This window comes from Megalops cyprinoides, chromosome 25 (genome assembly GCF_013368585.1).
Source record: "Megalops cyprinoides isolate fMegCyp1 chromosome 25, fMegCyp1.pri, whole genome shotgun sequence".
NCBI lineage: Eukaryota > Metazoa > Chordata > Actinopteri > Elopiformes > Megalopidae > Megalops > Megalops cyprinoides.
The window spans coordinates 9,729,741-9,873,919 of record NC_050607.1 but is presented as its reverse complement, the minus strand read 5'-3'; the positions used below and the strand labels follow the sequence as shown (position 1 = coordinate 9,873,919).

The 144,179-nt window shown below is 40.7% G+C and overlaps 6 protein-coding genes across 13 annotated transcripts in view; 4 read left to right on the top strand and 2 right to left on the bottom strand.

The window, feature by feature from the left end:
* The window catches only part of zgc:165507 (uncharacterized protein LOC561188 homolog), a 44,098-nt gene extending 16,259 nt beyond the window's left edge, over window positions 1–27,839 (bottom strand). Inside the window, exon 1 of one of the 2 annotated variants that reach the window (XM_036519866.1) lies at window positions 27,742–27,839. The gene's annotated coding sequence lies outside the window, so the exon portion shown is untranslated. Of the gene's footprint in view, window positions 1–2,504; window positions 2,791–27,741 lie in introns of those variants that run through there. The other variant, XM_036519865.1, reaches the window with a different exon arrangement.
* lrig3 (leucine-rich repeats and immunoglobulin-like domains 3) lies at window positions 23,045–44,628 on the top strand. Its single transcript, XM_036519864.1, has 19 exons — window positions 23,045–23,476; window positions 27,397–27,468; window positions 27,569–27,643; window positions 35,032–35,166; window positions 35,329–35,472; window positions 35,944–36,087; window positions 36,486–36,629; window positions 37,194–37,337; window positions 38,271–38,351; window positions 38,579–38,650; window positions 38,984–39,055; window positions 39,699–39,862; window positions 40,191–40,511; window positions 40,957–41,238; window positions 41,506–41,979; window positions 42,531–42,689; window positions 43,206–43,346; window positions 43,687–43,926; window positions 44,204–44,628. The coding sequence occupies exons 1-19, from the start codon at window positions 23,280–23,282 to the stop codon at window positions 44,446–44,448; spliced, it is 3,306 nt and encodes a 1,101-aa protein (XP_036375757.1). The 5' UTR covers window positions 23,045–23,279; the 3' UTR covers window positions 44,449–44,628.
* A 25,949-nt stretch (window positions 44,629–70,577) lies between these two features.
* On the bottom strand, window positions 70,578–74,091 carry atp23 (ATP23 metallopeptidase and ATP synthase assembly factor homolog). The gene is made up of 6 exons (XM_036520369.1): window positions 73,726–74,091; window positions 73,323–73,368; window positions 73,052–73,133; window positions 72,605–72,742; window positions 72,394–72,477; window positions 70,578–71,294 (listed from the first exon to the last, which is right to left on the bottom strand). Exons 1-6 carry the CDS (start codon window positions 73,874–73,876, stop codon window positions 71,091–71,093), a joined length of 705 nt encoding a protein of 234 aa, XP_036376262.1. The 5' UTR covers window positions 73,877–74,091; the 3' UTR covers window positions 70,578–71,090.
* Window positions 74,092–74,635: 544 nt separating this feature from the next.
* rpap3 (RNA polymerase II associated protein 3) lies at window positions 74,636–83,835 on the top strand. Of its 7 annotated transcripts, none has more exons than XM_036520243.1 (17): window positions 74,636–74,682; window positions 75,209–75,374; window positions 75,800–75,943; window positions 76,493–76,600; window positions 77,006–77,133; window positions 77,733–77,854; window positions 78,182–78,252; window positions 78,594–78,728; window positions 79,430–79,557; window positions 79,811–79,932; window positions 80,579–80,649; window positions 80,745–80,849; window positions 81,192–81,406; window positions 81,836–82,025; window positions 82,189–82,286; window positions 82,473–82,573; window positions 83,205–83,835. In XM_036520243.1, the coding sequence occupies exons 2-17, from the start codon at window positions 75,219–75,221 to the stop codon at window positions 83,288–83,290; spliced, it is 1,980 nt and encodes a 659-aa protein (XP_036376136.1). In that variant the 5' UTR covers window positions 74,636–74,682; window positions 75,209–75,218; the 3' UTR covers window positions 83,291–83,835. The 7 variants fall into 7 exon arrangements, with proteins under 7 accessions (XP_036376136.1, XP_036376133.1, XP_036376138.1 ...); XM_036520240.1 differs by having other exon boundaries at window positions 74,642–74,693; XM_036520245.1 differs by having other exon boundaries at window positions 74,644–74,682; window positions 75,213–75,374.
* Window positions 83,836–87,870: 4,035 nt separating this feature from the next.
* On the top strand, window positions 87,871–102,251 carry LOC118771694 (scavenger receptor cysteine-rich type 1 protein M130-like). The gene is made up of 15 exons (XM_036519702.1): window positions 87,871–87,925; window positions 92,870–93,203; window positions 94,281–94,567; window positions 94,818–95,132; window positions 95,447–95,779; window positions 96,679–96,990; window positions 97,280–97,600; window positions 98,082–98,153; window positions 98,232–98,534; window positions 99,517–99,660; window positions 99,929–100,027; window positions 100,815–100,886; window positions 101,288–101,365; window positions 101,572–101,649; window positions 102,154–102,251. The coding sequence occupies exons 1-15, from the start codon at window positions 87,871–87,873 to the stop codon at window positions 102,249–102,251; spliced, it is 2,901 nt and encodes a 966-aa protein (XP_036375595.1).
* Window positions 102,252–103,885: 1,634 nt separating this feature from the next.
* LOC118771693 (antigen WC1.1-like) lies at window positions 103,886–136,820 on the top strand. The gene is given in 40 exon segments (XM_036519701.1): window positions 103,886–103,940; window positions 107,968–108,301; window positions 108,607–108,896; window positions 109,115–109,429; window positions 110,016–110,137; window positions 110,315–110,336; window positions 110,670–110,966; window positions 111,213–111,527; window positions 111,780–112,103; window positions 112,894–113,208; window positions 113,498–113,655; window positions 113,752–113,818; window positions 114,300–114,371; window positions 114,450–114,752; window positions 115,735–115,878; window positions 116,147–116,245; window positions 117,009–117,080; window positions 117,482–117,559; window positions 117,766–117,843; window positions 118,348–118,418; window positions 120,080–120,134; window positions 124,160–124,324; window positions 124,792–125,088; window positions 125,307–125,621; window positions 126,208–126,541; window positions 126,869–127,158; window positions 127,405–127,719; window positions 127,972–128,308; window positions 129,525–129,832; window positions 130,122–130,442; window positions 130,942–131,013; window positions 131,771–131,914; window positions 132,169–132,279; window positions 133,031–133,102; window positions 133,358–133,423; window positions 133,586–133,663; window positions 133,838–133,915; window positions 134,307–134,396; window positions 136,179–136,256; window positions 136,711–136,820. Coding segments are annotated over 40 exon segments (7,167 nt in total).
* Window positions 136,821–144,179: the final 7,359 nt, after the last annotated feature.

Genomic DNA, 144,179 nt, shown 5'->3' with positions numbered 1-144,179 from the left:
CGTCTTTTCTGTACACTTCATAAAATGGCCAATCGTCAGTTTAAAGGGTGCCATGCTTTGCAAAGCCACTCTACGACACAAGGGTAGCTAACTCTTTCATATATAATGAAATTTTGAAGGGGACTGATGGACGTTGACTAAAATTGGCAAGCTTGTAGAGGAGAAACTATCAAACACATATTCAAGGCAATAAATGTTTCATGGCCTCACTGACTGTTTATGACATAACAGGAAATAAGGCTTTTCTGAGGTGTTGCTACAAGTCAATGACTTAAACTTGTATAACCTTTTAAGCCTATAACTGGATTCAAATACCTATATGCCTTATGCCTGGTCAGGTTAAAGGCTGACTCTAGACCAGCTGACAAATTATTATTTCCATTGTCACTAAACCTGTCCAAACCTGTCTGCAATGTCACTGCATGGTACAGCTTTAGTTCCTCAAACAAACCTGTCTGGGAGGTGTGTCTGTGACGACATAATAAAAATTCACTGAATGTCATGCAAGTGTAATTTGACACGTCTGTAACAGTAGGGGAAAAATTATATGCTGTACATAAACTAAGACACAATAGGCCTAAAATAACTTCTTAATCAGATAATGACAGTGAAAATGCTAAAAGGGAACACGGCAAACGTGCTACTTATATTACAGCAGACAGCATTTAACATTTATATTTAACATCACGTTACCACTGAAAATTAAGGCAATCATCTGCTGTCAACATCTTCAGAGCAAATTGCTGTGGTCAGTGACTGCATGTTTTTCCACTGCAGTCATCAACTACATACATAATAACATTGCATGATTTCCATGGTAGGAGGGACAAATTTCAAGTGAAGAACCACTCCCTTGGTGGTGCATAATGAAAACCTTGCCTATTTCTGGTGAAATTCATTTTATAATGGAGATGTTATCGAACCTTTCTAACTGGTTAAGATGGGCCACGGACAGCCCCATGGACACTGGAAATATATAATATATATAATACTAAATACAATAAACTATGTACGTATATATATATATATATATATATATATATATATATATATTATATATATTCACATTTACATGTTCATATTATATATATTCACAATTATATTCACAAAGTCTATATTTCACAGAGTAAGTGGTAAGCGGTAAGTGGTCTTACATAAATAACACACTGATAAATTACATGTCTATCAACTGGAAACTTTTGTGGAAAGAAAGAGCTAACACTTTGCTCTAAACCAAAAACATGTTTCTACTGCACATGAAAATTTCAAAGAAATACAACTGACGCTAAACACACTTTACCAATGACATTTCTACCATTATGTGACAATAATGGCCACAACATCTAGCATTTGGAAACTTCACTGCCTACTGCAGTATTGGAAAGATGCTTTTCTGTGGTGTTTGCCTGTCCGTTTAACTGGGAAACACATTACTATTCCAAAACTTGCCAATATAAGGAGGACGCTGGGTCTTTGAAAACACCTAAATAATGTGTCTCGGTCTAGCATGATTTAACTATAGGTTGTCTATTCACGATCAAATGCGAGCAATGGCCTGACTTGCAGGAGAAGACGATACTTTGAAACCTCATACCGCACTAAAATAGAATTGAATTGTTTGTACATCCTGTAAGTCATACCTCGGGGGGGGGGGGGGGGGGGGGGCAGAAGTAAATGGGTATAATCCTGCAACATTACTTCCATTCCTTCAGTAATAATGATAATAATAATAAGAAGAAGAATGAATACATAAATAAATAAAAAAAATAATTTACGCAGCCATTGTTAAGTCGTTGATTGACACACAACGACCAATAGTAAGAATCAACGTGTCCAAATATACTGGTTGTGAGCGTTTTTGCACCATGTGACGTAATGACTGGATATTTTAAACCACGGGTGACCCGAAATAGAATATTCTGTTTTTGCCAAACCTGCTTACGGAAATCCGTTGACAATCACGGAATTCAGAGAGGAACAGTAACCGGGTTTGTGTTCATCTCTTGCCATCGAAGCTGCGGCTTCCCACGCTTCATTCACCCACTCTCATTTTTCGGGGTGACATGGCTTAGAGGGAGCCAATGAGAAAGGGCACAAGCAGAAATGGACACAAAACAACCGGTGACTTAAACGTGTGACTGTGCTGATGCCCATCAGCGCTCAAACCGGGATCTAACATGGACAAAGACGCCGGTTAGCCCATACATACCAGCTACAACCAGTCGACACACATTTGAATTTCAATAAATTCATTGAACGATGCCCAGCTTAAGTGCATGGATTGCTTATTCAGAAGGAGCACAAAATATTAACATGATTGATCAGAAGGCCGTCGATTTAAAAAAAAAACCTACGTAGCCCACGACAGAGCATTGCTTTGACACAGCAACGCATAGCCCATCATTCGAATGGCAAGAATTGGACGGTCGTTGCGTAAAAGTAGGCTACTTAATTCTTGAGCATCGTCAACATCTCGCATACGCTTGCAATAAATCCCACGTTACCTTGCGGAATGTAAGAACTGCGTCCCTTATTGTGGTCCTTGGCCGCTGACCTTGCCTGTGTTGGGGGGAAGACAGCCTGTATTCTATTTGAATTCGAAGCTTACTAGGAAGCACTGACGCAATCGTCCGAGGGCGGTCTGAAAACCTGCTGATACTGTGGCTGGCTGGACCATAAATAGAGGAGACAAAGGACGGGCGGCAAGTGACTGAGACTGCCGGCATGCACTTCAATTACCGATGGGTGGGGAGAAGGCGTATCCTGAATACTGAGGTCGTGCGCCCATTCGCATACGTAAGACACGACTAATGTTTTACGCAGCGAAATATGCACTGAAATATAAAAAATGAAGTAACATCCGCCGCTTTGAAAACAAAAACGAACTGGAAGTAGGTCAGCTGTGTTTGTAATCGGGGATTAATTTAAACAGTCTCGTAAAGCTGCGTAATCAGCGCTGGCCATGCGCTTAAAGGACGCATCCACTGCAGGAGGAGGTCGCAGCATTGGGTTTGGTATTTGATTAGCTATACGTCGTTTACGTTGGTTTCACGCAAACCTGCACTATGTATTCCATTCCATTCCATTCCTTGATTATGTTTTATATATTTGATCTGATTATTGCTTGTGAGCGCCCACAAAATAGACATTCAGTACCCGTTCTAATGATAACCACATACGCAATAGAAGGCAAGCTCCACACCCAACCACCCAGGCCCAAAAAAGATAGACTACACAACAATACAAATAAATTGTCTCGGGCCCCAGTCATCAGGTCTGTAGAAGTTACTTTTGTAACTGAGGTCCAGATCATTTGGTCTGTGAGACCATGTTAAGCCCTTATCATTCACAGAGTGTATCAAAATGTACCACAAACAAAAAGTTATAAAGAGGGTGATTTTTGCAATACCAGCAAAAGTGCATACCATCAAAAGCATCAACTCTCTAAGAATGAAATTACACTGCCTCCTGAACAACACTACACATAGCAGACTCACACTACTCTTAGAGCAGCCTTAGATGTAGTGGTCTCACACTACCATCAGAGTAGCACCGCATATAATGATCCAAGCAAAATGTTTCACCCTTGCACTACTGTTTGCATGCTGCAGCTATAGTGGACTCACACTACCCACAGAGCATCACTAGATATAATGGATTTACACTGCTAAGACATGTTTCAGCCACGCATTGCTTTGTTTGCACAAATTTCTGTTGTAAATGCATTTATTCACATCATCAGTCTGCTCTCAATTTTAGGATCACGGGGATCAGATCAATTCACTTACATGTGGATTTGTGAGTTATACAACAGGCATATCTTTTTGGAATAAGAGTAATAATAGTACTCCTTGTGTTTATTCCCACCACCTATTAAATGCAACTGTGGAATCAAGGAAAAGCCAGCAATTTCAGACAAAAAAGCTAAATTGCTTTGTTATTTACTGACCTTATTGCAAAATGGAATATATATTAAATCTACTTTTCCCATCATATTCTCACAAATACATTGTGCATTGGGTGGGATAACCATAAATTATTCCACTAAATGGACTGGTTTCCTATCCACGCACCTCAAAAAGAAAGAGACTCTGGGGAGAGAGTTGACTGGGCTGGGGTGTCCTTCTCCACCCAGTCACAAAGATAACCTGCATCTGTTTGAAGGTTTGTATGCTTTTACACCTGCCATTTTTTCTTTCCATTCACCCCTTTGGCATCCCTGCTCAGCTGGGTGTGTTGTTCTGCTGTGGAAAATATTCTCATTATTATAGAACCAAAATTTCAAATTAAACATTAAACATTCATTTCTGATGTGTTTTTAATCTCAGATATTACAGTAGTTCTGATGGGGTCTGATACCTGTTTGGGTGTATGAGAACTGTAGAACAGAAACTGAGTTATGCAGTGTGTGTGACAGGACTTTTACATGCTTAAGAATGACGTGTTAACATTTTTTGTGCATGTTTCCCTACAAAAGAGGATGACAACCTAACCAACGACTTAGGGAGGCTGTCCAGCCACCACACTGACTGTAAGTCAGCATCTGCCTTCCACAAATCAACAAGTGACCTTCTGACAGAAGTCTTGAAATTGAAGTCCTTCCAGTCAGTACACAAGCTATGTATTTTCAAAGAACAATATATCTGAGTCTCTAATTAGAGTCACTGCGGCTGGATGAAGAAGATAAATCACACACTGAAAGACACAATCAGCAATGTTACTTTGATTATTTTATATACAAATTGATAATTATTTTATTATCAAACTGTGTGCAACAGGGTGCAATAAGTACTGAATTGTTGCAAAATACTGAACATTCATTCCCAAGTGATGAAAAAGTGTTTTCAATGATGTGCCCATCAGGTATCCTTATCCACTTTCATGGAGTTTTTTTCAGTGTTTCCTCAAAAGTGGCTCAAAAGGAAACTTTAAACCTGAAAGTGAAACATGCACACACAGGAATGCATGACATGTGCACTGTCAGGTAGAAATGAATCCATTACAGCCACTACACATGCACTCATACATCGTTTAGGTTTTATTTTATCCTACAGTTCATGTTACAGCCTCATTAGTAATGGACTAATTCCACAGCTGTTGTAGTTAGCATTGCATTGTCCTTTGAGCTATTTTGATTGCTATTCTGGGCGTTCTTTGAAAGTAATTATTTTTCTTTGAAAACTGTTAGCTACCAGTGTTCTGTTTTTTCTTTCTTTTTTTTTTTTTTGAACTCAGTCTCCCGCCTGAGAAATTCGACAGCCATCCATGTTGTCAAAAAAAATTAGCTGCAAGAGCAGGTTCTTCTTTGTGGATGAATGAAGAGTTAGCATGCCACACCGGTGGGTGGGTTTACACCTCTACCCTCAGGGCAGGTCTGCCTTTGGGATGGCGTTCAGGGAAAAAACTATACTGTCTATGTGTTAACTGTCTATCATTTTGAATTTCTTTCCAAGGCTGGATCCCTTGCATTTTTTGAGGGATTTCTTCAAATACATTTGTATACTTGCTATAATTACTACATTTCTATTAAAACATAGGGAAGCATCTGTGTTATTCTTAGGATTTAGCTCCAGCACATTAATCTTGCCACTTAGCACTTTAAATCTCCTGAATAAATGTCGGCTTCCAAGGCACAAATCAAACAACTGGCACCAAGCAGACCAGACTCAATTTGTGTGAAATTAATCATAAACTGCTGAAGGAAAAAGTGCATCTCTGATCACAAGGGTAACAATTACAGCAAAAAGGCTGTGGAAAGGTAATATTCCATTTTCACCTCTAAAACCATGCTCTAAATTAACACTAATGACCGGTATTGCCCAGTTAATGCTTTAAATACATGTTTTTATGGGTGGATATTTGTAAAGTATGCACTGAATTAGATGCAACAGACAGGAATTTACTGCAATAGCTTCTAAATACAAAGGGGAAATGGTACATATGCAACTTGTTCAGAATTGTATTACAGATATTTTAAGATGACTAAAGCAGAATAAAAAGATATACTTTGTACTGTAGTGTGACTGCATGAAAACTACATTAAAAAGCAACAATGCTGTTTAAACTCAAACAATTCTGTATTGTCAGAGAGAGCTTGTAACCACAAGGTTTAAGGTTCAATTCCCAATGGGAAACCTGTCAGTACTCCTACTTAATACACATCACCACTGAGCACATCAGTAGACTGAAGTGTCCAATTAGTCCAGTATCTGGGCAATCAGCCAACATTTTAAGGTGTTTAATAAAGAATTGATTTAGTTGTTTCTGCCACTGCTCTACTCTAAGTGAGTTTCGGTGTGTATTCACATTGTCCACTTCATACAAATGTTCCAAGTTGTAAGTTTTTTCCTGCTTAACAAAAAACAACAAAAACCATATTATTGGTAGGGTTGTGACAGTGCTGTGCTACCCACAGGAATAAAAAACCTCCATGATTCATGTAGTTCCACTGGATGCGGCAGAGATAGTGTTAGCATTGGGTGGCTGGCCTTTTCACCCTGGTTGTAGTGTTTGCACATTTTCTCCAGAAGTGTGGCAGCCATGTGTGTTTCACTCAGAGGTGTATTCTTAGTTTGTGATTTTTGCCATTCATACTTTTCAGGTCATTTTGTTTACCACTTCTCTTTCCTATGGGTATGGGGTGTTTGGTGCATGTGGCCCCCTGTCTGCTCGCAATGGTGTGTCTGGTCGCAGTGGACATGCTGACCTCTGAATTGTACATTGATAGGACCTATTTTATACTTCAAAGTGACAACCTTACTTGGTTTTGGCCACATAAGATAGTTTGTGTTTTTCCTGTGTACATCTGTATCCCCCATTCTCTTACTGTATTTTGTGGAGACTGTCCCGCCATCACAGATGTCGCACTGACGTCATTGTTTTGTTAACTCTAAACAATGTATGAGAATGTCAGACATGAGTGTCCACCCTCAAACCCCACTATGGCATGACAATGAAATTAATTTTTTAAGTTTTAAAAAGGACAAAAGTCCACCATCAGTTTTTATTGCTTGGGCTTGCACCTCAGATATTCATCTGCAGTAAGATGGTATCCAGGTCTGACAAACTTAATGTTAAGTTTATAATAACTTAATTGTTATTATTATATTAACTTATTATTATTACCTTCTTTGGGAGAGATGGGGTTAAGGTGGGTCACTCCAGGTACTGTTGGCTCCCTAATCCTCAATGTGGCCAGGGCATGGTTTGGCAAAAGAAGGTGTGTTTATGGAACTGAAAAAAGAGGAAATAGCCTGGCACAATGGCAAGTAAATTGGGTGGTCTCCTGCAAATAGAACTGATTTTTATTGTAAACACTCAATGTGTCCAGCCAGGCGCACACTGCATGGAGGATGGTGGGAGAATTTCTGTTTTCTGCATTTTATTCACTATTTTGACAAGGAAATGAAAATGGCAAAGCATGGGAAAAGTGAAGGTCCGAGATTCAGTATGATATTCAAATCTGTCAAAATGGACCATTTTTGGGTAGTAGCTAACAATTGACCATGTGCTAGTTTTTTAGACAGCTCACTCTCAGTCGTACCCTGAGAGAATCAAAGTGAAAAAGAGTTAGACATCTGATGTTGTTCCAGCATCAGATGTCTACTGCACCTCCGGACAGTGTAAGGAAACAGGCAGGCCAGTGTCTGCTGGCAGTTGACCTACAGGTCAACAACGCTAGAGAAAACAGCCTAAACAACATGTCCATCTTGGCAGCTTTCTGAAAGCCAGTCCCATCCTTCTGCTGTTCCAGAGGCAAAGAAAGCAGCCATTGCTCGTGCATCAGTAACAGAACACCCTGCCTGCTGTTGGCAAGTTTAAGCAGTGGGGAATATCATCAAAGAAAACAGGAGAGAGGCAGCTGGAGGCTTCATGGGAAACCACCAACATTCCCCCACTCACCTATCAGGTGAATGCATCATTTCTTTTCAACAATTCCTGCTTCTGGAAAGAATTTATTCATATGTGTGCTGAATTATATATAATATTGCCACTATTCTCTCCTTTGGTCTGCTGTATATTTTCCAACAAAACTGTATCAAAAATTAAAAGTTTCTCAAAGACAATTTTTGGTGGATTCTTGGAAACCACTGGCTACTAATCAAGAGGGAATAGTTACAGTCAAGTGTATCTTCCAATAATTAATTGGAATGTAAATTTGTTTTAATTTTGGCCACTATGTAATGCTTATTTTCAGTTTTTCTTCTGATTCACATGCACTATTTTTTGGAGATATTTAACTGAGTTTGACCAAAGGTTTGTATAAATAAGTTAATCATCATGTCAGTGAATCTTTTTCATATTGTGTTTTTATTCTTTTCACTTTATTAGTATTTTCAAGATGTTTCCTCTTATGATTATTATTCTTTACTTTTAATAATCTGTTATCTAAATGTGGTATGATTACATGGTGTATTTATGAAGGCACTGAATAGCTGATACCACCACAGGAGATAAACAACAGCATACCTGTCTGGACTTGTAAAACAGAAAAAATATATTTACAATACCTATACATTTACATTTATTTCAGTCTTGCATTACATGTATTTTCATTCTGCCTCCTATGTATTAAAAATTTTCAATGCATTATTACACAATCACACCATTCTTCATTTACTAGTTTTTAACTTGGAATTAAAACAGGTATGAGTGGAGCAGTTTGAAGTGCTTCTTTACTGACCTCTCCTGTCTGTAAGTGAAAACTAAACACTTCCACATCCACGTCCTCAAGAGCTCTTATCTGCTGCCAGATTGTCCTCTTGCAGTCGTGTTTGCACAAAATGCAAATGAAAAAGCCATGTTGTGATGTGTGTCAGAGCCATCATCAATCATTTAGATGGCTTCAAAGCCAAGCATATTTCACAGAGTGTCAACAGACATGCACAGAGGCACCTTACTTAACACAAAGAGGTTTCATTTCTATATGGCAGATCACAAGCAGAATCAGTACGCATTAATGTTTACACTGGTACATTATATAAATAATACATGTCATCATGAATCATTTAGATGGTTTCAAAGTTAAAAGTAATTCATAAACAGGCCACATGCAGAGACAAACACAAATTTGAAGTTTAATTTCTGTATGGTAGATTATAAGTCCTATGATTAATGTTCTACGTTAGTAGTTTTAATAACACACAAAGTGTCCCCTAAGGCAATTATTAGGATGCCATCGTGAAGCTGTCATGTGTGTTTTATGAAATACATTGTGTGAGTTGATGGAACGAAAGCTCTTCTGTGGCTTTAAGTGCTCAGTGACTTCTCTATATCAAGACAGTTGACTTCACTGCTACAATAGATACAACTTAATCACAGCCTTTTTGGAACTGTTGCTGTTGTTTCTCACACACCAACAGTAATTACCAAGTGACACAATCACAGACGTAATTTCTGGAACCCAGTTGTTAACTGTGGTCACCATTTTCTTACTTGGCACAGAAACTTAAACTATTAAATTTGCTTCCCAAACAGGTTGAGGTAATTAAAATGCTGTGGAACATTGAGTTTACTCATTGTCATAGTAAAATAAGAACTCATGCAGCTGTTGTTAATACATCTGCCGAGTTATTTCTCTCCTCATTTGTTACAGTGACAAATAATCTTGGATGAACCAGCAAAATGCAATAATTTCTTCAATTCTGTATGAATTTATGCTGACTCATTATGACTTTCAGCACCAGTTTGACTGCAAAGGTCAACCTTTTGTATGACACAGATAGCGCACACATACACACAGCACACATACTGACACATGCACTACTAAAGCACTGGCACATGCAGGTACTTTTCATCCGTGCACATATAGGATGAAACTGTCACAAACATACAAGCACCCGCACACATAAAGAGCTCCAAACCCTAACATACTTATGTATCACACTTTTTATCCCCCCTTTTACCACCCCCCACCCCACCCCCCCACGGGGGTATTCTTTGTCTCCTTGAGGGTCTCTTCTTCTACCCCTAGATGTCACTATTGGGCCTGTTAAAGTCAAGTTTCAATGATTCAACTTGCATGGGTCAGGGATATTTCCAAGGGGCACTGCAAATGTTGCCGAGTTATATATCAATGCAGAAATGCTTGAAATGAAGTACTGATGCTAACAACACAATATCCCAGGTTTTAATGAGGACATCTAAATTTCTACGTCTGCAGCGAAAATCAGTTCCTGATTTCAACTGGAGGGCTTTTTTTTTTGTTTTAAGGACTTGCATCTGACCTAACATCCCCCAGTAGACCACAGAGTCAGTTCTGTGGTATGTGGATTAGAACATATGAACCTTTCCTTGAAGGCACACCACACCAACATAACGCTTTAACAAGATCAAGAGAAAACCAGCACTCCAGTACAGCAGGGGGCAGCGAAACCATTCTTCATGTGTTTGGAAAAACAGCACAGAAGGCCCAATTAGGCACTGCAGATTTATAAACAACTTAGTTACTCGGACACAGTAAAGCTGGAATGACGAGAAAATGAGAACATTTACACGCTGTTATGTGTGTTTCTGCTGTGAGTATGGAAATACTGTCATCCAAAAGCTTGGAATGCTTCTGTCATAAATCCACCTCAAAATGTCTTTATAATAAAAATCGAAAAAAAAAAAATTTTTAAAGGCAGGAGTTTCATAAAGAAAATAATAAAAGGATAAAACTTCAAAAAGTCCCATCTTTGTTTGGTTATGTGACGTAGCACAGCTATTGAGGAAGTGACATCACACTCTCCAAAAGTTTGCTTGACAAAAACCATATTACAAATATAGTGGGCACCTCTAATTTTAAAAATGAAACACAACCAAATATTTGACAACTAGGGGCATATTCACGTGTCAGTTGCATTTGATGTTGCCTTCAAACGAATTTGTGTTTAGGTAAAATGTTACAATGTATTCCCAAGATGAAGAGGGTTAATGGGCAAAGCATTCAGACGGGGGGGGGGGGGGGTCAGTTTGAATTGTAAACCACCTTTTCATTGAACCAATTTTTTCCGCTTCCTCTTCAAAGCGAACATTGGTTGTTGTTAACATATGCCACTGAGTTTGAAGACAACAGACTATTCAAGTTTCCTTTGAACAGGACCTAAATCAGGACTGAGGTGCAGTTTGTACCTGTCTTAAACACACACACACACACGCATAAACACACACTTCCTTTTCCACCTTTCCTAGTTCCTAATGTCTCACCACATTTGGTTCTTGGCACCCCACACAAATGGCAACATAAGAGCCTCATTTGAGATGGCTCATGTGTTAGAATAAAAGCCCCACCATCCCCCCTCAGAGCTAACCAGCTGATCAACAGCCTGGCTGGGGGAGTCCTGCTAATCCCTCCCCCATGCACACAGGTGCTGATTGTGAAACACTCTCTCTCTACCTCAGGTGGTAAGTCCCTCAATCACGAAAGGAGGTGGGGAGTCCTTTTGTCTTTTGCATCCCCCCTCCATTCTTATGCTGTCTCATTCTCCTCTCTCAGGGGTAGGGCACCATAGGGAGTCCCACCATGTTGCTCTGTATGTATTCATCTGACCATGTTGCAAAGGTGAGTTTGTAACAGTGACACACAATCAAACTTTCCCCACAGCACTGTGCTCCTAATTTCTTAAAACATATTTCCCCACTACTGCTGTAAGTCAATGGTTTATTTTATTAATTTGTCTCAAAACATTTCTGTTGGACAAATTTCATCCATTATCTCCCTGTTATCTGCTATCTGCAATTCTTATCTGCTGGACTGGTTTTGTGATTGTTTGTATTTCAGTTTAAATATCACTGTGTTAGAGACAGCTATTAAGACTGTTTTAATACTATTTTTCTGTTGTTCACAACATTGGGGAGTATTTACTTGGAGAAAATACTGGCATTCCACTTTGACTGAGCGATAGAAAAAAAAATGAGAGAAAAATGTTTTCTTTTAAAATTCCCCCAGGGTGACCACAGGGGGTGCAAGATGTCAGTGCTTGAGCAAACAAAGTTTAATGTCAAAAACAAATGGCTGCAATGATGAGAATTCATACTGCAGGAGCACAGCCCACCGATCCGATTCATTGCAAAGGATGCTGGGTAGCTGCAGCAGAGACCAGCTAAAGGGTGCCTGTGATTACTTATTCTTATCCTGATTTAGAAAAAGTAGTTGTATTTGGGAAAATATGTCTTTTAATGAGGTGTTTTTCCATGGAAGTCTTTTTGCTTCAGTAAGGCTAGAGTGTATGCAAGTTTCTGCTGATGGAAATGTTAGCCAAACACAGACTTTGGCCCAGAATTTTCTCCAAACACATTTCTTCAGTGGAGAGCCCAATATGGAAAATGGGCACATTATCAATTGGAGCGCAATTGTAAACTCTTGTAAACTGTGACTTTCTATGTTAGTGTTTTTACTTTTTTCAGTTCTATACTACTCAGTTTGAGAAACAACACTTACAAAACGGTGTAATGTATTTTGCTCTGACTGAGCCTCAGCAATCATTTGAATTTCATTAAATGGACAGGGCATATGAGATCATTTGAATTAAATGTTATATTTAAGATTTCATGACAATTGTGTTTTCATATTTAAATATCATATGAAACAATTTTGATCAGTAATTTGACACTTTCGCACTTTCAGCATTCTGCCTTGGCATGGAGGATTAGTCTGTTTCATTCCTTTGGTGCATTGGGAAAAAAGGCTGTCACCACTTGTGGAAATGTATGTCTGCTGATCTCAGCAAACATGAATAATAGTTATTTTAACTGAAATTGGCAATTAGTTGCAAGCTCATTTGAGGAACAGTAGGTGCTGGGCTCTTGATTTAAACTGAAGAACATGAGTGTTCATAAACATATGAATACTAGACCATGAAGAAGTCTGTTCTGTCTTTATCTATCAAATCCAGAGTTTTCAAGGTAGTGTTTTAAAGTTTCTGTATATGTTTACTGTCATCTGTATTTATATCTGTTTTCAAGCCTTCGTGTTTTGCCATACATGCTTTAAAGGCAGGTCTATCCTGCATCAACATTGGTGCACTTTTGACAAATCTACGCTAGGAAAGGCAGAAGTAGAAGTCTCCTCTGCCACGCTGAGCAACGTGGGGTTGGGTGCACAGATGCAGAGGAGATTCTTGGACTGAGCTCTGACGTGATGGAATGCTCTCCCTCCTAGCAACGACGTCCAGCTGGAGATGTAGTTGATCCATCATTAGCTGTCAGGTTCCCCAAGGTATTTCACATTAAACGTGTTTGGAGGCCCTACCGGCTGCATGAGGATTCTTGGCCAGTTAAAGAAATCTCTGGAGGGAAGAATTTCCTGTTTTCAGCATATGGGTCTGGCGTAGCAGCTGCAGTTCTACGCTTGGACGCGGAAAGTAAGGCAGGTTTGAAGTAAAAGATGAGAGATTTTCTTTTAAAATTCATAAACCTGTGAAACCGTTTAACCACCAAAAGGTCTGTAAATTAGGCAGGTGGAGCATAAAAACAAAGACAGAAAGGTAAGATGGTGAAGCTTCATAAACAAATATCCTGTTTCAGCATGGAGAAGAGCTCAGACAAGGCTCTGTGAATGTAGTTTACATTAATGCTGAGACAAAACACCTTTGCCATATCAGTTTTACTTTACTTTTCATTTCAGAAACACTCCACTATGCTATGCTATGCTGGTGTATATTTACAACTGAAATTGTTCTGCCCTCCTATGGCCTGTCCCTGATATCAGGAGTGAGGGCTAAGCAGTGCAAACTGTTTTAACAGCTGTTGTTTCTTCACCGTTGAGTTTTAGTCCATATCTGATTTGTCTCAGTAGGGGTGGGTTCTCCACGTGGCCGAGCCACAGCTGGGGGGAAGGACTGACCGTGGGGGGCTATCCTCTCCCACTGGTGCCTGTTCTCCGCCTCCTCATCTGAGGAGCAGACTGATCACTTAATGTCTGCCAAATTGACTTTAGTGCCCAGCCCCCCTCCCGCTTCAAACATTTTACCGGATAGGACCTCTCAGGGTTGCCTCGTTGCGCCATACCCTGCAATTTCATGAGAGCACAATTGCATTCATGTGGGATGGGTATCAGCGCAGAGGGAGGGGGTCAAAATGACTGCATCACTGGACACTTCTGCACCAGCCGGCATGCAGTATGACTGTGTGCACGTTTGAAGTGGAAACATGGATATCTAGCATTGAGAAGGCTGATGTGCAGTGGATCATCTACTGACTGTCTCTTTAAGGGGTCTCATGCAGACACCCCTGTGGTCAGTGAAGGATCTGATCTATTTGTGATTTCTTCAGCATGAATGGCAAACCTGAAATCTTCATTCTGGAACACACTCACCACATTACAGATGCTTCAGAAATGCTCTTATCCAGAACCACATACATAGCTTAAATATTCATGTTACCATTTATACTTATGAATTATTACCAAGGATATTTGGGATAAGTACCTTACCCAAGCATACGATGACAGTTCCCTACCCAGAAATCAAACTGGAAGCCTTTGGGTTATGACCCCTGCTCCTTACCCCTATGCTATATTGCTGCTGACTCCTAACCTCTCAGGCCATGCTTCCTGTCTTTGTGAACAGACTAACTGGCTGACCCTAATTTATTTAATATCTTTCCCTTCATCATCTCTGCATTGTTTCCACCATCACTACAGACTGAGATTGTTTTACATGCTTTCCGCACCAAGCAGTGATATTCATCACTGGAATAAATGAATAAGGCTGCATTCCATTACAGTTATATGTATACGGTGTCTCACGTACCAACCCACTTTTTCAGTTTGACATTTTTACTGTCACGCAGTCAGCCTATTTGATTTCTCTCACACTGCAAAGAATCCAATCAGTAGACTCCGGGTCCATCCAATGAACACGCCCCAAAATTTCTACAATGGGCACACAATGCAGACCATCATGGCTATCACAAATTAGGTGGTGCGAGGAAACTTCCGTTGGTCCCTGGCCAGCAATGCATATTAAAGTCAGCCTGCTCCAAATAAAGCCTGCCCCAAAAATTGAAACTGGGTCACCCGAAAGAGGAGGTGTCTGGAGGCCAGCAGGAGTGGCCAAGTCCCTGGCAACCTTTCACAAGTGATCTTAAAAGGAAAGCGATGCCTTGGCCATAAGGCCGGCATCCATGGCAGAGCTGATCCTGCTGGTGAATATGTCATCACCACATGCATTCAAAAATGTCTCAGTCAACGTGTCACTTCATCCTTTGTATAATCCTGTTTTTCACCCTGTTGAGGTCTGAATGACTACTTCACACATTACTCAGAATGACATCCTATGACATCCTAAAAGTCACATAATGTCCCAGCTGACTGACCGTTTACCTCTGTAGTGTCATACTGCATACTGAAGGGCATTTTATGTTTTGAAAATGAAATGCTAAGCATAATTTTAGGAGAGAAATTCTAGAGGGTTTTTTTTTACAACCTGGAATGTTGTAGTCTCTGTCCAATTATGAAACCTATTTCAATGTACAGGGAAATAAATCTTGCAATATTGGAATAAATCTTTGGGTTTGAATATTTCTTAAATGTGGTAAAGTTGAAGCACATCTCTTCCCTCTTTCTTCTACATGCAGTTCCCAGGAGTAACATATCCTTTTGGCTGTTTCAGAGTCAGCTTACCCCAAACTCATCACTTTCTATCACATCTGAGCAAACTCCAGCAGAGATGTTAAAGAAATAGCATGCACTATTATGTAAAGAGGGGAAAAAGTTCTCACCTTAACTGAACTGAATTACACTGTAGAACCCCCACTTACTAGGCCGGTGAGATTGCACCACAGACATAGAGCGATTAGGAGGGCAAACTCACAACGTTGAAAACATTGATACAAGCTGGAATTGAGTAACATGAATGTGGTCAAAATATACATAACTAGAAGATACAATGACATCTACGTTACATTATTATCATTTAGCAGATGCTCTTATCCAGAGCGACTTACATTCAGTATGTTACAATTTTATCCATTTATACAGATGAATATTTACTGAGACAATTATGGGTTGAGGACCTTGCCCAAGGGTACAACAGCAGCACCCTAATGGGGAATCGAACCAGCAACCTTTTTGAGTCATGCTCCTCACCATGACACCACACTGCTGTCCACTACGAACACCTAAGAATAAGAGAAAATTACCAAACACACTGAACCAATAAGATGAAAAGTACATCTCTGTTGGTCAGTGACAGATGATTTTGTGACGTGCTTTTTGTCTGCAAATCCTCTGCTAAACTCATTCAGTGTTTTATGTGTCCGAGCGGAAAGGACGGCTCATCATTTTCCACTTCAGCGACGTCACAAGTTGTATTTTAATAATGCTAAATCATTTCATATGGTTGATGTTATATTTTTGGCATATGTTATGTGGTCTTTTTTCTCTGCAGTTTCGTGTGAGGAATAAGCTAATCCTCTGGTGGACTTGGGCTTTTCTCTTTTTGAATAGGAGGGGAAAGCTTGATGTTTGAGCCTGCTGTAGTACAAGAGTTCTTTTCCCACAAGCCCATGCAATTCTTCTCATTTCCATTCACTGAATGTTGTGAAAACAGAGGCGCTGGTTAATGCCTATACAATTAACATGACAAAAGGGATGTTCCCTCAGAAATCTCATACAGTCCTGGCTCAGAAAGGCAGCTGTTCAGCAGGTTAACTGATAATTGCCTAACACAGTCAAATCACACTTAAATCAATTATCACTGCAATAAAATACTTTAATAGTATGGAAAGTCACAAACATTTCATTAATTAACAACAAAACAATAGAAGACTAATTATCCTCAATATGTGTGTTGACTAAAATAATGTATATATTAATCTTAATTTTTTTGGCCGCAAATCAATTTGCCAATACGGAAAAATGTAGGGCAACATAGTACTTTGTTCAATGAACTACAAAATTAAAATGAGGATAGTGATGAAGTGAAGGCTACGCTTCAGGCTGCTGAGTGTAATTAAGTCTAGTATGGATAATCATTGGCACTTCATTGGCAACAGTCATTTATTTTAAGCTACAGACAGAAAGTATGAGAAAGTTTTTGGCTGTGGTGGTACTTTATGGAAGGCACAGGCAAGTGCAATGGCAATATTGGCAAAATTTGGCAAAACTTGGCAAAATTTGATGTTGATGTTTTGGTGTTTAGTTTTAAGTGTTTTAAGTGAAAAAACAACTTTTAGGAATTTCAAAATGAACAATGGCTGTTGGTGGGATTTCAAAATACTCAGTCACATTAATTAAACAGAATCAACTAAAAGTATTAACCGGTTGGTTTACAGTTATAGTGGTACATAATAGTATTTTACGAACAACAGGTAAGACTAATAACCCTATAAATCAACAATCATCAGAACATTCTTATAATATTTATTTTCCTGTTATTTGATGTTTAAACATCTCACCAAAATATTTTTTTCTATTGTACTTTAGGTCAATTACTGCTTCTAGAAACAAAGTAATTAATTATCCTCAGATTCAATATTACCCATTAGCTATATACTGAATGGCCCTCACATTGTTCAAATGCCAGACATATACTTCATTCTTTTAATCCGTGTCATATTAGAAGAATAGATTTTCATGACTTGTCCTACTTGCTGTCAAACCTTGTGACTACCAGCCACTCTGCTGAACAATTTCCATACCAAGATGTTAAATCATCTTTACTTTTTCTAAGCACAAAAGCCATTAAACTATGTTACACCCAGACTCCATAAGTCACTTATTTGTCACAATGCCTTATAAGTTGTGTGCAAAATGTCAAAAAAGACCTCCAAAACAATCCAGCATAACCTACTGCTTTAAAAGGAGATTCTACTCCATATTCCACTTAACAAATCTTTCTTTTAGCACCTTTAATTGAAGTCAGTAGCTCTGGATAATTATTTTTGTGGCTCGTTCACTGCTCTGAAAACGCAAAGATTAAACACTGTTCTGCCTGTTACAATACTCTTATCTGTAAGAACCAAAACATTACATAATCTTATGTTAAAATTTTCAATTGTGACCATAGTCTAAAAAACCCTCTGTGGCATATTCTTTGGCTTTTTAATACAACAAGTGATCACAAAGTGAGATAGACATGGGATGAGATGGGACAGTGGTAGAAATGGGATTTTGAGAGTCTAGAGTTTGCTCGATAGCCATTGAGCAATTTATTGAAGACCACAGTCAATGCTTGTATGTGTTGTCTCATTAATTATAAGAGGCACGTACCATAACCGAGAAAAATTTGACAGAACACTAACCCTCTTTATGAAATGTTCCAGCAAGCACACAGTTTGTTTGTTTGAGGTTATGGGACTGTATTTCGAACGTGGACCTCGTTTGCACCCACTCATCAACCACCACCACCACACACATGCACAGGAGCTCATATGTTACCTTGACAACAGGTCTCTGTTCACAGATGTGTTGTGTTTGTGCCAGAGCCCAGAGGGAGTGGCCTCATTTAAATATGCAGAGTCATTTTACCGAGAGACCATCATGTTGGTGTCTTCTTTGCAAACTGTAGACAGTTAAACCATATAAGTAATTACTTAGTAGCCCTTGACGCTCACTGCAATTAGTCTGTTATGTATTGAGGGATCTCTACTCTACAATTTCATAAGATTATTATTGTCCTTTATTATTGGTGTAATTCTAAATTATGTCATCAGAATATGTCAAGAGTGTACAATGTCATTGGACCTGAAGCTGAAACTTGCAGTCATGGGAGATGAAGCTCTAATGCATTATGCTGAGTCTGAAACTTGCATTAATTTTAAGTTAAATTATCATCAGTTTAGTTAAATTAAACATCAACAGCAAGGCCGACAGTATTTGACACAGCTGCAGAATAAAAAGGTCATCGAAATATCATGTTCTCAAGTTTCATTTTGGGCTATATCTTTGCAAAACCTCTGGTGATTCAGTTATTTATGGACTTTCTGGTTCTCAATCTAAAGTAGCCACTCTCAGTCAAGGAAAGTCTTATTTTGAACTTTTAACCAAATCAAACTGATGTAACACACAGCAAAACATCCACAGGTAGCACTGTGATGAAAGGTGCTGTAGATGTGTGCATGTGTGTATGAATGTGTTTACTCTAATTCAGAGCTGTGAGGGCTGCAACTGGCTCACACTTCGGTAGAATATTTCATGTAAACAGTCTCTGCCTGCCGAAACCCTCTCCCCCCCTACCCCATGTTTTTACTGGCTGAATAATACCTGGAGCAAAGCATGCTGGGAGGGCACTTATATTGCTGTTACTATTCTGAGTATAATGACTGGCACTAGGCCATGCTCAGCATTAGCAGAGGAAAGTGGAGTCAGCAAATAATCTCGATCCGTGCTAGATAGGACCTCCCTGGTTTTGGGCGATATATCCAAGTTCTGTGAGTCTGTTTCATGGCGTTGTGTGCTGAGTACCAGGGTTTGAGGTCTTCAAGCTGCCTGCAGCACAGAGCATGGGTCTTGTGGCTGGCAAATATTCCATCATTAGGGCCTGTCAAAGCCAAGCGCTCAGCAGTTGCAGAATATGATTTCACTTGCTGCGGAATGCAAGCCTAAAGTAAAGGCAGCAGCTGAAAGGGCCATTTCAAGCATGAGAAACTGAATTGTGCTCTCCACCTCCTGAGGTATTAATGGACTCCAGGTGCTTTCTGCCCCCCAACAGCCAATCCTGCACAACCCTGCTCACCCCTAACCCAAAACCAAAATCATTCTGTGCAAAAGCTTGATACTGATTCACAATCACTACTTGGGACCAAAATCTGCTTACCGCTAAAAACGGCCTCGTTGCGGAAAGTTCACATTCAACAGTTTGAAGTTGCATTCAGTGCTTCCTTGGAACTCAAAGGTAACATCTAGGTGTGTTTTTTACCTTTGGATCAATCTTGTGCACAAAATTAGATCACATCCAGTGTCTACAACATATCCTCCCTACATAATTTAGTGGGTATATAGCACAAAACACTGTGCGAACTGATTATCGCAAGGTAAACATTAAGAAAGTGGCTCTGGAGGTAGCCAGACTGAACAATGCCTGACCATCTATTTATAATTCATTTAGTGTTTGAGATAATGTGTCATGCAGCCAAATACAGTTCACAACAGGCAGCTGACTGTTTAATTATTTCACTTCTCTTGGTAGTGGAAAAAAATGGAAAATGGAGATGGCATTATTCTCTCTATGCTGTACAACTTTAAAAAACGTAGAGCTCATATTCTGCCCATGGTCCGTCAATCCTTTGTGCAGACAAAAAGTTATTTCACTTATAACGAAAATGTAAACCACCCACTGCATTAATTCAGAGCTTTGAACTCACCATGTGGTATACACAGCATGCAAACAACACTGGCTGTTTTAAGCCATTTGTAAAAAAAAACCAACCAAGCAACTAACCAACAAACAAACAAAATCAGGGCATATATTATTACCGTATCTGCATGTTCAGCAGTCCAAAAATCAGATCTGTTATTGCAATTCCTTAACCTACTTCCATTTCCATAAAACAGAGGAATGGCTGTCTCTATTGATGTTTCAGACCAGGCCAGCAATAACCCTAAAAGGCAAAAGCTGGCAGCATGAATGTCACAGAATGAATGCAGAGGATAGTTCAATATGTCTTGCGGCTCAATCTATTTCAATTTACAGCTACCAGCACCTTTGGGCAATCATTACCATTGATAATGGAATATTACTATATTGTAGTTTGCAGAAATTGATTTATTTATGTAGGATGTTTCTCTGCTTTTTGCTTTCTTTCTTTCCACATTTTCCAAACATACACTTACATTTGGTTTAAAGGTTTAGCTTAGGCTAGAAAGGCTATTATCTGAATAATACGGGGTTATGTTCCATTATTTAATGCACCAATTTAACTGGAACTTCAAATGAATTTCAAGTTTTCCACTATACATGTACAATATACCAATATACCTTTCAAAGACAGCAAACGAAGACCAACGGCCACATTTTTGTTTACAGGACAAACATCACTTTACAATGCCAGCCAGGTGAAACTCAAGTAATTCTGTTTTTTGTGACATCAAAGCTTTGTGTTTGATTCACATTCTTAAAGAGAAGTTTCTGCCTCTCATATGCTGCCCCATGTGCAAAGTCACTAATGTATGCACAGCATCACACAGTTCAAATCAAAATGAATTAACGATGCTGCTTTGCATTGTCAAGCCAGCAGCAGGTCCTATTGATTTCTCTTATGCTCCTATTGGCTTTTTTCCTAATCCTTCAGGCAACCTCTCTCATTTGACCAAATGCCCCATTTTGTATGTGTATAAGTAGGTTAACGGTGGCAAACGGTCAAAGGCTTGCTCCTCCAATAACCAGCACCAATCAAATGGCAAAGGCTGAATCTAGAAAAGACAAGTTAATAATAAGTTAGCACAACAAATATGTAGAACATAGTAATCATTATCTTAATCTGATGTGCAGTTGTCTCATTTATGTATACACATGAATTTGGAAGGTGAGTACAACATTGTGTTCGTCACTTGTCCTTACATCACAGCTGTTTTCATTTCACACGTCTTCTCCGAAAGGTTCTTGCTGTAAGCAAGAACTTCCATGTTTTTTACCCAGCTTGCTAGAAGGAAGGGGGTGACAGAGGAAATTAACCCTCTGTAGCATTTGAAAGGATAAGAAGTGAAGATAAGATCGAGACCATGCAAGAGGAATCTGGTCTGTGAAACTCTGTTCTTGTCTACACATAGGATTAAGGCAAAATATAAACTGCATTTGTTAACGAGTTGTACAGTGTAGAGGGAAGAGCACCAGTTTTAATTTGTTCAATTTTGTTCTACTGTGAAGATAAGTAAAATAATTATGCAGAAAGAGAACCATCTCTAGCAGTTGGGGCTTTGCACTCTCATAATATTGCAGATGAGGTGAAAGCCATAGGAGTATAATTCAGAATATGTATGTTATTACAATTTTAGTTGTAATTACATAGATATATACAGTTAACCCCAGCATGCTAATAAGCTTAATTGATCACATAATGATCCTGAGATGTTCATCATATCCTATTGACCACATACTTCTTGTAATTTCCTAAACTGTTAAAACAGTTTGCTGGAGAGCAGCATCTTGTAACTACAGCATGCCTCGAGGTGTAAAATCTTTGGGAGTTAGGATGTGAAAATAATGAGCTATGCCACAGGGCTGAAGCCCCTGTGCTCCCCGTGTCAAAATGCATAGCATTAACACATAGAGGGGGCACTCGGGGAGCACAAATATGTGACCCAAGTGAGCTCATTCACTCAGCACAATTAACGCAGTGCACCGGCATTATGCATTTCTTATCTTTGCAGGGTGATGTGATTCTTGCAGCAGTGTATTCCCATCACATAAGTATTTAATAAAGCTTTATATTTATTTCAAGCAATAACAATGCATTTCCCAATATGTGCTAACAGAATTCTGCAGGTAGTTAAAATATATTTACATTCATTCATTTGGCAGACACTTTTATCTAAAACGACTTACAAGTGAGGTAGAGTACATCATTTAATTGTCAACAAAATATACATTTTAATTGTTGATTCGAGTTTGCACTTTTTGTTAACCACATTTTTCAGTTCATTTCATTTAATATTTAGGGCCAAGTCATTTCAAAGCTTAGTCCCCGCATACTTAAACACAAACCACCAAAACATTTTGGTCTTGGCATAAAACAGGTTTACATCTAACTTGTTGTTTAATGCTTGCCTTGCTTATTCAGTCAAACAAGCAGCTCTTGTCTTGCAACAAGTAACCTATAAGTAAACATGGCATCCTCGAATTGCAGTTTAAATGAACATGGGTGTTACAATTTGGAGAATGACACCAACGCATTAAAGAATTCACTTAAAGACCGTTCACTTGGGATAGTACTGGAGTAATGTCCTCCTCCTTTCTGTCGGCTTATGTTTCAGGCTGTATCTGAAACCAATTGGACTACGATTCCCAAATCCCATTCCCTGGCCCCCCTCAACTATTGTTTTTGAGTCATGTGCCTCAGTTGCAAAATCCAATGGGGGAGCTCGCTGTGGGGAGTCTGGCATGTACTTCGCTGCTACAGCAACGAAGTGAAGTACAAGCTGCAAAACTTCTCTGAAGGTATGGGAGTGTTTGGTTTTGCGCTTTTACGGTTTTACCATTTCAACGACTAAAAAGAAGTAGAATGCTTCCCTGGGAGTAAGAACATCAACCTAAACCAAATGTGCACTTTTTCTACTTGGAATTTCAATTCTCTTGGATATCTCGCGATTAGAAAAAGTTTTTAGTGTTTAAGCGCAGACTGTTCAGCGAGTGTCAAAAATGTCCGCTGCGGAGCAGCTACTCAGCGCTGCGAAGTTCCCCATCATTTTTCTGCTATTTTCGGGACTGGAATTTACTCTTGGATTGGATCAGAAGGCCTGTCCGGCCCCGTGCACATGTGTTGGAGACCTAGTGGACTGCAGTCGATTGAAGTTGGTACAAATCCCGGAAAATCTCCCTCCATGGGTCGTTCAATTGTAAGTGTATTTAACGAGCTTTTGTTTGCCGTTCACTTCCAATGAAGCCTGAAGTATGGCTTTTTTATGAGAGCCGATTCAGTTTGTTCGATCCTTTGACTAAAGTAATATTGATACTAGCCTAACCAACAACGAACAAAGCAGCAGCACTGTACTGGGTAATGTTGTATGTATTACAAATAAGTATCCCATGCATACAACTTGGTAAACTTTGCTGTTGTTTTTCCCTATCTTAAAGATATGCAGTCCTGCTAAGGAATCTAGTTCGGGTATATTGAAGAAGAGGCATAGTTGAATTTAAGTCTACTTAATGTTTTAAATTCACCCCAAAGGGAGGGGGAGAGAGAAAGGAAAAAAAGAGAAAAAAATTCACTGCCTTGCACAACGCCTAGGCCTTGTGATGGTATTCTCGATGAGGTCTATCAAGTGGCGACCGTGCGATGGGTACATAATAGGTACATAATATTAAATAGGCGGCATCTGCCGTGGTCGTTGTTTAATTTATGTTAATGTGTTGTTACATTATTGCCATTGCTTTGATAAACTGTGAATAGTTTATGTGGAAGTTTTTTTTTTGCGTAAGAAACAACGTGTAAGTTTGAAAGTCAGTTTTCTTTTATAAAATTTAAAATCTAATTGTTTTAAAAACCAGGCATTGAACAGTTCGTTTTATATCCCTTATACGAAAAGCTTCAACCTACATTGATTGTAAGTGATCTATAACGTTACACCACTTGGAGTTTGAAAGGCAATTGTAATTTAGTTGAAATAACGTTTAATTTATATTGTGAGTTTCAGGAAGCTGTGTCAACTATGAAAAACCCAGGAAGGCTTTCAATTAGTTGTGGCTAATTCTACTCAAATTATTCTCAGGGTCACGCCGCTGTATTCATGAGATGTGAATGCCTGTACTGACAACATATGGCGTAAAGTTTTCAGTAACCGTAGGGTGCCTCTGTTGTGTGAAAGCTGTTTAAGAATGGTGATTGCCAGAGATAAGAATCTTAGTCCTTAAGCTTTTACTCATCAGTCAATTGGTTTGCAACTAGAATAAGACATTAAGAGTTTAACTACAAATAATCATTTATTTGGATTGAAGAATACATTGTATTCACAGACAAAAAACAGCATTTGCAGTATGGGTCTAGTTTTCTTCGTTTTGCCATAGGTTATTTACTGAATATATTAGTTTATAAAGGAGCAAAAATGACAGTACTTTGATATTTTTTCCTTGTATGTAGTATCAAATGATTTTTGGAAATGTGAATGAGTATTTAAACCTTGTGACTAAATGCACTATTTCTTAGTTTTTTTGGAGGCTTATATTTAATAGAAGGGGGCTCAGTCACTTGGGTAATTACTGCTGATAATGTACTTTCATCAGTGGCAATTCTAACAATGCTGGGAGGTGACCTGAATGTAAATAGCCTCATTCAAAGCCAAATCCTGGGTCAGCTGCAATTGTGTGATTTCTAATTGACATAATTCATACATCACAGTCTGATTCCACCTGGGTCACACTGAACAAATAGAAGAGCTGGCCTGTTTGACCCACTTTACCATAACCTGTGAGAATGCCAAAAGTCTGCAAATTGTTTTGGTGTACTTATGTATTTAATACAAACGTGAAATTGATTGTAAACATATTCAGGATTTTATACATTATTTAGCAGTTGTCAGTCTCCTGGTTTAAGCAAATTTTAAAGAAAATGTAAAATGCTCATTTTCCAATTAAATCATTACTTAAATCTTAAAGAATGTGGCAGGGGCTTAGTTCCCCTTTAGGCATTTTCTTCTTTGTTTTAATACAGTAATTCCTACATGCTCTGGTGCCTTTCAATTGATAAAATGTGTCAATGTAAGCAAAACAGAAAAATGTCATGTGTTGACATAACAATCTTACTGCCAGTAACAATCATTATTGTCATCTTCATTTTGCTTTGAAAAAAAAAGCAAAGCAGTGGGTTCATGATGTCACATTGTAAATTAAGCAGTCCTATTCCTCCTTTTGACTCACTAAAATATGTAGGCTAACGCTGGAAACTTGATTTTGCCAGGAATGAAACACACGGTCCCTTGACCACAGCAACCCCTGAAAAAATTTCCACACTAAAAATCTTGTGCTCAGGCCTTGGTGATTTATGAGCTGCTCTCCAGCAAGCCCTAAAACCCTCAACCACTCTGGCTTTTGTTCTCCCGTCCCCCTTCTTCTGCTGAATTAGCAGCTGCGCAGCTCCTGATGGAACCGATTAGGGAGCTGTCGCTGCATTCGCATCTCAGACGTGCAGGGATGGTTCTGTTCGAGCCTTCCCCTTTCCCCCTGCCAGGAAAAATAGATCTGATGATTTGCCCAAATCTGGAAAGAAATGCCTTTTCACGCCTCATAGAAAGAGATGAAGACCCGAGTGTGTGTGCTGGCTTTGACTTTTCCTTTTGGAAGTTTGGAAAGGGATGTTTGTGTGTCTGCTGTGAGTTTGAACACTCGTGCTTCGTCCGTCCCGTAAACCTGGCCATTTCCACCTTCCCCTTTTTTCACACCTCTCTGAAAGCAGACGCTGTTGACGCTGAAGGGTGTTAAAGTTTTGCTCCCACACATCTTGCTTGGTTACAATGAACACAGTACAGGAATAAGCCTTAGGGTGACTCTTTGCAAATGTAAAACCCAAAGAAAGTGGTTTGTTTGTACATACCAAGGGCCATTTACTTGCTTTGTGCCTCCCCTTTCAGTGTTTCTGAAACTAAAAACTGTTTTCAGGCTTGTTACATAAAGGCAGACTGGTTTAATGAGAGTTGTATTATTTTTTTTCTTCAGAGAATAGTATTAAGTGGGCTGTAAGTGTTTGAATACAAGCTCTTACATAACGGCACTGAAGAAGTAAAGCGTCAAAGCAAAGTCCATGAATACTGTCTGAGGATGAGATGTGTTTTATTAATGCCTACCCATGTCATGAGGGCATGTGCCAGTATGTGGTAACAGGTCATGTTGACACAGGTCAAAGTCTATTTGAGCCACACGTTTTATCTGATCTGCGTACAGATCGAGATTTCTGGCAGATGCTAAGGTGCCAGAAACACTTGAGTTTATCTTACCATTTTGATAAACTCTGCAACTTTTCGTGAGTCTGCATGCTTTTAGAAACACGTGTTGGTCAGTGCGTAGAATGCAGGGCAAAAAGAAGCAAGAAAACACACCCTAAGTCATTAAAAACAACTCGGAACAAATGGACGCAACAGGAGTGATTCTGCTGGAAATCAAAGGCGTCTCTCTCTCCCCCCTCTCTCTCTCTCTCTTCTCCCCTCCCTCCCTTTCCCTCTCTCTCCCCTCCCTCCCTCCCTCTCTCTCTTTCTCTCTCTCTCTCTCTGGCACTGTGAATAGATGGCCTGTTGTTTTTCTCAGTTTCCCTTGATGGATTCCAGATGGAGGCAAACAGAGCTGTAGAGGCAGAGTCTCTCTGGCCCCACATTGTTGATGGCGCACGGCAGCGTCAATAACCCCACGCCTTCGTAGTCGACGGCCATAGCCAGGTCCTGGGCCTGTTTTCAACTCCCATCATAACAGAGCTCGCCTGTTACTCGTCTGGGGGCTTGTTTGGCCCATTTCAAAAGACAACGGCGTTGTGCGCTTTTTGATGTGGAGATACTGAGTTCTCTCGAAAATGGAGAATGTATTTTTTAATAAAGGATATTATTACTATGACTGCTCTTACTCTTCTGGCTATTCTGTGCGTTTCAAAGCTGTTGTACTTGTTTTGGAGCTGTTCCAGCTGTCACCCAACATTACTCAGTCCCACTTAAAGTTAACACTCCAGCTTCTCCTAATGTTCTCATAAGAACATAAACAAAATGGCCTGTATAATTTGGGATGAAATGCTTGAGGTGTAATCTATTTTTTTTTTGCAAATGTTTCTGTTTCTTTACAGGGATTTGAGCCATAACAAATTGCAGTCACTCGATGGGGCTTTGTTTACAGAACTGCGCCACCTCAGTGAGATGTAAGTATGCCCTGAACTCTGTACTTTTACAATAAACAAACATTCAAACTCACCCTGCTATGGGCTAAATGTGACAAAACCCCTGTTGTGTCTGTTACAGAAAGTTAACCAACAATGATTTGGACTCAATCCCCGATTTGGGACCCTGCGCCGCAAACATCACCGTTCTTAGCTTGTGAGTATGACGTTTTTTTTTTCTCAGGCTGTTTCACTCCCAAGTATTGCGTTGTTGGGATTCAGAAAGTGATGATCGATTGCTGGTGTTGTACTCACGTTTAGTAACTCCCTCAGGCTCGATGAAGTAGAGCTGAATAGTCTGGGACTGGCTTTGGGGAGAAGGAGTGGGCTGGTGCAGGGCCTCCCCAGCTCGCTTGCAGGCAGTCTCCCTGTGACTAGTTTTTGATTTGGCCAGCACTGACGCGTACAAAGTGACGTGTCGCAATGATCATATTGCTGCGCAAGGTTAAGATCTTTTAAAGCCCTTTTCGAATCCTTGTGGAATCTGCTGTGTCAACGGAAAATGTCATAAACTGTGCTGTCTGTATTGGACCAGTGCATGTTCTGGGTAGCTGTATTAAAATGTGCAGTTTGACACAGGTTTTCTGTGTCAAAAGCGTGTTTATAGTAAGGAAAGACTGTTACAACTGTGCATTTGAGAATTTGTAGCTGACATACAGACAAGCACAAGGACAACAGTTATTGGTCTAGGTGCTAAGAAATCCGTAATATACCATTGTGCAGGTACTATTCTTTCTATCCCATTTGTAGCTATAGTAGATCTGACTGATGAACACTTTCAAAACAAATAAATTACTATTTTGCAGTTTATTTTCATTCGAGTACTAGTTTACATGGAAAAATATTTTTCTTTCACTATTCTAGAACTTGCATACATGGCATGTCCACAATGAAGAATAGTTGCTATTCTCCTCCTTATTATCTTCCTTACAATAGTGTCTTTATTAAATAGAACAGGCTATTTTTTTCAGGAAAAAACATGAGTGCAAAAATGAAGAAACACATCCTCAATTTATTTATGCTTGTTTGTATATTTATCTCAAATGTGTTGTCTTCTAAACAAGGAATACTTTGGCATATGCAAGGGTGTATGAATATATAACAAACACTTGCTTTTCATGAGGTTAAAAAGACATAACTGACAACATCAGATCTGTTAGTTATAGGCTTAATGTGGCAACAATATTTTAACCTTTTTATCTCCAGAATCAAATACAAAACTGCCTCATTATGCTCAATATGCAAAGTCTCTGATTCTACTGTAGAACACGTGGAAGTTTGTTTTCTCTCTAAATGGCCCTCTGTGAGCTTTGAGTCCTTACTATGTTGAATAGAACTACAGCAACTGCATTCAACTTCCCAAGTAGGAATGGCCATAATTCTATTGTAGACCAAAGGTTAATTATAAGTCACATTGTAACACATATTCTTATCAGTAAGACAGCAACTATAATTATATGTACCTATTTTACAGCCTTTTTCCCCCATAGAAATTCAGTCAATTGTGACAGCACTTCATTAATGTAAAGAACCTCACAGGAGGTGGGTCATAGTGGAGCTGATCCACTGAATGAGCCTCTTGATGAGTCTGTAAGCAGATCACAATGGAATACTTTTTTTTTTGGTGTGAACAAGTCCAAGTCCTCATCACATCTTCAGCTTTTGAAGACCAAGAGCAGACCCATGTGTGAAATATCGCCAGTCCTTTCTCTTATCATCAGAATGACGGGAAAATCGCTGGCGTCTCATTCTTACCCTTTTTTTGCTCGCAGTGCGTTCATGTAAAATGCGTGTGTGTGGTATTTCCTATTGGACGAAGAACAGAGTTTAGGAAAGCCAGCATATGACTCCCGTTTCTGCTGTGGCGCCTGTAATGAAAACCAGGGCTCGCTTTGCTTTGGAGACTGCACAATCCAGTACATAAAAGAGCATGCATATTTCACATGTACGTTATTGGACTGAGCCTTATTTATTCCTACAATTAATAACACACACATACATATATAAAAGCTATATAGATCTAGCAAAGGAAGAAAGATTGATTGCTTGTTCAGCGCTTGCCTTGAAATGATCAGTCACTGAAAGGAATGTTCTTTGGCTTTGTGGATGGGAATGGGAATGCAGAGTGGCCTTACTTTGTAGACTGCATGTTGTGGGAGGTACTGTAAAGTTTGAGAAACAAACATTGGTTGAAATGGGGTTTCTGGAAGAAAAAGAGCACCATTGTTTAACTTCTTAGTTTGGACCAAAAAAAGGCAAATCAAATTTGTCATCAAACAGCTATCCAATTTTGCCATTAACATTGGGTACATGGCCAGAGAGTGAGTAAAGGTAATGCGATCAATATAAGGATAAGGAGGGATAAAATGCAGGAGAAAACCTTGCTAAGCCCAGACTCTATGTTTCAAAAGTCTTCTATAAACAAGGAAACCTACAGCCGCTTCAGATTTTTTTATTAGCCCTTGGAATCACTGCGGAATTGGAAAGACCACCAAAGGCAGCAAGATGAATTTCTTTGCAAGTATTGAAAACCCTGAATAGTTAAACCCCATAAATTCCTGGGAAATTGTTCAATTAATTAAGATGATCACGACTCAATTGCTACCAGCTGGTGAGTTATTGCCGTTTGTTTTTACTTCAGGGCCGGGTCAGGGGAGTCAGAGAGAGCTGCCGCGATGTCTGCCTGGCTGTTTAAATAAGAACTAAGTGGCATTCGATACCCCAGCACTTTTTTTTCCTGGGCCAAAAAAGGGGGGAAAAAACTGGAGTGCACCAAAAGGGAAAATTTTCAGACAGTGCGAAATATAGTACGGCTTCTGGATAGCTCCGTTGTTGCTGCCATCTTATTAATTATTTACAGAGGGGAGTCTTACGGCATTGGGAAAGTATGTTGAAATTAAAATTGATTCTGAGAAGTGAATAGTTTTTGTTGCTTCATTCGTTTCTTTGTTGTGTGGAATCTTTAGCTGCTCTTGCTTTGGTCTTCCTGGCCGTTTTAGCAACTCCTTTTTCAGAACTGGATCCTGTTGTTCAGAAGTAGCTCATGTTCTGACTATACTTACTTTGGACTTTTCCTGAATATGAATTACCTCCAAATGCTTGTTTCATTTTGCATCTTACATGCCAAGACATTTAGCGATTCTGCTACAAAGCTCAAATAGCCATTTTGATACAGGGAGACTCACAGTACACTTGAAATGACCTATAATGTTTTTACTGCAGTAGACTTGTTTCTAATTTGAAAGAAATGTTTTGGTGTGGATGTTTCGGTATATAAAACCAGCATTTTGTTTGCTTCTATTAAAAAGTGCCAGTGGTTTTCACTCGTGTGAATGTTAAATAACATAGACATGCAAAGAGCATTTTGAAATTGATCCCGAAGGAATGAGTATTTTATTGATTGTGGGAATATGTCTCTTGGAATGAATTTTTCTGTGTTGCCTTAAATCCCTGTTAGGCCCAGAACTGACAAGCAGGCCTTAAACTATTAAGTAATGGTGCATAATAAGCTTATTTGGGAGAAAATTGGTTGAACAAATTTAAAGTCTGCGTAGTCAAAAGTACAATGCTGTACTTGTTTGCCCGCTCTTGGCCCCAAGAAGTAAAGATAAAGAGATAAGCACTTGGAGCACTTTAGTACACAGAGATGTTTTCTTTTCAAAGGCACTCATCACATCTTTCAGCATTTGAAGGAAAACAAACTTCCATTTGAATGTGCCATATTCACGTAGTCTTTGAAAACTACTGGATTGACTGGACTTCTTTGATATCATGTGGAACAAGTAATGACAAATATCTAAAAGTAAGTGGCCAGGCAGATCAGCTTCTATTAGGGGTAAAACAACTCAAGCATAATCTTCCCAGTTCCTGTCAATCAGCAATGTTATTTGTTAATCACAGTTTCTTATGCATTAAAGTAACCATTCTGTAGGCTCACATCCTTTGCCTTGTAGGTTAGATTTGGTGTAAATGTCACAGATTCTCTCTGGATATTAAAATATAGTGTACTTCCTGATTGGGCCTAACTAACATTATCTAACTAGCCTCCCTAGAGACATATCGACTGTGCTCTTAACTGTCCTAATAACTGCATGAGATGGTTACAATGGCACAATACTGCAAATGTATTTGAGCTGAACTGGCAAAATGGTCTGCCATTTTACTATCAAACCACCCCATGTACAGCATACCTTTCCATTACTAGCAGGCACAAAACAGCTCAGCATGTAATTATGCTATCCCATCCATCATAGCCCTTTCCTGATTGCCCATCTTGAGCCATGCGTCTTAAAATGTACTTCAACCAAAGGATTTGCCTATTTCAGTTATCATTTGAGAAAACAGATGATTTATTGTCTGCCATTCTGAACCAAACACTTTGTATCACTATTATTGTGATCTTCGTACCTTTTATTTGATATTCTACTTTCCATGGTCCCTTTTATATGTCCAAATAATGAGGACCAGAAAAATAATCTCTCTAATTTGCTTCCAGCAAATTTAAATTTTTTGGAGCAATGCACACGTTTTCCACGGTCCGTTCAAACTAGCAACAAGTTGGCACAGGAACCGGCAGATCTGCACCATTAAACTGTGGCATACGCACAAGGAAGGAATGTCTGACATACAAAAAGCCAAACTAAGTTCCTAAACTTTGGTGTGATTTTTTTTAGACAAGAAATGATTAAGAATCCAGTTGGATTGGATGGGTCTCCTTTACCAGTAATTGTAACAGAGAGGTTGAATATGCATTGTGTCGGTGCAAAGCGGTCGCCTCAGTTCTGGCCAGGTGTGTTTGTAGCAGGAAGCCAGCAGGCGTGCAGGTACAGAGACGAGCCTCATCACCTGCCTCCCTCCCACATCACAGCTGAAAGGCCTGAGGCCCGCTTTTTTGTTCGGGAGACATGAGGCGGCGCGGGGTGTTGACAGCTGCTTTGTGCCTCCAAGCTACCCCGAGCCATGGGGGCTTTATTCCATGCAAAGAACTGGAAATTCTGGTTTCCCTCTCCCCCTCGACCCATGGAGAGAGCGTGAAAACCGATGCCCCAATGCTGTGTGCCGTCAGCATGGCCGCGGCGTGCATGAAGTCTTCTGCAAATCTGCACACAAAAGGCCAACTTGTACCTTTTCATGGGTGGCTTACAGCGCTGGGTTTGGCTGACGGCCGCTGCGTTACAGTACTGAGTACAGAGTTTGCTTCTCTGCTGAGCCCCACTTCAGCTGAGTGACAATTTTTCCAAGCCTGTGAGCTCAAAATTGTTTTTAGGAGGCCGTGTTTTTCTGTCCCCCTCTCTGCCTCATTTGTGTGGGGGCAGACCGTCACGCTTGGCCTCACCCACAGCCTCCCCACAGTATTATGACATGTTCTGGCAGCCAGTGTCCCTTGTTACCGTTTTATGCCTGGTTCGTGGGCACTCCAGAATCGCTTGCCCTACATGTGTTCGACTGTGTGTGTTCATGGTTTGAACATTATACTTATCAGCTGTACAAGCTGCTGGCTGAAGCAAACAGGCATGAGCTTGAACCCCTTACTTGAATGTTCAAAATGTTCATGCATACCAAAGGCACTGTGTCTCTAGGTTCATGACGTAAGCACCAGAATGTTTAACCACTACCTGCCTTAAGCCGAGCTATACAGCCCGCACCAGTTACTGGGCAGATGGCCGAGAAATGCTGAATCATGGGCTGTCTGATTCTCAGTCCAACCATAAACATTCAGGATAGGTCCAAGTAGGAATCACCCAAATACAGTTTGAAGATGAGTTTTCAGATATGATAGGCTTCAGGTACGATAGGTTAAGCCACAGGAGACCCAGGATTCAACCAGATTGGGAGAGGTTGAGGGTGCTTTTGCGTTAATGCTCTCTCCTCCTCCCCCTGACCCTACATACCAGCTCTTAATAAAGCGTGACAGAACAGTGCTGTAAACATTATGACTGAGTGACATGAAAGCATTGTGTCACTGCTCATAGACATTTTGTGTTAGCATTTTGTCTAAATTGATTACTGCCAGTAGTTAGTATTGATAGTTAGTCGTACTTTAATTTTAGTCAGTTCTAGTTTAGTTGGGAACAACTACATTTAAAGTATTTGAGTGGCCAGTATAGTTTAAGATCTGCCCACTTGATGAGGTGGAGTGTTTAAAGGTAAGATAATGAGCTACATCACCTGAGATTTTCTATATTTCCCCCCCTCTTTTTGGAATGTTTCTTTTAGTAATGCAATAAAACAAAAAATCAAAGACCTTTCCTTACTGCACTAATTATTTATGGGAAACTTGAGAATGAAAACACCCTGACTGGTCATTCCATCAAACACACACCTACTTCCACTTCGCCCTGATAGGCCAAATTCAGTATCCTCATGGAAAGTGAGTTCTGGTCTGGACTTGCACTGAGGTGCACCCAGAGTGTATGTAGCGCACCACAAAAATCCCAGCTATGTTATAGAATAGGTGGATCACTTTATTAGCCACCCGGGGGAATGGATCAAATTCTTGTATACTTTATAGCCTCCCCATTTTTGGGGAATGGTCATTATGCTCCCAAGAGAAATCATGTCATATCTTCATAGCTGAATTACTCTAAATGTAAATTAACTCCCCAATTCTACAATCATTGCACAAGAAAATTCCTACCCCTGCCAAGTAGTACAGATCTGTGCTGTGTACAGATCTATGGAGAGTAGATCTATTCAGCTGTTGTAGACATGACTCCAACTGGTACTATACAATTTATGCCTCCAAATCCTAACGGTAAACCCAAGTACGTACAAGTTTGTTTAAATGTGATCTTTCACCCTTGTGAGTACTACTCACAAGAATAAGTCTCCATAGAATACCGTCAACAGAGTTTCTCAAACACAAGTTGTGCAGGTATTTGCTACTCTCTGTATTTTGAACTCCTCACATTACCTCGGAGGCAAACCCAAACCTGACGTTGACTCAGAGCTTAATTTCAGCAGGCCAAATTAAAGAGGCATTGATTTGATTTTTTTGAGGTGATGAGGGCTCTGCGAATGTGGCAGTGACCGGCGTGAGCTCCGCCGCCCGGCGCACTGTGAGGAATTTCTGTTTTACCCAGCGGGGCCCGCACAAAGGCAGCACTGTGCACACCGTGTTTATAAGCGAGCAGGCCCGCACTGCAATTTAGGAGGCGTGCAGCTCAGGAAATTGCTGGCCTCTGCCATGGCATGCTTTCACTAAGGGCACAGCATTCATCAGCCGAGTAATTGCCAGTTTTTAATGCCTTGTTAGTAATTACCTTATAGACAAAATCACACAGTGTAAAACCAGTATGTGTGAACTGTGCATATTGCGGTGGCTTCAAGTAGCTAAGCCATCCTTGCACTGACACCTGACTACACAGTTTCCTTACCTCAGGGTATGTGTTTGTGACAGGATATTACATTATGACAGTGGTCAAGCCAAAACAGAGGCTTTTATGTTTAACTGCTGTGATTGTCACTTGCAATAGTAAAACACCTGATCAGCTTCATTAATGCACATGCATTTGCATTTGTTCATATGGTTGTGTTTAATTTCAGAGCAAACAACAGAATTGCAAAGATTCCACTCGAGCGGCTGCAAGCTTTCCAATCTCTGGAGACGTTGGACCTCAGCAACAACATCATCAGTGAGCTAAAGGCCACATCATTCCCTGTGCTCCCCTTAAAAAACCTGTGAGTTTTCATCTTCTCTTCCACCATTGTTGCATCTTATGTTGAGAAGGTTCCTTGCAATCAGTTTACTAGCCTTCTCCCCCGACAATATATTGGTGAGTTGTCACTCAGAAAAGTAATTAAAGGGTCTAAATGTGCATTTTCCACTGCCTTTCCTTCAAGCTTCATGAACAACAACCGCATCTCGTCCCTGGAGTCCGGCTGCTTTGACAGCCTGTCCAACACCCTTCAGGTTCTGAAGATGAACAGGAACCGACTCACTTCTGTGCCAGCCAAAATCTTCCAGCTGCCCAACCTTCAGCACCTGTGAGTCACCACGGCCCATACCTCGGCCTAAGCGTTTCAGTTTTGTGTTTCACGGCGTAATTGCATTTTCTGATGAAAAGGTTTAGTTATTCATTAGTTATTTAGTTGCCATAGTTAGTCAGAAACTGAATAACTATGGTAACCGCATAAAGTCTGGTTATGCATAAGCCCTGGTGGAAATAAAATGAATATTTCAAGATGATTTTTTATGTTGTAGGTTGTAATTTGCAGCAGTAGACACAGCTGAGCAGCGCTGTAAGGCTCTAGGTTGCTGGAGCTGTATTTTGGCCATTGGACCTCTAGGTAGCTAGCAGGAATGAGGTTGGACCATAGGTTGTAGGAGAAACAGGAACAGGGTTGAACTGTGGGTTGTGGTAGTGAGAAGGACCAGCGTTTGAATGTGGGTGCTGGGATTGAAGGGGAGCCTCACTGGACTGCAGATTGTGATCCACAATGTGATGGGGTATGCAGGGAGCTGAACAGGAACCGAGTGAAGCGCGTGGATGGCTTGACATTTCATGGGCTGCACTCCCTCAAGTCGCTGAAGATGCAGAGGAACGGACTGAGCCGGCTAATGGACGGGGCATTCTGGGGCCTCAGCAACATGGAGGTTCTGTAAGTTTCCACTAGCGCTACACCTACAGACAGGGCGCCCGCACACTGGGGATGGGACAGGGGCCTTTGATCTTCATGTATTACAGCTTGGCTAGAATGGAATACCTGCTGCATTCAGCAGGGTACAGTACCGCAATGCCTCAGTACAAAGCTTATTGAATTGAAGAAAAGAGATGGTGAATTAACTGTAAAAATTTGCAGCTGTGCAATTTACTGGGTTCTGCACTGCTTGAAATATACTATGAACTGTTCATTAAGTACATAGTATTGTACCTGTATTCATAAGATACGTGTTAACATTTGCATATTAACATTTGCATGCTGTTCATTGTGTATACAATCTTTGACTTTCAGGTTGGGGTTACGTTATAACGGTTGTGGGTGTCTCTCATTTGCAGGCAGTTAGACTACAACAACCTGACAGAGGTGAACAAAGGCTGGCTGTATGGGCTGCTGTCGTTACAGCGGCTCCACCTGGCCCACAATGCCGTCAGCCGCATCCGACCAGACGCCTGGGAGTTCTGCCAGAAACTCAGGGAGCTGTGAGTGTCCCTCCGCACCTCACCCCTGCCAAAACTCTGGCCTCCTCACCGCCTGGGCCACCGCCTACTCATAACACGGTCTCCAAGGCAACACCCAGGGGTGGAAACGTTCAGGGTGGCAACAACGGCTTTCTGTTGTTGATAGCTCAAGCCAGTAGGGCTCCATGATGATACTTGACCATCCGCAGATCCTGAAAGGCATTCTTCCTCTCCCACTGAACAGAATGAATTGGCAGCGAGTGATGTTTTTGTCTGGGTGCGTTCAGACAACTCTGTCCAATTTCTTTTGAATGTGAAAAAGTAAACATTGGTTGCGCAACTCACCAGCGTTAGTGGTTGAACTATGTCAGTGGAACGCTGTAGGAGAAGGAAAACGGAAACTGTTGACGCGACTGAATGTCAAAACGAGAAGGTATTTGTTACACATAGAAAAATTCTGTGATAAAGACTTTCTGTTCCCATACCTGAAATGTTCATTGGATAAGGTTTTGAGGGCTGACTGGATCAAATTGGACTGCTTTTGCCTCTGTTCTGCTGATAACTGCTCTATTGGTCCATCCGCAGGGATCTCACTTCAAACCAGCTGACGCGGCTGGAGGAATCCAGTTTTGTGGGTCTCAGCGTGCTTGACGAACTTCATATCGGCAACAACCGCGTCAGCTTCATCGCTGATGGTGCTTTCCGGGGGCTCTCTAACCTGCATACCCTGTAAGTCTCCCCAACTATACATAACTGCACTTTGAAGACATGATCCACAGCAAATTCCCTCAATTTTAGCTTTGTGGTAGTGCTTCCAAAGGGGGAAAAAAACTTTGGAAATGTCTTAATTAATTTCAGCTGCTGTTGTGTACCAACCAAAGGATTGCGTAATAACTCAGTTTTTCATTATTTTGTTTGTGGAAATACTCTTGCGTGTTTAATATGTGAAAGAATCAATGTTTGGGTGTTTTATTTTGCATATGTGAAGTCCTAATGATGTCGGTTTGACCTTGGTGAGCTGGCAGAGTATAAACCCTGTGCTCCTCCAAGACTTAAAAACATTTCTCCACAGTTTAAATGGAACCAAATGTGAACTGTGCACAGAGGTCAGTGGAGGGCAGGCGTGTAGGTAGAGGATGGGGGTGGGGTTTACGCTGCCTCAGGTCAGTCATTTGTAGCCAGGCATGCTGAAGAGGAAGCTGGCTGTTTAGAGGGGTTGGAAATGGGAGTGGGGGTGGGGAACAGTCTAGCAGGCCAGACAACGGTCCATTTCCACTTAAGGATCTGTACATTTTCTGTATTTTCTTTAAACAGTTTATCCGAACACAGTTGAAATAAGGGTCACTTTCAACTTAAGCATTTTAGGGGGTGCTTGTACAGTGGTTTCCATGTTTTATTATTTACTCTTTTGTGTCCTCTTGTGTCTGTGTGAAAATATAAGCCATGTATGTGACCCAAAAAAAGCAACTCAATTTTAACATCCGCAAAGACAGTGAGAGACTTCTCTGAGTGATGTTGCTGAGGCCCATGTAAACCAGAAAGAGTTTACATTTTTACTGTCTTCATTTACATTTGCACAAAGCCAAAGGCTTATGAAGAGTAGATAATTTTCTCTATCTGGATCTAGATTTTGACTTGACCTTTTTTTTTTCCTTTTCTTAGGGATTTGAAAAACAATGAGATCTCCTGGACCATTGAGGATATGAATGGGCCATTTTCTGCCCTTGACAAACTGAGAAAACTGTGAGTTTGGGTGTTTGTCACTGAACCTGAAAATGATGTTCAGACCAGGGTAGTGCATAGTAAATGTTGTATTGACTTAAAACATGCAATCCTAAGTGTGTTTCTTACTTTTCTGAAACATGATTATGTAGATGATCCTTAAGGTTATGATTAAGGTTACTATAATAAGATAAGGTAGGAGAAGTGATAATGTAACTGTAGTTTTAAACATGGATTTCACATTTTAGGTTCCTTCAGGGGAATCGGATCCGTTCTGTCACCAAGAAGTCTTTTTCTGGCCTGGACACGCTCGAACACCTGTAAGCATCTATTCCAAAATCACAGACAACGAGGGCATTTTGGAACATTAAGTTGTCTTTGAATTCTGTTAAAAATAAATTAGGAACAGCTGTCTTGTTCCTGAGCTGAGTTTAGGCTTAGTTGTGCTTGATTACGCACCCTACACTGTAATTACTATTAAGCCCAGACTGCTTCTCTTATTTGATCACTGAAGTGTTTGCAGGCCTTCAGCTTTCCAGATTTGTGTTATTTACATTTTTCTTAGATTTAAGGAATTTAAACTTTTTGGTCATTTTACAAGGCAATCCTTTAAAGCAGTACTAAAAAACTGACTGAAACTCTCCTTTCTACAGAGACCTGAGCAACAATGCAATCATGTCAATTCAAGCTAATGCCTTCTCTCAAATTAAACAACTTCAGGAACTGTAAGTATATGCTTTAGTTAGTAGCTCATTTGCCTTGTACATATGGACCCAGAGCTATTTTTCAAGTATACACTACCTATAAATACAGTTTTTTGAAAGGAAAATCCTTGATCAATGGTGTAATTTCAGCAGCCCATCTAGGATTAAAACCAAGCCTCCAATTTCTTAAACTAGTACATCAGACTTTCCTGTACATGACACCAGATTTAACAGCCAACACTCTAGATCAGTGTTTCTCAACCCTCTCCTGGGTCAATCAACTCGCTATGAACTCCTGAAGCTGATAAATAACAAACTGATCATTTGAATCAGCTGTGTTGGAGCAGGGAGAGATCTAAAACATGCAGGGCAGGGGGTCCTCCAGGAGAGGGTTGAGAAACACTGCTCTAGATGAATACGAAAAAATCACAGTCACTACGCATGCCCCCTCCACACATAGGTACTGTAATTGTTTGTATGAAATAAAGCTGAGAAGGTGAGATCCAGAGCTTAGAGATGCCAGTTGACTGCTGCTTCCACAAACTTGGATGGCTATGGTTTTGGGAGGGAGGTCACTGCAGAATTCCTCTTCACCTGTGTCTGTGTGTGGTATACTGGCCCCCATGGACTACCTGCCTAATGTGGCCCACATATCCTCCCACAGGCACCTGAATACCTCCAGCCTACTGTGTGATTGCCAGCTAAAATGGCTGCCGCAGTGGGTGGCGGAGCACGGCTTCGTGCCCTTCATTAATGCCAGCTGTGCCCATCCCCTCATGCTGAAGGGGAGCAGTGTGTTCAGAGTCAGCCAGGAGGACTTTGTGTGTGGTGAGTCCTGCTGAAACCTGATATGATTAAGGCTAGGTTTTCCACATATTAAAATTCAGCTGTTTACCCCTTATTCCAGCAGTAATGCTACCAATTTCTTAATCATTATGGAAAATTTATAATGGAATAAAATGGAAAATTTCAAAGTTTGAACCATATGATGTCAGCCAGAAAACGTTTAAAGCTTACTTTGTGAGGGGAAAAAATCATTAGGATATATTTCAGCCATCGTACCCAGAACTCTGAGCAGTCATGAAGAAATATGATTGATAAAATAATGGAATTAAATAAATGGAACTGAATCTTCCATTTTTTTCGTCATGAACAGATGACTTCCCAAAGCCCCAGATCACAGTGCAGCCCGAGACGCAGTCGGCACTCAAGGGCTCCAATGTGACCTTCGTGTGTTCAGCGGCCAGCTCTAGCGACTCCCCGATGACCTTCGCTTGGAAGAAGGACAACGAGGCCCTGAACGACGCCGAGATCCACAACCAGGCGCACCTCCGCGCTCAGGGGGGCGATGTGACCGAGTACACCACCACTCTGCGGCTGCGGCATGTGGACTTCAGCAGCGAGGGCCGGTACCAGTGCGTCATCTCCAACCACTTCGGCTCCTCGTACTCCACCAAAGCAAAGCTCACCGTCAACAGTAAGGGCCTATTGCAGATCGTCTGTGAATGTATGACGATTCACAGTTGGGTTTCACTTCAGCTGCGGTTTCACAGATCATCATGGCGGCCTTTGCCAGACAGGACCACAAGGCTCATCCGAGTGGTCTGAGGAAAAGGGTGCATAATCACAAAACCATTTCATAAAAATGAGACCTTGACCGTTGATGAACATAACAGAAATCCATATAAATGACTGTGGATGGGATGTCTGTCTTGATTGAGGAAGTGTAAAACTCCATCTCACAAAACTTGAGTTTAATGGAATTATCCTATGAATGTGGTCCATCAGGCTTTGCAGTGATTCCCCAGCATTTCTAGGACAGTTGATCCAGCCCATTGCAGTGTATTCTTGCCTTTTCATATGGAGTGTGAGAGAGAAAAAGAGATGCGGGTTTTCTGACGCAATCCTATCCATTTCCCCAGTGCTCCCATCCTTCACCAAGATGCCCATGGATCTGACGATCCGTGCGGGGGCCACTGCCCGCTTGGAGTGTGCTGCCGGTGGGCACCCCGCCCCACAGATTGCCTGGCAGAAAGACGGCGGCACTGACTTCCCTGCCGCTCGGGAGAGACGCATGCATGTGATGCCCGAGGATGACGTCTTCTTCATCGTGGATGTGAAAACGGAGGACATCGGCGTGTACAGCTGCACTGCTCAGAACACAGCCGGAGCCATATCTGCTAATGCCACACTCACCGTTCTGGGTGAGAGAGCAATCGCGCATTTTAGCTTTAGCATTCCTATTAGCTATACTTGGATACAGTACCAGTTTGGACATACCTACTCAGAGTAAAAATAAAGAAAATCCCTTCTATTTCCTATGAATAGGTGTGTCCAAACTTTTGCTTGGTATTGTACATTTTCATATACTGAAACAGGCAAAAACTTCTGTAAATGTTTTTAGAGCGATATGATAAATGTGCGTATCTCCATCATTTTGGTATTAATAATCTGGCTTGTCTGTTTCCCAGAAACGCCCTCTTTCCTGCGGCCACTGATGGACAGGACTGTTGCCAAGGGGGAGACGGCCGTCCTGCAGTGCATAGCAGGCGGAAGCCCGGCGCCAAAGTTGAACTGGACCAAGGACGACAGCCCACTGGCGGCCACGGAGCGCCACTTCTTTGCTGCCGGCAACCAGCTCCTCATCATTGTGGATGCGGCTGAGGGGGACGCTGGGAAATACACCTGCGAGATGTCCAACCCCCTGGGCACGGCACGGGGGGACGTGAGCCTGGTGGTCCTGGCTGGCCCCAACTGTGACCCGGCCCAGGGTGGGGCCGTGGGGGCGGGGCCGGGGAGCGTAGTGGCAGAAGGGGACGGCTGGACAACCGTGGGCATTGTGGTTATTGCCGTGGTGTGCTGTGTGGTGGGCACCTCCCTGGTGTGGGTGGTCATCATATACCACACCCGCCGCCGGAACGAGGACTGCAGCGTCACCAACACAGGTGAGGCCTTCAGCTGGTACACCAGTCGCCACTCCACTATCACACGGGTGCAGTACATGGCATTCCATACATATTATTTACATGTACTTAATCCACATGGATGCGTGGATTAAGTACATCTAAAGAGTATGTGCATACAAATGTACAGTAACCTAATATAGTACAACCAATAACGCATACCCATTTAACCCAGTACAGAGCTGTGCGTACCATTTTGAATACTCCTAAGAGAACATCAGTAGAAATGATGGTTACTAGCTTCCTGACTTGTAAAAGTTACTCAAAGCGGTAGAAATTTGTTTTGTAGCAATAGAGTAATGACAAAACCAACCAAGGGACACAAATGTATACAAGATATGTGTATGCAATGATGTAATTCAGCAATGTTAAAGATACTGTTTTATGTTGCACTCTTCCTTTTGTTTCAGAAGCTAATGATTAATTTCACTGGGTTTAAGTGTGACTTGGGGGATGTGATTCTTATTTAAATAGGGTAGATGATATTTTAAATCACAGTTGGTTATTTTACCCCTTTGCTGGGCTTCTCTCAGACGAGACCAACCTGCCTGCGGACATCCCCAGTTACCTGTCATCACAGGGAACGCTGGCCGACAGACAGGACACATACGTCCCCTCAGAAAATGGCAGCAGCCACCAGTTCATGGCATCCTCCATTGGTGGCTTCTACCTGCAACAGAAGGACCTTGCTGGTAAGACCCGATGCTCCAGCTTATGGAAACTTATTGACAAGGCTCATGGGAGTATTTTCCTAATATCAAACACTACTTCAGATCAGTGTGCTCCCTTTGTGTCATGAAAGTTGGTATTTTTGCTTTTCAGTGCCAGAGTTCTTCAGGGACACGTTTTGTCATTCTCTGCTAGTGGTTATTAATGCTTACATAACAACATTCATTCAACAGGAATAGACTAACTCAAGCATGAAATTAATTTTAAGTTTTGCAGAAAAGGTTAATTATTGAAAAAGATTTGGAGGTAGGGTTTTGAGTAGTACATTAAGCCCACATAAGGCCAGCGCCTCTGAGAAGGCACACTAATAAATGTCTTTATTCCAAACAAACATTTTCAAGGTTATAAGGTATTAAGATATCAAATAGTCAAGAATCAATTTCTTTAACCACTGTAATATAAATGAATAATGGTTAAGTCACGTTTGGTATGACTGTGTACAAAAATACAGTCAGTTGAATGGCATATGTAACCCACAGGCCTGTGTCAGCTGGATACTGGGAGTGAGGCAGACATGGAGGCTGCCATTGACCCGCTCCTGTGCCATTACCAAGGACCAATCAGCTCTCTGCTCCGGAGAGGAAACCTCTATGGCCCAGAATCCACTGAGGCTTTTACAAGTAAGTGCCCTCCAAGGACCACTATTTTTATTTTGTGAAAGTCCAACAGATTCAATCTTTCAAAAGCCAGAAATGTCAACCAAAATGATTTTGGGGACATGTGCCAAAAGGAGGAGGGGGGGCACAACATTTCTCCCAGAGCGAAAGCTTTTCTCTCCGCCCTGCCTCCTCACCACTTGCCAAGTGGAGCGGGGAGTGCATGATGTCACCAAAACACCATGGAAAATTTATTGTGGGGGGCAGGAGGGAGTGTTTGCAGGGCTGCCTTGGTGTTGTACGGTAGGCAGACGAGTGCATAGAGGCTGTGTCATTTTGCCCTTGCCATTGGCATTCTCCCCAGGCTGTGCGGCGGAGCAGAGACCCACATTCGACTCTTACAGCGGAAGCCTGACCGGCTCGAAGAGAAGGGAGCATTATGGTATGCCCCTGCAAGACCCCTTCGACCCACTGGCTGCAGGGCTCCGGATGCCACTGCCCAGCTCCAGCCTCCACGGCTCTCTCCACTTGCAGAACCAAGGCTCGTCTACAGACAGGGACCAGGCAGAGCTCCGAGACCGACTGCATTCAAGCTCGTTCATGGGTAAGTCCAAACGTAAATGCATGCAGTCATAATTGACAGGTATCAGACTGCAAAACCTGCATGACTGAGTCAGCTCCTAGCATGATGTCATGAGCTTAAGGCTGTTTTTGAAGGGGGAGCGTGGGGTCAAAATGAGCATAGGCATGCAGTTTTACATGGTTTGTTGTTTCTGATCTCATGGTCCCATTGACCTTGGGGTGCAGTTACAATAGCACAGCCTTGGCTTGATTGCTCTTGGGAAGGTTAGGAGCTCTAACAGTTCTATTGGTGCTTTCAGGTACGTTTGGGAAAGCGCCCTGGAGGCCCCAGCCAGAGCTGTGCCCAGGGTTCGGTCCGGTCACCCCACGTGACCCTATGTTGTTGCACGAGAACCCTTACGCAGCGGTGGACATGGACTTGGACCACGATGAGGAGGCGGTCACCAGGCAAGACTCGACATCAGAGCAGAGCGCTGACATCTATGAGCTCCCCTATGACAGCAACAGAACGGGCCACTTCCCGCCAGGCCAAACAAGCACATAGCGGGATCTGTGCGCGGCGGTCAAACTGTATGTCCTTTTGGTCTTAATTAAGGAGACGACCAAAAAAAGCTACCTCACTGACGGATGCATTGCTCTGTGCGACACTTGAATGTATTTGAAATACATCATTTGGTGGAAATGCAGAAAAATGGACAAGCGAGGGAAAAGTCCGCTTTTTCACACAGCAATAGAGTGGGAAGTAACTTAAGTGCAGAAGTTAATGAACATGTATACGTTTTTTATACAAAGTATATTATATTTTGTAAATTAAGTGTAAATAGAATCCATTATTTTTGCTTACTGTTTCCTTAAAGTAGATTGTCAAATGAAAATGCCATGTTTATTACATTCTTCAAGCATAAGCTTTTGGTACAAGTTAAGCACCCTTTGCACATACATATATACAATAAAATGCCTTTCCATGTGCTGCTATATACATTGAAAATGCTGTGACTGTTTTCCGTTATTCCCTATACCTGTATGCACACAAGGACAAGGTAGCTTTATTCTGTAAAAAGACCCATTGTGGACTTTTAGACTTGACCATCCACATGTGAGGTACTGCTCTCTTTCCAAAAGTGGCCCAAGAGGGGAAGTGTTTCCAAGATGCACCACAGACTGCCAAGGACAAGCTGTGCTGGCCACAGACCCCCCACACCGCTGTGAGCGGCCCAGCCTGTGGACGGGGCGATGGTTTAAACAGCAGCTCCTTCTGATACCAAGAGGATTTCCCACCAATCAGTCCTGTCCACGTGGGGCTCGATTACCAGAGAAACTCTCATGAGCGTTTGGCCGAAGGGCGACTCCGTCTGGAAACCAAGTTGCCATCTCCAGGCTCAGGGGGCCCAGGCTGCCTTCTGGAGGGTGTTACAGGATGAGTCATACCCCAGTTCTGTGGCTTTGGCCTCCATTTATTTACTTAGGCCCGTCCGCCTTCTGCTGAGGGAAGCTGTAGTGTGTACTCCTAGCAGAGCTGCTCTGGAAAAGGGGCCGTTCGGTTCTCCTAGACCAGAGGCGTTTGTCAGACCCCAAATTCATTTACAGGGAAACTTGAGCTTCCTGGAAGAAGTGGCACTCTGTTGCAGCTCTGTGTAAACGACTTCAAATGCTTTCCCATTTTTGCAGTTTAAACACATTTTTAAAAGGAGAAATGTGTTTTTCAATGTATCACTTATGTTACCATTACTACAAAGTTATGAGCTTGCATGTAGATGTACGTGTGTGATGCATACCGTATATGGTATATCACACTGTTCATTTACAGTGCAGTGATGACTGTCCAAAGCTATCCCACATCCTTTTACTGTCCATTGCAGCATGCAGCTGAAAGTTAATTTATCTTACCATACAGAAATAAATCTACTTCTTGTGACTTTCACCAGTGGGGCATGTGCGATTAACATAGAATGGTGCTGTAACACCCTTTGAAGGCAGCTGATGAGGGGAAATCTATAAGATGACTGGATGGCTTGCAGGTACCTCAGTACTTCACCATGCCAATCTGTTGGTTATAGAGGGTCAAGGCTCGTCCATAAGCTTGCCTACTATAGAAGTCTTCAGGTACTCACTGCCTCCAAACACCAACTGAGGATCAGCTTAAAAACTGCTAATTGTACCCCAGCTCTCTTGATTATGGTCAATACTGAACATGAATCACTACTACAGGGCAAAATCTGTGTACATGTGATATGATGAAGGACGATGCATTGAGATGAATAGTCTTAACAGGGAACGAGCTGGAACATTTCCACATTTTTCATCTGGTGTACACATTTTCCTTTTTTTTTTTTGCTTTACGAATAAACCTCCCTTATTTTTGCAAATGCTGCAGAATGTACTGTTCCAGAATAAAGCGCTGTTTCCTCACTGCTCGCTTCACTGTGTCTATGCCTATGTCAATTATTGATTTGCAGATTTTTGTGCCGTGACTTTTACTGCAGAATAGCTTCTGGTATTGCATTATGGAGCATGTGAAGATGTTTCCCTTACACCGTTCATGCCATAGTTCAGTCCAGTAAGCAATGTTTTACACTTATAAACTAAGCCTGTAGTAATTACGTACGTGGACGTAATTTAGTTTTAAACATTCGTCGAAGCTGAAACAGTTTATTTATTCCTCTGGGCACATTTGTCAAACAGTCACAATCCTGAAACAATTTGTAGGAAAATGAGAGACGGATGGGAATGGGTTTGCTTCAAAGATCGGGATCCAGGGGTCTCCGGGAATAGCAGTCAGCGAGGAGCCTTCAGCCTCCCGTCAGAAAGGCTCTGCCCAGACTGCAGGATAATTTCCCCTCTTTGACTCAGGCACCAGAGAGCGAGACAGGAAGTGGATCATTCTTCAGACCACCAGTGACTAAGCGCAGAAAATGAATTTAGCATGCTAAGCCTTATCTCATTGCCAGATACACAGAATTTTGTAGCTAATTTGCCCTCATTGTTGCCAGATGTGGCCATGCAAGGACAGATGTTTATAATATAAGATGGCTGCAAACTGCTGGGTGGAATTGGATTTCTTTTGTTGTGAGGCGCAGAAAGTCCTCCGGGAAAGGGAGTCGAGCCTGATTGCCTCCTCAAACCCAGTTTTGTTTTGACTCCACAGTCAAGAAATTTTTTGGAGTGAATTTTGAGAAAGGATTTTAAAGTGCACCGGCATGTGCATATGTGCAGCTTTTTGTGTAACTTTAAGGCTTCTCTAACTTTGAGTCTAAATCATTTTGGATTCATATTTTCCTTCTATTTTACATGTCATTTAATGACATTTGATTACATACCACTTCCCTCCATTGTAATTGTGTTCTTCAGGGCACAGCTTGTTTTATCTAGTTTTATTTGGAATGTTGAATATTCATTTCCCAGTTGAATAAAAAGGAGGGAGTCTGTTTTTACACCTGCATTTGCAGCATGATCTGATACTTTGAATTATACAGACAAAATGGATTCTCTCAGTATTTGATCCTATCTTTTTTTCTTCTTCTTCTTGGCCTTATGGTAAGGTGAGCATATGCTTCTTCAGTCTACTGTGTTGTTTAAAAATGAGTCTACTTATCAAGACTGCACTCCTGATCATACTGTAGTCGCTCTGATGGGAGTTTGTCTGCAAGTTAATTCATGCAATCAGGTTTTCCTTTTGAAGCAACCCACCCACGCTTAGATATGCCAGCGGGACATGATCTGACTGATCGTCATTAACCACACAATGAGATGTTTAGATCATCAGTACAGGGAGATATTTACTGTCTTCAGACTCTTGGCCTCTTTTACCAGAATTGAAGCCAGCGTCTGCTTCATACCAACTGAATCATTTTCAACAATAGCTTTTGAAGGGCCTCTAAATCTCTCCATCAACACACTGGCTGCTCTGTTCCATGCTTGTCCAAACAGTCGGCTGTGTTTTCACTCCTCCCATGTGTTTTGCCTGTTAGAGCTGTGATGGGGGCGAAACGGTTAAAAGCAGAGACAGGCACTTTTCGACTTGCAGATGTTGCAATAAATCACTGGCTGGCCCGCCATGGCAACTGTCTGTTTTACAAATGTTCCGCAATAACTCGGGGCCCATAAAGGCGAGGCGTTTCGGAGGCGCTTGCCTGTAACTCTTTCAGGACAATTGTAAACTCCTGGCTGTGTCAGCACAGGTGGAAAGCGAGGGCTGTAAAAGACGCGTATTCCCGCCTCGCTCCATCTTTCTCCCAGCTCCACACCCTCCGACGAGACTAATCCTACAGGAGACGATTACTCCAGCAGCTCCAGTGACTAAGCCCCTAGGATTGGACTGGCTGAGATGCCACTCCTACGAAGCTGAGGAGGCCAAAACGCCAGAGCAGACGAATGGATTTGGACTCATTCAACACGCTGCCTCATGAAACCTCAAGCCAATGCGCACACTCCTGTTTCATAAAGCCAGTTGGCTATACTGTATCTAAAAGCTTTGAAACCAGTTTGTTGTTTTACTTTTTCTGCTCTGGACCCAGTCAAAATATACTCTTGCATGAAAATCAGTTCTGTGGGACATCCAATCATCCAGGAATGGATGTTCCACAGGAAGGCAATGGAACTGAGTTCAGATCTCTTAGTGGTTCATGGTTGTTGGCCAGGTCCTAAGCTCAGCATTTTATCTGTCCATAGGGACATTTGGCAACAGTTTCCAGAAACAAAAATTGTCAAGCTTCATTCAGATATATATGTTACATAATGAACATTAAATTTAGCCCTAACTGATTTTTTTAGACATTGACAAGGTGCCCTTATTTGCTTTTCAAGATTCTATAAGAATCAGATTGGCTCATACTATTTTCTGGAACATGGTCATTATGTGGTGCTGAAATGAGGCATTTTTCAGTAGAATAACTATAAGCATCTCATTGTGACAGGGATTCTACTTCCCGCATGGTATATGCAGTTCATGGGGGCAATAGGGGGTGGACTTCTTTTACTGCCTATTTGATCAAGTCAGGGCAAATCATGTTCAAATATGTATGACCCATACTGGGTGAGTCCCCCCTTCCGGTCTCTCTGAAAGGCTTTGTCATTTTTGATGAATGTTGGAAGAGAAGGGTGAGAGGTTAACGGGTGAAATAAAGGCACTTGTGAAATGTGTGACTTGGGGAAAACACAGGTGACTCTGTGTGCGTGTGTGTGTGTGTGTGTGTGTGTGTGTGTGGGGGGGGGGGGGGGGGGGGGGCTGGTGCTGAGCTGCACCTGGGCTGTTACAGACTTTATTCGTTAGATTTTTTAAAAAACTGAATTGGATACTTATCCTAACTCAGTTTTTTTTCATTATCATTATTAGAAAAGTGTTACAGATGGTGAGTATCACAAAGGCGTTACACAGACCAATGTTTCTGTTGTTGGGCAAATCTAACTTTGATTTGAACATTACTTGAGCTCTGGATTTGTTTTACTTCAGAAAAATACACCGAAAAATTGTAAACATGTATCTGTAAAGGGCTATGATTCCATCCAAAGATCCACTCAAATGTTAACTGTGTGATCCTTGGCTGAACAAACTACTGCATTCTACTATTGGCATTGTACCTGTTAAATAAAGTGGGTTTATAAATTCAGTTTTATGAAGTACCTTATTCTCTGCAAAACCTACTTTTCTTATCCATTACTATGATAGATGTAAACCTGGAACTTAAAATTAAAGTTCAGTGTTAAAAAACAATTAAGTACTTTAAAAAATAAACCCTTGGAAAGTCTGATTGGATACACTGAGCATGTATAGCTCTTATAAAGACCTTTAAAACTACTATGCATTCATGAATTGATATCTGGTGAATAAGTAACCTTTCACTGTATGTGTACATGAATATAACCTAGCAGCAGTCTTCAGTAAGAAAAGAAAAACATTAGTGCTCATGAAACACTCTAAGAAATAAGCCCCAAACAAATTGACAACACAGCAGTAAAATATGTCTGTGTCTGAAATTATAGTCCTGAACACATTCAGACTGGTGAAGTCTGTAGCCTCTGGGTATTCTTCTGTGAGCAGGAAAGGAAGGTGACCTTGCATGTTTAGTTTAACCCCAGGGGGGTTTTCTGCACTCTCTGTCACTACAATTGACTTTTCAGCTTTGCATTCTTTTACTATATGCAAAAATCTGCCCAGAGCAAAGAATGACCTCCCTTTGACAACTCTGCCACGAGCCACAATTATGTGTGATCATTAACATATTCATGTGTTTGTCCCAGTACAACATTGCCATCAAAGTGCCATCATGTGACTTCTGTATAGTATTGGAGTGTGCTCTGCAACATTATATAGCAGTCTTGATTTTTTTTACTGCTGCATATTCCAAAATAAGAGCTTACTGCTTTGTTAATGCCCTATCAAGATTGTTCAAGAGTTTCCATAGTCAAAATTTGTTATGGAGCCATACTGGTGCCTACTTAGTCTTCTTTATAAGCAACACTCAAAACCAATGCACAGATGTGCCTGCTTGGAACCTCTTAACACCCACACCTGATAGAGAGATTCGGGAAACTGACTTTCCCCAATTGCCTGCCCCTTGGCGATGCATGTCTGTGCATGGTAAAAGCGAAGGTGGAGTAAGCGGCTTGATCTCTCAGGCGTCTGCTCCACACAGCAGCCCTGTGTAGAAGTGAGATGCAGTGGCCCAAGGTGACTGTGAGGTGTGACCCTTGGAGCACAGACACTTTATGCTGCCAAAGTGGGCTTGACCTGGATTGGCAGGTGGGAGAACTTTGTCAACAGTTACAACGCCCAGTGAGACGGTTCAAGGAGCGCTCGTTGACGAGTGGACTCTGCTTCTATTAGTCAGAGCAGGGCATTTCAAGACAATGGAGCTTGGAATCCTGCAGAGCTGTCTGTTGCCAGCAAATCAGCAAATGAATAAGATGTTTTCTGGGTATTATTTTTCATGCATTTACACCAACCATCTGGTGTACTCCATGAGAAGTCTGCTCCTCATTTTTGCAGTTTTGACCTCTTTATCAGTCTTATAGCTGCATATGAGCTGAAAAAAATGTGCAAATATTTTCACAGGACATTTTGTGATGAAGCTGTGGGTTTCACGCAGTGTCAGGGAGTAGGCCCATTTTCCACAGCAATACTTTTCCAGCCCGAGAGCGCTCCGGCAAAAGCCATGTCGTCCGGGCAGGTGGGGTGTACACGGTACTTTTAAAAAGGTGTGAGCGGCATGCTGAAAAGAACAAGTGGCAGCTATTTGCAGCAGCCTGTCTGGCCTTTGTTGGCCTAAGAAAGGGGCTGTAACCTGAAACCCAGCGAACACAACAGCTCAAACAACATGACCTGAATGTGAAGGGGCAGGGCACACAGCGGGGGCGGGATTCCCAGGCCCTCTGTGCCGAGTGCTCTTTGTCAGGCCAATCTGGAAACAGAATCACTGAGAGGGAGAAGCTGTTTTACCACGTGTGGGGAGCTGATCCTCTGTTTGCACAGCACACACTGAGGAGGACTGGGGCAGAGCAGGAGAGGAGTGTCAGAGGGGGGTCTTTCAAGGGGCCCAGGCAAGGAGAATTCATGGAGAAACTGAAGGAAATGCAGGCACCTTTCTACTGGTGACTTTATTTTTGGAGCAACAGCAGAGCGATTTCACACATCCCTCTGACTTCTCTCATCAAATGCTTTCACAAAACTCAATGCTAAGTGAATCCATTAGATTGATTCATTGACTCAACCCTTACCCCACCCCCAGGCTTTACTGACGCTCTCACAATTTCTCCCTCTTCCATGCTGATATCAGGTGATTCCCTGGCAAGGAGCCAATAAGATTTCAGTATCATGATCAGTTCTCCTCAAGCCAGGAGTGTGCTGTATGTAGTTTTAGGTCTTGAACTCCACAGAAAAGTGCATGGTGTGATTGTCCAGGATCACACCACTTTTAACCATATTAATACCATACCCAAATATTCTGTTACAATTTTACATTTAAAATCCATTCCTCAGCTCCACTCTCATTACAAATGGAGTGCTGCTCTTAAGTTGCTTTGTTTAACTGTTGGTTTCTCTCTGAAATGTGATCTTATCAAACAGACAAATTCAAAATGGGGGAAGATGAAGTACCCCGGTCGGGGGTTCATGATGACCTGGGACGGACCTGCACACGGAGAAGGCCGTGTACTGAAAAATGGGAAAGTGTAACGTGATTGTCCCTAGCTTTTTTCTGTTTTAATCAACGTTGTTCTCTTAATTCACTGTGAAATGGCCTTAACCAAGTCCTTAAAACATGGAACGAAACGTTTTTGAAATGTTCAGTGTTTATACAACCCTGTGTTAACGTTAAATAAAATCTAAAATATCATGACTCGCGTAAATTACGTCGCACAAATTACTAATATTATTCCAGCTATAATGCAGTAGTGCAGACAATAATATCTCGAACTCAATAAAGACATTTAATAACTTGACTCACGTTATTTTTAAAACTCCATGACAGATGACGCTGTGGTGCCTTGCCTGTTCCCCTTCGTTTTCATGTGATGCCGCCTCGGTTCTTAACAGAAACGTAGACTGCTTTGAAATGTCCATTCTATCAGTTGAATTTCTGGTTTTAACACCTTTTTAACACTAAAAATCAGTGTTTTGGCTGGAGGAAGCGTATTTCTTATTACTGGTCCCCAAACACTTAACTGAACTTTTCTTTCGAACTATTTTACGTGTGAGGCGTTTTGGTCATTAGCGCGAGATACACAATGTATTCAAATTCAAACGGCTTTTTCATTAATTAGGCGCGTGCACCTTTCCGCTCTATTAAGTACCGTATTACGTGTTGTAAGTGAACCGAATTTGATTCTTACAAGCGTAACATCTGATTTTTGCAAATAGTTTTTAAACAGCGTTAATGTAAGAATGATACATAGGCTTTGGGGGATGCTGTATGTTAACAAATAGTGATATAGTGATACAATTCACTTCAATTGCATTGCAGATCACTTCCAAGCCAGTCGTTCACTGTGCAAAGAGACTATTTCTGGCCCCAACATGTACTTATTCACATGTTGGATGCTGCTCGACTTCAAAGAAACATGTTATCAAGGCCATGTGTTTCTCGCTGCCTCCATATGTGCTCACGCAGGCGTGCAGCGTGAATCCATCCATCAAATCTTGAATTAGACTACACACATTAAATACCAGGCCTAAAAAACCTGGACACATTTCAATGGCTGACGAAAATCAAAAGAGACTACTCGGCTAAAGGAAACTGGCTCGATGCGGCATTTCATTGCCCCTAAGACCCCAACAGTAGGGCTTTCAAAATGGACAAATTGAGTGAGCGGTGGATGTTTCAACGTCTGAGTCACGGGAACCTACTTGCAGGCAATGTATATGTGAAACATGGATTTTTCTCTGTGAAAGAGGCTGGCGGCTGCTTGAACAAATGTACTCTGTGCGCACAAAATATTCATGCCCCAGCACGCAGTCTTGTGGAAAAACCCTTGCAGTTTTACCACATTCTAATATCTATTGTTTTGCTTGGGATAAAGTAAATGCATTTAAGTTTAGTACACACAGTGTTTTTTTTTTTTTTCAAATTTTTTTGAAAACTGCCAGCAAACTTAATTATACAGTGAGTAGCTACCTGACACACCATACAAGATGACTGAATCATGAAGTTTTAGTCTTAAGTACCACATGTGTTTGGAACTCATGCAATTGCGTCACCATCTCAGGGTGTGGCTGCGGGTATTAGTCTGCTGCTGTTGGTCCAGTCTGGATTCTGGCTGGATCAAATAAACATATTCACTCTTACCAGAGGTCATTTAGATCATCTTCTGCTTCAGTTGAATGTTTCCACTTACTTTGGTAAATCCTGCTGGCCTTGTCTGTTTGTTCTTCCATTGCTTATTATGAGAAATATCTGCTGGAACATTTAGTGTATTTTCAGTGCTACACAGTTGCTGCTTGGATCAGCTGGTCATTGAATCATCTGGATAGTTCATTCCAATCATTATGCTCACTATGATAGCCCGTCCATATACCATAAGATTCAGTGAATATGTAGTACATTGGTTTTGAGAAAAAAGTGTGTCCTGTCGAATGGTATTTTTTCACTTGTCTTCAACAATCCTTCTCATGAGATGGACAATAAAGGTGATTCAAAAAAAGTTTACATCATTCTAGACTTGCTGCTCATAGGTACTAGACCAGCTATCATTGCTCACACACATCTGACACACTGTGCGAACACTATCTATAGGATATCAGGATTTTCTTGTGCAAATGGTTAGTAATATAGTAAAATTAAGGTGACATTGAAGTAAACTGCAATTATCTGAACTTCTCTTTCTGTGTTGCTGTTTACACAGAAACAACAAATAACAATTAAACCCAAATTAAATGCCATCAGAGTTGTAAAGTGTCATTTTAATGCAGATATCAATTCATAATAAGTGTTACTTACTTTAAGAGCTATTAGTAATGTAATATATTAAATTGTTATTGAACGACAAATAATTCAAAGCCAATTTGGGCCCCGTGTGGCTTTAGAAAGTGTAGCTGGTTTTACATAACCCTCTAAATGGTGTTTGAAATCCATTAAATTGGGGCTTGGTCAACTGCCATAAGTTCAGGAATTTCCAAATATTGTCTTTTAAAAGAACAGTTCATCTGTATAAAATCAGCAGCCTCGATGCAGACTGGTTGTTGTGGTGGGCATGTATCTATATAACATGGAACGCAGTTGAAACCACTTGTTGGAAATCCATTCATAATACTTCATAATACATTGAACCTGGACCTTGGTTCTGGAAATTATTCCACATGATAAATGACTGTGTTGACTGAAAGAAGGGATTTCCTCGTGTTCCAGGTCTGTAAATCCTATTTAAATTTGACCAAACTGAAAGTTAACGGATTAAAGAGATTTGAGATTAGCAGGGTTTATTCCCCAGACCCTTTGTTGTGGAAATGACAGGAGAACCTACACAAGTAAGTCATTGGCACTGAAATGTAGGATTTTTAAAAGGTACAGTCTAGCGCTGTGACACTTCACCTGTAATACTTATTGTAGTCCACCCCTTTAAAAAAACATACATTTTTCTTTACTGTAAAGGTACTAGTTAAGTCAGCAAATCCTTTGTATTTAGCCACTAACCACTTTGTCTTAAACCTGCCAACAGAATGATAATCACAGTCATGCTTTTTAGAGACATCCACGAAGAGTTAAAACAGAGCTGCTAACATATGCAGCTAATTTATGTTGGCATGACACTTTTTTTCATAAAGCAGACTGCTGCCGGTTTCCAGACTGGGTGAAAAACTGTGGTGTCTCCATAAGCATCTTAGATAATGTCTTGGCACTGTCTGGTGGATTTCTGAAACATAAATAAGATTATTAAAAAAATGGTGATGTTTGTGCGTGTTGAGCCATGTCCTTTTTTGGTGAATACTCCCCCTTGTGGCAGGAGATGTGTATCTCAGGCCAATGATGGAAAGAAGGCCCTCGAGACGACGTCAATCCTGTCTTGAATTACTGTCATTACTGTAATGGCTTTGTAATGTTTTTCTTCCAGGCCTGTAATAAATGGTCTCCAACCTGTGTTCAGAGTAAGTGGACAAATCACTACATGAAACACCGTTTCTCATGGCGGAGGGGACTTTTTGTTTGCTGCAGTCTTTAGTGCCTGTAATCCAAGTAATTTGATTGCCATCTTTACATCCTAAAATGTTGAAGATCTATATGATTAACTCACTCGGGAAAGCCAGAGTGCAGGCTGAATGGAAGACAACAACCTGAACACTTTCCCAGTCTCAAGGCAGAGCTGGTCCGTGCATGCTGGTGTGGACATTGATGTCATTAAAAAATCAACTTTTATTTGTTATCGTGTCCTTTATGATGAGATTTGTCACAGAGTGATTTAGAGGACATTATCAAGATGGAATATAAATTTTTAAAAAAAGTAGAACTGAATGGGGTAAAATTATTTGGACTCTTGCAAAAGTAATTGAGATAAACTCCTAAAAATATCTAAGAGTAGACATATTATGCTTGCTTAGCCATTTTTCAACATGGATCATTGTCTTTTAGAAAATAAACAGAGATTCCTCTGCCTTAAAAAATAGCTTGCTAATGATTGCACTACATGTTGGAACAGTTTGATAAAATGCCATGATGATATGATAGAGCATGGGTCCAAGGAACAGAGGGTTCCACCAGATGACACCCTGGGAGAAACACATTTTGAAATGGTTGCTAATGAATAGTCAGTTGATAGGTTTATTCCTTTTAAAGTTTTCACTTCTGACTGATGGATATCCAACCACTTTTGTAGTGTTACCTTTACCTGTCATATTACCTTTAGATAAACAAGCAGCTTCCAGCAGAAGCTCTGGCTTTACAAGAGGTGAAACTCCAGTGTTGGAGTTTCTGAAGATGGTTCTTAATTAAAATTTCAGTGAAAACTATAAGTGTACTTTTTTTTGGACAGTGTTAGACATTTCCCTTGGACACTCCCCTTGTTCAGCATGTTGTGTTATGTCAACATAGATAGCTATTATACGGTATTAAGTATCTACTTGCTAGCCATCACAATTAATTTGAATCAGCTGACTGCATGTACTGTGATTGTTGCTATTATTTCCAGCCAAAGGGAGTGTGTGGTCTCTGTTGAAGACTGAAGCCCTCTTGTGGACACGATGACTAGCAGTTCCCATTGGAAAAACGTGATTATGTTTCCAGATTGAGGTCTGTATGCGGCTAGAATCAGCCACATTTGGAGAAACTAAGTTGATTAACATTATTCACTGAATAATTGAATTATGTCTGCCATGATTATTGATAGAAGATTTTTGTGGTTGATGTGAGAGCCCTAGACTATGAAACAATGTACAAAGTATCCAATGACCCCCTTCGATAATCAGACTGCCATAATTCAGAAAACCCTAACACTACAAAGACCTCAGACTCTTTAGTCTTGAAGCATGTGGCGTGTTCAGCTGTGTCAGAGAGGCACAGAAAGCACAACACTTAACATGCAGATGTCATTATTTATTTCAAAGCAACTTTGAAAAGCATTTTGAATGACATCTTGTTCCAAGATCTAAAACGTCGACCCGTTGTGCGGGGTTTGACGAACATCTTTTAATCCCAGATGGCTTTGGGAGTTTTATTCCTCTAAATCAGCGCCAGCGCACATCAAAAGCAGATTCCACGGCTTTCAAAGTGTTGTAATTACCGAGAACACATGTGCGAACCATATTGCATCAATCAAAATGGAATGCATGTTTTAATCACATCAGCACGGTTACAATGATCGTTTTGACACCCACAAAGTGGTTCAAACATATAAAAAATAGAAAAAAGAGAACAAAGAAATCTCATTTTGTGTAAAACCTCTAATATTAAGTACCTAATGCTTGAATGAGACCGGGTGAAAAATGCTTCAGCAAAATCAAGTGCTTGCTCTGCAGTGTTTTTTTTTTTTTTTGTCTTGCATCCTGTTGATTGGCTGCATGTCTTGGCAAAGAATGAAAACAAAACACTTTCTGGCAGACAAAAACAAAAAAAGAAATTTGAGAATTTGATGCTCCCAGACGTTATTGGCCACCGTTTCCTGGTCCAACACTAAGAAGAACCAAGATATAGTGCCCTCATTACATCAGGGCACTGAGTGCAAAGCTGTCTGTGACAGATTGATCAGCCAGGGATTGTCAGTCCTTGTGTTCAGATCCCTTGAAAAATCTGGATCTTTACCCCCACTGTCAAATCTTGACATTTATTGAGTTTAAAAAAATGGCCACAGATAACACCCCTGTTCAGGCGCTTATGGTCTGGCTTGGTGCTTGAGTTTGCTTTTCCTCCATTTTTTTTCCCCCATTTGCCTTTACATTACGCTGATCATACGGACCGTGCCACAGAAATTATTTCCATGTATGTTTAGAACAATCTTGCAAGCAGCTGCATTTTCCATCAGAAGTGGTTTTGAATGTTGGGGAGGGGAATCAAAGCTTGAAAAGGGAGGGCTTAAGCGAGAAAACATGTGGAGAGCTCTCAGCTGTGTAGACCGTGCCTTTCTTTTTTCCAGAGGAGAATAAGACCTTAAAAAACACTTATGAACTGTGGGAACGTTTGGTCCAATCACAAAAAAGTCAAGCAGGCATATAAAAGCCCTGGACTTGTTTCTGAGGCATCAGAACTTCAAAGTGCGGAACACATGTTGGGCATTACGTTCCGACAAGCGCGTGATATCGCTTGGCAGGCGAGCAGGAGGGTGTGGGACATACTGATCACCCTTGAATTCCAGCATCCATTATCTCTGAGGAGCGCCGGTCTATGCCAATCTGCAGAGACAGTTTGTATGCCAAGGTTTGAGATTCTGGAAGTACTTGAACAAGCATTTTCATTTATTATACGCACACTTCCTGCATTGTGTACTGTCATGGAGAACAAATGAAAATCACGCCAAGTCATGCATTTTTGCCATGGATTGAAAAAGGCACAGGTCTGAGGATGAGGTGTGGGCCAGAGCCTTTCCTGAAAACAATTAAAAAAATGACTGGAGTGAGAGGACGCTTTTAGTGTGTTGTGAGCGCTGCTTTGGGGACCTGCATTAATATGGGACTTGTTTTAATGAATGGCAGAATTTGAATACGGTTGGAGACAGGGGGTCATTTACTGGAAAACAATAAAAAGGAACCAAAAGTTCCTGGTGGTCCATTGGCACAGTACCATGCGTTTCTGGTGCAAAACCTCATAAAAATGTTACCCAAGTGACTCAAAGTGACTCAAATCACAATGTCTCCCTGTTATATCTCCCAAGAAACTCGTCCAGATGCAGTGGTCATGAATCCAGTAACTGCTCTGTTTTTGCCTTATTCACCTTTTTGATATCCGTTGGATGCTTTCAGGAATATGGCACAGTGACAAAGCTGGAATGATAAAGTCCAGGGCGTTCAGACACCCCTGCTATGACTACTATAATGATGGGTGCATGATCTGGAAACTATTCTTTGATTGGCACAAATGAAATCCCGCCCCTATTTTGGATTGGTTGGAACATGTTTTCAGTGGTCTAGCACATTGAAAATAGAACCAAGGGTCAATTTTGTCACAGTGAAAGGTCTCTTTTAAGTTGGCAATCACTTTGTGTCAGGTTGAAGGACTCTCATTTAAAACTTCTAAAACTTCTCATTTAAAATGACTTCTGGCATGAGAGCAAAGCAACAACTTTTGCAGTGTGAATACAGCTTCAGGTTTTAAGAGCATCTGGGTTTGATAGAGGGCACATAACAGAGTACTCTCTACTGTCAGCAAATCTGATCTCAGATCAGTGCTTATAAGTGAGCAGAAGATGACAAAGCACTACCCTAGGATTGATATATAGGCAAGGCGTCTGTCAGTTCTGCAGTCTGCAGCCCACCATGAAGATCAGGGTAGGTTTCAATCAGTCAGATTTAATTTCATAGGGTGCATCTTCTAGAGGAATATTGACACTATGAGGTCATTTTTCACTCAGATAGTTATAAATGCATGTAATAGCTTACCAGGATGTGAAGCAGTAAGCAGGGACTTGGATTGCCACAGTGCTACACACACTTCATTGTATAGGTAAAATGATAAGCCTAGCTGACCTGAATAGCTTATTCTCCTCCCTGAGCTTCTTATATTCTTATGTAAAACTGGATCTGCTTTGTCAGACCTTCCTGATTCACAGTTGTTTTCGAAAACTGATCTAACCACTGCTACAGAGATGGTCATCAAGCCAAGTGTGTAATTGTATTCCTTTCTTTTCTATGCATCCTTTGTGCTGCCATCAGAAGAGCACATGTTAAAATATCATAAATACAATACAACCATTATTAACTTTTTTTCTTTTAACTGCAAGGTGGTGGTGGGGGGTGTTTACATTAACTTTGTATTATAATGATAATGTTTTGAGTACTGCTCTTTCTTTCATTAAGGCATCAGCATTTTCCAAAGTAATCACATCAGCCGTAATTACACGATGTCCGCGGCCAAAAAAACACTTGATGCAGGGCTTGGTAAACAGCAGTGACTCTGTCTTGCCATCAGGCTTTCACTGATCTTGCTTTCGCTCACTTAACGAGTCTGTAACGCGGCGGCAGCACAGACGGGGTCAGAGTCTTCTCTTCCAGCAGGGAAAACAGGGACATCATCCACTGCGCCTCCTGGATAATGAACCTCCTGTGGATCTGAGGCCAACGGGTTAATGAACATAAAAATTGCAATTAGAAAGCCTTACGCAAATGGATGCCTTGCAAAAAAAGTGCGCTCAGAAGCTCAGAGCAAGTCCAATGGAGTTTTTGTTCGTCAAGTGACTGCAAAACTTTCTGAATAGGGAACAAAGCCTCTTTCTGAAAATATTACTGTCAGTCTTCTAATATGAATATAATGCTTATTATTTTTTGTCAGAGTTTGTTGGTATGTCATAAAATGTAAACTGGCATGTTGTCAGAAGACATTACGCTATGGGCTGAAAATGCATACTTAGCCCTATTCTCATAGGACTAAAGTGCTCATGATCCATAGTTTTGTTAGAAGCAACTAAACTGACAACTTGGGCAGAGATGGTATGAATGTAGCTGACCAGTGGTATTGCATATACTTCTGGATAACGCTGTGCACCCTAAGATCAACTTATTTATGGGCGGTTTGCAGGTTTCCCAACCACCTGAGAGTTTAGCAGTCAGTTCCACTGCATTTCAGTCAATGTGTGTTGGAAGAGAAAATGGTCAGGTAGCATTGATACGCTTGCAGACCACCCCTACTCAAGATTCCTGCTGACCAAGTTAACACCATCCAATAGGTTAACCAGAAGGAACATCAATATCCTCTTGCACAAGGTATGCCTGAGGGAAGCCAAGCTGTAGTGACACAGAGATTCCTCCCTGCCACTACAAAATCAGAGGGGGAGGATTTGACTGGTCAACAGGAAATGACAACAGGAGCCATGGTTCCACTGTGGTCAGTCTTCGGTCTTAGTCTGGCCTACCTCTGTCACACTAGAACAAATGCTGGCCAGCATTCTAACCTTGATCATCTGTCTTAAGCTTTGAGCAGACTACATCATGCACAAATGGGACAGAGGTACGTGGCTGTGATGAAATACTACATGTGAGACTGCTCCGGTATAAAGAAATTATCAAATACAAGGAAGCAGTTAACAGGAATTGCTGGGGGCTGCTTTCTGGGTTCTGACACAGCTATTGGTCCTCTTGGATTCACCTGTTGCTTCACTCTGCTATCCTGTTTCTTTGCCCTAATTTACCCTAACAGCAGGCTGACTGCTCCATTTTAAGGAATAACTGTGTTAGAATGATAGCTAAATTTCCTGCTTTCTTGACCAGATGATGTACATACTACGCATAGTCTGAAAGGACTAAACTTCTATCCAGACCGCTACTGATTTGCTCTGTCCTCATGTGTCATACCAATCTTTTCAAGGCACAAGTTCATTTATATTTTTAAATATGTTAAATGCGTTAATAGAAGGTGTTTTGAGAGGTAAAGAAGTAAAGTTATGGGATAGCTGCCCTGCACCAGAGTAAAACTGAAGTGCTTTATGTTTGATAACCAGTCTTAAAGGGGCCCCACCTGACTTTCTTTGATCTACATAACTCTGCTTTTACTTGGAGGACAATCATTAATGGTGTTGATCACAAAGACAAGCAGTCTAAATATCTTCTCGTTTGAGTCAAACTGTCATTAAGTCTTAATTATTATGATTAAACCAGTTAAACAGAACTAAAACGATAAATTTTGTGATAAATTGTAGCATTAATGAATACTATCCATGCCATGTCTCTGTGTTCTTCTGATCATAAAAACCTACAGCAGACTGTTACCTGATACATATCCATAACGTGGACTCAGTGTTTGATCATTCTTTTGATACACCTAATTTAGGAAGTGTGCATCTTAGACTATGGTCACACCATCCTATTAGCTTGTGGTGTACATTACAAAGTGGTGAGGTGGTCTTGCGCTTTTTTTTTTTTTTTAATCAAGGTAAAGGTAAAGCTTTGAAAGGAGATTCCTGTAAGAGCAAGTTACAAATGACCAGTGCTGTATGTAATCCAATACTTTCCACAGGATTCTTTTCCAGGTACAACAACCAGAGATGACGTTAAGGCAGGTCTCCTGGCCATAGCAAGTGATATACTTGTTTCAGTAAACTAATACAGCACCATAATAATGATAATGCATCTGGTTAGGTTCTTCATATCAGTGTGGAGAAATACTCTCCTGGTGGAATACATGCATGCTGAATCAGTCTGCGGTGCTGCATGGCCTTTAGCAAAGAGCCATGAGGGAGCTGAGATTAGCAAGACACAAGAGATGCCTATAGGTCATCATAAATTGGCCTAAAAGAGACAAAACAATCTCAGCTCCTCTCTGCTGCTGTGGTTGTCATTTACCTGTCAGGTGCTTTCCTCCACCGAGGCCTGCCTGTCACTGCCCTGCAAATACATTAGGTTTGAAGTGTGAATGTGTCTTTCCTCAATACCCTACTAGCACACTGTTGATACCAAATCGAGCTCTTCAGGGACACTCAAAACAATGTCAACACAAGGGATTTTATGTACAGGGTAGTCTTTAGATGTTGTCGATCATTCATCTGAGGCAATTCCATGTTTATGACAATTATTTTTACTGTGGTAATTTTAGCATTTAGACGTGTTTTTTTGGGATGGAGGTTTTATTTATTTTCAGCCTTTATCAATACTTCAAAAGGATAGCACTTCAAATGAGTAAAAAAATTATTACTATTTCCAAAGGACAATGTTTTCTGTCTGCTTTTATAGGCCATAAACAGGTTGTTGTAAACTGTTGTGTAATTAACTTTAATACAATGATTATTATTATTTTAATAGATATTTAGAATAGATATTTAGTGTCTCTTTCAAATTTATCAATATTAACACACCAATATCAAAGCAGGGTTTATGTTGCAGCACTAGATTGTGAGAAGTTCTGCACTACACTGAAACATCCATGAATGACTCTGTGATGGACTGTCATCCTGTCCAGATGGCACCATTGTAAATCCAATTGCTTAATTCTACACAACTATACAATTAATATTTACTATTATTATTTTGTATTAATTACTATTGTTTAGGTTGTCAAAGACCCCATTGTTATTATACGTTGACCTTATTTGAAGTAATTCATAAAAAAGGCTCTACTGAATTTCTTGTGATGGGGTGACTGACAACTGAACACAAGTGACACGCCCTCTCAGAAACTTATGTTCCATGTATAAAATTATTGAATGCACTTACTACTCACTTAGGCATGCTCAGAATTATGGGACATATATGTTATTTTTATCTTTGTAGTCCCTTTCCGCACTGAAATCAACACAGCAGAATACAGTACAGTTAAATTAAGAATTGAAACTGATTTTGCTTTATTTTGTACATTTCTACGGAACACTGTATGTACAGCCAAATTTGTATTTGTAAGGTTTATTACAGCACAGCAATTAAAGCTAATCGTCTAAAATCAATACATAAAAACGTAATTGTTTCCCTACATTATTCATTATTTGTTGAATAGCACTGACTGTGTATTTGAAAATGCAGTTACTCAAACTGTAGTGTTAAAGAGACACTGTTTGGGCAGAAAAGTTATTGAAGGTTACTGAAGTTTGCAAAAGAAGTCATTAATGAGTGCTTAGCTGGAAACAGCCTGGTGCCCAACCCCTCCTTGCCCCCCCGAGACATTGTCCAATGGTTGTTATGCTAATCATCCAATTAATACTCTGCATATCATTAGTAAATGAAGATTTGAATGCCAGCAAAATTAATTACTGGCGGTGAAGATACATTTTTGCTATGAGTGCTAACAATCTGCCGAGAGCCATTCTGTAGAACTCCTTTTCATCTGAGCTAGCTCCCAATACACAAAGGACAACAGCAAGTAGAGCCTGCTCTTCCTCTTATCTGTAAATTACCTGTTGTAATGAGGTGACCGTACATTTTCATGTGCATGTTTCTGAGAGCAAGAAGAAAGCCTTTTGTTCATTACATCACAGGCTTATTAAAATAGCCAGCAGCAGAACAGGCCTGGCAAAGCCTTAACTCTGAATAATAAATTAGGGAAGAGGAAAAAGTCCTCCAATTAATGGGCTTTGAAAACACAACGGTTTTAATGATGTTTGTCACTAATTACAACAGTTTTGCTCAGCTAACTTTGCCAATTAACTGCATTCTGACTATTTACTAATGGTGTTTTAAGTTATTTATTTAAATGTGAACTTTACGTGAGTGTGTGTGTGTGTTTGTATGCATATGTATAGTTGTATGTGCGTCTGTGCATGATTGCACCTATGTGCTTGTGTGTGACTACTTGTGTGTGTACATGCATAAAAACTGTTTATCTTCACTGCATGTCTGGTATGCCAAGTTATCTGTAAATAGTGGTTGGTTAAAGAATTGATTTATTCATTAACTTTCCAGTATGTTATAGTTATACTATGATTTTATTTAATTAAGCATCAGCTACAGTGTAAATATGAACAAAAAAGTAAATTGTGCTCTGCCTCTCTAAACACCTACTTAATTTCATTCTTTATATCCATAATTAATTGATTTTAAATCATCATGCTGAGAGCCTATTACATCTGTTACCTGCTGTGAAAGTTAATTGTCAGGTTAAACACTTACCCTTGGGTGGATTCATATTATGCATACTTGAGAAACTGGTAAGCAGATTACAGTGAGCTTTTATTCAAATCAATATTTATTACGCCGCATAGACTAAAGCACATAACAGTTCCATTAAATACCTTCTGTGAATCATTCTGCCATTGTTCACACAATGTAGATTACGAATGTAATCTAGGATCAGAAGAGTTCTGTTTTTATGAAACTAGCTCATTATCCTAACTAGCTCCATCATCCTTTGTAGTGTAATTTGGACAATATTCATTTTGTTTCCATCCAATTGTTTAGGAAGCAAAATATAAGGAATAAGATAGTACTAATGTTCAGCACTACTGTACTACATATTTGACTGTGTTATACAATATTTTGATACCGTACTTGTTGTACTACATGTTCAACAGGTTTGTTCAGATGCGTTACTGACATTTGGATCTGCACAGTGGTTAATATGGTTATGCCACGCACCTTGCTTTGTATGTTGATCTGACTTTTGTACTCTGTTGCTTTATTCTCCTACAGTTTGCCCATAGCCCACCCTTTTTTAATATAGCGCCATGTCTGTGGTCTGTGATCTGTGGTCACAGTGAATGATGACCCATCGCCAGGGTTTTCTTGAGTACCTAATTCTGCCAATAAGACTATGATTCAGCAACATCTGACTTCAGGTGGTCATGAAGACCCTTGGCTGAGCCAACCAAGAAAAAGTGTTGGCTGAGGAATGGAATGGCTTGAGAAAATCAAGTTGTAGTTTCATTTTAAAAGATTTGCCTCTGTTCTTCTCCAGCTCTATCGTTAACTCTCACACAGCTCCACTGAGACATTGAGCCTATGGTGGACAAATCCTTCCATCTCCTCTTTCCGCTGTTACAAAATCTCGCGCTTTATTCTCTTGGTCCCCCGAGGAGAACCGAGATGTCCCAGGGGGACAGTACTGTAAAATCTTGCGCAAGTAAAAGAGCAAAAGCAGTTGGCTTAAAAACACTCCACACTCCACACACTTTGTATAACCACAAAGTTGCATCCCTTAAAATTTGCCCATAAGTTATGTATTTGTTGTACTTTCTAGAAAATAGCATAAAAACACTTAAAGGAAACTGTTTTCCGCAATGATTTCTCAAGGCCATATGTGACATATGTGATATATGTGACACACACACACACCAACATGTATATATATATATATATATGTTGGTGTGTCTTTGTGTGTGTGTGTGTGTGTGTGTATGTAATATTTAAGATGTCCTTTTGAGGAGCTAAAAAGAGTGTAACACCTCCTAAATGAAGTCCATTAAAAAGGAATGTGTTTTATGCTGTGTTTCTTGTGTTGACAAAATGCGTTTTATGTTTTATTTAAGTACTGGATGGAATATATACCCAATACGTAATTAGCTTACAAAAAAGACATTTTCCTCCAGAAAGATGTTGTACAGCACTGATTAATATATTAATACATACAGTATAAAGGGCACTTTTACCGTATCAAGAAGATTTCTTTTTAAATTATGCCTTAGTCTTAGTCTGATGTAAAACAACTGAAATAGTTTTAATAGTTTAATTCAGAGCAGAACAATTTCAGCTACCAAATATATTTTGTGTCTAAACAACTACAATATCTATATGCCTTTTTTTTTTCCAAAATTTTCAAATAGCTAAGCACACTTACCAGGGTGGTCAAATCCTCATATATTCCAGCATGATATCTTTGGTTATGTCATTGAAATGAAAAGTTTGAAGAAACTCCATACAATATCTTTGTAATGATTCTGCATCTGAATCTCTTGTAGAGCAAACAGGACAATGTAACTACAGACCACCTCCTTAGCTGAATTCCATCTCCATTTGAACCTTTTGCCACCATATGTAAATTCCTTACAAGATCATTCAAAACACACCACACATTCCATGGTATTCACAACTAATTTTCCTATTCCCAGAACCCTTATATCATGCATACATATTTGTCTGTCTGTTTTGTACTCCTTTTCATGTCATTTCAACCACATAATAATTTTATTACCTTGCAACCACAGAAGGTAAAACAATCCAAAAACAATCTTCTTTTAAGTTCCTCTGATCCACAAATTGACAAAATGATAGCAAAAATGAGCTTATTCACATAAATTGTTCTGGATCACCCTCTGTGGGGGGAAGGGAGAAGAGAGGGGTTCATGATAAAGACCGACTTTTCAATGACTTGTATTGTAAAATAAAGCCACAGTGCCACCTGCGGGTCTTATGGAGTACTACATTTCTCAATTCAAAAATTGAAAATCATTTGCATGTGCTATATTCAATGAATCAAATATGGATATATATGGAAATATGACCTGTGATAAACCATTACTATTAACCATTAAAATCATTACACTATTATCATTAACGATTAAAACGTACAATTGAATACACTGGCCTTATATTCATGCCCTTCCAGGCATGTGTAACTGGCATGTGAAATATGTACACTTTTATTACAAAACACAAGCATTTCTCTAAAATAAGAGGTGCACAAATTACAAAAAAATTAAATTTTAAGGTACTATAGGTATATCATCTCTATATGGATAGCAGTTTCCTTCCAAAGCCCATGTCTGATGAGTGACTGGATTTTCCACGGAAGCACTTTTCAATTTTGGAAAAAGTGTTCTTTCATACATTAGGAAGAACCATCAGCTTTTTGATGTTACATTGCTGTTATTTTTAAATTCTTTCATGAACCTATTGTTGGTACAGTTGAGGCTGGTTATTCAATGCAATATAATTTAGGATTATACTGCTGCCGATTCATAAGGAATAACAACTGAATAAGAAAACTACAATACAAACCATTTGATAGACACTGTGTGTAAACAAAATGCACATAATTGTCATTTTAACATGAGTTAATTTGACAAGACAATTACATTAATTCTTTCATTGCAAACAAATGTTTAGGTTTTTTTTTACAGTGCTGAATTACAAAGACATGCTAGTGGTTGCTGTCCTCTCAAGAATCATTAATCCCACACTATAGGGATGAGGATGCAGTTCCACGAAGCTTTCCTAAATGAATATAATCTTTCTCTGTCCACTTTTTGCTGTCTGATCCTATACAGGATTTAGTGCGTCGCTGTGGTGGCTGGAAGAATGATGCACATGAAAGACAAATACAGCATTTAATTCCGTCCCCTGTATTTTCCTAATTAAAATGCTGATGGGGACATCTGTACCCTTTGTGATAGCAACATATTCTTCTGTGAAGGATAATGACAATAATGGAGCCAATTTTCACAGGACTTGATTTCATTAATCCCTACAGATGGATGAAGGATTCTTAAAAGGCTAATGTCCCACAAAAAAATGTCACAAATGACATTTTCCTGCAGAGGTTTATAACTTCAAAGGACATTGCCATGTGACTCAGCGACTTGATTGGTTGCTAAGAAGTTTTTAATTTTCCAACTGTACACATTTGCATGGGAGAGTACACTGGAGCGTCTGGCAGCCGTCTCAACTGCAGGGAAGAGAGATCAAATCTTCTTTGAGGAAGTCCATTGTTTCATGTGATTCTGAAAACCTTGCGTTGAACAGAGCACACATTGAAGGCCAGTTTCTGGTCTGGAATATACCCATAGAACAGGCACACAATGTATCTGCATTCCTTAAGTAGTACTTGAATGTAACACCACATGCAGAACTATTATGGTATTAGGTATGCCCAGATGCTCCTGACAGCTGAGCATGTATCCTCAGAGACATTTATCTGAGCTAAACTTAATCCGGTAAGTATTAATGACAACTAATTCACTCACGCTGCTTATTACAGTGATTCTATGAGGATATAAAAACCAGGACAGTATAAGGTTGACCATTTTGAGCAGGTTTAAATTCTCATCATATAGGTCATTCCCTGCATGCTTGATATGTCCAATTAAAACCATTATGAAGAGGTTATTTTCAAATAGTTACAAATAGTTTGCCAGTCTTTAATGCAGGGAGAAGTTACATGTTTGCTGTGATAGGATTGTATTCATAAGGCATACATGTGTGATGAAAAGGTCAGCAGTGCAGCCTAACCTGGAAGGTGACACAATGGTTCCTTTCTTGGTGACAATAATGACACTGTTGACACATGGTGCACGTAATTGCACATGGGTGCAGTTGCTGTAACCTCACGGATAGCAGAACTGACTGCCGGTTGAGAAGAGCCAATGGTATGCTGGAATGACCCAGTGACATAGAGGGACAAAGCAGCTGTCACAGTAGTGTTGGTGAACAGACACCGGGATTACTGTCAACACTGATTTTACAGTGTTCAAAATTCAGTACCTCACTTTTCACTGGCTGAAAGCAATAGAGGAAGATGGGAGTGAAGCCAAGGCAGGACAGGCAGCTGGTGGGTAAAGGGCAAATGAGGCTGGAAAGATTACAGGAATGATCCGCTGACCCCAGTGCCCACAGCATTTTGCCCCATGTGGGATCAGCACCAAGGGCAAAGCCCTCAGATCTCCATGCTCTGGGCCCCTCTGTCCAGGTGCCCCCCCCCCCCCCCCCCCCTCTCCAGAAACAGGTGACAACAGGGGTTGGAGGCAAGCATTAAATTTTCTTCTGTGTAGCTTTGTGTACAACACAGGCTGTGAACTGGTTAGCTAACAATGGGTGTGTTGAGAGCCACTTGCCAAAAGACAGCTGCTAGCAAGCTATCTTAAGATACTATATAATGAAGCAATTACTATAAATAAAGTCATCTTAACATTGGGTGAGAACTACAAAGCCTGGGGGGATATACTAATGGGAAGGACCAAATGTCTTATTTGTTTGCAACTCCATTTAGTGCCATTCCATACAGTAGCCAAATCACATATGGCTCCTTCTTGTCATTAAGTTTTATAAATCAATGACAAGAAGGTTTTAAGCAGATGATAAATCAATAAGCATGAAGTTTTCACAAAATCAAGATGCTATACAGAAGTTTCAGCATGCACCACATGCAGGCTAATGAGCACCTGGTCGAAACACCCAGAGTGTGGTTTTTTTACCCCTGCACCGTCAATTCTTGTTTTTGTTTCACCTGGGCCTTGGATTGAATCAACGCACAGATTGATTTGGTGCACTCATATTTTCCCTTGAAACTGCAACAGTGGTATCCAAGTGTTAACACTCTCTAAATCGGGCAAAGGGAGAAGTTATTTAAGGGGAAAATTCATATGAAATGTTCCAAGGCTGAGTAATGCCATAACCTTGTAAAGGGATGGCAGTTCAAGAGAAGCTTACTGGGATTAAAAGGACGTCAATGAGGATCAAACTGTATGAGTCAATAATTAAATTTTCCTGGCTAAAGAGCATCTCTTCTCAGATGCAGACTTAAAATGCGTTGGGCCTTTCAGAGATTAACTTTCTAATTAACATAGCCTCTCTGATGGGGGAACTTTCTCCAATTGGCTTTGGGGTGTAACCGATCAACAGTTATGTTGTACAAATATTGCACAAAATTTTGAGAACAAAATCCATCTGAATAATGTAGCATTATGTAGCTTTTACATTGTTTATGTACATTGTGGAAATAATTATATAATTTAAATGATAATCAATGTTACATTATTGGTTGGCTCCTAACAGCAGAGCATCTCATAGCAGCTGTGTCATTCCTTATAGGAAGATAGATAGGTAGCAAAGTTATCTTCATAATGTTACATCTCGCCTCACCTCACCTCACAGTATGATGCCACTTTTCAAACTCATGAATCAAACTGAACTTTTATATAATATTCTTACTGTATTATCACAAATGCTGTAATTACACTCACTTGTATGTCTATAGGAAAGCCTCTGATGCAGCATGTGCATATATTTTAATGTGAGATTGCATCAGTTTATAAGTAAGACATACAACTGTCTGGTTTTATGAAAAAAGGAGAGCTTGGACTTCAAAAAATAAGATCAAATATAACATTTATTCCAATGAATCAAGTTCATTTCAGCATAATGACAGCATTAAGGTACAATCAATGTCTATTTACAGGGATCTTTTAGTCCTCAGTCATGAATGTTAGGACATTTGTCCTCACAAAGTCAAGTGTTACATGGGTTCAGTTTCCCTGCAGAAATGTAACCACCAATTTTATTACGATCTGTTTACGTCATTCTAAAGTGGACAATGATTCTTCACAAAAAGACTTTCTAATTGTCCACACAGTGAGGCAAACAAATAGAATTTGTGACAACCACTAAATCAGAAACAAATCAGGTGGCAAACATGTCCTGTCTTCAGAACTGATTTCCAAAAAATGTGTGATTAAAATGCATTTCTTCCCCTTTCATTCCCCTTCCTACTTTTTTATATTATGCAGGTTATAAAATAGACTCTCTCATCACTTCCCTTTAGCAGGTGACTGAACCACATGGTACAGCATATTTTCCCTCCCCCAATATTGTTGTTATGTACTGGATGCAAATAGTTGGCTGCTTGCGCTGGCCGAGAAATGAAGGTCTGCAGCCTTTCGTTATGTGAGCACCTTTGAAATGCCTAAATAAATTAACTGACCGGGTCCTCATAGATTGGCATGATATCGGTCTCGATTCTGGAAATCTCTGTACGCAAACTTGGCGTCCTTTTTTCCGTGTGGTATTCTGCCGAAGGGGGCGTAGTCGTTGAAGCAGCTGTCAAAGACCTCATCCACCACCTTCTCCGCCTCCTCACGGCTCACCTTCCTGACCGCCAATATGGACCGCAGGGCGCGGTCTCGCACACAAGCCTGTTGGACAAACAGACAACAGGGTGGCACCTCTATGGACCAGCTATGGACCAAGTCCCAAAATATTATCCATGATACGCTACTGTCTGACATACAAACTGACGGTTTCATCTTAGCACCGTATGGATGTTTTGCTTGTAATTTATTGGACCTTATTGCAAACTGCTATTATTATTGCTTGTCTTCAGGTTGCACATAACAGTGTTTCTCAACCCTCTCCTGGAGGACCCCTTGCCCCGCATGTTTTAGATCTCTCCCTGCTCCAACTCAGCTGATTCAAATGATCAACTCGTTATGATCTCCTGAAGCTGCTTAATAACAAACTGATCATTTGAATCAGCTGTGTTGGAGCAGGGAGAGATCTAAAACATGCAGGGCAGGGGGTCCTCCAGGAGAGGGTTGAAAAACACTGGCATAGAAGAACCAGACCCCATCTGGGGACATTTATGGGCTGAAATTGGATTTGGACACAATGTCTGTAAATATCTACCCTTCACCAACAATTTTCGCCAAAGATGAAGACCTGCATGTAAACAGGGCAAAGGGATACATTTACATTTACATTTATTCATTTAGCAGACGCTTTTGTCCAAAGCGACTTACATAGGTTACAGTTCTTTACAATGTTATCCATTTACACAGCTGGATATTTACTGAGGCAACTGTGGGTTAAGTACCTTGCCCAAGGGTACAGCAGCAGTGTCCCAGCGGGGATCGAACCGGCAACCTTTCGGTTACGAGTCCTGCTCCTTAACCACTAGGCTACACTGCCGCCCATATATTCCTTATCCTTTTCATACAAATGACATTAAATATATCATTACAGATACTAAATCCAAACAGCAATCATTACCTCTCCTGATCCTCAGACAAGATCCTGCCTATTCCCTAGTACTTCCCTTTCTTGCAAGTTGATTATACTCAATTTGCAGGTTGATGTGTATTTTGATAAACTGAGAGGAATCACTTGCGTACCCATCTGTGTGTGTTTGTATCACTCCAGCAGGTAGAAAAGCTGGCTTGTGATCTACAACAATGTATATGAAGGCTGAGTGTGCTGGAAGAACCAATCAAATATTAGCCATTCCCTCAGTGTTACCTGGTGATGCTGCTTGAGGCCAAAGTTAAACCTGGAGACCTCGTTGGTGAAAGAGCAGTCTCCACTGAGGTTGGCCGCTCGAATCTGAAACAGAGACATTTGCACAACTCACAGGACATACTTCAAACCTTTTAACCACAGCCTGCTTCAGGTGGACAGGTAAGGGAAAAGACAAAAATACAGGGCAAAAACTAATTCACTGAGTTCTCACCTCAGAGCAGGCCAGGTGCTTGAAATTGTTGAACCAATCAACGTGTGCTCTGCAGTGGTCAAAGGCATGGATGAGCTCATGGGTGACCACTCTGTTCATATGAGACTGCTGGTGAATGTTATTCTGGCACAAAACAATCTGTAATCGGAAAACAGTTACAAATAGCTTAGAAAATAAGAAGCATTTGTGATGTTTGATGATAATGTGACTTTTTTAAGTAGAGGCAAACAACTGGCACACTATGTAGTACCTCCTAGTGCTGCTTGTTTTTACCTAGTGAAATACATTTCCCATATTTGTGGTGTTTTACCACCCTCTCCACAACTAAAATGTGACGCATCAATTAATGTCTCTTCATTGTCTGGCAGTATTTGAGTGGATGGCAGGTAGAAAAAAAAGTGCCATCAAGCAAATAATCTCCAAATTATGGAGACTTGATTCTCTTACTTGTGAGGTTGTTGCATCGAAACCACCACTGACAATTCCATCGCAGTCTTCACATGAAAAGTGTCGATCTTTATAAACGGTGCTGAAAAAAAAAAAAATTAAAATGACATATAAGCAACATTTGTTTTGCACAGAGCCTTACACTGATTCTGGGGTGTGTATTCGACTAGTCAACTTCAAACGTGTAGCTAGCTACGAATTCATGCCACACACTTGGTGACTTGTTGGCACTGACGTTTACTAGTACAAACTTGAGTTGGGTGTTACATACCATCCTGAATTTTTCATGGCACCAAGGAGTAGTTTTGCATAGGGACCTGTGAAAGACAATATGAATTGGACAAACGTTAGCTACGATCTGCGTCACTTTAACAAGGCAGAATTTTGCACTAGGAAGGCCAGAATCTACGTTAATCTAGCTCATAGTCATACATATTTTAACAGATAGTTACGGTATTGTAAACTACAGAAACTGAGTGCATTCAAACGAATTTATGTTGACTTGCTGATACATGTTGCATTGACATGCTGCTAGCTGGTACATGTTGCATTGACCCTGACGTTGTTAGTTCATAGCAGCTAAGTTAGACGGGTAACTGTCCGTTAACATGGAGCTATTTTTAGACCTAACATTGGCGATCTAATCCTACAACTCATTCCAGCAGTAAACTCACTTGTCTCCAGTGCAAACTGCAGCATAACCTGACATTTGTGGTTGAATGTAAATAAGCTCTCGGCGATTGATCCTTTTTTGAATTTCCCCCCATGCCTCTCCGGGAACAGGTTGTAACCATAGTCCTCTTCTTGCTGCTTACTCTGGTCCATGTCATAGAAAACTGCAAGCTAACGCCTGCGAGTTTGCAAGCCAGCTAGTCAGCTATACGTTTTAGCTCCGTGCTGTAGCTAGCCAGCAAGCGTGTTAGCCTGCAAGCTAGCAAACTCACAAATCACAAGCCGAAAACGCAGCTGCACGGTAACTAACTAGATAACTATAGCTAGATAGCTAGCTAACGCAACCACAAAGAGAGAGGTCATTCTGTGTTTGCACACCATGCCGTAAGACAAAGGTAAAAGGTAAAAGGTTGCTGTGGTGTTAACTCTATATGACCCGGAATATGTTCTTACGGTGAACCGTTAGCTTTGGTTCAAGTTAGTTTGCCTTGTGTAGCTGTTCTATAAACTGTCAGACCAATTGACAAGCCCAAATACATTAAATACATTAAATAAACTGCAGTTGACTGCAAATGTTGTTATGACCAGAGGTAGGTAGCAATATGATAATATAAAGGTCTGTTAATTTTGATCTATTCAGACACAGCGCAGATTCACTGATCTCAGGACAGTGAGATAATCCTGGTTTCTAGCTACAACAAGACAAAGTTAGCTGTTTGAATTTGCGGATATCACTTTACTGTTGAATAGGACGAGCCCACTGGATTACATAAAGATCCGTGAATCTCCGTCAAACAAAATCTATACAATAACTATATGCGCCAATTTTAAGTTCTCATGCTGGAACATGTAGCACACTGTCCCTTTAATTATTTTTTACGATCTGCGCCGACTCAGAAATCACGCTGGTTGCTGGGATATGCTGTCATGGCGCTGTGCACAAACAGATAACATTGAAAGTGGGCGATTTGTGTGTATCTTTATTATCATATATATATATTTTAATTATCTTGAACTTGATCTGTGTTGAGGACGGAGGTGAGAGGTACAGGAACAGTATTCAGCGGAATGAGATTGTAAAATAGGTAGCTAGCCAGCTAATGTTAATTTGGCGGTAGTAGAACGTCCATGTGTGATTTTTGCTAATGAACTGGTTAGCCAGCCTGTCAACCACATTTCAAACGTCTATACCTATAACCCAAATAATGTCACCTCAAGATATATGTGGCTGTGAATTGTGATTCTTGATTTTAGGTGATCTGTGGTTTATAGCTAGAAGACTGTAAAGTGTGCTAGATAGCTGTTTATGTATCGTGCTAACTTTCTAGATTGTGTGCGAGGTTAGAAGAGGTTACAACTGATCATCAACAGCATCAGGGTTTTCATTGATTTGAAAAGGTAACAGTTATCAAGGCGAGCGAATAATGGTCATTCTCTTTAGTTTCTCAATCGTGATAACACCTGTTTCTACATTTTTATTCCCAGAAAGACGGGGATGTCGGGAGGAAACAAGGCGGTCGAACTACAGTTGCAGATGCGGCAAAATGCAGAAGAACTGCAAGACTTCATGAAAGAGCTTGATAGCTGGGAGACCGACATCAAGAAGAAAGATGAACAGTTGAGAAGTGGTAGTTCTTGCGAAACCGAACAGGTAAGCGCCACGCGAGGCTGTGTGTTTAGCCCGTCAGTCTGCGCAACGTCACTGGTCTAGTGACAGTGTGAATCGGACCCGTAACTAAGCCCGAGCCACTTAAGGTTTTAAAATCGGTGGATCTATGCAGCAACACGCCTTAAATTGGATTATTGCTTTCAATCTCGCCCTCTGGTTCCAAAGTAGTATTTCAAAACTGTTAGCTGATCTGATCTGTCTGTGTATTACATTGTCGCTGTCCAATTGCATGTTGGTAGATTTTACTCAGAAACCCTGCAAATATTTTGGAGGGTCAGACTCAATGTATGCTCTCCAATGTACGTACAGGAGCATGGGTTTTAAAGTGCTTTTTCTGTGTCTGCTTGGTTTATAATTTCAATGTGGTCCTGTGCGTTACAAATTAATGACACCTGTCTTTGGTTCAGCGAAGTTTGCCACCTGTCCGAAATAAGGACTACCGACAAAAGAAGAGAGAGAAGAACAAACCTCCCACCAAGAATGCGAAGAACCAGCCAAAGCAGCCCAGAATAAAGTCTTATGACTACCAGGCGTGGGACAAATTTGATGTGGTAAATTACTCTTTTTTCATATCCCATATTAATCATGACATTAATCATGTCACTTCATTTTATCAAACACTCACATGTAGTGGAAGGATGCCGACTTTATGTGACAGATGTTTCCTCTGTCTCTGCCTCTATGTGTCAATGCAACACTTGTTATTCGGTGTCTGTCAGTGTTCAATTATTTTTTGTCTGTGACCCACCCACCTCAGCATCTTTATACCCAACTTTTCCTTTCCTGCTACTGTTTGTGCTGAAATATATTGAGACCTGATGCATGGCAGTCTGCTGGAGTAGAACTCTCGGCAGTTTAATATGTTTAGGATTTTTAACTTAATTTGTGTGCGTCACCATGGACGTTGCTCATGGATTGCATTGGCATTTTCAACATGTTATATCGGAAGTTGTTATGAATCCATGTGATCTTAGCATCTACAGTGAGCTTCTGGGACTGAATGAGGCATATTCTCTATTGTGCCCTTGTACAGGACTTAAATTGGTTAAGTTCTATGTTCTTAAGTTCTGTTATGTAAATTAGTTATTTCCATGTTGTAGAGTAAGGCTTTGGAAACAATGGACAAAGAGGACAGCCCAGAGCAGTCCGAGTCTGATTCAGAGGGAGTTCCCATCGATCGAGACCTCGCACTTGCCGAAAAGGAGAAGGTACGTGTCATGTTGCTGTGCTCTGTGCTAAACTTTGTTCCCAGGGGTGCATTTGCTCCCAAGTTGAAACGTTATGTTGCAGAGTGAAAACGTGAGGCAGGCACACATGGAAACTACATAAAAAAACTCAAAACCTTTAGATTTTGTATAAATGTACTTTCAATAAAGAAAGACTGGTTTGAATGGCCCTTGTTAATATTGTGCTCTCCTGGAATAAGAATGACAGCCAGTGACTTGAGGAATTGTCCGTTGTCCCTCGAGTCCTCTGTTTTTGAAATGGAGACTTTCACGAACAGAATTCTCACTGAGGTACTCCATAGAAAAATCCTGTATGAGCTTAATCCTGTATGGATCGATCAAGTGTTCATGATTCATTCGCATATTATCATTGTCATTTTTTTTCAGGGTAATCGACTTTTTAAAGAAGGGAAATATGATGACGCCATAGACTGTTACACCAGAGGCATGAGCGCCGATCCTTACAACCCGGTCTTGCCTACTAATCGAGCCACGTGTTTCTTCAGGCTTAAAAAGTAAGTGCTGTGGCCTTGTGCTTTAAATAGGGCTGATACAGTGTGATGAAAACATAAGCTATGCTCCTTCTGAAGTCCTCTCCATGAGGGTCACAGTTTGAAAAAAGCATTCTACACTAGTTTAGCACTTAATTCAGTATCTTACTGACCTCTTGTAATACTTCTTGATAACTACTTTTAGCATAGCGATGCACTTATTTGGAAGTCACTCTGGGTAAGAGCGTCTGCGAAATGACATAATGTAATATAATGTCCTTACAAGTTCCCAACACTAAAAACTGGAGAAGGAGCCTGAATTAGTTTTCCTCAAGACAGTGTTGAGTTCAGTCAGGCAAATGGGTGCTGTGTTCACTGTGACCCTTCTGGGAAAGGATTTATTGACTCTGTTCTAAGGAAACTTGTGTTCTAGACACAAAAATATGTAATCTGAATGCAACATCTGAATTCCTATAAAAAATTATTCTCATGCTTAGTATAGCCATCCAATACAAACAATGGGCCAATCAGTCTTAGCTGAAGGAATAGCTTTGGAAGTATATATTTCCTGCTGCAAGATACAACTGCTGCAACTACACTGACTCTGTATGTGTTTTTGCTAGGTACGCTGTCGCGGAATCTGACTGTAACCTGGCCATCGCTCTGGACAGAAGTTACACCAAAGCATATGCCAGAAGAGGGGCAACTCGTTTCGCCCTCCAGAAGTTTGAATCTGCCTTGGAGGGTGAGTGACAGTGGGAAGGAGAACATGTGCTATGGCAACAATCACCTGCACTACAGAGCAGAAGTTCTCAGGGTGCTTTTAGCACCACCCCTTTGCTTTAGTAGCACCCCCTGAAAGAAAACCTGAGTGTATTTATGCTTTTCTCTGGGATGTAGTTCAGTTACAAATCTTGCACAAATCCTTCAGTCTTGGTTTAATTCAATTCTAACTTTTGCTTTTGCCACAGCACACGATAAACATCCTGGGTTAGTCTTCTGGCTGGGCTGTGCTTTCCATGTAAAAATGTACAACACGTTTCTGTTGTTTGACTTCTTCCCAAATGGTCAGATTATGAAATGGTTCTGAAGCTGGATCCTGAGAACCTGGATGCCCAGAATGAAGTGAGGAAGGTGAAGGAGGTATGACGGCAGCCATTTTATGTTTGCTTAAGTTTGCAACGCTTTGCTTTTGTGCTTAAATCTTTGATTTAAAAACAAAATCTCCATTGAATGATCTTGAAGGCAATTGTACACGCATCAGTTAACAGGTAAATCTAATTGTGACAAGGTGACAAGCATTTGATAATAAACAGAGGGAATGTGGCTAGTTGGCCAGACCAAATACAGGTCAAATCCAGGCTGATTTTAAAAACTCAGAACATCCGACCACATTCGTTCCCCAAGTTGTATTACCTTTGTAGAAGTAGGTGTTGTTTAAGGCTCAGGTATGTAACAACCTGTCTTATGGTTTCTCTTTACAGGCACTGTCCTCGCAGGAAGTGAAAGCCGACAGGAAGGAAGCTCCTGCGAAGGAGTCACCTGCAGCCAAGGAGGGCGAACAGGAGCAAATCAAAGAGCAGCAAACCAGGCAGCAGGCTGTAATGCAGAAAGACCTGGTGGGTGTTTGAAGTGACTCAGTTCACCAATGCACAGACTATGACTCAAGTGGTTACTGGTCACTTCACTGTGTGTACTCTGGTTCTTTGTTGCTAGATGACAAGGAAAAGAATAAACAGACCTGCCAAACTTTATTTGGAGTGGATGTTGGGTTTTGTGGAGGATTTCCATGTAATGCTTCTAAATGACAATAAAGAAATGCTTTGCTTTTAGTCTTATTTTAAACTTGTTAATATGGAAAGGGTACGAGTCAAATTCAGACTCTTCTTGAAAGGCAGCTAGAGCTGTTTTCTTGAGAAAAACTATCAGCAGCTGTCATTGCATGTGTGTGTCAGAGTGGAATTTGTAATTGACTTTAAGCTTTATAAAACAAGTAAAAAATGAATTTCTTTGCAAGCGAAGGATGTTGTGAGTACACGTGTAAGTCATTAACAATTTGAAGGCAGACATGCAAATTATTAGCACACCCATGCAAACATTTTCTCAGGGTATTAGTTTTTCAAAAACCTTCTCAGGTTTACGTACTTGCATTGAAAAGTATTTTGTGCCACCCACTTTCTGCATGTTAAAGTGAACTTTATCCTGGTATACAGTATGTATCTCCTGTAAAAACAGACATGTTGGTGTCATAATGCACTTCACCCTGTTGGTGATTTCACATACGAGTTGTGATTTTAAGTTACAGGCTTCTCTGTTTCAGGGTAATGCCTACTTTAAGGAAGGGAAGTATGAGGCTGCAGTAGAGTGCTATACCAAGGGCATGGAGGCAGATGCCACTAATGCCCTTTTGCCAGCAAACAGGGCCATGGCTTACCTGAAGCTTCAGAAGTAAGTATACTTCTTGTGTGATTAGGAAAGATACTCATTTTGGGAATGAAATGGGGGCATACCCACATTGTGTAGTCTACCAGCATAAAAGCTGTACCCTGGGACTTCATATTGGCATTCTTAGTGGACTACGCAGTTGGCTTGCAGTTGAGCTGTGTTAAGTCGGTGCTTTACCTACAATTCACCTGTGTTCAGTCAGTCATTTACCTGCAGGTAAGCTGTGTTCAGTCACTGTTTTATTGGTTTTGTACAGGTATAAAGAGGCAGAAGATGACTGCAGCAAGGCCATTGCTCTTGATGGCACGTACACCAAGGCTTTCGCCAGGAGGGGGAGTGCTAGAGCAGCTTTGGGAAGACTAAGGGAGGCCAAGGAAGGTAAGTGCAGCATGTTTAAGGGTGAACAAGCCCTGTTTCATTCAGTAAAAAATGCCAATAAAAGTTCCCTGTGAATATACCTGGGTAGTTCGCACTTGATACTACATGATTGCGTTCGAAGCTGATAATAATGTGTTTGAAAATGTTCCAGAGATATGGAACACTTTCTATGGGCCCAGTACTCCGATACCTTCAGTCATTTTTTCATCTGGGTCACTTGCCTCCAGGTTCACTTCCATACGAGTGAATGCTGTACAGGAGGGCTTTCAGCTGATGTCAGGCAAATTTTGCAGGATTTAAGTTAAATGGGAAAATGGTTTATTTTTTGTACTACAGATATGTTTTGCACAGTTTGCATAGAAACAATTTAAATGATTTGTTTGTATCATATGTAGAGTAACATGCAGAATGTTAAGAAAAGCTTTAGACTCTAGTCTGCAAGAGCAAATTTATCTCGCCAAGTAGTCCTGCAAGTGTCATAACACCACAGCACTGGATTCCATGCATGCTATTTATTAATGTTACTTGTGATTTTCCAAATACTGTATGCATCCATGGTAAGTAGCCTATGAAGGCTCTTCTTCATGATCGTCTTTGACTAGTTCAGCCATACAGAGCAGTAATGAGTCCATGTTTTTTTTTTCAGATTTTGAACAGGTTTTGAAGTTGGAGCCAGGAAACAAGCAAGCAGTGGACGAACTCAAGAAAATCACATCTGTATGTATCCATTTGCCACCAGCAGAACCAGATTAACCATCTACAGTCTGTAATCTAGGAAAGAACCTATTTAATTGTATTTTTAATTACAATAGGACATTGCTGCCAGCGGGTTGACAACAGAACAAGCAACAGCTGACAGTCAAAGTACGAGAAGAACCGTGCAACCTATTAACAAACCCCCTCACCTGCGATCCACTGTAAGTGAGCTGTGTTTTTACAACATATTAACCCTTTTTAGCTGTGCATAAAAACAGTTGTAGTTTTGAATGAGTTTAAACCTTACATTTACTTAAGTAAAACCTGGTTTGGTTGTAATGGATGCTAACATAACTGTAAGTGAAACCCATTGAATGTTTAACGAGTATACTATATACATCATTGGTGGAATGGTGAAGAATAATGAACAACAAGCTACTCTGTCAACATTACTTTTTTATTTTTTGAAATGCTGCAAATATCTCAATATCATGACATTGCAATGGAATGAAATGCAGTAGCATTCAGTGATGTTAGGATCTTTCTTTTCAAATGTTTTTCAGAAGCCTTTAAGGAGAATTGACATTGAAGAAGTAGGCGGGGAGATCACTGTTTTGGAGAAGCGAGTAATGGCCACGCCCTCCACGTGTGGAGGAGCGGCCCCGCCCCCCTCAGCAGCCGGAGACCATGCGGAAGAAGCCTCGCCTCTGGGGGGTTCCCCATGCGCAAAGATCCAGAAAATCGAGGAGATCTCAGACTCTCCCGCACCACCCCCAAAGTAAGGGCCATGATTCACCTGTGGCAGCACTTGCTTTAACTTGTGTGTTAGTAATATCATCAGTCCATTCTGCACTGATTTCAGTTAGTGAAGTTAGCAGTTGCTGACTAAAAATATAGTTAGTTATACTAACAGTGGTTAATTATGTGTCAGATCCATGGATATGAGTGGTCTTCTCAGTCGAAGGTTTATTAATATAAAAACATATATAATTGTTTCAGTCCTGTAAATCTGGTATATTCTATGGGCTTTGGGTTCTACTAAATGTGATGTCTGAAAGAGGAAGAAATGTAGATGTGAAAAAAAACAATTGGATAAATGATACAGCTTAACAGAGAAAAATACTAATAGGTATTCTGGAACTAAGAAGCATGGCATCAGGCAAAATACAGCCTTAAGGAAGTCTAAATGTTAAATCCCATAATGCAGGTGTCCTGAGGAAGGTCATGCTACAGATCGACCAGTGAAACAGAAGAAGGAAAATCTAACCAATCAGGAGGGAGCCCTCTCTGTGAATGAGCCAGTCTCCATCCCCTCCCTCCCAGCAAACAGCTTCCAGCTGGAGGCAGACCTGAGGAAGCTCAAAAACCACCCTGACAAGATGTACAAATACTTAAAGGTACATTTCGGCCTCTGGCGACTGAATGCTTATGGGATCCTCCGTGTTATGTGCCGTCATGTTCAGTGGCTGTGGAATCTCACAAGAAGTGGGTTCTTGTGGTAAACGTTACAACGCTCCATTATTATTGGACCAGTCTGATTGTCGCATTCTTTCTTTCCAGCAAATTGAGCCGGACATGTACCCAAAGGTTTTTCAGAACTCTCTGGAACCGGACATTCTCAATCAGATTCTGGGGATATTTCAGTGTTTCTACATCAAGTAAGTGCAACACAGGTGAATGCAATCTAGGGCAATTATAGCAATCAGTCGTGTATAATTGGATCTAATATTCAGTTAGTGCGGACAAACCTAGTTTTACTTTGGCAGATTTAAAGTCGGTCTGGGGCCAAATTTGATTAACTGGCAGTGCACAAACCCACTGTTCTAACTTTTTATCCACACAAGGTATGAAGCGCCATCTCTCATACTTGAGATTCTGAAGAACCTGGCAACCGTGAGGCGGTTTGACATGGCTGTCATGTTCATGTCCTCTACTGAAAAGAAAGGTAAACTATACCATGTAAAACTTGAAAAACATTTGTAGTACATCTGTACTTTCCGCTTGTGCCTAAACATGCATATTGGTTCTGCAGCATAGTTCTGTCTTCTGAGTTTGGTGTTTCTTGCCATGCCAGTGTTTAGCATGGTTTTTGGTCAATGGGGTTTCTTATGAAAATAAAATATAATGTTATTGAATGAATCACTGCCGAGAATATGCTTTAGGTTAGCAGAATACGTTTCAGTCAGCGCAGCCAATGAGACTTGCAAAGCCTATCTGTAAAACAACTGTTTTGGTCACAATGCCTCAGAAAAAGCAAACAGCTGGATTAAAGCACCCTTACTCAGTGGGCTGTTTCTATAGTGGCCATTGGTTTTTGTTTTTTTTTTTTCCCCCAAATTTTTCTTCCCCCCACATCGTGGTGAATGTATCTGAAAGCCACATTGTTATGTGAACTTATCATGCCAGCTTAGTTTCTAGTATTTTCCTTAAAGGAAATGTCAGATTTTACAAGGAGAAATAAGCTTTGAGTCTCAAAATTAATTTCTATGTCAGTTCTAATGTTTGTGTCATTAGTCTTTGTTAGGGAAGAGTTTTCAGCAAGCCTTGATGGTTTGTTTTCTTTTATTTCTTTACAGTTTTACAAGACTTGTTTGATTGTCTTCGTCAAGCCGGCTTAGAGGATGAACCTGTCAAAGCTCTGCAGAAGAAATATGGGGTTTGACGCCTGTATTTGAGAGAGAAGCCCAGGACACTGAAAGTTCTTTCAGCAGAGAGCAGACCTTTCATCCAGCAGATGACACATGGGATTTGTGTTGCCAAGATAGAGCTGTGACAAAAAATGGAAAAAGAAAATGACCAAAAGACAAAAGGATGGAACATGGGGATATAAGCTGATGTAGGCGTGTTCGTTGCAGGTGAAGTCCTGCAACAGAATGAATATACTTTTTGAAGAACCCTTTCTTGGAGAACTGTCCAGTTTTAGAGATTGTCCAGCAACAATTCAGTATCCGCCATGATTAAAAGGACCCCCTGCCCTTAATGACAAAAGCAATGCTCCAGTGTTTACACACTCCTTCTCTCTACACAGGACCTCTGGTTCTGCTCCTTGTGCAGAACATTCTAGAGTGCCGACTGTGAATGAAGTGGAGTGTCAACCACATATTGTTATGTTTGAATGATTATTTAAATGTTTGAAATGCTCTGTTCGGATCACCCTAATGCAGTGGGATGCTCGAATGCTATCTGGAAGTAGAAATAAATTTCCATTGGTGGCCTCCTCCTTCTGGTCATTTGTATCTTGCTCATTATTAGCACAAACTAGACAAAAACCTTCTTGCACAGAGCTTATCTGTCCACTTGTTGAACTTTTTTGATTATATTTCATAACGTTGTTTTATGACGTTAGTGTTTAATGGTCAGTTTGATGGACAGTGGAGTAGTTGATGTTCAGCAGTTTCTCTATCGTAATGCCATGCGCTGAAATAAGTGTTCCTGACATGACAAGAGGCTGGGGCACAACACACTTTGGTAAGGCTCCTGTACAGGAAGCAGCTTCCCAGTCTAAAGAGAAGTAAAGACAGTGTTTGCAGTGCTTATGATGTTGCTATTGCTGCGTTCATGTGGTGGTGTAATGCTCAGTCAGCCTCTTTGATTATCTGGGTTTTTAGGTCAGCAAATTGATCTAAATGTGTCAGTTATAAAGATTTTTCATAACTCTGTGGGATCAGATTAGCATTCAGACTCTCAAGAAAAGTGATAATGTGTTTTCCCTAATATAAACAAAAACAGGATCCTCTGGGGGTTCTCTTCTCAGGTGTTCCTGTTTATGTCATCGTTTTGTCACTAGGGGGAGCTATTCAATATCTGTAGAGCGGGTAGATGAGGACTTGGGGAAAATTTTGGCTGTTCGTTGTCAATTACATACTCAATGTGTATAACGTTGGTGTGAGGCTAAAAAGCACCACTAAACCACACTATGCAATTTCACTTTCCATCTGCTTAAAATTTAATTTAAAGAAAAAAAATTCTTCCGTCTGGCGGTGCCAGGACTCACCTTGGGGTCGTAACACATGCCAAATTACAGAGGCGGCTTTCACCACCTGCACAGGTAAAGACACACAACCCTCCCTAGACCAGAATCTACTTACTGAGCTTCTTGGAGATATAACTTACATGTATTAACCTGTAAGTCGCTTCAGATAAAAGCATCTGCCAAATGAATAAATGTAAATGTATGCTAATAGATCCTCCTTAAACAGGCTTGGTACAGTTTACAATGTAACAATGAGATTTGTCACACATTTTACATATTGCACTCATCATTGTTATCTCTATCAAAGAGTTTGCCTTCATTTGCCTGATTTCCTCACATTAATGACATGGCCATTCAACGAAATAAGACACAATTAAGTAATCAACAGCGTAAAAACCAGGATACATCAAATTTTTTGATATCACTCTCATGTGAAGTGAGAGCTTCAGTGCTGGAGACCTGACTCTGCAACATTACAACACCTCTGTGTTGTTCTTCTGTTCCTTTGTGACCTAAGAGGTCTGTGTGTGTCTCTGTGTGTTCACTCCCGCAGCACTGTCTCAGGGGAACCAGGCGCTCAATAATGAGGCTGTCTACGAGGATATTGAGTACAAAGAGGCAAGAGAGGGAACCCACAGCGGCCCCCAAAGGGATGAGTCCAGTCATTCACTGTTACATGCCTCCTTCACAGGTTGTCACTCACACACTCAAACTGATCTCAGAACAGGCAGACAGGAGGAAGAGCCACTGCTGCTGTACTCTTCACTCTGAATACTGCAGAGCAGCACAGCACCATTCTGGTATGGGTGCATTTTACTCATCAGGGTTTGCAGAGAATCTGTCCCGCAGATAAAAATCAGTCAGGCAGGTGCGTTGGTGACGATCCATCCTGCAGATAAGAATTAAAGAGGCGGGTGTGCAGAGCCGTATTATAACTGCCGTGCATCTGCCTCTAGTCATGTGATCATGGTACAGAAACCACACAAGTCTCTCACAGCTTCAGTGCTGTAACCTTGCAGGAGGAGGAGAGAGAAACATGTCTGTACAGCACGGGGGGAGAGGATGCACATGATCAGCGGTGACAGTTAATGTCTGGGTGTGTGTGGGGGAAAGATTTGGGGACAGTTTGAGCAAGAGAGAGTGCGTGGGTGGGTGCATTCATGTGTGTGTGTCTCGATATGTGTGCAAGTATAACCCTGCTACTTCTGTCCTGCTTAACTGGGAGACATACAAACAAAGGACAGTTTGTGTTTTCTCTGACCGGGGACAGGACTGCCCTTCTCTGCTCTTCACAGGAAGTGTCCTTTCTGAGGATTTACCCTCTGGGTATGAAGATGTGGGGGACGGTGAAGCAGACGCCATGTCAGGTATGGATGAGCTGTTTGGGTCTCTGAGTGGATCAGGGAGGTAGTGATGGAGAGAGGAGCCTTGCATGACACACTCAGTAGGTTTACATTTCACCATGTAGTTTTGGGCTGTTTTGTGGGCTGTAGAGACACGTTGCACTGTTTCTCAGTGCTGTTGTGATGAGCTTTGAGTTTAGATCTCTTTCATTCAGGCGATTCTGGGAGAGAAGAGGGAGTCGAGCATTATGATGATGCCATTGCCACTGAGCAGAGTCCAGGTAGTCTGCCAGTTGTATTTTTGTTACATTTATGCTGTAAACAAAAATCCATTTCGTCATACAATTTTTGTAGTGACAAAGTGCCACAATCCAAAAGTCACCATTTTAATATGTCTGGTTCAGGAGAGCTGATGACAGAGGACACACCAGAGAACTATGATGATGTTGTTCCAAACGATCAGACTGCAGGAAACTTGTCAACTGAGTTCACTTTCCCAGTGGTGAATATTGTATGGTATGGGCAGGGTATTCTAGAAGAATATCATTTTTGGAAGTAGTAAAATTATTGATTGCTCAGCAGTTTTTTATATTGGGGAGTTGTTTTAAGATCTGGGTACCTCAGGACACTAGTAGTAGTTGTTCTGTATGCCTCCCAAACTATCACTGATGTTGTGTTTCTGTTTAAGGAGATATGTTAATAGGAGAGACCACAGAGTACTATGATCATTGATCTGTGTTCATTCTTTAAAATGATGTAAAGTACATAAATTGCCTTGCTATGCTCAATTTCAAATTACTTCCGCATTTTGAAGAATTTTTTATACCTTTTTTCATTAAGACAGTGGTCTTTCATGTCGAATGTCTGCTTTACAGATGCCATGCTTTTTCCAATAAAATAATAATGAATAATAAATCTTATTGTACTGTTATTATTTAAATGTATATTGCTGTACAAATGAAACATGTGAATGAACATCGCAAAGAAATGTGATAGTGTTGAAATGGTAAAGGAGCCTGTCATGTTATTCCTCTCAGACTTTCCTATATGTACTGTCTTCCTGACACAAGAGGGAGCTATTCTATGCCTTTACAGTAGGTAGATATGGACACTGGTGGAGTTTTAAAAGTCAACATGTGAGCCTGAAAGTGGCTGCAGCACCACTCATGAGCTGAAGTGTGACCCCAGTGGTAGGATGATCAGAGCACTCTTCTGAGCCCTACCCTTGGTCATATGACAGTGTCAAATGAGTGTCTTATCTTTCAAGCAGCATGGACCACAAAAAATGATTTTCTTCCAAAAGCATTATATTATTGGAGGGGATTAATAATAATAAAAAAGTAAATCATTATCAGCTGTTACATTTAATATCTTAATATTTATGAGTATAATCCAAAAGCATGTCAGTGCACAGGATTCATGAAAGCATAAAACAGATAATTACCACTTGCATTTAAATAAATTAATTACTAACCCCCCCCCCCCCCCCCCAAAAAAGAAAAAAACCATGCAGGTCGATAGTAGTATCTAGTGTATACAAGTTATCAATGTGTCAAAATGATTTTCTTCTGCAAAAGTAAATCTTTCCATCTCCTGTGTTTCTCACCACAGTGTCTGTTACACACACTTTCTGCAGCTGTGTGGGGCTTTGGGCAAGAAGGAGGAGCACAGACAGACAGAAGTGATGCAGGATAGAAATATATGGAGAAAATGGAGAGAGAGTCCTCTGATTTGCCATAGTATGCGTTTGAAGCTTTGCTGTAGTCAGTCCTATAAGGCAGCAGTGAGTGTGATTGGTGGGGCGGGGTGAGAGTGTTCTCTCTGTGGGGCTGGCATGATGCACAGGGGCTCAGTCACCCTGAGGACTCAGAGGTGAATGTTTGGGTCTCTGAGCTCTGAGCTTTGGGTTTGTCTGTGCTGGTGAAGATGGACAGCTGTCTGTTTTTCCTCTCTCTCTCCTCCCTCCTGCTCACCACTGCTGGTAAGTACCAGGGTACCATGGTCTTCATTCTCTCCAAGATCCACATGCATGCAGGGATCAGAGGGTCAGGTGGAGCTGGAATGCTGGCAGCTCCTGGATGGAATAGATGCAATGCAGAGAGAGAGCTGTGCAGTCTTAAATGCTATTGAAACTTAATGTAAATATTCTGATTTTAATATTTTTAAATTCAGTTTGTTTAGTGCTTTCTTTTTACTTTGTTAAGTTTAGTGTTTGCTGTACATTTAGCAATTAAGTCTATCAATGCATAAAGACTTTGCTGCGACTGCTGAAGTATATACATTTTTCGATTTGGGTGTATGAGCCCAGTAAAAGTAACAGAAAGAAGTTTCATCAGTTGGAAATGAATGATTTTTTTTTCTTTTTGCTGTTTATAAAATATACTGCAGTGTTGCTTTAGTAACTTGCTCCTTTAACAATAATCCTTTTGAAATTTACATGAATATGTACCTCATGAAAAGCTGAGTTCGCTGTTTTTGCATTAATTACAGTTGAATAATAAAATCAGCGTTGCTTTTTTCAAAATATATATTTTTATTAGCACACATCTCAGAAGTCAGCCTTTGTTTTAGAATTTACAATACTGAGTGTAAGTAGCAACTTAAAGCATTCTGATTATGTTACATATGAGCCAAATATGCTAGTAATGTAAAAAAGAAACAATATTATTATTATTATTATTATTATTATAGAATATCATTAGTTATTATATGTTTTAAAGTTACATAATTCATGCTTCGTATTTGTTTCATGTTTCATATTACTTCATAATTATATATATTACTTTGCTATGTTCCATGGAATCCAGATTGCAAAATAATATTAAAAAAACATTTTTTATTAAAGGATGATACAATATAAATTGAATAATACATTACACTTTTCTTAATCAGAAAAAAAAATCCTCTTTAGTTGGGAATTGAATAATTATGAAGTAAAGTATGATGGGGTGATGTGGGTAATTATCCCCAAGCAATTACTTTCATAAAAGAGCACAGTTTGTAATAAATATTCCAATTATAGCAAAAATATTTTCCATAAGAATAAAGACACACAAATGCTACATACATTCTTTCACATTTCTGCAAGATTAGTTAGTTCCAATTGGAAACATTTATTCATACGGGCACTTATTTCCAAATTTTAAGCCACAAAGTCTCAACACCTAAAATGATTTTTTAAAAAACTGAAACAGCATGTAAATACAGCATGGAATGCAAATACACACATATCCACTTATATATGAAAATGTGAATCATATCCTCATCACACTGCTTCATCGTTCCTTACATATACACAAAAGCACATGAATACACAGCTAAACATACAATACAAATAAATACATATTCAAGGAAACATCACTTTGATATCAATACATTAAAAATTAGAGTTTCAATTTGTTTGCATTCCCTACGCATCTTCATTGACATATTTTCAACATTTCAGAAAACAAATTTTACATTTATTGCCTTGCAAATAAATTTATATTTACATTTTCATTATTTTCATTTCCACAAGATTTGCTAGTCATCTATCAGTATTGCCATTTATGTCTTAAATTATCTATAAAAAAAGTGAAGCATTGTTTTGCTTCATCTTATTACAACAGTAAAGCACATCATATTCCTTACATGTAGGCAGACAAAGGGATACATAGCTACATATACATGCTGCACATATGAAAACATCAAATTAATATCAGTAGTAACTTGAACTTTGTCTGTATTCCCTATATATCTTCATTTACACATTTTTTTAGGATTTCCGGGAAAAAACATTTATTGGGTTGTGGGTTATTCCATACATCAGAAAAATCAGAACAACCTTACAGCACAGATTTCAGCAGCTCTGTGGGGTTTAATCATAGCTCTGTGTCCAATGTCAGCACAGTGATTTGCTTTCCTGCAGACTTTAACACCAGAGAGGGAATTAAAAAGAGGTGAACTAGGATTATAATTTTTTTGATATGTATGTTTAAGAAAACATGTATTTATATGTACTTGATAGCAAAATATTGCAGGCCAATTGACAGGCAATCAATTAACATTCTATTTCAATGTTTTCAGACTGTGGTTTACAAAAAACTGCTATACACTGGCATTCTGTACTGCAATGGCAAAATGAAATAAAAGTAAATCTAATATATGTCAATTCTACAATACTCATTGCCTTCCAAATGTAACTTAGATGTAACATAGATTCAATACAGGTTTGCAACATTTTTTTTACAGCTGTGAGTCTCATGCATGGCAGTATTATCCTGGTTAAACATGGTGCATGGTAGTACTGTAAATACCTGTGAGTCCCCTCTGCAGCTGTAGTTTTGATGATCAGACAGGGAAACACAGCAGAAAGTTGGAACTGGTAAAATGACAAAACAATCAATGATTTATGAAAACAACATGAACAAAAATTTAGTCTGTTCATTACTCCTCGGCACATACGCAAAAATAAAAAAGTGGGTTTATTATCAGAATGTAAGTGTGAGGAATTTTCTTTTCAATGGGGCACATGAATCAATAATACACAAAAGTGTGTAAAATGAAAATATTGTGTCTTTTTGAATGTAAAACTGGCAAAATGTAATTTTTGACTTCCATGAAATAAGTGCAACATTTAATTTCTATGTACATAAATAAAACTGGGTAATACGGCTAGTCATTATTTAGCAAGATCATGATCTAATGTTTGCCTGGACATCAATCTGTTGAAGATATGTAGTATTGTATACTTTAAAGATCTATATTGACCCATATAGAAAGCAGAGGTAGCTCATCCACGATATCTATTCTATAAAAGTAACTGGCCCTATATTTGCAGACTTCATTAATCAAAACTAATGATCAGGGTCAACTCCAGTGAATAGACCCTGCATTAAGCAAACTTCTTTCTATTTCTCTCTTTTTCACCTCAACTGTATTTCTTAATTTGACAGTATCTATCTGAGAAATCCCAAAGGGAGATGTTTGCTACTATGAATTTTCCAGTACCTTCTATTTCACACACTAGAAATCTTTTACATCGAGAAAAAAAAATGTTCTCACCAGAGAAAGAAGTTGGATTCCAATATGCCACCAAAAATTCCACAAAATCAAAAATATAGATTGAAAATTCTTTGTCAAAACAGTTCTATCTCGTTGTATTCAGTGAAAATCTTCTGGTCACATTGGTTACTTTACACCGCACTGTAATGCCAGAAGTGTACAAAATTGCCATTGGCCAGGCAATATATTGGCAGATTGAAAATACATTGCTTTCTGCAAATGCTGAAAAAAGTAAAACATTTTCCCATCAATTGTTGCAGTTACATTATTATTTTTGGTATTATTACTATTATTATTGTTATCACTTATATGACTAATTACTCATAATAGAAATAATACTTAGGATAATGTGTTTTTTTAATTTCTTGAGAAATATTGTTCGGCTTGCCTTCTAATCAGGTCCATCTTTGGACACCAGTGCGATTTTCAAAAGTGATGGTACTGCAGAATGCCTGATGTCCTCAGAGGCATGGCCATCATAGCCCTGTCCAATCAAAGATGACCATTTAATTCACACCATACACTGGAACTGGACGTTTTATGTAGTTAACAGTGAGGTTTATGTCATCTTTACTCTGAGAAAATAACTAATACCAACTACTCCTACCATTGCTGTCACTACAAATGCTGCCAGTTCACTCCTAGTCTAATAAACGGGACAGGATGAATTTTTTCTTTATGCAAAATCCCATCTCAAACTTTGAATGTGCACAGTTAATTATGGATCATCAAGAAGGATTTATTCCGGACAATACAGTTAATCAAATACCCTTTTCTTTGTACAGAGGTAAAGCAGAAAATATGTTAAAAACATGCCAAACTGTTTGGTTCTCTTCTGCAGAGCTTTTATAATTTTAATCAAGTATTGGTCCAATTTCATTTTCTTTGGGACAAAGTGCAATGAATATTGATTTTTATATTACACACAATGAAAAAACAGATTCATGTCAAAATACAGTATGTTCTGGTAAAAATCTAAGGAAGTAATTTTATCAAATGAAAACTGAGCTTTGATATGATGGGATTAATGCTCCAGAGTGAAATATATATCACTACTTGAAATCCGCGTCACTCTCTCCTCCAGACGACTTTGCAGCGCCGTCTTAATTCGATTTTGCAGAGAGAAGCCCCTCTCTGCTGGCACGCTTGACACGGGCAGAACACAGGCAATTTCAGCCAGTGTAGCCCAGTCGGTGTACAGCTCACTGAACTCATAAATAAGCATTTGCACTGTAGGCTGTTAATAGACTGTGCCTGTTTCGCTGTCAAAGCACGAATGTCCCGTTTAGGGACAGCCTTCGTTATAGCTACGTTTTGTATGAGCATTATTATCGGAAATTTTGACGGGCAAGTTTTTAATTTATCGGTTCTTTATGAATTTTACCAGACAAAAATTGGTAATTACCGGATAACAGAAGCCCTGTTAAATCTATTTTAGAGTTGGTTATATTTTCCTTCCATTTATTTGGCCTTTTACCATTTCTAATTTTCTTCTAAAGGTTCCAATCAAATCATCAGCTCATACATCACACTTGTTTTAGACAAACAGCAGCGCTGTTTGAAGTGGAAAGTGGTACAAAGTGGAGGTTCTGTAATCCCAAAATCATCTTTGGAAATATCACTATGTTATATACGTGGAGAACACAAAGGACCTCTTACTGTGGCTCTGCTAGCATGAAAATTAACCGCATTGTTTTCTCAGCGTTTTATCATCTTTTTTCCTTCTAAATTATCTATGTAGTCTTACTGTACCTCCAAATTGTAATCACATTTGTATGCCATTTTACTGAATGATGTTTTGTAGAAGCATGTGGTTATAAATGTAATAAGTATAAATGACAACTGGTACATTAAATGGCCTCTTTCTCCCCTGTATCTGCAGACGGTGGTGATGTGAGGCTGGTGAATGGTGGCAGTCCCTGTGCCGGGAGGGTGGAGGTTCTTCATGATGGACAGTGGGGGACAGTGCTTGGTGAGCAGTGGAATATAAATGCTGCTACAGTGGTGTGCAGAGAGTTGGGCTGTGGGGCTGCTGTGGAAGCACCAGGTGAAGCTCACTTTGGAGAGGGATCTGGGAAAATATGGATGGCTATGGTGATCTGCATGGGGTCAGAGTCCACGCTGAAGGACTGTATATCAATGAGGTGGGGTATAGACAGAATGTACCCTCGCCATGATAAGGATGCTGGGGTCATCTGCTCAGGTACGTTTGGTCAGCTCATTAAATGTTTATTGCTTAAGAACTTTGGAGGGAATTTTATGAGACTTATGACTTTATGAGTAGGATGATATTAAGAAGAATAGGATTAACTTAAGGAAGAGAAGTCTTATGTTGGTTATCATGATTATTATTATATTTTTTATCCGAGTGTTATCTGATATTACTCCACTCTTCACACTTTTTATTCTTTCTTTTCACTATTTTCCACATTTTAGAACAATGCTAAAGACATCAAAACTATGAAATAACACAGATATAATTATGCAGTGACCAAAAAAGTGTTGTAAACAACTCAAAACTACGTTATATCTTAGATTATGCAAAGTAGCCCAAAATATTTTAAAAAAAAATTATTTGGAAAGAAATGCATACATGGGTATCAACTTCATGATTTATATTTGTCTAAGAAAAAAATGTCAAGCTTTTAAGCGGAATTCTTCATGAACATGTTACCTTAATCAGGTATGGTACTGGTACTTGACTGGTACTGTGTGTGTGTATATATATACAGTGAGGTCCAAAAGTCTGAGACCACTAGTCAAAATACTTCTATTTTGCATTTGTTTCGAATGCAATACTAATTTGTTCATTACAAATGATAATATCAGCTTAACAATTTGAGTCAAAAGTTGAATCTTTGAAAAATGTACATGAATTTCAGAATATCTTAGTATTTGGTATGTCCCCCTTTTGCTTTTAAGACAGCAAACACTCAAGCTGGCATGGACTCCACAAGTTTGTGCAAAACCTGATGACCCATGTTATCCCAGCATGATTTGACAATGTTCCAAAGAGCTTCTGGTGATGTCACAGAATGCTTGGCTTTCTCAGTCTTCAGGTGTCCCCATAATTATTCAATGGGGTTGCGGTCAGGTGACTGTGGGAAAGTCCATGACAGTCAGGACTCCTTGGTCTTCTTTAGTCTTCAAGTAGTTCTTATAAAGCTTTGAGGTGTGTTTGGGGTCATTATACTGCTGCAGTTTGAATCCTTCTCCACAAAGATGTTTTATATGTGTGTGTGTGTGTGTGTGTGTGTGTATGTATGTATGTTGTTTTATTGGCTAGGTCCCAGGCTGGTTGGGGGGCCTCACCAGTGCTCTGGGAGAGTAGAGTTCTCGAATGGTGACACGATGTGTGATGCTGTGTTCGACCAGCACGACGCAGAGGTTTTGTGTCGGGAGCTGGGGTGTGGAGTACCTGAGGTGCTGAGGGCAGCTGCATTTGGAGAGGGGGAGGGTCAGGTGTGGTCAGAGGAGATTCAGTGTAAAGGTAATGAGTCCCAACTCATCAACTGTCCAAGATCATCCATACAAAATGAGAGCTGCTCTCATAAGCAAGATGTGGGAGTGACATGTTTTGGTAAGTGCTTCTTATTTACCAAATGTCTTTTTGATACAGTTGGTGGGGACTATTGTTACCAAAATTAATCTTGATACCTTTTAAATCATTTGCAGAGACCCCATTATGAAAAAATGCAAAAATGTCCTTACATTGCAATTTTGCCTCTCTGAATCCATAACATTTTTGTCACAGTGTATACATTGTAGACTGACTGTATATGTGTTTGTATGTTTAAGCTGCTTGCTAACCCTCCTTGTTCTGTATGCAGGGTACAGTAATTCCAGGCTGGTGAATGGTTCAGACTCCTGCTCTGGCCGAGTGGAGCTGCAGTACAGCAGTGAGTGGGGCTCGGTGTGTGATGCATGCTGGGATATGAGAGCCGCCACTGTCCTCTGTCAGCAGCTGGGCTGTGGGACAGCAGTGGCAATCCCGGGACAAGCTTGGTTTGGAGAGGGGAGCGGGCCAATCTGGACTGATGTGTTTGAGTGCCAGGGGAATGAGACACGCCTCTCACAGTGCACTGTCTCTTCCTGGAATCGAGCTGCATGCTCACATGGACAAGATGCAGGGGTCGTCTGCTCCGGTGAGAACTGACATATTTATTTAGACATGTATGTGCATGTGCCACAAATGACCATTGGCTGTAGAAAGGTCAAACCTAGGAGAAGCCTGACAAGAGCATGGGCTTGTTGTTGTTGTTCTTGTTGGCTCCTGATTTCTCTTTGGAAACTGTTCAAACCATGTAAAGGTATTTGACAACAGCACAGTAAAGAAGATGCAGTATGAGATGCTGAACAAAAAAACATTCCATTTTTCCTTACTTTAGGTTTTCAAATGCAAATTGTTATCCATTGTAAGTCACTGTCAAAGGACATTGAATGACTGTACTCTCTGCAGGATCAAACTCTTCAGTTATAGATGGGCAGGTGAGGCTGTCTGGAGAGAATGGGTGTGAAGGCCAGGTGGAGGTGTACTACCAGCAGACCTGGAGGAGAGTTCTCCTGGACACCTGGGGCTTCAATGAGACCTCAGTAGTGTGCAGACAGCTGGGCTGTGGCTCAGCTGAGCAGGTCCAAAGCTCCTCTCCATCTGGGGGGAGGAACAGGGATGATTGTGTCACAGATTACAGGTGTTCTGGTGTGGAGTCTCACCTGGGGAACTGCGGTGCTCCTGACACACTCACCTGTAGTTCCAGCCAGCAGGTGTCCATCGTCTGCTCCAGTGAGTACAGATTAATGATGAGGGAGAACTTCATGATCATCAAACACTTCAACAACAAAGCCACACAACTTATTTCATCAAACAAATATTTTACAAACAATAATGATTATTATTGTGTAAGTGTGACTGGCTGACCTCCTAATGAAATCTGTAGTTATTATTACAATACAAGCTTTAGAGATTAATTATTGTAGTATAAGTTTTAGTGAATGGCTGACTCTCTGATGATGCAGTGTTTTATTATGCTCTACTGACTCTTCTAATGAGCCTCTCTCAGTATCACTGCACTCATGCTCAGCAACACCTTTAAAACATGAAAATTTGAGCACTAATCAGTAAAACATTGACAGTTCTGTTTTATTCCAAAAAAATAACAATGCTTAAATGTGTTTTGCTGTGGCTGCAGAAACATGATGGTAAAAAATGAGTTCATAGTACACATAGACACTTTGTTAAAGTAAGTCTAACAGGCATAATATGTTAAACTGAGAATAATTAGCAAGTTTGAGAAAAGCTAATTAGTAGAAAATGCATTTCTGATTCACATCTAGCTGTTGCAGCAAAACTATGAGATCAATCACTTCTCACACCTCACTTTTAACATCAGAAAACCCCTCTCACATGACGCTAAGTTAGAAAGCCTGCTCCCATGCTAGGTAGCTGTCACCAACTAGTTTTGGTTGTCACACAGGTCAAACAGTTAAAAAGTAAACATGAATTCTTACAAAATATTACACAGAATCCTTGATTATGCTGCATGGGTTTTTATAGTTGAGAGTAATTATTAGAAACTCCTCAGTTATATTTCTGTATTGCTGTGAACAATATTGTATTTGCACTCCTGTGTGTAAATGTGAGTCTTTCCCTCTACTCCATCTTTCCTTCTCTCACTCTCTCTCTCTCAGACCACAGGTCCCTCAGGCTGGTGGGGGGAGGGGGGGACTGTGCTGGAAGGCTGGAGGTGTTCCACAGGGGCTCCTGGGGTACGGTGTGTGATGATTCCTGGGACCTGGAGGATGCTCAGGTGGTGTGCAGGCAGCTCCGGTGTGGGACGGCCCTCAGTGTCCCCTCACCCTCCCCCTACGGGCCAGGAACTGGAGCCATCTGGCTGGATGAGGTGGGCTGCGTGGGGAACGAGACGTCCCTGCGGGAGTGTCACTCAGCAGAGTGGGGACAACACAACTGTGGACACCAAAAGGATGTAGGGATCATTTGCTCAGGTACAAAAAACCTCTGTGTTTCTCAGTCCTGGTCCTGGGGACCCACTGTGTATGCTAGTTTAAATGATCTCTCAGTTAATTAGGTTTATCTCACCTATTAAATGAGCACTGATTTCTCTTATAATAAATACCTAAATATAGTGTTGCAAAATGTTCAAAATGTGAAATTTTCCACGGGATGCCTGCTTTCATTGTAACTTGTAATGATGTTAGCGTTGTTATTTTATGGACAAGACAACTCAGTCAGAGTGGAGTTGTGCATTTGATATGCTTCACTTCATTGTGACAGAATTCAAGCAGCTCAGACTGGGAATGACACAAAACACAGAGGGTTGTGAGGGGCAGGCAGAAGTCTTCTACAACGGCACCTGGGGGAGTGTGTGTATGAATGACATGGTGCCAGATACAGCTCGAGTGATCTGCCGCCAGCTGGGCTGTGGGGACGCTGTAGGTTTTCAAGACGGAACCACCTCTTTGCCACCGGATGCTCCTCGATGGTTGGACAACGTGCAATGCCGTCCTCATGACACTTCCCTCTGGCAGTGCCAGTCTTCACCTTGGGGTCAAAACGATTGCAGTCCCAATGAGGTGGCTGTTATCACCTGCACAGGTATAGACACCAGTTGTCCCAACAGCAGGGGCAAAATCCTCTTATTGAGCACTGATTTCACACCTTTCAATGGAAAGAGAGAACATTTGAGTGCTTTATCGATACTCTTGAGCAATCATTATTACAAATCTGTATTTATGGAGCTGTCCTACTGGTAGTTCCTCTTCATTAGTGTGTTCTTGCGCAATGCAGTGTAGCTGTCTCAGCTCATTTTGAGTCACTATAAATATAATATTAAATAATAGAATGGTGCAGTGCAAGTTAACATTTCATAGATCATTGCCTGGTTCAATTTACATACAGTAAATATTATGTTTTAAGGTGTTGCTTTAATAAGTCATTCTCAAGCACAGTATCTTGGCTGCAATGTTTTTATTGTTGTTGCAGTGTTTGCAGCTTGATGTATCTTTGCTATAATTCTGTCTGACGTGTTAGTTATTTTTTAATAACAGTTTTGTAAATGGGCCTTTTCCTTCTGAAGGCCCTAAGAGGAAAGTTCCCAGCTTAGAGACGACACTTCAGTCGAATAAGACCCAGGTCCATCAGCAGAAAGGTGAGTTCAGAACCACACCAGCGATTTCCCAGAGTCTCTCAGGCAAAGTGAATGAGTGACCTGGCTGATCTGTTCCAGAGCTGAGGCTGGCCAGCCCCAGGAACTGCTCTGGGAGGGTGGAAGTTCAGATTGGGGGCTCCTGGGGGTCCATCTGCAATGACTTCTGGGACATGAGGGAGGCTGAGGTGGTGTGCAGACAGCTGGGCTGTGGGGAGGCACTGAGACCTGATGAGAACAGCACGTCCACCAGAGGAGATGGATCCTTCTGGCTTGACGAGATCAAATGCAGGGGCACAGAGCTCTACCTTTGGGACTGTCCTCACTCTGTGCTGAGAGAGAGGAGCTGCCGAGACAAGGAAGATGCTGGGGTTACTTGCGCAGGTGAGAAGCCACATATTTTCTTTTCAATGAACGCTTAAAACAGACCTGATATTGGAAACTGATATATGGCTCTTGTCAAAATGGCAAATTTTTGGTGTTCATAATAAGATAGTACAGCTTTGTCAATAATCACACGTTCATATGTCACAAAAAATTAATTTAACAAAAATCACTTACTAAATTTATTGATTAGTTTAGTAAGTTTGATCAATTTAATACTCTCAATTCTTGCAAATTACTGGCATAAGACTCAACTATGTATAGTTATAAATAACACTAGGACAAAATCAAATACTGTTTAAAAACTCAACTTACTGAATCAATGTGTATATTTGAATCATTTCAGCTGATTCACAACATGTAATACAATATTCAGCTGAGTGCAATGGCAGTTTAGTATTTGTACTATGAATCTTAAAGTTAATCATGTATTCCACCTCAATAACTGGAGTATGTAGCACATCATACATTTTGAAAAATAATTTAGATGTGCAGTACCATGGTGCCACTCACAATGACAGAGAAAGGAAAGACACCCTTAGTCTGAAGACAGGAAAAGCATCATGAAGATTGAAGGTGAAAATGAAAGCCGACCAGGAAGTCACCAGTGATCAAGGACGTTTATAGAAATTCTTGCTGATTTAGGCAGCAGTTGACACACTGGTGAAGTCTGTGGTCAAACAGTGATTACATATAAATATTTGTAGTCTACAAAGGGTCCAATATCATAAGGATTTTCCAAAACTATGAATTTAAGAAAAAATCATTTATTTCATTGTGATTATGCTTATAAGAATCAACTGCTTATGAGAATCGAAGGCTTTCTCTATTAATCACTATGTAAGAATGATCCTGCCACCGTTGCCAGTGATCCAGGTACAGCCTTTAAATCCTCATCCTCACCACAGCTCCACACTATGGTCCCCTGCAGTCCTCACCTCTCTGTGCTGTCTGTTGCTTCCTGCCCTCCTGTCCCCCGCAGGAGAGCCCAAACGTCCTACAGTGACTCAGCCCCCATCAGGCATTTCCATCTCCAATGTGGCCTTCCTGGTGCTGGGGGCTCTGCTGTTCCTGCTGCTGGCTCTGCTGTTTGTGCAGGTGTCCCGGACCAGAGCGCTGAAGAGAGGTAGGGATGGACGGATCAGATTTCCTCACATTAATGACATGGCCATTCAACCAATTAAGACACAAATAAGTGATCAACACCTTTGGACAAAACAAACAAAAAGCATAGCAACCAGGATGCATCACCTTTAGTGATGTCATTTTCATGTGAAGTGAGAGCTTCAGTGCTGGAGACCTGACTCTACAACATTACAACACCTCTGTGTTGTTCCTCTGTTCCTTTGTGACCTAAGAGATCTGTGTGTGTCTCTGTGTGTTCACTCCCACAGCACTGTCTCAGGGGAAACAAGCCCCCATATATGAGGCCGTCTACGAGGAGATCGAGTACAAAGAGACCAGAGAGGAAGCCTACAGCACCCCCCGAAGGGGTGAGCCCATTCATTCACTTTTAAATGCCTCTTTCACATGTTGTCAATCAACATCTTAGGACACACAGCTTACACAGCACTTTACCATATGGGCCCTACATAACCAGTAATAACACCAGCTGCAGAACACTTTCTGTCTCACAGCCACTCACTCACACACTCAAACTGATCTCAGAACAGGCAGATAGTGCTGCCAGACACAGACAGGAGGAAGAGCCACTGCTGCTGTACTCTTCACTCTGAATACTGCAGAGCAGCACAGCACCATTCTGGTATGGGTGCATTTTACTCATCAGGGTTTACAGAGGATCCGTCCCGCAGATAGAAATTAGTCAGGCAGGTGCGTTGGAATTGATCCAACATGCAGATAAGAATCAATGGGGCGGGTGTGCAGAGCCGTATTATAACTGCCGTGCATCTGCCTCTAGTCATGTGATCATGGTAGAGAAACCACACAAGTCTCTCACAGCTTCAGTGCTGTAACCTTGCAGGAGGAGGAGAGAGAAACATGTCTGTACAGCACGGGGGGAGAGGATGCACATGATCAGCGGTGACAGTTAACGTCTGTGTGTGTGTGGCGGAAGGTTTTGGGGAGAGTTTGAAAGAGAGAGAGTGTGTGTCTGGGTGTGTGTGTGTCTCTGTGTCTGTGTCAGTGTGTGTGTTTTTGTGTCTGTGTGCAAGAGTAGCCTTGCATCTTTTGTCCTTCTTAACTGGGAGACATACAAGCAAAGGACAGTTTGTGTTTTCTCTGACCGGGGACAGGACTGCCCTTCTCTGCTCTTCACAGGAAGTGTCATTTCTGAGGATTTACCCTCTGGGTATGAAGATGTGGGGGATGGTGAAGCAGACGCCATGTCAGGTATGGATGAGCTGTTTGGGTCCCTGAGTGGATCGGGGAGGTAGTGATGGAGAGAGGGGCCTTGCATGACACACTCATTAGGATGTGAGGACATGCTGTGTGGTTACATTTCACCATGTAGTTTTGGGCTGTTTTGTGGAGTGTAGAGACACGTTGCACTGTTTCTCAGTGCTGTTGTGATGAGCTTTGAGTTTAGATCTCTTTCATTCAGACGGTTCTGGGAGAGAAGAGGGAGTCAAGCATTATGATGATGCCATTGCCACTGAGCAGAGTCCAGGTAGTTTGCCAGTTGTATTTTTTATTATGCTCATGCTTCAAACAATGATCCAATTTGTCATACAATGTCTGTAGTGACAAAGTGCCACTAATCAGAAGATACTGTTTTATTGTGTCTGGTTCAGGAGAGCTGATGACAGAGGACACACCAGAGAACTATGATGATGTTGTTCCAATCGATCAGACTGCAAGCAACTTGTCAAGTGAGCTCACTTTCCCAGTGGTGAATATTGTATGTCATGGCCAGGGTATTCTGGAAGAATATCATTTTTGGAAATAAAACATTAATCCTTGTTCAGCAAATTTTTCATATTTGGGAGTTATTTAAAGGTCTACGTAAGTTGGGACAGCAGTAGCAGTTCTGCTGAATTCCTTTCAAACTTGCATCAATGCTGTGTTTCTGTTTAAGGAGGTGTGCTGACAGGAGACACCACAGAGTACTATGATGATGTTATGAGCGTGGGGCAGAGTGCAGACGTTGAGGCAGGTCAGTGTCTCTCCACAGATGACCTTTACCACAAACAAACATTACAATGTTTGCAATGTTCAATGAACCCTTTATAATGTTGTCTGCAGTGGGGGTTCAGAACTCTCTGTTAACATTTGTGATCTTCATGTAACTTAAGAACTAAAAAATAACTGAGGAGGTTAAGAAATTCTGCTTGTTTAAAACACATACATGGTCACTGTTAATCGGCAAATCTCACAATATGTGTGTTGAGGAACAGCTGCTTTCTTCACTGTCTGTCTGGTGTCACTACTCGCTGCACCACGTCACTCCCTGCGGGAGGTTTATAACAGTCACTCAGCTGTAGCTCCGTCTGTGTGGTTTTTGACAGACACTTAATTATTCATCACAGACACTTAATTCACTGTTACAGGTTGTGAAACAGGGAGTTGCTTTTCTTTCATGGTTCCTTGCCCTGTTCCTGTACCTGTGCATAACTGCCCTGCGTGTCTCTAGCCTGTGTCCCTTACTCTGTCCCTGCAGCGGGGAGAGTCCTGGCCACACTGTCCCCTGAGGAGGGACTCCCAGCCCCTGATGGGCTTGACTATGATGATGTGGGGGAGGAGCCACAGTTTGGGTGACAGTTTCATCTGGGGATAAACCCCACCCACAGACTGAGAGAATTCCATGCTTAGCAGCTAGATGAAGATGAATGTAAATTGTTATTGCAACTTCCAAAGGCTTTCATTAATTGTGTATGTCCTTTTTTAGAAATGAATTTAATTTGGTTTTTGTACTTATTTGTATAATTTTTAAAAAATGTGTATTAATTTTTTAAATATTACTTTTAATATGAGTTGTGATGTCATGGTTTTCACTGGTCCTTTCTGTACTCAGTTTATCAAACATATTTCCGGTTAATTGACCAGTTTTGCACCTGTCCATTTTTACAACAGTGGACCTTTGTTGAAAATATCCATTTTTAATGCTTATGCAGCACATTTACCATTCACTTTCAAATAAAATTGCATTTGATAAAAAAGAAATCTCATCATTCTGTTATCATTTTGTTTTCACTCTCTTACTGAGCATATGTTTAGACTTAGGGTTTCCAAACTTTAGCGTGGCTAATTTATGAACTTCCTTATATTCTCCAAAGATCCTAGGAGACCTAAGAGAATCAGCATTTACAATGTGCTAAAGTTTGTAAAAAAAAATCAATCATGTGAATGTAAACAGAACAATGTTTTTTGCCTGATATTTTTTATCTTATGATATGTGTGACTTAGAGGCTGCGAAACAAGATTAACAGTTATTTTATTTCTGTTATTTGGAGCACAGTGAAATTCCTTGAAAGGAGCTTTCCAAATTCTGTACAATGAATTGATTACTTAAGCTAAATAAATTAAATTACATTAATTAAAAATGTGAACATGTGTCAAAAGGTGATTCTGAATGAAAGAATATTTTGATAAATATATTAACAGCCTTTGAAACATTTAAACATAATGAGCATCATCACTCATTGCTAGGCAGAGGCACTCTGGGTTCCTGACCCTGTTACTGTCAGAGCCTCTGTGACCTCAGACACATACAGAGAGTGGCAGCATGCTTCCCATCATGCCATAAAATGAGGAGATCCTGTCTGAGCCCCATCCTGGGTGGGTCAGGGTTACCCAGCAAAGTATTTGTAACAATAAAAGTAAAATCATTAAATCATTAATATGCATGGGTCAAGCAAGGTATATATATGGTTCTATGTATAGTTAATCCAAAGGCATGTCATTGCCAAACATTTGTAATAAAAAAAATAGAGAATTTTATGTAAAATAAATAAGAAATAGCTTCATAGTGTTGTAAAGGTTATTGCAGGGACGTGGAGACTGCACAAGTTATCTATGCCTCGAAATGATTTTTTCTGCAAAGGCAATCTTTCCATCTCCTGTGTTTCTCACCACAGTGTCTGTTACACTCACTTTCTGCAGCTGTGTGGGGCTTTGGGCAAGAAGGAGGAGCACAGACAGACAGAAGTGATGCAGGATAGAAATATATGGAGAAAATGTAGAGAGAGTCCTCTGATTTGCCATAGTATGCGTTTGAAGCTTTGCTGTAGTCAGTCCTATAAGGCAGCAGTGAGTGTGATTGGTGGGGCGGGGTGAGAGTGTTCTCTCTGTGGGGCTGGCATGATGCACAGGGGCTCAGTCACCCTGAGGACTCAGAGGTGAATGTTTGGGTCTCTGAGCTCTGAGCTTTGGGTTTGTCTGTGCTGGTGAAGATGGACAGCTGTCTGTTTTTCCTCTCTCTCTCCTCCCTCCTGCTCACCACTGCTGGTAAGTACCAGGGTACCATGGTCTTCATCCTCTCCAAGATCCACATGCATGCAGGGATCAGAGGGTCAGGTGGAGCTGGAATGCTGGCAGCTCCTGGATGGAATAGATGCAATGCAGAGAGAGAGCTGTGCAGAGATAGTTTTTAAATGCTGTTTAAACTTACTAAAAGTAGACCTGGTTATTTTAATATTGATGGATGCTGTTAATTCAGTGCTGTTCATTTTTACTTTTTTTAAACAATCACTTGTACATTTAATGTTCAAGTCCTTCATTCCAAAAGGCTTTACTGTAATTGTAACTGTCTGAAACTGTTCTATTGTGTAAAATATATGTAATATATTACATGATATATATGTAACATATATATATGTAAATATACTATATATGTATATATGTATACATATTAGTATAACAAAATATGTGTTACATTTGTTTTGTTTTTGTTACATTTGTTACATACTGTTCATATATATATATATATATGTATATATATATATATATATATATATATATATATATATATATATAATATGCATAAATATATATTATAGCACAGAATAAAGACACAAAGATTCAATTACAATGTTATATTTTTCAGAAAATAAGTGTTATATTCACCGTTTCACATTTCGGTGAGATCTGAGCTAAATCCAATTTGTAAAAGAGATTTTTTTACTTAAATTTAAACTACACATTTTCATCAATGGTAAGATACTGTATGTTTAAAAAATAAAATCATCTGAAAAAGCATCTTAATGCTAAGTACTAATCAAAAGTACGAGAGGTAGCAGGATTGATGCCCGCATTCTCCGGAATAACTTCATGAACTTTGTCTGTATTCCTTATACTGTACATCCTCACTGATATACTTTTTAGGATTTTAGAAATAATGATACACTTATTGGGCCATGGGTTATTCTGTATATTCACAAACACACTGATATGTAGCTACATATATATGTACATATATGTGCACATGAAAACACCAAATCAATCAATAATAACTGAATCTTCATTTTTATCTGTTGGCCCTGTATGTCCTCAGTTGCATAATATTTAGTATTTCAGTCTTTACTGGCTTATTTCTCCTTTGGCAGCTGTGTCTCTCAATCAGAACAGGCTTATTGCAAAGATCTCATTAGTTCTGTGGGGTTTAATCATAGCTCTGTGTCCAATCTTAGCACAGTAATATCATGTAGTGTTCAACGCTAGAGAGGGAATAAAAGCAGGTGAATTATGATTATGAATGTTATTTTTATTTGTGTATGTTTAACCAAACATGTATTTTATATGCATGATTAATTGATACAGAAATATTGAGAGACAGGTACTGACAGATACACAATAAATATTATTCTATTTCTATTTCACTACGTCAGAATACTGTTATTTACGGAAGAAAATTACTTTGCCATAATCTGGCATTTTATACTGCACTATGACAAAATGGAAAAAGTAAACTGCTAAAATATTTTAACAATTCTGCAATAGTCATTAGCATTAAATGCTTTCATGTAAAACAAAATAACTAAGAAAGAGGGCAGGTGTGAATGTTTTGTGGCTTCGAGTCCCATGCATAGCTGCGCGGCTGATGTGTGCTCATTGAAACACAGATTAAAATGGTGAATGATAACACAACCAATGAATTATGAAACCCTGAGTAAGTTTTCCATGCAAACATTAAATAAAAAAAAATATTAAAAAATTAAAACAATAAAGCATACCATGTTTTTAACATGTAATTATGTTTTTTTAATTGCCTGCATCACGGGTACACATAATTGTCATTTGAACTTGGAACAGTATAAAATTAATCTATCTTTTTAATTTGGAAAAAAAAATATGAATTGTTCATCTGACATGAAATAAGCACAACACTGGATTCATATTTACATAAATAAAATGATACAGCTGGCAATTATCATGATCTAATTTATTGTTGTCCCGGATAGTAAATCGACCTATATATAAATTTCCCCAAAATATAAATTCTGTAAATATAATTGGATATATACATACAGATAAGTGAAAATTGCTGCCGCTAGTGTGCAATAGAGACTGCAATAGCATAACTTCTTTTCTCTTTCTCTGTTTTTAACCCCAACTTTAATCCTTAATTGGACATTAACTCCTTGGAAAATTCTGACGGGAGGTGTGTGCAAAGAATCTTCTGATACATTTACATTTAAATTTACATTTATTAATTTGGCAGATGCTTTTACCCAAAGCAACTTACAAGTGAGGCAGAGTACCACACAAGCAAAAAGTCAACAATATTAGAAGCACATATCCATAGTGTATATTGGTTTCAATAGTTGGCCAGACAAGGTACACGCTAGCTGGTAGAGGTAAAAGTGCATGAAACCATAGATTGTTTGTTTTTTTTTTTTAATGAAAAACAAGGTTTTCGATATAAGAAATTGTATAGTGTTTCAGATGTTCAGGTGAGCACAGAAGAGCTGTGTTTTCAGATTTTTCTTGAAGATAGTGAGGGACTCTGCAGAACGCATGAAGTTCATTCCACCATCTGGGGACGATGGCAGAGAAGGTTCTGGAGAGTGATTTTGTGCCGCGATGTGATGGGACTTCCAGACGCTGTTCAGTAGCAGAATGTAATGGTTGGGTAGTAGTGAGTTCAGGTAGGTAGGTGTAGTTTTATTGGATGTTCTGAATGCAAGCATCAAGGTCTTGAACTTGATTCAGGCAGCTACAGGGAGCCAGTGGAGAGAGATAAAGAGAGGTGTAACATGGGCCCTCTTCGGTTGATTGAAGATGCTAGACAACTCTCAACTCTCTCAAAAATGCTTTCTCATTTACTGTATAATGTGTCAGCAATACGGGGGAGTTTGTGTGAAAGGACTGAAACTCAATATGCCACTAAAAATTTTACAAAATCTAATATAGAATTTACCTTTTGAAAAGGTCTTACAGTCCTATCCCATTCTGTACGACCTGAAGTGTGGATAACAGCCGTAGGCTGCAGACAAGTAATGTATCAGCAGACTGCAATTCTGTGCAATTGCTGAAAAAGTTTTTAAAAATTTCCCATGGATTGCTAAATTTTATTATTATTATTATTATTATTATTATTATTAGTGGTAGTAGTGGTAGAGGCAGTAGTGGTTGTACTATGGTCTGATAATGTGTGTTTGTAATTTCTTAAAAAAAAAATCACTCACACAGTTAAATCTTGCCTTATAATCAGGTCCGGTTTTGGACACCACTGATTCAAAACTGATGGTATTGCAGAATTTATAATTTAGTCAGAGGTATCGCCAACACAATCTTGTCCAACTAAAGATGACCTTCCGATGCCCAATACATGCCGGAACTGGGTATTTTATGTAGGACACAATCATTTATGCCATGTATATTCTAACACAATGAATCTAACACCAATAATACAACAAAATGCTGAGCTTTGATATTAATGCTCTAATGTACTTTCTGATGTAGGATTAATGGTCAACAGTTTGTACTCTGAGAATGTGTGTTTCTGACACTGAACAAAGAATCTCTATGTAAGTGCTTGCAACATCATGAATTCAAAAAATGATCAGTTCCAAAGCAAACCAATTTCAACTTCATACGACTAGAACAACATCTTTTCAACATTATCTTTCTCATGATCACATCTGCATTCCATTAAACTGTATGATGTTTTGTAGAAGTTTGAAGTTTTAGTATAAATCGTGAGTGGCACACTGAATTAGATGCACTTTGTAATAGCACTTTTGAGGTCACTCTAGATATGCCAAGTGACCAAAATAGAGCATATGCAAAATGACCAAAAAAGTAGGTGTCCAGCTAGATACTAGCTGAATCAGTTGTGGGTTACAACAACAGTGCCCCAACGGGGAATCAAACCAGTAACCTTTTTTTTTTTTTTTACAAGCCATGCTCCTTACTTCTAAGCCACACTGCTGCCTCGTATTATATTTTATATGCCTTACCAACAGAGATGTAAACGTTTGCTATGAATCATAGGTGGTACACACAATAGCATCTCTCTCCTTTGTATCTGCAGATTGTGGTGACGTGAGGCTGGTGAATGGTGGCAGTCCCTGTGCTGGGAGGGTGGAGCTTCATCATGAAGGACAGTGGGGGGCAGTGTGTGATGATGCCTGGGATATGAATGATGCTACAGTGGTGTGCAGAGAGCTGGGCTGCGGGGTTGCTATGAAAATACCAAGTACAGCTCAGTTTGGAAAGGGTTCTGGGAAAATATGGATGACAAGGGTGTCCTGCAAAGGGTCAGAGTCCATGCTGAAGGACTGTCTATCACTGAGGTGGGGTGTAGATACAAACCTCTGTAACCTTGATAATGATGTTGGGGTCATCTGCGCAGGTATGTTTAATTAGCTCATTAATTGTTTACTGCTTAGGAACTTTGGAGGGAACTTCAGACTCATGACATAATGACAAAGATGATATAAAGAGGAATAGAATGAAATTAAGGATGATAGGTCTGATGGTGGTGATGGTGGTGATATTTTCATTATTACTGGTGTTATCTGCTATTGCAATTTTAATTATATATGTCAATTTGATGGAACATTGTTTTTATAGATATTTATCTTACAAATAATGTATTTGTATTTTAAATGGATCAAATTAGTTACTGGACATTATTGGTGTGAATGTTGTTTTCTTGCTTAGGTCCCAGGCTGGTTGGGGGGCCTCACCGGTGCTCTGGGAGAGTAGAGTTCTCGAATGGTGACACGGTGTGTGACGCTGTGTTCGACCAGCATGACGCAGAGGTTGTGTGTCGGGAGCTGGGGTGTGGAGTGCCTGTAGAGGTGCTGAAGGCAGCTGCATTCGGAAAGGGGGAGGGTCAGGTGTGGTCACAGGAGATTCAGTGTAAGGGTGATGAGTCCCAACTCATCGACTGTCCTAGATCATCTGTGCAAAACAAGAGCTGCTCTCATAAGCAAGATGTGGGAGTGAAGTGTTTTCGTAAGTGCTTCTTTATACAAGGATTGTGATGATGATTATTGTTAATGTTATGTTAATTATATACATTAATTATATTATCATGCAGAAAATGTCATTACCGTGCAGTTTTGTCTTTCTGCATTCATAACACTTTTTGTCACAATGTAGACACTGTAGACTAACTGTATTTGTGTGTGTATATATAACTTGGTTGCTAACCCTCCTTGTTCTGTATGCAGGGTACAGTAAATTCAGGCTGGTGAATGGTTCAGACTCCTGCTCTGGTCGAGTGGAGCTGCAGTACAGCGGTAAGTGGGGCTCGGTGTGTGATGCATGCTGGGATATGAGAGCCGCCACTGCCCTCTGTCAGCAGCTGGGCTGTGGGACAGCAGTGGCAATCCCGGGACAGGCCTGGTTTGGAAAGGGGAGCGGGCCAATCTGGACTGATGTATTTGAGTGCCAGGGGAACGAGACACGCCTCTCACAGTGCGCCGTCTCTTCCTGGAAGCGAGCTGCATGCTCACATGGGCAAGAAGCAGGAGTCATTTGCTCTGGTGAGCATCGCTATGGTTGGTTTTGGCATGTTTCTGTACATACCACCCATGACTGTTTGCTAAAGGTCAACACCATCATACAGCTGTGGGAGGAGGAGTTTAAATTATGTGAGGGTATCTTAACAACAGTACAACGGAAATTGTGAGAATGAGACATACAAAAGCCCAGAAGAAGAGGAAGCTCTGAGTATAGATGTTGCCTAACCTTTGGTATTTAATTCTGTTAACTGAACATGATTTCCCATTTAAATCATTGTCAATGAACCACAATTTCTTATTTTCTTCTCAGCACTATCTTACTGTACCTCCAACTCATGATCACATTTGTATTCCATTATACTGTGTGATCTTTTGTAGAAGTGTGAAGTTTCAGTATAAATCAAAAGTCGTTCAGAGAATTAGATTAGCATTTTGTAACTAGTGTTTTGAATGTTGCTGTAGTTAAGAGCGTCTGCAAGGTGACCGTAAATGTAAATGCACGTTATGCTGTATGATATTTTGCATACATTGCCAATATTAATGTAAAGGTTTGTTATGTATCATAAGTGGTACACAAAATGGCCTCTGTCTCTGCCTGTATCTCCAGGTAAGGGTGATGTGAGGCTGGTGAATGGTGGCAGTCCCTGTGCTGGGAGGGTGGAGCTTCATCACGATGGACAGTGGGGGACAGTGTGTGATGATGGCTGGGATATGAAGGAAGCTGCAGTGGTGTGCAGAGAATTGGGGTGTCGAGAAGCTGTGAAAACACCAATCACAGCTCATTTTGGAAAGGGTTCTGGGAGAATATGGATGACAAGACTTTCCTGCAAAGGGTCAGAGTCCAAGCTGAAGGACTGTATATCATTTAGGTGGGGTGTAGACACAGACCTCTGTAATCTTGAAAAGGATGCCGGCGTCATCTGCTCAGGTTTGTTTGGTCAGCTCGTTAAATGTTTACTGCTTAGGAACTTTGGAGGGAACTTTATGAGACTTATGACTGTGTGAGAAAGATGCTATAATGAGGAATAGGATCAGAGAAAAGAAGAGAAGTGTTATGGTGATGATTATTATTTTCATTATTCCTGGTGTTATCTGGTATTACTATTTTTATGTATGTATATTTAATTGTTATAACATGAATTATAGATATTATAGATTATAGAAATTATAGATATTTATAGTACATACAATTAATATGTGTTTAAAATGTAACAAATTCATTGTTGGACATTATTGATGTGAATGTTGTTTTCTTGCTTAGGTCCCAGGCTGGTTGGGGGGCCTCACCGGTGCTCTGGGAGAGTAGAGTTCTTGAATGGTGACACAATGTGTGACGCTGTGTTCGACCAGCATGACGCAGAGGTTGTGTGTCGGGAGATGGGGTGCGCGGGACCTGCAGAGGTGCTGAAGGCAGCTGCATTTGGAGAGGGGGAGGGTCAGGTGTGGTCAGAGGAGATTCAGTGTAAAGGTAATGAGTCCCAACTCATCGACTGTCCAAGATCATCCATACAAAATGAGAGCTGCTCTCATAAGCAAGATGTGGGAGTCATGTGTTTTGGTAAGTGCTCCTTGTTCTCAAAACTTATTTTTACATGGATTATGTTGATGATTTTTGTTGCCATAATGAATTATACTATCATCATTTGGAGACCCAGTTATGCATGAAAACATACAAAAATGTCATTACTTTGCAGTTTTGTCTTTCTGCATCCATAACATTTTTGTCACAATCTAGACACTGTAGACTAACTGTATTTGTGTGTGTATGTATAACCTGGAGCTAGCAATCCTCTTCTGTATGCAGGGTACAGTAAATTCAGGCTGGTGAATGGTTCAGACTCCTGCTCTGGTCGAGTGGAGCTGCAATACAGCGGTAAGTGGGGCTCGGTGTGTGATGCATGCTGGGATATGAGAGCCGCCACTGTCCTTTGTCAGCAGCTGGGCTGTGGGACAGCAGTGGCAATCCTGGGACAGGCCTGGTTTGGAGAGGGGAGTGGGCCAATCTGGACTGATGTGTTTGAGTGCCAAGGGAGTGAGCCACGCCTGTCACTGTGCACTGTCTCTTCCTGGAATCGAGCTGCATGCTCGCATGCACAAGATGCAGGAGTCGTCTGCTCTGGTGAGCATTGTTATGGTTTGTTTAGACATGTATGTGCACATGCTGCATGTGACCATTGGCTGTAGAAAGGCGGGGGTTTGTGGGAGCAGGGGCTGGGTATGATTTGTGTTTTGGAACTGTTTAACACATGTGAAGTTGTCAAACAACTCTGCAATAAAGAAGTCCAGTTTGTCTTTACATTTAATTTTACAGTGCAAATTAACATCTATTTTAAGTCAAAGCACATTGATTGACTGATTGTACTCTCTGCAGGATCAAACTCTTCAGATCTTGATGGGCAGGTGAGGCTGGTTGGAGAGAATGGATGTGAAGGCCAGGTGGAGGTGTACTACCAGCAGACCTGGAGGAGAGTTCTCCTGGACACCTGGGGCTTCAATGAGACCTCAGTAGTGTGCAGACAGCTGGGCTGTGGCTCAGCTGAGCAGGTCCAAAGCTCCTCTCCATCTGGGAGGAGGAACAGGGATGATTGCCTCACAGGGTTCAGGTGTTCTGGTGCGGAGTCTCACCTGGGGAACTGCAGTGCTCCTCACACACTCACCTGTAGTTCCAGCCAACAGGTGTCCATCTTCTGCTCCAGTGAGTACAGAGGGTGAACCTCATCATTACCAAGCACTTCAACAGTAAAGCCACACAACTTAATTCATCATACAAATATTTTACAATACAATGATTGTTATTGTATAAGTGTAAGGGGCTGAGCTCCAAATGAAATCTGTAGTAATTATTTTATTACTAGTGTTAGTGATTGGCTGAGTCTCTGAAGGTGCCATGTTTTATTATTCCCTGTACCTGAAAGTGTTCGCTTTAGCACAGATCAGTAAAACGTGATACATCGAAACATTTCATTGAATACAATGAAATATTTTCAAAGTGTTTCATTAAAAAAATTGTTGTGCCATGTTTCCACAATCCCTGACATGATGGTAAAAATAAGTTCACAGCAAACATAGATGCTTTGTTAAAGTAAGTCTTACAAGAAGACTGAATATTATTGGGACTCTTCTCACAAGTTCTTATTTGGTTTGGCAAACATGTTATGTCACGTCAGACATTTCAAACAGTTAAGTAAAGATATTTTGTGGTATAAACATCAGAGAGGTCAAAAGGCCTAAATGTCAACATGAATTCTTATGTTCTTCTTACAACACAGAATCCTTGAGTATGCAACAGAGGGTTTGGAAGTTGATCATAAGTATTAGAACCCCCTCCATTATGTTTCTGTGTTGCTGTTCTGTACACAATGTTGTATTTGTACTCATGTGTGAGTTCGAGTTTTTTCCTCTACTCCAACTTTCTGTTTGTCTCTCTCAGCATTTGACTCTTTTTCTCTCTTGCTCTCCTACATCTCTCTCTCTCTCTCTCTCAGACCACAGGTCCCTCAGGCTGGTGGGGGGAGGGGGGGACTGTGCTGGAAGGCTGGAGGTGTTCCACAGGGGCTCCTGGGGGACGGTGTGTGATGATTCCTGGGACCTGGAGGATGCTCAGGTGGTGTGCAGGCAGCTCCGGTGTGGGACGGCCCTCAGTGTCCCCTCACCCTCCCCCTACAGGCCAGGAACTGGAGCCATCTGGCTGGATGAGGTGGGCTGCGTGGGGAACGAGACGTCCCTGCGGGAGTGTCCCTCAGCAGAGTGGGGACAACACAACTGTGGACACCAAAAGGATGTAGGGATCATTTGCTCAGGTACAAAAAACCTCTGTGTTTCTCAGTCCTGGTCCTGGGGACCCACTGTGTATGCTAGTTTAAATGACCTCTCAGTTAATTAGGTTTATCTCACCTATTAAATGAGCACTGATTTCTCTTATAATAAATACCTAAATATAGTGTTGCAAAATGTTCAAAATGTGAAATTTTCCACGGGATGCCTGCTTTCATTGTAACTTGTAATGATGTTAGCGTTGTTATTTTATGGACAAGACAACTCAGTCAGAGTGGAGTTGTGCATTTGATATGCTTCACTTCATTGTGACAGAATTCAAGCAGCTCAGACTGGGAATGACACAAAACACAGAGGGTTGTGAGGGGCAGGCAGAAGTCTTCTACAACGGCACCTGGGGGAGTGTGTGTATGAATGACATGGTGCCAGATACAGCTCGAGTGATCTGCCGCCAGCTGGGCTGTGGGGACGCTGTAGGTTTTCAAGACGGAACCACCTCTTTGCCACCGGATGCTCCTCGATGGTTGGACAACGTGCAATGCCGTCCTCATGACACTTCCCTCTGGCAGTGCCAGTCTTCACCTTGGGGTCAAAACGATTGCAGTCCCAATGAGGTGGCTGTTATCACCTGCACAGGTATAGACACCAGTTGTCCCAACAGCAGGGGCAAAATCCTCTTATTGAGCACTGATTTCACACCTTTCAATGGAAAGAGAGAACATTTGAGTGCTTTATCGATACTCTTGAGCAATCATTATTACAAATCTGTATTTATGGAGCTGTCCTACTGGTAGTTCCTCTTCATTAGTGTGTTCTTGCGCAATGCAGTGTAGCTGTCTCAGCTCATTTTGAGTCACTATAAATATAATATTAAATAATAGAATGGTGCAGTGCAAGTTAACATTTCATAGATCATTGCCTGGTTCAATTTACATACAGTAAATATTATGTTTTAAGGTGTTGCTTTAATAAGTCATTCTCAAGCACAGTATCTTGGCTGCAATGTTTTTATTGTTGTTGCAGTGTTTGCAGCTTGATGTATCTTTGCTATAATTCTGTCTGACGTGTTAGTTATTTTTTAATAACAGTTTTGTAAATGGGCCTTTTCCTTCTGAAGGCCCTAAGAGGAAAGTTCCCAGCTTAGAGACGACACTTCAGTCGAATAAGACCCAGGTCCATCAGCAGAAAGGTGAGTTCAGAACCACACCAGCGATTTCCCAGAGTCTCTCAGGCAAAGTGAATGAGTGACCTGGCTGATCTGTTCCAGAGCTGAGGCTGGCCAGCCCCAGGAACTGCTCTGGGAGGGTGGAAGTTCAGATTGGGGGCTCCTGGGGGTCCATCTGCAATGACTTCTGGGACATGAGGGAGGCTGAGGTGGTGTGCAGACAGCTGGGCTGTGGGGAGGCACTGAGACCTGATGAGAACAGCACGTCCACCAGAGGAGATGGATCCTTCTGGCTTGACGAGATCAAATGCAGGGGCACAGAGCTCTACCTTTGGGACTGTCCTCACTCTGTGCTGAGAGAGAGGAGCTGCCGAGACAAGGAAGATGCTGGGGTTATTTGCGCAGGTGAGAAGCCACATATTTTCTTTTCAATGAACGCTTAAAACAGACCTGATATTGGAAACTGATATATGGCTCTTGTCAAAATGGCAAATTTTTGGTGTTCATAATAAGATAGTACAGCTTTGTCAATAATCACACGTTCATATGTCACAAAAAATTAATTTAACAAAAATCACTTACTAAATTTATTGATTAGTTTAGTAAGTTTGATCAATTTAATACTCTCAATTCTTGCAAATTACTGGCATAAGACTCAACTATGTATAGTTATAAATAACACTAGGACAAAATCAAATACTGTTTAAAAACTCAACTTACTGAATCAATGTGTATATTTGAATCATTTCAGCTGATTCACAACATGTAATACAATATTCAGCTGAGTGCAATGGCAGTTTAGTATTTGTACTATGAATCTTAAAGTTAATCATGTATTCCACCTCAATAACTGGAGTATGTAGCACATCATACATTTTGAAAAATAATTTAGATGTGCAGTACCATGGTGCCACTCACAATGACAGAGAAAGGAAAGACACCCTTAGTCTGAAGACAGGAAAAGCATCATGAAGATTGAAGGTGAAAATGAAAGCCGACCAGGAAGTCACCAGTGATCAAGGACGTTTATAGAAATTCTTGCTGATTTAGGCAGCAGTTGACACACTGGTGAAGTCTGTGGTCAAACAGTGATTACATATAAATATTTGTAGTCTACAAAGGGTCCAATATCATAAGGATTTTCCAAAACTATGAATTTAAGAAAAAATCATTTATTTCATTGTGATTATGCTTATAAGAATCAACTGCTTATGAGAATCGAAGGCTTTCTCTATTAATCACTATGTAAGAATGATCCTGCCACCGTTGCCAGTGATCCAGGTACAGCCTTTAAATCCTCATCCTCACCACAGCTCCACACTATGGTCCCCTGCAGTCCTCACCTCTCTGTGCTGTCTGTTGCTTCCTGCCCTCCTGTCCCCCGCAGGAGAGCCCAAACGTCCTACAGTGACTCAGCCCCCATCAGGCATTTCCATCTCCAATGTGGCCTTCCTGGTGCTGGGGGCTCTGCTGTTCCTGCTGCTGGCTCTGCTGTTTGTGCAGGTGTCCCGGACCAGAGCGCTGAAGAGAGGTAGGGATGGACGGATCAGATTTCCTCACATTAATGACATGGCCATTCAACCAATTAAGACACAAATAAGTGATCAACACCTTTGGACAAAACAAACAAAAAGCATAGCAACCAGGATGCATCACCTTTAGTGATGTCATTTTCATGTGAAGTGAGAGCTTCAGTGCTGGAGACCTAACTCTACAACATTACAACACCTCTGTGTTGTTCCTCTGTTCCTTTGTGACCTAAGAGATCTGTGTGTGTCTCTGTGTGTTCACTCCCACAGCACTGTCTCAGGGGAAACAAGCCCCCATATATGAGGCCGTCTACGAGGAGATCGAGTACAAAGAGACCAGAGAGGAAGCCTACAGCACCCCCCGAAGGGGTGAGCCCATTCATTCACTTTTAAATGCCTCTTTCACATGTTGTCAATCAACATCTTAGGACACACAGCTTACACAGCACTTTACCATATGGGCCCTACATAACCAGTAATAACACCAGCTGCAGAACACTTTCTGTCTCACAGCCACTCACTCACACACTCAAACTGATCTCAGAACAGGCAGATAGTGCTGCCAGACACAGACAGGAGGAAGAGCCACTGCTGCTGTACTCTTCACTCTGAATACTGCAGAGCAGCACAGCACCATTCTGGTATGGGTGCATTTTACTCATCAGGGTTTACAGAGGATCCGTCCCGCAGATAGAAATTAGTCAGGCAGGTGCGTTGGAATTGATCCAACATGCAGATAAGAATCAATGGGGCGGGTGTGCAGAGCCGTATTATAACTGCCGTGCATCTGCCTCTAGTCATGTGATCATGGTAGAGAAACCACACAAGTCTCTCGCAGCTTCAGTGCTGTAACCTTGCAGGAGGAGGAGAGAGAAACATGTCTGTACAGCACGGGGGGAGAGGATGCACATGATCAGCGGTGACAGTTAATGTCTGTGTGTGTGTGGGAAGGTTTTGGGTACAGTGTGAGGGAGAGAGAGCGCATGTGTGGGTGGGTACATTCATGTACATGAGTGTTTCTGTATGTGTGCAACTGTACTTGTGCTGATTCACTCCTGCTTACCTGGGAAACACACAAACGGGGGACAGCTGTCTGACCACAGACATTACAGCCCTTCTCTGCCGTTCACAGGAAGTGTCCTTTCTGAGGATTTACACTCTGGGTATGAAGACGTGGGGGACGGTGAAGCAGACGCCATGTCAGGTATGGATGAGCTGTTTGGGTCCCTGAGTGGATCGGGGAGGTAGTGATGGAGAGAGGGGCCTTGCATGACACACTCATTAGGATGTGAGGACATGCTGTGTGGTTACATTTCACCATGTAGTTTTGGGCTGTTTTGTGGAGTGTAGAGACACGTTGCACTGTTTCTCAGTGCTGTTGTGATGAGCTTTGAGTTTAGATCTCTTTCATTCAGACGGTTCTGGGAGAGAAGAGGGAGTCAAGCATTATGATGATGCCATTGCCACTGAGCAGAGTCCAGGTAGTTTGCCAGTTGTATTTTTTATTATGCTCATGCTTCAAACAATGATCCAATTTGTCATACAATGTCTGTAGTGACAAAGTGCCACTAATCAGAAGATACTGTTTTATTGTGTCTGGTTCAGGAGAGCTGATGACAGAGGACACACCAGAGAACTATGATGATGTTGTTCCAATCGATCAGACTGCAAGCAACTTGTCAAGTGAGTTCACTTTCCCAGTGGTGAATATTGTATGTCATGGCCAGGGTATTCTGGAAGAATATCATTTTTGGAAATAAAACATTAATCCTTGTTCAGCAAATTTTTCATATTTGGGAGTTATTTAAAGGTCTACGTAAGTTGGGACAGCAGTAGCAGTTCTGCTGAATTCCTTTCAAACTTGCATCAATGCTGTGTTTCTGTTTAAGGAGGTGTGCTGACAGGAGACACCACAGAGTACTATGATGATGTTATGAGCGTGGGGCAGAGTGCAGACGTTGAGGCAGGTCAGTGTCTCTCCACAGATGACCTTTACCACAAACAAACATTACAATGTTTGCAATGTTCAATGAACCCTTTATAATGTTGTCTGCAGTGGGGGTTCAGAACTCTCTGTTAACATTTGTGATCTTCATGTAACTTAAGAACTAAAAAATAACTGAGGAGGTTAAGAAATTCTGCTTGTTTAAAACACATACATGGTCACTGTTAATCGGCAAATCTCACAATATGTGTGTTGAGGAACAGCTGCTTTCTTCACTGTCTGTCTGGTGTCACTACTCGCTGCACCACGTCACTCCCTGCGGGAGGTTTATAACAGTCACTCAGCTGTAGCTCCGTCTGTGTGGTTTTTGACAGACACTTAATTATTCATCACAGACACTTAATTCACTGTTACAGGTTGTGAAACAGGGAGTTGCTTTTCTTTCATGGTTCCTTGCCCTGTTCCTGTACCTGTGCATAACTGCCCTGCGTGTCTCTAGCCTGTGTCCCTTACTCTGTCCCTGCAGCGGGGAGAGTCCTGGCCACACTGTCCCCTGAGGAGGGACTCCCAGCCCCTGATGGGCTTGACTATGATGATGTGGGGGAGGAGCCACAGTTTGGGTGACAGTTTCATCTGGGGATAAACCCCACCCACAGACTGAGAGAATTCCATGCTTAGCAGCTAGATGAAGATGAATGTAAATTGTTATTGCAACTTCCAAAGGCTTTCATTAATTGTGTATGTCCTTTTTTAGAAATGAATTTAATTTGGTTTTTGTACTTATTTGTATAATTTTTAAAAAATGTGTATTAATTTTTTAAATATTACTTTTAATATGAGTTGTGATGTCATGGTTTTCACTGGTCCTTTCTGTACTCAGTTTATCAAACATATTTCCGGTTAATTGACCAGTTTTGCACCTGTCCATTTTTACAACAGTGGACCTTTGTTGAAAATATCCATTTTTAATGCTTATGCAGCACATTTACCATTCACTTTCAAATAAAATTGCATTTGATAAAAAAGAAATCTCATCATTCTGTTATCATTTTGTTTTCACTCTCTTACTGAGCATATGTTTAGACTTAGGGTTTCCAAACTTTAGCGTGGCTAATTTATGAACTTCCTTATATTCTCCAAAGATCCTAGGAGACCTAAGAGAATCAGCATTTACAATGTGCTAAAGTTTGTAAAAAAAAATCAATCATGTGAATGTAAACAGAACAATGTTTTTTGCCTGATATTTTTTATCTTATGATATGTGTGACTTAGAGGCTGCGAAACAAGATTAACAGTTATTTTATTTCTGTTATTTGGAGCACAGTGAAATTCCTTGAAAGGAGCTTTCCAAATTCTGTACAATGAATTGATTACTTAAGCTAAATAAATTAAATTACATTAATTAAAAATGTGAACATGTGTCAAAAGGTGATTCTGAATGAAAGAATATTTTGATAAATATATTAACAGCCTTTGAAACATTTAAACATAATGAGCATCATCACTCATTGCTAGGCAGAGGCACTCTGGGTTCCTGACCCTGTTACTGTCAGAGCCTCTGTGACCTCAGACACATACAGAGAGTGGCAGCATGCTTCCCATCATGCCATAAAATGAGGAGATCCTGTCTGAGCCCCATCCTGGGTGGGTCAGGGTTACCCAGCAAAGTATTTGTAACAATAAAAGTAAAATCATTAAATCATTAATATGCATGGGTCAAGCAAGGTATATATATGGTTCTATGTATAGTTAATCCAAAGGCATGTCATTGCCAAACATTTGTAATAAAAAAAATAGAGAATTTTATGTAAAATAAATAAGAAATAGCTTCATAGTGTTGTAAAGGTTATTGCAGGGACGTGGAGACTGCACAAGTTATCTATGCCTCGAAATGATTTTTTCTGCAAAGGCAATCTTTCCATCTCCTGTGTTTCTCACCACAGTGTCTGTTACACTCACTTTCTGCAGCTGTGTGGGGCTTTGGGCAAGAAGGAGGAGCACAGACAGACAGAAGTGATGCAGGATAGAAATATATGGAGAAAATGGAGAGAGAGTCCTCTGATTTGCCATAGTATGCGTTTGAAGCTTTGCTGTAGTCAGTCCTATAAGGCAGCAGTGAGTGTGATTGGTGGGGCGGGGTGAGAGTGTTCTCCCTGTGGGGCTGGCATGATGCACAGGGGCTCAGTCACCCTGAGGACTCAGAGGTGAATGTTTGGGTCTCTGAGCTCTGAGCTTTGGGTTTGTCTGTGCTGGTGAAGATGGACAGCTGTCTGTTTTTCCTCTCTCTCTCCTCCCTCCTGCTCACCACTGCTGGTAAGTACCAGGGTACCATGGTCTTCATCCTCTCCAAGATCCACATGCATGCAGGGATCAGAGGGTCAGGTGGAGCTGGAATGCTGGCAGCTCCTGGATGGAATAGATGCAATGCAGAGAGAGAGCTGTGCAGAGATAGTTTTTAAATGCTGTTTAAACTTACTAAAAGTAGACCTGGTTATTTTAATATTGATGGATGCTGTTAATTCAGTGCTGTTCATTTTTACTTTTTTTAAACAATCACTTGTACATTTAATGTTCAAGTCCTTCATTCCAAAAGGCTTTACTGTAATTGTAACTGTCTGAAACTGTTCTATTGTGTAAAATATATGTAATATATTACATGATATATATGTAACATATATATATGTAAATATACTATATATGTATATATGTATACATATTAGTATAACAAAATATGTGTTACATTTGTTTTGTTTTTGTTACATTTGTTACATACTGTTCATATATATATATATATATATATATATATATATATATATATATATATATATATATATAATATGCATACATATATATTATAGCACAGAATAAAGACACAAAGATTCAATTACAATGTTATATTTTTCAGAAAATAAGTGTTATATTCACCGTTTCACATTTCGGTGAGATCTGAGCTAAATCCAATTTGTAAAAGAGATTTTTTTACTTAAATTTAAACTACACATTTTCATCAATGGTAAGATACTGTATGTTTAAAAAATAAAATCATCTGAAAAAGCATCTTAATGCTAAGTACTAATCAAAAGTACGAGAGGTAGCAGGATTGATGCCCGCATTCTCCGGAATAACTTCATGAACTTTGTCTGTATTCCTTATACTGTACATCCTCACTGATATACTTTTTAGGATTTTAGAAATAATGATACACTTATTGGGCCATGGGTTATTCTGTATATTCACAAACACACTGATATGTAGCTACATATATATGTACATATATGTGCACATGAAAACACCAAATCAATCAATAATAACTGAATCTTCATTTTTATCTGTTGGCCCTGTATGTCCTCAGTTGCATAATATTTAGTATTTCAGTCTTTACTGGCTTATTTCTCCTTTGGCAGCTGTGTCTCTCAATCAGAACAGGCTTATTGCAAAGATCTCATTAGTTCTGTGGGGTTTAATCATAGCTCTGTGTCCAATCTTAGCACAGTAATATCATGTAGTGTTCAACGCTAGAGAGGGAATAAAAGCAGGTGAATTATGATTATGAATGTTATTTTTATTTGTGTATGTTTAACCAAACATGTATTTTATATGCATGATTAATTGATACAGAAATATTGAGAGACAGGTACTGACAGATACACAATAAATATTATTCTATTTCTATTTCACTACGTCAGAATACTGTTATTTACGGAAGAAAATTACTTTGCCATAATCTGGCATTTTATACTGCACTATGACAAAATGGAAAAAGTAAACTGCTAAAATATTTTAACAATTCTGCAATAGTCATTAGCATTAAATGCTTTCATGTAAAACAAAATAACTAAGAAAGAGGGCAGGTGTGAATGTTTTGTGGCTTCGAGTCCCATGCATAGCTGCGCGGCTGATGTGTGCTCATTGAAACACAGATTAAAATGGTGAATGATAACACAACCAATGAATTATGAAACCCTGAGTAAGTTTTCCATGCAAACATTAAATAAAAAAAAATATTAAAAAATTAAAACAATAAAGCATACCATGTTTTTAACATGTAATTATGTTTTTTTAATTGCCTGCATCACGGGTACACATAATTGTCATTTGAACTTGGAACAGTATAAAATTAATCTATCTTTTTAATTTGGAAAAAAAAATATGAATTGTTCATCTGACATGAAATAAGCACAACACTGGATTCATATTTACATAAATAAAATGATACAGCTGGCAATTATCATGATCTAATTTATTGTTGTCCCGGATAGTAAATCGACCTATATATAAATTTCCCCAAAATATAAATTCTGTAAATATAATTGGATATATACATACAGATAAGTGAAAATTGCTGCCGCTAGTGTGCAATAGAGACTGCAATAGCATAACTTCTTTTCTCTTTCTCTGTTTTTAACCCCAACTTTAATCCTTAATTGGACATTAACTCCTTGGAAAATTCTGACGGGAGGTGTGTGCAAAGAATCTTCTGATACATTTACATTTAAATTTACATTTATTAATTTGGCAGATGCTTTTACCCAAAGCAACTTACAAGTGAGGCAGAGTACCACACAAGCAAAAAGTCAACAATATTAGAAGCACATATCCATAGTGTATATTGGTTTCAATAGTTGGCCAGACAAGGTACACGCTAGCTGGTAGAGGTAAAAGTGCATGAAACCATAGATTGTTTGTTTTTTTTTTTTAATGAAAAACAAGGTTTTCGATATAAGAAATTGTATAGTGTTTCAGATGTTCAGGTGAGCACAGAAGAGCTGTGTTTTCAGATTTTTCTTGAAGATAGTGAGGGACTCTGCAGAACGCATGAAGTTCATTCCACCATCTGGGGACGATGGCAGAGAAGGTTCTGGAGAGTGATTTTGTGCCGCGATGTGATGGGACTTCCAGACGCTGTTCAGTAGCAGAATGTAATGGTTGGGTAGTAGTGAGTTCAGGTAGGTAGGTGTAGTTTTATTGGATGTTCTGAATGCAAGCATCAAGGTCTTGAACTTGATTCAGGCAGCTACAGGGAGCCAGTGGAGAGAGATAAAGAGAGGTGTAACATGGGCCCTCTTCGGTTGATTGAAGATGCTAGACAACTCTCAACTCTCTCAAAAATGCTTTCTCATTTACTGTATAATGTGTCAGCAATACGGGGGAGTTTGTGTGAAAGGACTGAAACTCAATATGCCACTAAAAATTTTACAAAATCTAATATAGAATTTACCTTTTGAAAAGGTCTTACAGTCCTATCCCATTCTGTACGACCTGAAGTGTGGATAACAGCCGTAGGCTGCAGACAAGTAATGTATCAGCAGACTGCAATTCTGTGCAATTGCTGAAAAAGTTTTTAAAAATTTCCCATGGATTGCTAAATTTTATTATTATTATTATTATTATTATTATTATTATTATTAGTGGTAGTAGTGGTAGAGGCAGTAGTGGTTGTACTATGGTCTGATAATGTGTGTTTGTAATTTCTTAAAAAAAAATCACTCACACAGTTAAATCTTGCCTTATAATCAGGTCCGGTTTTGGACACCACTGATTCAAAACTGATGGTATTGCAGAATTTATAATTTAGTCAGAGGTATCGCCAACACAATCTTGTCCAACTAAAGATGACCTTCCGATGCCCAATACATGCCGGAACTGGGTATTTTATGTAGGACACAATCATTTATGCCATGTATATTCTAACACAATGAATCTAACACCAATAATAAAACAAAATGCTGAGCTTTGATATTAATGCTCTAATGTACTTTCTGATGTAGGATTAATGGTCAACAGTTTGTACTCTGAGAATGTGTGTTTCTGACACTGAACAAAGAATCTCTATGTAAGTGCTTGCAACATCATGAATTCAAAAAATGATCAGTTCCAAAGCAAACCAATTTCAACTTCATACGACTAGAACAACATCTTTTCAACATTATCTTTCTCATGATCACATCTGCATTCCATTAAACTGTATGATGTTTTGTAGAAGTTTGAAGTTTTAGTATAAATCGTGAGTGGCACACTGAATTAGATGCACTTTGTAATAGCACTTTTGAGGTCACTCTAGATATGCCAAGTGACCAAAATAGAGCATATGCAAAATGACCAAAAAAGTAGGTGTCCAGCTAGATACTAGCTGAATCAGTTGTGGGTTACAACAACAGTGCCCCAACGGGGAATCAAACCAGTAACCTTTTTTTTTTTTTTACAAGCCATGCTCCTTACTTCTAAGCCACACTGCTGCCTCGTATTATATTTTATATGCCTTACCAACAGAGATGTAAACGTTTGCTATGAATCATAGGTGGTACACACAATAGCATCTCTCTCCTTTGTATCTGCAGATTGTGGTGACGTGAGGCTGGTGAATGGTGGCAGTCCCTGTGCTGGGAGGGTGGAGCTTCATCATGAAGGACAGTGGGGGGCAGTGTGTGATGATGCCTGGGATATGAATGATGCTACAGTGGTGTGCAGAGAGCTGGGCTGCGGGGTTGCTATGAAAATACCAAGTACAGCTCAGTTTGGAAAGGGTTCTGGGAAAATATGGATGACAAAGGTGTCCTGCAAAGGGTCAGAGTCCATGCTGAAGGACTGTCTATCACTGAGGTGGGGTGTAGATACAAACCTCTGTAACCTTGATAATGATGTTGGGGTCATCTGCGCAGGTATGTTTAATTAGCTCATTAATTGTTTACTGCTTAGGAACTTTGGAGGGAACTTCAGACTCATGACATAATGACAAAGATGATATAAAGAGGAATAGAATGAAATTAAGGATGATAGGTCTGATGGTGGTGATGGTGGTGATATTTTCATTATTACTGGTGTTATCTGCTATTGCAATTTTAATTATATATGTCAATTTGATGGAACATTGTTTTTATAGATATTTATCTTACAAATAATGTATTTGTATTTTAAATGGATCAAATTAGTTACTGGACATTATTGGTGTGAATGTTGCTTTCTTGCTTAGGTCCCAGGCTGGTTGGGGGGCCTCACCGGTGCTCTGGGAGAGTAGAGTTCTCGAATGGTGACACGGTGTGTGACGCTGTGTTCGACCAGCATGACGCAGAGGTTGTGTGTCGGGAGCTGGGGTGTGGAGTGCCTGTAGAGGTGCTGAAGGCAGCTGCATTCGGAAAGGGGGAGGGTCCGGTGTGGTCACAGGAGATTCAGTGTAAGGGTGATGAGTCCCAACTCATCGACTGTCCGAGATCATCTGTACAAAACAAGAGCTGTTCTCATAAGCAAGATGTGGGAGTGAAGTGTTTTCGTAAGTGCTTCTTTATACAAGGATTGTGATGATGATTATTGTTAATGTTATGTTAATTATATACATTAATTATATTATCATGCAGAAAATGTCATTACCGTGCAGTTTTGTCTTTCTGCATTCATAACACTTTTTGTCACAATGTAGACACTGTAGACTAACTGTATTTGTGTGTGTATATATAACTTGGTTGCTAACCCTCCTTGTTCTGTATGCAGGGTACAGTAAATTCAGGCTGGTGAATGGTTCAGACTCCTGCTCTGGTCGAGTGGAGCTGCAGTACAGCGGTAAGTGGGGCTCGGTGTGTGATGCATGCTGGGATATGAGAGCCGCCACTGCCCTCTGTCAGCAGCTGGGCTGTGGGACAGCAGTGGCAATCCCGGGACAGGCCTGGTTTGGAAAGGGGAGCGGGCCAATCTGGACTGATGTATTTGAGTGCCAGGGGAACGAGACACGCCTCTCACAGTGCGCCGTCTCTTCCTGGAAGCGAGCTGCATGCTCACATGGGCAAGAAGCAGGAGTCATTTGCTCTGGTGAGCATCGCTATGGTTGGTTTTGGCATGTTTCTGTACATACCACCCATGACTGTTTGCTAAAGGTCAACACCATCATACAGCTGTGGGAGGAGGAGTTTAAATTATGTGAGGGTATCTTAACAACAGTACAACGGAAATTGTGAGAATGAGACATACAAAAGCCCAGAAGAAGAGGAAGCTCTGAGTATAGATGTTGCCTAACCTTTGGTATTTAATTCTGTTAACTGAACATGATTTCCCATTTAAATCATTGTCAATGAACCACAATTTCTTATTTTCTTCTCAGCACTATCTTACTGTACCTCCAACTCATGATCACATTTGTATTCCATTATACTGTGTGATCTTTTGTAGAAGTGTGAAGTTTCAGTATAAATCAAAAGTCGTTCAGAGAATTAGATTAGCATTTTGTAACTAGTGTTTTGAATGTTGCTGTAGTTAAGAGCGTCTGCAAGGTGACCGTAAATGTAAATGCACGTTATGCTGTATGATATTTTGCATACATTGCCAATATTAATGTAAAGGTTTGTTATGTATCATAAGTGGTACACAAAATGGCCTCTGTCTCTGCCTGTATCTCCAGGTAGGGGTGATGTGAGGCTGGTGAATGGTGGCAGTCCCTGTGCTGGGAGGGTGGAGCTTCATCACGATGGACAGTGGGGGACAGTGTGTGATGATGGCTGGGATATGAAGGAAGCTGCAGTGGTGTGCAGAGAATTGGGGTGTCAGGAAGCTGTGAAAACACCAATCACAGCTCATTTTGGAAAGGGTTCTGGGAGAATATGGATGACAAGACTGTCCTGCAAAGGGTCAGAGTCCAAGCTGAAGGACTGTATATCATTTAGGTGGGGTGTAGACACAGACCTCTGTAATCTTGAAAAGGATGCCGGCGTCATCTGCTCAGGTTTGTTTGGTCAGCTCGTTAAATGTTTACTGCTTAGGAACTTTGGAGGGAACTTTATGAGACTTATGACTGTGTGAGAAAGATGCTATAATGAGGAATAGGATCAGAGAAAAGAAGAGAAGTGTTATGGTGATGATTATTATTTTCATTATTCCTGGTGTTATCTGGTATTACTATTTTTATGTATGTATATTTAATTGTTATAACATGAATTATAGATATTATAGATTATAGAAATTATAGATATTTATAGTACATACAATTAATATGTATTTAAAATGTAACAAATTCATTGTTGGACATTATTGGTGTGAATGTTGTTTTCTTGCTTAGGTCCCAGGCTGGTTGGGGGGCCTCACCAGTGCTCTGGGAGAGTAGAGTTCTTGAATGGTGACACAATGTGTGACGCTGTGTTCGACCAGAGGGACGCAGAGGTTGTGTGTCGGGAGCTGGGGTGCGCGGGACCTGCAGAGGTGCTGAAGGCAGCTGCATTTGGAGAGGGGGAGGGTCAGGTGTGGTCAGAGGAGATTCAGTGTAAAGGTAATGAGTCCCAACTCATCGACTGTCCAAGATCATCCATACAAAATGAGAGCTGCTCTCATAAGCAAGATGTGGGAGTCATGTGTTTTGGTAAGTGCTCCTTGTTCTCAAAACTTATTTTTACATGGATTATGTTGATGATTTTTGTTGCCATAATGAATTATACTATCATCATTTGGAGACCCAGTTATGCATGAAAACATACAAAAATGTCATTACTTTGCAGTTTTGTCTATCTGCATCCATAACATTTTTGTCACAATCTAGACACTGTAGACTGACTGTATTTGTGTTTGTATGTATAACCTGGAGCTAGCAATCCTCTTCTGTATGCAGGGTACAGTAAATTCAGGCTGATGAATGGTTCAGACTCCTGCTCTGGTCGAGTGGAGCTGCAGTACAGCGGTGAGTGGGGCTCGGTGTGTGATGCATGCTGGGATATGAGAGCCGCCACTGTCCTTTGTCAGCAGCTGGGTTGTGGGACAGCAGTGGCAATCCTGGGACAGGCCTGGTTTGGAGAGGGGAGTGGGCCAATCTGGACTGATGTGTTTGAGTGCCAAGGGAGTGAGCCACGCCTGTCACTGTGCACTGTCTCTTCCTGGAATCGAGCTGCATGCTCGCATGCACAAGATGCAGGAGTCGTCTGCTCTGGTGAGCATTGTTATGGTTTGTTTAGACATATATGTGCACATGCTGCATGTGACCATTGGCTGTAGAAAGGCGGGGGTTTGTGGGAGCAGGGGCTGGGTGTGATTTGTGTTTTGGAACTGTTTAACACATGTGAAGTTGTCAAACAACTCTGCAATAAAGAAGTCCAGTTTGTCTTTACATTTAATTTTACAGTGCAAATTAACATCTATTTTAAGTCAAAGCACATTGATTGACTGATTGTACTCTCTGCAGGATCAAACTCTTCAGATCTTGATGGGCAGGTGAGGCTGGTTGGAGAGAATGGATGTGAAGGCCAGGTGGAGGTGTACTACCAGCAGACCTGGAGGAGAGTTCTCCTGGACACCTGGGGCTTCAATGAGACCTCAGTAGTGTGCAGACAGCTGGGCTGTGGCTCAGCTGAGCAGGTCCAAAGCTCCTCTCCATCTGGGAGGAGGAACAGGGATGATTGCCTCACAGGGTTCAGGTGTTCTGGTGCGGAGTCTCACCTGGGGAACTGCGGTGCTCCTCACACACTCACCTGTAGTTCCAGCCAGCAGGTGTCCATCATCTGCTCCAGTGAGTACAGAGGGTGAACCTCATCATTACCAAGCACTTCAACAGTAAAGCCACACAACTTACTTCATCATACAAATATTTTACAATACAATGATTGTTATTGTATAAGTGTAAGGGGCTGAGCTCCAAATGAAATCTGTAGTAATTATTTTATTACTAGTGTTAGTGATTGGCTGAGTCTCTGAAGGTGCCATGTTTTATTATTCCCTGTACCTGAAAGTGTTTTAGCACAGATCAGTAAAACGTGATACAATGAAATATTTACAAAGTGTTTCATTAAAAAAAATGTTGTGCCATGTTTCCACAATCCCTGACATGATGGTAAAAATAAGTTCATAGCAAACATAGATGCTTTGTTAAAGTAAGTCTTACAAGAAGACTGAATATTATTGGGACTCTTCTCACAAGTTCTTATTGTCATGACTGCGGCGTCTTAGCCGGTTGTTTTCTTTTCCCTGTCCATGTGCTTTTGTTTTTCCTTGTGTTCTAGCCCTGCCCCGTTCTCCGCCCACCTGATTGTCTCTACCTGCCTGCCTGCACACCTGCATCCCATCTTGTCATCTGCCTTGCCCTATATATTCCCCGTTTGTTTCTTGTCTCGTTGCTAGTTCGTCTCAGTTATCTGTTTCGCTACAAGCTATTTTTCCTGTTCTGCCTGCCAGCCTGTTTTCCCGATCTTGCCTGTTTCCCTCGACCGTGTTTTTGGATCTGTTTGGTACTGTTAGCCGCGTTTTTCTGGTTTTCCGACTTTGCCTGTTTTTTGACTTCGTTTTCTGGATTCCCCGTATCGGCTTATTATACTTCGCTTGGTGCACCCATTCCGCTGTCTGCGCTTGAGTCCCTGCCTGAGTTGTGACACTTATTTGGTTTGGCAAACATGTTATGTCACGTCAGACATTTCAAACAGTTAAGTAAAGATATTTTGTGGTATAAACATCAGAGAGGTCAAAAGGCCTAAATGTCAACATGAATTCTTATGTTCTTCTTACAACACAGAATCCTTGAGTATGCAACAGAGGGTTTGGAAGTTGATCATAAGTATTAGAACCCCCTCCATTATATTTCTGTGTTGCTGTTCTGTACACAATGTTGTATTTGTACTCATGTGTGAGTTCGAGTTTTTTCCTCTACTCCAACTTTCTGTTTGTCTCTCTCAGCATTTGACTCTTTTTCTCTCTTGCTCTCCTACATCTCTCTCTCTCTCTCTCTCTCTCTCTCTCAGACCACAGGTCCCTCAGGCTGGTGGGGGGAGGGGGGGACTGTGCTGGAAGGCTGGAGGTGTTCCACAGGGGCTCCTGGGGTACGGTGTGTGGTGATTCCTGGGACCTGGAGGATGCTCAGGTGGTGTGCAGGCAGCTCCGGTGTGGGACGGCCCTCAGTGTCCCCTCACCCTCCCCCTACAGGCCAGGAACTGGAGCCATCTGGCTGGATGAGGTGGGCTGCGTGGGGAACGAGACGTCCCTGCGGGAGTGTCCCTCAGCAGAGTGGGGACAACACAACTGTGGACACCAAAAGGATGTAGGGATCATTTGCTCAGGTACAAAAAACCTCTGTGTTTCTCAGTCCTGGTCCTGGGGACCCACTGTGTATGCTAGTTTAAATGACCTCTCAGTTAATTAGGTTTATCTCACCTATTAAATGAGCACTGATTTCTCTTTGAATAAATACCTAAATATGGTGTTGCAAAATTTTCAAAATGTGAAATTTTCCACGGGATGCCTGCTTTCATTGTAACTTGTAATGATGTTAGCGTTGTTATTTTATGGACAAGACAACTCAGTCAGAGTGGAGTTGTGCATTTGATATGCTTCACTTCATTGTGACAGAATTCAAGCAGCTCAGACTGGGAATGACACAAAACACAGAGGGTTGTGAGGGGCAGGCAGAAGTCTTCTACAACGGCACCTGGGGGAGTGTGTGTATGAATGACATGGTGCCAGATACAGCTCAAGTGATCTGCCGCCAGCTGGGCTGTGGGGACGCTGTAGGTTTTCAAGACGGAACCACCTCTTTGCCACCGGATGCTCCTCGATGGTTGGACAACGTGCACTGCCGTCCTCATGACACTTCCCTCTGGCAGTGCCAGTCTTCACCTTGGGGTCAAAACGATTGCAGTCCCAATGAGGTGGCTGTTATCACCTGCACAGGTAAAGACACCAGCTGTCCCAACACCAGGGACACAATGTTCTTATTGAGCAGTTGTTGTACAACTTTAACCAGCAAGAAAGAATGTTTCAGTGCTTTTTCGATACTTTTGAGCAATCATTTATTCAAAATGTCAATATGGACCTGTCCTGCTGTGGCAGCTCTCCATTAGTGAATGCTGCCATATCTCAGCTGATTTTAAGTCAGTATAATATTTATTATATCATATATTATAATGATAAAAATAATATAAAGAGTGGTCTGATGAAAGTGAACATTTCATAGATCATTGTCGGGTACTATTTACATCACTATTATGATTTAAGGTGAAGTGGCTTCATTAAATCTATAAAATCTATAAATATATAAAATTACGCACTGTATTTTGACTAACGTTTTTATATTTGCTTTTTTCAGCTTGATATTTGCTGTAATTCTGTCTGATGTGTGTCTTTTGTTGTCAAATGATAAATTTCTAAAATGGGGCTTTTCCATCTGAAGGTCGCAAGAGGAAAGTTCCCAGCTTGGAGACATTGCGTAAGTGGAAGAAGACCCAGGTGAATCAGCAGACAGGTGAGTTCAGAACCACACCAGCGATTTCCCAGAGTCTCTCAGGCAAAGTGAATGAGTGACCCAGCTGCTCCGTTCCAGAGCTGAGGCTGGCCAGCCCCAGGAACTGTGCAATGGCAGTTAAACATTCAAATCTGTGAATCTCATATGTCAGACGCTGATGGTTAGACCCTGCACACCAGCTAGCTTTCTTTAGCTTCTTTGAGACGCTTAACTGTCCCCTACTCTCTGTATACTTGCATGCAGGCTGCATCCTCTGTCTGTCTCTGCCTCTGTGTGGTGCAGCAAGCTTCCTGTTGCAGTCAGGACAGCAGAGACGCTGGCCATCTTCTGTCACAGACAGCTCTTCATGCTACGTCTCAGCCCCCTGCCTAACCCTGATCTTTTATCACCCTTACGTATATTTTTTTGTATATGTGGATGTGTACTTCAAGCTTATTATACGTAACTATATGTATGGAGGTTTACTCACATGATGTGTTAGCACTGTATTTGAATGGCATATTGCAGAGGTTCTCAAGGTTGGTCCTGGGGACCCCCTGCTATGATAGGTTTTGTTCAATTCTTTCATTTGGTTAAAATAATATTAAGAGAAAAATTATGGAAGAACCCAAAAACATGTTATCAACATTTTTGGCTGTAATAAAAACCAGCATATACAGGGGCTCCCCAGGACCAAGTTTTAAAACCACTGATTCTCCAGGTATTTGTTATAATTACACAAACTCACAGCACACCCCCCCCCCCCCCCCCCAACCAGGAGAGCCGAAATGTACCGAAGTGACCCAGCCCCCATCAGGTATTTCCATCCCAGCTGTGATCTTCCTGGTGCTGGGGACTCTGCTGTTCCTGCTGCTGGCTCTGCTGTTTGTGCAGGTGTCCCGGAGGAGGGCACTGAAGAGAGGTAAGGCTGGATGGATCTGATTCTATCATGCCAATGACTTGGTCATTCAATCTTAAAAAAAGAAACACGTTTGAAGGAATCAAAGAGAAATGACACAATATTGGTCTCATAATTGGGAAATAACAGAGTATCCTGGATGCATCAGCTTCAGTGATGTCCTTCTCTTATGAAGTCAGAGCTCCACTGTTGGACACCACCTGTGTGTTTTTTTGCTGGTTCTTTGTGACCTGAGAAGTCTGTGTGTCTCTCTGTAGCCGCTCCCACAGACCTGTCCCAGAGGAATCCAGACCCCATATATGAGGCCATCTACGAGGACATCGAACACAAAGAGGCAAGAAAGGCAACATACAGAGTCTCCCAGGGGGGTGAGTCCAAAAATTAATCCTTATGGGTATCATTCACAGGTAGTCAATCACCTCCCTACAACACACTACAACACAACAGCTGACCATGTGGCACCTCACAAATGACACTTTCTGTCTCACAGCCACTCACTCGCACACTCAAACTGATCTCAGAACAGGCAGATAGTGCTGCCAGACACAGACAGGAGGAAGAGCCACTGCTGCTGTACTCTTCAAACTCTGAATACTGCAGAGCAGCACAGCACCATTCTGGTATGGGTGCATTTTACTCATCAGGGTTTGCAGAGGATCCGTCCCGCAGATAAAAATCAGTCAGGCAGGTGCATTGGAATTGATCCATCGTGCAGATAAGAATCAATAGGGTGGGTGTGTAGAGCCGTATTCTAACTGCCGTGCGTCTGCCTCTAGTCATGTGATCATGGTACAGAAACCACACGAGTCTCCCGCAGCTTCAGTGCTGTAACCTTGCAGGAGGAGGAGAGAGAAACATGTCTGTACAGCACGGGGGGAGAGGATGCACATGATCAGCGGTGACAGTTAACGTCTGTGTGTCTGTGTGTGTGTGGGAAAGTTTTGGGTACAGTGTGAGGGAGAGAGAGCGCATGTGTGGGTGGGTACATTCATGTACATGAGTGTTTCTGTATGTGTGCAACTGTACTTGTGCTGATTCACTCCTGCTTACCTGGGAAACACACAAACGGGGGACAGCTGTCTGACCACAGACATTATAGCCCTTCTCTGCCGTTCACAGGAAGTGTCCTTTCTGAGGATTTACACTCTGGGTATGAAGACATGGGGGACGGTGAAGCAGACGCCATGTCAGGTATGGATGAGCTGTTTGGGTCTCTGAGTGGATCGGGGAGGTAGTGATGGAGAGAGGGGCCTTGCATGACACACTCATTGGGATGTGAGGACATGCTGTGTCAAATCAAGACACAATAACACACTGCAGTTTGAGATTTGTCTGGGTTACATTTCACCATGTAGTTTCAGGCTGTGTTAGTGGAGTGCAGAGACACGGTGCAGTATTTCCCAGTGCTGTTGTGATGAGCTTTGAGTTTAGATCTCTTTCATTCAGGCGATTCTGGGAGAGAAGAGGGGGGTGAGGATTATGATGATGTCATCATCATCGAGCAGAGTCAAGGTAGCCTGGCAGACATGATTTTCTTCATTAAGCTTTTTAAAATTGTCATCACACCTGTTTCTTTTATACTGAAAATAATAATCCATTTTGTCATGGAATTACCATAATGACATATTGCTATTTCCCAGTTTATATTGCTAATTCCCAATTTCTCTGGCTCAGGAGAGCTGATGACAGAGGACACGCTCGAGAAATATGATGATGTCATTACCATCAATCAGACTGCAGGAAATTTGACAAGTGAGTTGATTATCATTCAGAGTTGTCTGGAAAAATATCATTATTGCGAGTACAAAAATTACTGTTTGCTCAGAATTTTTTTTTTTTTTTTTGGGGTCTCACCAACTCAGCGCAGTGGTAGTAGTTCTTCTGCATTGCTCCTGAACTTGCATCAATGTTGTGCTTCTGTTTAAGGAGGTGTGCTGACAGGAGACAACACAGAGTACTATGATGATGTTATGAGCATGGGGCAGAGTGCAGACGTTGTGGCAGGTCAGTGTCTCTCCACAGATGAGAATTAATATGAATGAACATCACTGTTCAATGTTGTGTGCTGTTGGCACTCAGAGCTCTGTCTTCACATTTGTGTTAGACCTGTGACTGAGGAAGTGGAATTCTGCTTGTTTAAATCAAGTACATAGTCATTGTTTATCTGCAAACCTCATTTGTGCTGAGAAGCGGCTGCTTTCTATATTGCCTCTCTGTGTCTGGTGTCACTACCTGCTGCACCACATCACTCCCTGTGTGAGGTTTGTAACAGTCACTCATCTGAAGCTCTGTCTGTGTGGTTTTTGACAGACACTTCATTTTTTACTGATGCTTAAATCACTGCTACAGATTATGAAACAGGGACCTTACTCTATCCCTTACTCTGTCCCTGCAGTGGGGAGAGTCCTGGCCACACTGTCTCCAGAGGATGGACTCCCAGCTCCCCATGGGCCTGTCTATGATGATGTGGGGTGGAGCCACAGAAGTGGGGAGCCATAGTTTGACTGACAGTTTTGTCTGGGGATAAACCCCACCCACAGACTGAGACAATTCCATGCTCAGCAGCCAGATAAAGGTGAATGTACATTGCTAGTGTCACTTCCAAAGTCAGTAATTGTGTGTTTCCTTTTTACAAAACAAGTTTTATTTTTTCGTGCTGTGTTTGTCTGTTTCTTTGAATTTGGATAAAGCTGGAGGAAGGGAATGTATTATTCACTTGTTACTCTGTATTCTTCTCAAATCGCAGCATATTTTGCTTCATGTTGTAGAGATTGTATGAAATTTTTTGAAATGTTTCATGTCATTCAATGTTATGCCATTCATGTCAAACCACAGAAAACTGCCGTGTTTCCACAGAAAAAACTTCCTACAGGGAAATTGTGCCTCTCTGAAATTCATACACAACTTAACTTTAAATGCATATGAGCAACTAACCATGAAAAGATGTACTGCAGAGTTGAGAACAATTATAGATCCTTCATTTATCTGCGTTCAACTTTTAAAATTAAGTAAAGTATGCAAAATACCTTTTTTGCTCAATTTCACATTATTTCTGCTTTTTTGAAGAATTTTGTAATAATTTTTGTCATTACGACAGTGGTCTTTTGAATGTAAAATATCTACTTTGAATGTTTTTGCATTATGTATGCCATGATTTTTCAAATAAAATCATAATCAATAAAAAGTCTTATTGTGCTGTTATAATTTGAAAATATGTTACTGTGCAAAAGAAACATATTACAGTAACCTATTTCTGCATAAAAATGAAATTGGTCAGTCTTGGTCAGTCAGACAATGTGAACAATGAACATGTACAAAACAGCAAAATGGCTTGCCAGTAATTATTCCGATACTGGTATGATAAGCTTTGAGAAATTATGTATTCGTATCAAATATACTGTATATTCTTATATAAGACTAAGAACATCATTGCAAAAAATGATAGTTTTGAACAGGGAAAGGAGCCTCTCATGTTATTCCTCTCAGACTTTCCTATATGTACTGTCTTCCTTGCGCAAGAGGGAGCTATTCTATGCCTTTACAGTAGGCAAATACGGACACTGGTGGAGTTTTAAAAGTAGTTTATAATAAATTGGAAATGGCTTGATAGCATTGTAAAGGTTACTGCAGGGTCCTGGAGACTGCACAAGTTTTTGTTATTTCACATTTATTTTCCTACGCATAAACATATCTTTCCATCGCCTGTGTTTCTCACCACATTGTCTGTTGCACTCACTTTCTGTCTGTGTGTGTGTGGGATGATTGTGTGTGTGTGTGTGTGTGTGTGTGTGTGTGTGTGTGTGTGTCTGTGTCTGTCTTTCTCTGTGTCTCTGTGCAAGTGTAACCCTGCTTAACTGGGAGACATACAAGCAGAGGGAGTCGAGCATTATGATGATGTCGTCGCCACTGAGCAGAGTCCAGGTAGTCTGCCAGTTTTTTTTTTTTTTTTATATATATTTATGCTTCAAACAATGATCCATTTTCTCATACAATATCTGTAGTGACAACGGTCCACTAATCAGAAGATACTGTTTTAATATGTCTGGTTCAGGAGAGCTGACGACAGAGGACACACCAGAGAACTATGATGTTGTTGTTCCAATCTATCAGACTGCAAGCAACTTGTCAAGTGAGTTCACTTTACCAGTAGTGCACATTATAGACAGGGTGTTCTGGAAGAATATCATTTTTGCAAGTAGTACTAGTACTAGTAATAGTTATTTTGTATTCTTCCCAAACTTGCATCAATGCTGTGTTTCTGTTTAAGGAGGTGTGCGGACAGGGGACACCACAGAGTACTATGATGATGTTATGAGCATGGGGCAGAGTGCAGACGTTGTGGCAGGTCAGTGTCTCTCCACAGATGAGAATTAGCATGAAGGAACATCACTGTTCAATGAAACCTTTACAATGTTGCATGCAGCTGGTGTTCAGAACTTTGTTAACATTTGTGTTGTTCTCGTAAATTAGGAACTTAAGCACATACATAGTCACTGTTAATCTGCAAACTCACAAGACGTGTGCTGAGGAGCGGCTGCTTTCTTCACTGTCTGTGTCTGGTGTCACTACTCGCTGCACCACGTCACTCCCTGTGTGAGGTTTATAACAGTCACTCAGCTTTAGCTCTGTCTGTGTGGTTTTTGACAGATGCTTAACTACTCATCACAGACACTTAATTCACTGTTACAGGTTGTGAAACAGGGAGCTGCTTTTCTTTCACGGTTCCTTGCCCTGTTCTTGTACCTGTGCATAACTGCCCTGCGTGTCTCTAGCCTGTGTCCCTTACTCTGTCCCTGCAGCGGGGAGAGTCCTGGCCACACTGTCCCCTGAGGAGAGACTCCCGGCCCCTGATGGGCCTGACTATGATGATGTGGGGGAGGAGCCACAGGACTTTGGTGAGGTAGCTTGAGTGACAGTTTCGTTTGAGGATGGCCCCACCCACAGACTGAGGCAATTCCACGCTTAGCAGCCAGATAAAGATGATTGTACATTGCTGTTGTCACTTCCAAAGCCTCACAGTAATTTTGTATTTCCTTTTAATGAAATCAATGTAGTTCTTTCAGCCTTTTGTCCTATTCCTTTGCATTTGTAAACAGTTGGAGGTGATAGCTCACAAGCAACTTTGTGTTTTCTTAAATTTCAGCATATTTTGGTTCCAGTTATAGGGATTGTGTAATATTTTTTAAAGGCTTCAGTATTCCACCCCAGTGTTTTCATACAAAAAATCTGCTCCAGAAAAGTCATGCCTCTGAAATGAAAACTCAAATCAAAATATGATTTTCCCAATAAATGCACATGAGTAATTAACAATGAAAAGGCGACCAGTGCTTCATAGGTAGGGAAAAATGTAAATTTGGTGGTGGATCCTTTGTTTTTCCATGCTCATCTTGACTTCATGGTTATCATATGTAAAACTCTTGTTTGGCTGTGCTCAATTAAATGTTATCATTTGTGCTTTTTTGGATTTATGATGATTTTTATACCATGACAATGGAATGTTCTACTTCAGATATCAATTTTGAATGTTTATGCAGAATATGTACAATTCATTTTCAAATAAAATCACATTAGATAAAAAATAAATCTCATTGTGCTTTTATCACTGTGCTACATATCATGTGACCAAGCCTAGGGTCTCAATGGTTTAACTTTGGTTAATGGTTTAAGCCTTTTCTGACAATCTTCACTTCCTCCCCAAGAGCTTATGAAACCTAAGTTAATTAGTACATAATCAGTATAAAGTCCTGAAGATAACATATAAAATAACTTATAAATTATATAAGCTAATAAATTATATAAAAACATATAAAAATAAATCAAACAATTTTATTTGCCTGATATTTTTGTCTTGAGTATACAATGAAAATCCAGCACATGCAACTTTCAGGAGGTTCAAAATAAGGTGAGCAGAAATAAAATCACTTCAGTACGGTTAACCTCAGAACAATGAAATTACCTGCAGCCGGAAATGTAAATTTTATACAATAATGTGTCACTGAACACATTGTATTACTACAGAACATACAACACACACAGAAAATAGACAAATTATTTTTTTCTGTGCAAAAAAAATAAATTTAACTTTGATTAGAACATTTTTATAGAGCAAAAGCTGGGCATTAATTATTTTGATATTGATTACAACAGCCATTGAGACATTCATATGCAAAACACTCATATATTAGCAATACAACATTAGCATCCACAACAATAAAGTTAAAATGTCTTGAAAACAATGTTCTTCTCAAGAACAACTTGAATAACACATGCATAACATTGTCAAATCATGCTTTCATTGTATTTAGGTTTTTAGAAATGGGGGAAAAAAACTGTTACTGAATTTCTAAAGAAAGTCTTGTGATTTTGGAGTTTGCCATGTGTGAATACAGGAACGGTGAAACTAAATGAAAGCAGATTTTGCTGTGTGCAGATTTTCCCTGTCCGCATTCATACGTGAAGAACTGCATGCTTTCTTCCTGGTGAGGGCACTCAAGAAAAGTTCTCTCAACACCCACATGAATTAGGATCTAGGACAGAGAAAAGAAACTTGCTCAGGGATTTACAATGAAGTGTGCGGCTTAAACAGTGACAAGAGTGTACAGGCAGACCTACAATACAGTAAAAGGGTACACAGCTACTACTCAACAAAGGCTGCACCAATTGAGGAAACTGAGCAAAAAGGATGCCATAATCTCATAATAATCTCGTCAACAATCTCATGTCAACAGTCTCATAATCCCATATCGAGGCATGTCTTGCACCTGTGCAAATTCCACTTGAGCTTTGATTTAGATGAAAAGGCTGGCCTTTGTTAGGGTTCAGCTGGGGAGTGCGATCAGAAGAAATGACTTAAGAGCCACAGCAGCGAGTCCAGGAGGACTCTGGAGAGCTTCTGCCCTACACACTTGGGGCGGAGAGCACCCTAATACAGTAGAAAAACGTGGAGTCGCAATGTCTCTGTTAGCACATGCTGTCATGTTAAAATGTGATTTTGACATTGAGACTCCAGTGCATTGAGAATCCAGTGCAAACACAAAATGCTTGCCGCTGAGAAAATAGTTCTCAGTATAAAATGATCATAAATTAGTGCATGAAATGATCATGAATTAGTAATGAAAATCTATCAATAAGACTATAAGACTTCTATAAGTCTTAGTCTTAAGTCTAACCTATAAGACTTTAGCAAAAGGTTAGAGTAAACCAAAATAAAAACAAAACTGGAGCTGATGATTCTAATTCCTTTCACTGGAGGATGAATTTGTCAAACAGAGTGATTCTCTTCTGTCACTTTTTAAATGGTGAAATACTCACCACACACAAAGCAATCACAACTTCCATACAGTCTTCAGTGTCATATCCATGACTTGTGAGCGTAAGATTTGTTTTCAGGGTTGCGAGAAAATATAACAGAAATGGCAAGAATGGCTTTGCAGTACCTATCACGTGTAGGGTGTCGTTGGCCATGGCAGTACTCCCTGAGATGACGTTCCTCGCCTCACACGTCAGGACTTCGGAGCTGACGTAACGGTTCACGGTGACGTCTATCTCACTGCCCTGCATGGTCCTGCCGTAGACAGTCCAGGTGTAGGTGCAGGAGGGGGAGCAGTCTGCAGAACAGGTGAAGCTGGACTGGACACCGACATCCACGGTGTCTGGTCCAGAGATGGTGACGTTGCCTGGTCCAGCTGATGTAAACAAAAGTATCAACAAAAGTATGAGCAAAAGTATGAGCCTTCATGTAAAAACAACATACAGCAGGTATGCTACGTCGATCAATAAATTTGTTGTGCTTCTGTATTTATCTTATGTCAAAAAATGTAAAAATGGCATAAGATAAATACAGAATTATACAGTTGTTGTTTTAGAAGCAAAACTCCAGACTATATTCTGTATGATTCTCATTGATCGATCTGCCTAGCATCAGCATAGTTTCACTTGTTCACTTGTTTCACTGTTTCAGATCCTCAGGGTACATTGCCATTGGTCAAACTCATAAAACTGGCAGAGATGCTCATGCTCGGCTCACCGGGCAGTTTGAGAGTGGTCTCAGCTGTGCTGAAGTTGCCCGTCACTGCATTACTGGCCACACAGGTGAGGGTTCCTAGATCGGCGGAGGTCACCACGCTGAAAGTCAGAGAGCCACCTGTTGCCACCTTGTTCTTGTTGAGGGTCCAGGTGTAGTTGCAGGCTGGGTAGCAGTCAGCCGAGCACAACAGTGTAACTTGCGACCCCAGCTCCAGGTAGAAATCCTTTCCCACAGGGCCAACGTAGGGTTGTATAATACCAGCTTGCACTGGCCCATCTGCAACAGAAAGATGTCACACTGGGGTCTATGAGTGTGCCAAAAATTAAATTTGAAAGTCATCAGTGGTTAATATGAACAGATTTCAAGACATTCTACATTTATACAGAATTAGCTAATGTTACAAGCTATATTATATGGAAATATTGGACTGAATTGCTCTCTAAATCTGTGATTACTCGATTTGTATTGGCAAAATTAACTATGAAAATGATTATGAAACCACGTCATGGGGTACCCTATGGTTGAAATTGCAGCAAAGCAAAAATGTATTGGTGAGTTTGGTGAGCTGAGTTGCATTTCTTACTGGCCTGTGAGGGCTTCAAACGGCAAACCTGCACATGCACATGCAGATCCAAAATAACCTGAGAGGTTTAAACCCTGACCTGCTGCACTGATCTCATGTATATCAGCACAGCACATTATGTGAATTTAACAAGCGATGTGGCTGGTCTACTGCAGCCGCTCGATATTTTGTTTGACATGATTTTGCCATGACTGCTTAGTTTTGCTGGGGTCTCCACAGCCCATTTCACCAGTCCCAGCCTCGGCAAGGAAGCACAAAGTGCAGATTCATCCCGCATACTCACAGTTGACGTACACCTCGTACCCCGTGCTCTGGATCACCACACTGCCCTCTGTGGCCACGCACTGGAAGAAGCCCCCGTCAGACTGCAGCAGGGGGTTAAAGGTCACAGTGGTGTTGTTGGCAGACAGCCTGACCCTGCTGCTGGTGGACAGAGGGTTGAAATTCCTCTGCCACTGTATGAAGGGGTGTCCGGTCACACCTGCGCACTTCAGGGTGAAAGGCCTGTTTGCAATTGGAAGAGCACTGGAGGCGGGGCTTACTGAGATTGGGTCTGGAGGGAGAGAGGCAACAGGGTTTACATTTCATATCAGATTTCATAATGCATATTATTCTCACATATCACATTTTATTCATAACATCATTTTATTCATAACTCACTGTAGCTATGTATTTGTTTTAATTTCATTTAGGCATGGTATATTTTGAAAGACAGAGTTAATGCTCAGTTGTGTAAGGAGATTCCCACCAGCACATCAGGATAAAAACTCATCAGACTTACCCTTGTTAATACTAATTACACTAATAGCTACATAAATCATATAATTAACAAAGAAAAGTCCTTTATGCCCTCCTTAACTAATGTGTAAGCAAAACTTTTATGGACACCCGGGTTTCTGATGTCATAATCCTGGATATTTAGCATATTTATCTTATTTTTATTGAAGTTTTCTCCTATCATTTTCTAATATCTGTGTGAACCTGTAATGTAAATTGCTTCCAAATAAACCCAGTTTCAATATTTTGACCAAAGAAACAGGTAAAATTCCACTGGAGTCTGTCTTTCATTAAAGCTAAACCATTTCTGCCTAAGATAAGCAAACAAACCACGCAGTATATTCTGAATGGCTTTCTCCAAGCTTATCTGAAATACAGGTATATGAATATGTCACATACCTGTGACCTGTAGACTTTTGGTCACTGTGACAGTACTTCCAGACAGGGTATTCTGGACCTTGCACGTTATAATCTCAGGGTTCACCAGCTGTTGGAATGTTAGGTCTATTTCATCCCCATTCATGGTTTCTCCATCAACAGTCCAGGTGAAGTTACAGCCAGGAGTGCAGTAGGCCAAACAGACGAAGCTGTATTGGACTCCTAATGCCACTGTGCCAGGTCCTCTGATTTGCACATTGGATGGTCCAACTGAAAGAAATGCACAGACACACAATGAAGCTCATAAGGATCAATGAACACTGGATTGGCTGGATTGACAGCATAGGATAGTCTAAAATAGCTCATTGGACACTCAGCAGACATAACATAAACACAGCATTATGCAGGTCACAAAATGCTTTGTCAGTCTTAAAAACTATTCTCAGTCACGAAATATTGATCTCATATTGATTTCTCATTCAGAAAAAAAGTCTCCACCTGGAACATTAAAAATACATATTTGCTGTATATTGTTTTCAAAACTTTTTAAAAAGATCTGTCCTAGTGGTATAAATGGTACAGTAAAAAACATTGAACATCCTCAAAAGTTTAGTCTTGTCAGGAGAAATCTGGTCCAGCCAGTTTATTGCAACAAAAGTACAGTGAGCAAATACAAACAGAGAAATACAATTTCACAGAACAAAATTCTCTGTTTATTAATGTTAACTCAATTAGTTATTATTTTTATACATAATATTTACTGATTTATTAATATATGCCAATAAATCATTTTTATTTTTTGTCCTACTGCCAAGCACCATATCCTCTGATATTCAAAAATGTATTCTTTTCACATTCACTGGTGTTTGTTTTCATTGTAATGGGAATGAAGATTAAAATATTCACCAAAATGTTTAAAGTGTCTAAAATCTCTGGTCATGGCATGTCTTAGTATGCTCAGTTTTGATAACTTGTCATTGAACTTAACATCATGAATCTCTGAGTGTGTGTCAGCCATTTTGTTTACCCCAGCAGGAAAATATGAAACGTGGATTTCTAAGCAGATTCAGTACACCCTCTGAAGATGAAATGAATGAGTCGTCCACTTACGTGCCACCCAAAGGGTCTCAGAAGCCATGGCAGAGAGCCCAGAAACACTGTTCTGGGCCTGGCAGGTCAGGCTTACAGATTTCATCCATGTCGCAGCCGTGACGTCTATTTCGCTGTTCTGCCTGCTGTCCTGTTGTCCGTTAATAAACCAGGTGTAGTTGCAGGTTGGATAGCAATTGGCCGAACACACAAAGCTCACAGCCTTGTCAGCAATCAGTATCCCCGGTCCTGTGATCTTTACATTTGAGGGTCCCTCTGCAACAAAGAATGTGAGCCGCCATGTCAGTATGTCTCAGTATTCCACTTACACCTGTACATACTCTCCCTTTTAGAACCTGGTTGCAAGAGCGCCTGCCAATCAAACAGGGTGCACCTAACATTTAAAATGACCAATCAACTCACCATCATATTTCCCAATCTATTATTGGAATGGTGTTGACTACGTGCTTCTCATGCAACATGAGTGACTTCTGAACCCACAGCCTATATGTACTCCTTCAGTGGCAAACATGCAGTGAGGGGCAAAGCCTGGCTTCCAAAAAAGGGGGTTCAGGGCTGTTATTTTGGGGAAATTTTTTCTACTTTGATAATGGTAATTGCCTAAATGTGACACACTGACTTCAGTGCAATTGTATGTGGTGTAAATTTCAGCATAGTCGCTAAGCCTCACGGTCCCTCCTACCCTTACGGTCACTGTCCTGGGCAAGTGTGCGAGCCCCATACCCGTCACGTGAAGAGTCTTGCTGGTTGATGCGGATCTTCCAGAGGCAGTGTTCTGGGCTGTGCAGGTCAGGACCTTAGACTTGACCAGGCTTTTGAGGGTTATGTCCAGTTCGTTGCCGCGCACTGTCTCCCCGTCTGTGGTCCAGGTGTAATTGCAGGCGGGAAAACAGGAGGCCGAACAGGTGAAGCCGTAAGGTATTCCCACCGTCACCGTGTCCACCCCAGTGATTTCCACATCTGTTGGTCCATCTGAGAGACACACTTTACTTGTAGGGCTTTCTATTCATACACAGCGTCTTACCTAACCAACTGCCCACTCAGAAAACATGACTAATAATTATTTTCACACAATGGTTACAGTGAGCAAGAAGAAAAATGTCACCATAGTGTTTCACATTATGATTGCACCTAGCTTGGAAACTGTTAGTTGCTGCAATTAAATTGTGCCATGTTCTGTTGTATTATTAAATGACACCTCTGGAGTGTGTGTTAAGATACTAGTTGCATTGTATTAGAGACATGCCATTTGTATAATGTGCTTGTATGTTTTATTGTTCTCTAAGTCACTGGATGAGGGAATCTGTTAAATGAATGCCTAGTCCAAAATCATAATAGTCTGGTTTCAGCAGAACTCACATCCATTGCTGGTGTCAGAGATGACTCCGTCTTCA

What these genes read in the sequence shown, in the direction of transcription:
- LOC118771694 (XM_036519702.1), top strand. Translation starts at nt 87,871, where the DNA reads ATGGACAGCTGTCTGTTTTTCCTCTCTCTCTCCTCCCTCCTGCTCACC. An exon ending in CGTCTGCTCCAGTGAGTACA is followed by an intron (nt 95,780 to 96,678) that starts GATTAATGATGA and finishes CTCTCTCAGACC; the next exon opens with ACAGGTCCCTCAGGCTGGTG. An exon ending in GACCAGAGCGCTGAAGAGAG is followed by an intron (nt 99,661 to 99,928) that starts GTAGGGATGGAC and finishes TCACTCCCACAG; the next exon opens with CACTGTCTCAGGGGAAACAA.
- lrig3 (XM_036519864.1), top strand. Translation starts at nt 23,280, where the DNA reads ATGTCCGCTGCGGAGCAGCTACTCAGCGCTGCGAAGTTCCCCATCATT. An exon ending in CCAGGAGGACTTTGTGTGTG is followed by an intron (nt 39,863 to 40,190) that starts GTGAGTCCTGCT and finishes CGTCATGAACAG; the next exon opens with ATGACTTCCCAAAGCCCCAG. An exon ending in GCAACAGAAGGACCTTGCTG is followed by an intron (nt 42,690 to 43,205) that starts GTAAGACCCGAT and finishes TGTAACCCACAG; the next exon opens with GCCTGTGTCAGCTGGATACT.
- atp23 (XM_036520369.1), bottom strand. Translation starts at nt 73,876, where the DNA reads ATGGACCAGAGTAAGCAGCAAGAAGAGGACTATGGTTACAACCTGTTC. An exon ending in AGCACCTGGCCTGCTCTGAG is followed by an intron (nt 72,478 to 72,604) that starts GTGAGAACTCAG and finishes TCTCTGTTTCAG; the next exon opens with ATTCGAGCGGCCAACCTCAG. An exon ending in GCCTCAAGCAGCATCACCAG is followed by an intron (nt 71,295 to 72,393) that starts GTAACACTGAGG and finishes TTTGTCCAACAG; the next exon opens with GCTTGTGTGCGAGACCGCGC.
- rpap3 (XM_036520239.1), top strand. An exon ending in AACTCAAGAAAATCACATCT is followed by an intron (nt 80,650 to 80,744) that starts GTATGTATCCAT and finishes TAATTACAATAG; the next exon opens with GACATTGCTGCCAGCGGGTT. An exon ending in AGATGTACAAATACTTAAAG is followed by an intron (nt 82,026 to 82,188) that starts GTACATTTCGGC and finishes CTTTCTTTCCAG; the next exon opens with CAAATTGAGCCGGACATGTA.